At 37.8% G+C, this 144,179-nt stretch overlaps 4 protein-coding genes across 6 annotated transcripts; 3 read left to right on the top strand and 1 right to left on the bottom strand.

Annotated features, from left to right (window-relative positions):
• Positions 1 to 29,302: 29,302 nt before the first annotated feature.
• LOC121967249 (arginine/serine-rich coiled-coil protein 2-like) lies at positions 29,303 to 38,967 on the top strand. 2 transcript variants are annotated; one of them, XM_042517353.1, is made up of 7 exons: positions 29,303 to 29,456; positions 34,418 to 34,567; positions 36,801 to 37,508; positions 37,616 to 37,735; positions 38,277 to 38,374; positions 38,459 to 38,527; positions 38,692 to 38,967. In XM_042517353.1, exons 2-7 carry the CDS (start codon positions 34,429 to 34,431, stop codon positions 38,842 to 38,844), a joined length of 1,287 nt encoding a protein of 428 aa, XP_042373287.1. In that variant the 5' UTR covers positions 29,303 to 29,456; positions 34,418 to 34,428; the 3' UTR covers positions 38,845 to 38,967. The 2 variants fall into 2 exon arrangements, with proteins under 2 accessions (XP_042373287.1, XP_042373285.1); XM_042517351.1 differs by having other exon boundaries at positions 38,655 to 38,967.
• Positions 38,968 to 40,190: 1,223 nt separating this feature from the next.
• On the top strand, positions 40,191 to 82,273 carry LOC121967248 (cullin-4-like). 2 transcript variants are annotated; one of them, XM_042517349.1, is made up of 17 exons: positions 40,191 to 40,733; positions 46,668 to 46,783; positions 46,877 to 47,223; positions 54,024 to 54,204; positions 54,297 to 54,419; positions 54,503 to 54,790; positions 57,675 to 57,800; positions 57,905 to 58,006; positions 58,099 to 58,152; positions 63,655 to 63,761; positions 63,865 to 63,925; positions 64,000 to 64,131; positions 64,217 to 64,354; positions 64,420 to 64,500; positions 64,571 to 64,651; positions 81,323 to 81,403; positions 82,022 to 82,273. In XM_042517349.1, the coding sequence occupies exons 1-17, from the start codon at positions 40,340 to 40,342 to the stop codon at positions 82,133 to 82,135; spliced, it is 2,526 nt and encodes an 841-aa protein (XP_042373283.1). In that variant the 5' UTR covers positions 40,191 to 40,339; the 3' UTR covers positions 82,136 to 82,273. The 2 variants fall into 2 exon arrangements, with proteins under 2 accessions (XP_042373283.1, XP_042373284.1); XM_042517350.1 differs by lacking the exon at positions 40,191 to 40,733 and adding an exon at positions 41,097 to 41,118.
• Positions 82,274 to 82,883: 610 nt separating this feature from the next.
• LOC121967245 lies at positions 82,884 to 87,101 on the bottom strand. Its single transcript, XM_042517347.1, has 5 exons — positions 86,649 to 87,101; positions 86,484 to 86,545; positions 86,221 to 86,399; positions 83,400 to 83,508; positions 82,884 to 83,327 (listed from the first exon to the last, which is right to left on the bottom strand). The coding sequence occupies exons 1-5, from the start codon at positions 86,929 to 86,931 to the stop codon at positions 83,022 to 83,024; spliced, it is 939 nt and encodes a 312-aa protein (XP_042373281.1). The 5' UTR covers positions 86,932 to 87,101; the 3' UTR covers positions 82,884 to 83,021.
• Positions 87,102 to 87,220: 119 nt separating this feature from the next.
• Positions 87,221 to 89,559, top strand: LOC121967246 (60S ribosomal protein L15-2-like). The gene is made up of 4 exons (XM_042517348.1): positions 87,221 to 87,371; positions 87,502 to 87,668; positions 88,872 to 89,069; positions 89,168 to 89,559. The coding sequence occupies exons 1-4, from the start codon at positions 87,368 to 87,370 to the stop codon at positions 89,411 to 89,413; spliced, it is 615 nt and encodes a 204-aa protein (XP_042373282.1). The 5' UTR covers positions 87,221 to 87,367; the 3' UTR covers positions 89,414 to 89,559.
• The last annotated feature ends 54,620 nt before the right edge of the window (positions 89,560 to 144,179 follow it).

Below are 144,179 nucleotides of genomic sequence, written 5' to 3'. Positions count from 1 at the left end.
ACTTGGTCCCGGGCCATTAATGCAAGTAGACTCGTTTGTTCGAGCTCGTCGTCGTCGTCCTCCGATGAAGATTCGTCCCATGTTGCCTTGAGGACCTTTTTCTTTCTTTGCTTTTTGATCTCCTTCATGTTAGGGCAGTTGGTTTTGATGTGCCCTTTTTGGTTACACCCGTAGCATGTAACTTCAAACTTCATCTTTGTATTTTGTGGGTCTTCCTTTGATTTTACTGCCTTCTTCAGATCTCTTTTGTCGAATCCTTTCGTCTTGTAGAGCTTCTTCACGAGGTTCACCAGCTCAGTTGTAATGTCACCTTCTTCATCGTCAGAGTCTGGTTCAGCTTCCGACGTGGTCTTGGTTCCCGGGTTCGGCTTGTACCTGCAACCAACGCAATACCTTTCTCGGTAGGCTGTGCATTAGTCTGCTCATGAAGTTCAAATTCACTAAAAAGTTCATCTAGTTTTAAAGAGGATAAATCCTTGGAAACTTTGTAGGCATCTACCATTGATGCCCACAATGTATTCCTTGGAAACGAGTTTAAGGCATACCTTATTACGTCCCGATTTTCTATTTTCTGGCCAATTTCGTGAAGAGAGTTAAGGATGTCTTGTATTCTCGCGTGAAGAGAACTCGTCGTTTCGCCTTCCTGCATTTTTAGATTATATAATTTATTAAGTAAAAGATCTCTTTTACTTACCTTGGTGTCGTCAGTGCCTTCATGGAGTTCGATTAGCTTTTCCCAGAGCTCCTTTGCAGAGGAGAACGGACCAACTCTGTTGAGTTCTTCCTTGGTAAGACCACACTGGAGGGTGCAGGTAGCTTTGGCGTCGGCTTCAACCTTTTTTATTAAAGAGGCGTCCCACTTCTCGCAGGGTGTAGTTTTGCCGTCGTCATCGATTGGCAGTTTTAGTCCCGTCTTTATGATCATCCATGTTTTGAATTGTATCTTTAGATACGTTTCCATTCTTCCCTTCCAGTAGCCAAAGTCCTCTCCGGAAAATAGCGGGGGACGTACAGTGCTGAAACCCTCTTGTTGGGCCATTTATAATATGTAACAAAAGAAAACAACAAAATATGTTCCAAGACTAAGTCTTGGATTAGTAGTGCTGGAATAAAGAATAATAAAGATGAACTCGAGTGGTGTTGCACCTACTTCGAGCAAAAGTCGATTCGAGGGAAACAAAAAATTAGAATATAGCTATACGGCTAAATTCTAATTCGACTCCGAAAACAAAAAAAACTGCGAAAAATTTGTTTTGAAAGGTGGTTGCACCAATTCAAAACGACCCCGCTCTGATACCAATTGTTGGATCGAGACGCGCTAGAGGGGTGGTGAATAGCGCTCGCGGCTATTTTGTTCGACTATCGGAATCGTAAAACGTTCGTAGAGTAATTAAAGCAGCGGAATAAAGGAAACAAACACAAGAACACAGTCGTTTACTTCGTTCGGAGCCTAGGTCGACTCCTACTCGAAGGCCCGCGATCCTTGATCGCTTTCCGTGGGCAACAACTATAATTTCGTATGAATATTACAGATTAATTACAAAATGTAACTGCAATTAAAATTATACCGACAACAGTAGTAGAAAAGAAAGTTCGGAGCTCCGGGTCGTCGGTGTCTCGTAGCAGCACTTCGGAATCGTCTCGTGAGCAGCTTGTAGCAGAAAGATTGCTTGTAAAATCTTGTTCAGAGCTGCTGGTCGAGACCCCTTATAAAGAGGGTTCAAGGCGCCTTACACTGTTCATCAAGGCGCCTTGAACGAGCCGAGTCACCCGCGTGGATCAGCACTGACCTGGTCGAACTCTATCTGGTTCAAGGCGCCTTCAGCCTATCCAAGGCGCCTCCAACCTCCGGTCCAAGGCGCCTTGAACTCCATTCAAGGCGCCTCCAGTCTGCTGCGCTGGTGCCCGAGGCGCCCCCAAGCTCCATGGAGGCGCCTCGGACATCGCTCATCCAAGTTGTAACTTGCTCCTTTGTTCTGCAAAATGTGTTAGTCCCAAAACACATACCGCAAAACAAAGTTAGCACAAGACAATAATATGTATAGAATATCCTGACAGTCTGACTTCGGGTTTCCAACCGAAACCCTAGGTCGACCGACGCCTATCGTTCCTCTACGGGAACGCGTCCTCACCTACTCCACTCGGAGATTTACTGTTGCCGACGATCCTCCGGATCGATGGACTTTGCTCAAGACTCGATGCTTCCGACTTTGAACATCCGCCACCGGCCGGACTTTCACCTGGTTCGCGACACCAGGACTTTCCACCTAGGGTTACCACCCCCTAGGACTTTTGCCTGAAGCCATCGACCTGCCAAGACTTTCCGCATAGGGTTACCACCCCCTATGACCTAGGGTTACCACCCCCTAGGGTTTTACCTTGCCTAACAACAGTTAGGACTTTCCTGAAACACTCAACAAAAGCTGTCAGATAACAAAGCACCTTAACTTTGAATCCTTTGCCACAATCAAAACTTAGGTTCGATCGTCGGATGCTTCCCGCACCAACAAGGCAGTTGTACCCATAGAAGTTAGAGTGTCATCCGTCAAAAAGTTGTTGTATGACGAGGAGAATGGCGAGCGATGACTTTCAAAATTGGATTTTATCAGTGAAACTCGAGAGTGAGCGGTTACCCGGTTAACTGACTATAGGCAGCGGATGCGTCAAAAATATGATAGGAGGGTGATTTCGCGGTTCTTCGGAGAAGGAGACTTAGTGTGGAAAAGGACAAAGCCTATTGGAGAGGTAACCAAGTTAGCACCTCAGTGGGGCGGACCCTATAAAGTTGTTAAAAGATTAGCGTCAGGCGCCTACTACCTACAAGACACTCAGGGTAGGAGGCTGGACCGTCCTTGGAGTGCTAACTGTTGGAGTGTATACTTAAAAGTTTAGCTTTTGTACAAATTTATTTTGAAATAAAGAATCACATTGGTCAAATGTTTACATTTATTTGTTAAATGTAATTGTTCAATTAATTTATATAGTAGATAACATGGAGTGTGGAGTCACACTTAGAAGATCATATTGTCGGTTCTCTATAAATTATAAACAGTTGCACACGACTAAGATGGAAAGGAACAAACCATCAGAATAGACGTAGTGTAATTAAGTATTAGTTTATCTTGACTAATAAATTACACTGATACACTTTAAGTGTATTGAGTAGGATCATTTAGGTAAGTTCTTTTTGTACTAACTTAGTAAAAGAACTAGACCTTAGTTATTATGGAAGTGTGTGCTCTTAATCCTTATATAATAACAAGCATGTATATTTAATATTTATTTCTTTGACTTATCAAAGGATGAGGTTTAGCTCGATAAATCAATATGCCCGATAAGTTAGGAAATGATATTACTTATAGTATGTGTTGTTGATTATAGAAGGAATCTGTGTCCTAGTTATCTAGGTTGAGAATGTCCCCAAGAGGAGCTCATAAGGATTGCCATGTTAAACCCTGCAGGTGGACCTAGTCCAACATGACAATAAAGTTGGGTGGTACTACTCTTGGAGCTAGATATTAATTATTGAGCTGATATTAATTAAGTGAATTGTCAGTAACTTACTTAATCAGTGGAGACTAACACACTCATGATAAGAAGGAGCCCATAATGTAATTTGGGATTGGTGCGATAGTGCGGTAATAACTCTCTAGTGGTATGAGTTATTATCGATGAACTTGAGTTGTGTGTTCGGGGCGAGCACGGGATACTCAAGCTCATCGGAAGGCCAAAACCAATTTCTCCTCTAGGTCCCTGTTGTAGCCTCAATAAAGCCTCAAGTCCATCCAAAGAAAAGTCTATCTTGGTGTCCAAGAAGGGGCCGGTTCATTGCTTGGTGACCAAGCAATGGCCAACCACATATTCTCTAGAAGTGGCCGACCCTTGCCTTGGGCAAGGGGGTCGGCCGCAAAAATTAGGAAGGTTATTTTTGAATTTTTAAATTTCCTCAGATATTTACAATTTGTAAAAAGAGAGATTTTAAAAATTTATAAAATTTTTCTAATATAAATTAGGCCACAAGGTTTTAAAAGAGAGTTGTAAAATTTATAAAACTTTCTTTTAAAAAGAAATATTATTAGAGATGTTTTAAATTTTAAAACTTGGTTTTAAATTTTAAAACTTTCCTTTTAATATCCACATTAGAAAAAAAAAGAGTTTGTAAAATTTTATTAGAAGTTTTCTTCTTTTAAAATTTTATAAAATTTTTTTCTTTCTTTCCCTTTTAATAAGTGGCCGGCCACCTTGCTTGGTGCCCAAGCAAGGGGTCGGCCAAATAATTAAACATTAACAAATAGTTGTTTAATTAATAAATCAATCTAGGATTGATTAATTAAAAGGAAAGAAAAAGAAAAAAAAATTAAAAGGAAATAGGAATGAGTCTAATTTTTTATAAAACTCTTTCCATAATTTTCCGTTGGGAAACTAATATAAAAAGGGGGGAAGGGGAGGCGTTGAAAAATATAACAATTGATATTGCGTTGTTGGAGATCATCAAGTGGTCGGCCCCTCTCCCTCTCTTCCCTTTGCTCTCTTTTGCTCCTTTGTGGTGGTGGTGGCCGAATTCTAGAGAAGGAGGAGAAGCTCTCCGGGTGGTGTTCGTCTTGGAGGATCGTCACCCACACGACGTCCAAGAGGAGGCGAGGGATACGACAGAAGATCTCGAGGTTTTTAACATACAAGGAAGAGGTATAACTAGTATTTAATTTTCGCATCATACTAGTTAATTTTTCTTTATATAAATACCAAATACAAGAGGCATTCGATTCTTGTTTTTCGAATTTAATTTTGATGTTGTGTTCTTTTTCTTTTTTCCTTGTGATTTGATTGTTCCTTTTGGTTAACCTAGAGTTATATAAGGAAATTAAATATTAACTTTCCTTAAAAGGCTTTGTCTAGTCGGTGGTGGTTGCTCCTATATCGAAGAAGGCTAAGTGCCTCACCATGCAGCACTGGAAGCCAATTTTGGAAACTAATATTTAATTGAATTTATAACTTAGGTGATTTGGATCAAATGTGTTAAGTTCCGCAGGAGATCCAAATCTAAACCTAAAAGAACATATAAGTTAAACTTGGAATCAAACGTGTTAAGTTCCGCAGGAGATACAAGTTTAACTTAAAAGAACACATGATAGCTAGGAAAGGTTCAGATCACGTACAAAATTTTTGTACAGTGGAGTCATTGGATTTTCCGAGTAGCAACCAATAATTGGTATCAGAGCTAGGGTTTTACCTCTGTGTATTTAGTATTAGTTTAATTATGCACATGTCATACATAATTTAGGCAGGTTAATAGTAGGATGTGCTAACTTTGTAGATGCAGGATCCAACTATTATGGATTATAGTTATTATGTGTGTGATTGGACCCTTGGACATGTCAAGGGCATTTATTATGTGTGCATAATTGTATTATAAAATACAGCAGGAGCTGTATTTAGTTTTATTAGGATTTTATTTTTTGATCTAGATACATGTACATTCCTTTTATGGAATATATGATCGATGGATGTAAATTTTATTTTATGTTCGATCTAGTTTACATGTACATTCCTTCGAGGAATATAGGATCGAAAAATGTAAAATTCTATTTATGTCGCGGATCGAATCTTGCAAGGCGTGGAACCTTTTGAGGATCAGATTGGCGCAGCGGAACAATGAGCAAGATGGATGCGACAACTAGACCCGGTGGCGGTGGCCAAAGATGGCAGCAGCTAGGGATGACGACACACGGAGGACAATAATAGATAAAAGCCATAATGGTTGAAAATTAGTTTTTCTATTTATTGCTTTTGTATTGTGCTGTATGTGAATGTTAGTGTACATGTTTAGTAGGCTAGCATCATCAAAATTCCTCACTTTAAATAACTAAGTGGGAGAGGAATTTATTTTAGTGAATTCCACGGTCTCCATTACTGGTTTGTAAGTGATGCAAACAAACTTGCGCGTTGGCTCTGAGTGTCTTCCTCCATATCGGATGAGTTTGTTTGCAGATCACTAGATCAAACTTCCATTTCGGATGACTATAGGAAATTAATTAAGAGCGTGTGATCTTCCCCATCGGAAGGGGCACAATCTTATTAATGGACTTAGTGTCAAGTAATGGTATACACTTAGGCACGTCTAATAGTATCCTCCCCATCGGAGTCACTGCTATTATTTGTGTGACCGAAGGAAACCAACTATTAATTTTATTTGTCAAAAAGTTAGGTTGACAAGATAATAAAATTAATGGGATATACCCTCCTTTTACAAATGTTGAATTTATATACGTCCACACTATCGTGACATACAAAATTCACGGTGTTTTAAGGTATTGGTTAATTTAAAATAGTATTGTTTGAGAAATCAATATTATTCTAAATTTAGAGTTCTGACCAAAATTTATTTTGTGATTCTTAGGATGACTTTCAACCCATTGGCCATTATTCTAAAAGAAAAAAAACTTACTGGTCCCAACTATATAGATTGGAAAAGAAACCTAGACATTGTTTTAACTGCTGAGGGCTATAAGTTTGTACTGTCAGAGGAATGCCCAGAAACACCTAGCAATGATTCTACCCCAAAGGAGATTAAGCATCATAGTAAATGGGTAAAAGCTGATGAGATGGCGCGGTGTTACATCTTGGTTTCGATGTCAAATGTATTGCAACATCAGCATCAGGACTTACCAACAGCCTATGATATAATGAACAATCTCAAGGAACTCTTCGGACATCAGAATCGGGCTGCTAGGCAAGAGACAATGAGAAAACTGATGACAGCCACCATGACTGAGGGGACTCCCATGAGGATCATATTCTCAAGATGATGGCTTACTTAAACGAAATACAAGTTCTTGGAGGGAAATTGATGGGGAAATCAGTCGATATCATCCTTCAAACGCTGCCCGAAGTTTGCATTTTGCCTGAACTATAATATGAATAAAAGGATGTATTCATTGGCGGAACTTCTGACAGAACTTCAGGCAGCTGAAGGGTTGTTTCGTCAACATTCTCAAATTCACTATGCTGAAAATGGTTCTACTTCTAAGCCGAAAGGCAAGAAGAAGAAGAAGAAGAAACAAAATGGCTCAGCAAAGAAGGTGAATAAACCTCAAGGTGCAGGACAAAAAGCTGGAATAAAGAAGCCGAAGTGCAAGTGCTTTATTTGCAAGCAGACTAGACATTGGAAGGCGGACTGTCCTCGTAGGAAACATAACAATAAAGGTATATCTCATACTCTAGTAGTTGAAACATATTTAGCGGTGTTATCTACCAGCACCTGGTGTGTAGATACGGGAGTCACTGATCATGTCTTTAATTCTTTGCAGGGGTTCCAGGAAACCCGACGACTATTTGATAGAGAGATAACTGTCTACATGGGCAATGCTACTAAGGTGGCGGCTGTTGCACTGGGAGACGTCTACTTATCATTTGATAGGAATAGGAAATTGGTTTTAAGGAATTGTCTTTATGTACCCAGTTTTAGAAAGAATTTAATTTCAGTTTCTAAACTGTATTTGGATGGATATTCAGTTTCCTTTAGTAACAATGTGGTTATAAAGAGAAATAAAGTGATTATCTGTTCTGGTACATTGGTTGGAAATTTATATACTTTAAATCTAATTTCTCCCACAAAGCAAAATATGAAAATTAATAGCACATCTTCTAACTCTAATAAGAGAAAAGAACCTTCGGAAATGAACCAAACACATCTTTAGCATCTAAGGCTTAGTCATATTAACTTAAGTAGGATTCAAAGGCTTGTAGCCGATGGACTCTTGGGTCCATTAGAGTTGGAAAACTTTTCAACGTGTGAATCCTGCTTGGAAGGTAAGATGACCAAGAGACCTTTTAAGGCGAAGGGGTATAGAGCCAAAGAAGCGTTAGAATTGGTTCATTCTGATTTGTGTGGTCCTATGTCTATCCAGGCAAGAGATGATTTCGAATATTTTGTCTCTTTCATAGACGATTATTCGAGATATGGGTACATTTACTTGATGCACCGTAAGTCTGAATGCTTTGATAAGTTCAAAGAGTATAACGTCATGGTAAAAGTATCAAGACACTACGGTCTAATCGTGGTGGCGAATACCTCTTTGGAGAGTTTAGGAATTACTTATCAGAGGTCGAGATTCAATCCCAATTGTCTGCACCTGGTACACCCCAACAGAATGGTGTGGCAGAAAGAAGGAATGAACTCTTATGGAAATGGTTAGATCGATGATGAGTTATTCAGAATTATCAAATTCGTTTTGGGGATATGCTTTGGAAATAGCAGTGTACATTCTGAATATGGTACCTTCTAAATCAATACCCTCTACTCCCATGGAATTGTGGAATGAGCGTAAGCCTAGTCTGAGACATATTCGGATTTGGGGTAGTCCAGCACATGTGCTGAAACAAGATGCTGATAAGTTAGAATCTCGTACAGAAGTTCGTATGTTTGTGGGGTATCCCAGAGGAACGAAAGGCGGTTTATTTTATAGTCCTAAAGACCAGAAGGTCATTGTTAGCACCAATGCCCAGTTTTTAGAAGAAGACTATATAATGGATCACAAGCCCAGTAGTAAAATTGTTCTAGAAGAACTTAGAGAGGACACGTCTACTTCAGTACCAACAGTACAAGATGAAGTACCACAAGAGACTGCAACACGTGTCACACATGATACACAACCACAGACGGTGCCTCGTCGTAGTGGGAGGGTTGTAAGGCAGCTCGAGAGATTCATGTTTTTGGGTGAGTCTTCGGACTTGATCCCAGGCAAACATGAACCAAATCCCCGGACATATGATGAAGCACTCCAAGATATAGATGCAGTATCTTGGCAAAAGGCAATGAATTCCGAAATAGAATCTATGTATTCTAATAAGGTCTGGGAGCTTGTAGAACCACCTGATGGTGTAAAAGCCATTGAATGCAAGTGGATCTATAAAAGGAAAAGAGGGACAGATGGGAAGGTAGAAACCTTCAAAGCAAGGCTTGATTCAGAAAGAGAGAATCGATTATGAGGAGACCTTTTCATCGGTAGCTATGCTTAAGTCTATCCGGATACTCTTATCCATTGCCTCTCATATGGATTATGAGATTTGGCAAATGGATGTCAAGACAGCTTTCCTTAATGGAAGTCTTGAAGAAAACATCCATATGAAGCAACCAAAAGGGTTCATTGAAAAGGGCAAAGAGCATCTAGTGTGCAAGCTTAATCGGTCCATTTATGGACTGAAGCAAGCTTCAAGATTTTGGAACATCCAGTTTAATGAAGTAATCCAGTCATATGGATTTATTCAGTGTCCGGATGAGTCTTGTGTATACAAGAAGTGTAACGGAAATATGGTGGTATTTCTTATACTATACGTAGATGATATTTTGTTAATTGACAACAATGTCAAGGTATTATCAGACGTAAGGGTATGGTTGTCCAAACAATTTGACATGAAGGACTTAGGAGAATGTGCACACATCCTTGGGATCAAAGTTATAAGGGATCGCAAGAAAAGAATGTTGTGCCTATCCCAAGCTTTATATATAGATACAATCTTTGCTCGTTTTAGCATACAAAACTCCAAGAAAGGTTTCTTACCTTTTAGGCATGGAGTAGCCTTATCTAAAGAGATGTCTCCAAAAACATCAAAGGAGATTGAGGACATGAAGGCAGTTCCTTATGCTTCGGCTGTAGGAAGTCTTATGTATGCAATGTTGTGCACGAGACCTGATATCTGTTTTGCCGTGGGCATGGTTAGCAGATATCAAAGTAACCCTGGACAAGGACATTGGACTGCAGTAAAGCATATATTAAAGTACCTGAGAAGCACTAGAGATTATATGCTAGTTTACCAAGCAGATGATTTACTCCCTGTGGGTTACACGGATTCGGACTTCCAATCAGATAGGGACAACAGTAAGTCTACATCAGGCTATGTGTTTACTTTAGGAGGTGGAGCCATTGCATGGAGGAGTGTTAAGCAGAAATGCGTCTCAGACTCAACCATGGAAGCTGAGTATGTGGCAGCCTCTGAGGCAGCCAAAGAAGCTGTATGGCTCAGGAACTTTCTAATGGACTTAGATGTGATTCCTGGTTTGCCCAAGATCGTCACAATTTATTGTAATAATAGTGGAGCAGTTGCAAACTCGAAGGAACCACGAGCCCATAAGGCAAGTAAACATATAGAGTGCAAGTACCACCTGATACGAGACATCGTCAAGCGAGGAGAAGTTGTCGTCGCTAAGATAGCATCAGCAGATAACCTGGCAGATCCTTTCACTAAGGCCCTTCCGGAGAAAGCTTTTGATCAGCATATGGAGGGGATGGGAATCAGATGTATGGCAACAGATATGGCAGCTTAGACTTTTAGTATAAGTGGGAGATTGTTGGAGTGTATACTTAAAAGTTTAACTTTTGTACACATTTATTTGAAATAAAGAATCACATTGGTCAAATGTTTACATTTATTTGTTAAATGTAATTGTTCAATTAATTTATATAGTAGATAACATGAAGTGTGGAGTCACACTTAGAAGATCATGTTGTCGGTTCTCTATAAATTATAAACAGTTGCTCATGACTAAGATGGAAAGGAACAAACCATCAGAATAGACGTAGTGTAATTAAGTATTAGTTTATCTTGACTAATAAATTACACTAATACACTTTAAGTGTATTGAGTAGGATCATTTAGGTAAGTTCTTTTTGTACTGACTTAGTAAAAGAACTAGACCTTAGTTATTATGGAAGTGTGTGCTCTTAATCCTAATATAATAACAAGCATGTATATTTAATATTTATTTCTTTGACTTATCAAAGGGTGATGTTTAGCTCGATAAATCAATATGCCCGATAAGTTAGGAAATGATATTACTTATAGTATGTGTTGTTGATTATAGAAGGAATCTGTGTCCTAGTTATCTAGGTTGAGAATGTCCCCAAGAGGAGCTCATAAGGATTGCCATGTTAAACCCTGCAGGTGGACCTAGTCCAACATGGCAATAAAGTTGGGTGGTACTACTCTTGGAGCTAGATATTAATTAAATGAGTTGTCAGTAACTCACTTAATTAGTGGACATTCGTAATCTTAAACACAGGGAGACTAACACACTCATGATAAGAAGGAGCCCATAATGTAATTTGGGATTGGTGCGGTAGTGCGGTAATAACTCTCTAGTGGAATGAGTTATTATCGATGAACTTGAGTTGTGTGTTCGGGGCGAGCACGGGATACTCAAGCTCATCGGAAGGCCAAAACCAATTTCTCCTCTAGGTCCCTGTTGTAGCCTCAATAAAGCCTCAAGTCCATCCAAAGAAAAGTCAATCTTAGTGTCCAAGAAGGGGCCGGTTCATTGCTTGGTGACCAAGCAATGGCCGGCCACATATTCTCTAGAAGTGGCCGGCCCTTGCCTTGGGCAAGGGGGTCGGCTGCAATATTTAAATTAGGAAGGTTATTTTTGAATTTTTAAATTTCCTCAGATATTTACAATTTGTAAAAAGAGAGATTTTAAAAATTTATAAAATTTTCCTAATTTAAATTAGGTCACAAGGTTTTAAAAGAGAGTTGTAAAATTTATAAAACTTTCTTTTAAAAAGAAATATTATTAGAGATGTTTTAAATTTTAAAACTTGGTTTTAAAATTTAAAACTTTCCTTTTAATATCCACATTAGAAAAAAAAAAAAAGAGAGTTTGTAAAATTTTATTAGAAGTTTTCTTCTTTTAAAATTTTATAAATTTTTTTTCTTTCTTTCCCTTTTAATAAGTGGCCGGCCACCTTGCTTGGTGCCCAAGCAAGGGGTCGGTCAAATAATTAAATATCAACAAATAGTTGTTTAATTAATAAATCAATCTAAGATTGATTAATTAAAAGGAAAGAAAAAGAAAAAAAATTAAAAGGAAATAGGAATGAGTCTAATTTTTTATAAAACTCTTTCCATAATTTTCCGTTGGGAAACTAATATAAAAAGGGGGGAAGGGGAGGCCTTGAAAAATATAACAATTGATATTGTGTTGTTGGAGATCATCAAGTGGCCAGCCCCTCTCCCTCTCTTCCCTTTGCTCTCTTTTGCTCCTTTGTGGTGGTGGTGGCGGTGGCCGAATAATAGAGAAGGAGGAGAAGCTCTCCGGGTGGTGTTCGTCTTGGAGGATCGTTGCCCACACGACGTCCAAGAGGAGGTGAGGGATACGGCAGAAGATCTCAAGGTTTTTAGCATACAAGGAAGAGGTATAACTAGTATTTAATTTCCGCATCATACTAGTTAATTTTTCTTTGTATAAATACCAAATACAAGAGACATTCAATTCTTGTTTTTCGAATTTAATTTCGATGTTGTGTTCTTTTTCTTTTTTCCTTGTGATTTGATTATTCCTTTTGGTTAACCTAGAGTTATATAAGGAAATTAAATATTAACTTTCCTTAAAAGGCTTTGTCTAGTCGGTGGTGGTTGCTCCTATATCCAAGAAGGGTAAGTGCCTCGCCATGCAGCACTGGAAGCCAATTTTGGAAACTAATATTTAATTGAATTTATAACCTAGGTGATTTGGATCAAACATGTTAAGTTACGCAGGAGATCCAAATCTAAACCTAAAAGAACATATAAGTTAAACTTGGAAGCAAACGTGTTAAGTTCCGCAGGAGATACAAGTTTAACTTAAAAGAACACATGGTAGCTAGGAAAGGTTCAGATCACGTACAAAATTTTTGTACAGTGGAGCCATTGGATTTTCCGAGTAGCAACCAACAACTTCCTCCAACCCTATCGTACTTAAATGAAACACTCCTTTGTAAGACTGCGGATCGGGACAACATGACCGGTCAGGCATGAAATGTCTGGTCAGGATAACTTGGTCTAGAACACTCACAAAACTTCTTTAAGAGTCGCTCCAGCCTCGTGCTAGGGCTAACAGCTTGAGCTCCACTGAGTAAGGACTAAGGAAAATGCATAAAATCTAAAAAAAAGTAGCAGCAAGGATAGTGAAAATTTACATAGTACAATGGGCAGATGTGCATGTATAATAAGAAGAGTTATTTGAATTCTGAGAATACATCATCAGACATCTCTCTTAGGATCTGACGATGATCTAGGAAGTCCTCAGGAGGATCGGGGGACAAATACCCTCCCTCCTTAAGTTATTGAAGTGCCCCTACCGCACCATAAGCCACAGATCTAACGAAGCGATCCCCCACCTGCGAGCCAAACTCTGAAGAGCATAAATATTCTTCCCGGCTCGCTTATAGACGGTCACTCTCCTGGCCTTATAGGTCTCTAAGGCAACAACGAAACTTGATAAGGCAGACTTGGCTTGAGATAGTTCTGCCTGTAAGGAGCCCAGCTCTGTTAATTGAGACTCTAGATCCTGTCTCTGGTCCATAAGAAGCATGCCCTTTGATTGCAGCTCTTGAGTCAAGCGATCCATCTCTTGCTTATGCATAAGCTTGAAGTCCTCCAGAGTTGTAGTTTGTTGAGTCAGCTCTGATTGTATCTTCTCCTTGAGGGATAGCGCCTCTCGATGTTTAGCCTCAGCCGACTGGTGCAGAGCCTCTAGTCTCTTTTTATCAACCTACAGCCAGTTAGCCTCCATTAAGGTTTCACCAAGGAGTTGTTCCTTGGATGTGTTTGCTTTTCTTAAAGTTTCTACCTCTGTTTTTAGCTGGAGGACAATCGAAGAAGGGTCAGACAATTGGGACTCCAGGTCGGCCATGCTATCCTTTAAAATTTTATTCTGCTGATATAGGAAGGAGAACGCCTGACTCAATACTAGGGTCTCAACAAAAACCTATGTAGGTAAGCAAGTAGTTAGAATAAAGAAAAAGAGGAGCAATAAGGGGGAGTGAGGGCCTACCGCAGCAGCTCCTACGGAGAATCGATCCAGTTGAGCTGGCGGGGGGAGAGTATGCATTTGCTACAGACTCTCTTCCCAATGAGTCGCTAGTTCTCCCCTCAATGTGAGACGGCTAGTCTTGGCGTTTGATTGATGGCGCAAGCCCCATTCTGAGGGTTTACTGGCTCGGTAACGGTGATAGTTAGAGGGATGCACTTGTGATGGCCTAGTAGCGGTCTCGCTGGATTAGGATGCGTATTGGCAGATGGTCGGGAGGAGGAAGGTCCAGCCTGGGTAGTTGGGGTAGCTTGAGACGCTGGCACATGAGGCCTCTCTGTGGAGGAAGAAGGTCGGGGCAGGGTATTCGGTGTAGCTTGGGACGTTAGCGCAGAGGGCAGCTCTGTAGCAATTTCTTCTTTAACGACCAGTGTCTTCCCTTGAGGGTCCCTGGGTTGGCCTTCTGAAGGAGTGGTGGAGCTGACAGGGATTCGGGGGGGCCGAAGCGGAAGACGGAGTCGACCTAGGCGCCTTAGTCGAACTAGGTGTTGGTGCGGGAAACATCCGACGATCGAACTCGTGTTTTGATAATGGAAAAAGATTCAAAGTTAAGGTGTGTTATGATTTAACAAGTCTGCTTGAGTATTTCAGGAAAGTCTTAGCTGCAGCTAGGCAAAGGGAAAACCCTAAGGGGTGGTAACCCTAGGTCATAGGGGGTGGTAACCCTATGCGGAAAGTCTTGGTAGGTCGATGACTTCAGGCAAAAGTCCTAGGGGGTGGTAACCCTAGGTGGAAAGTCCTGGTGTCGCGAACCAGGTGAAAGACTGGACTAGCCGGGAAGCGGATGTCCAGCAGAAAGTCCGGAAGCGTCAAGTGCTGAGCAAAAGTCCAGTCGATCTGGAGGATCGCACTGGCAACAGGTAAATCTCCTGAGTGGAGTAGGTGAGGACGCGTTCCCCGTAGAGGGAACAGTAGGCGTCGGGTCAACCTAGGGTTTCCGGTTTGAAATCCAAAGTCAGACCCGGACAGTCCGGAGACTGTCATAATATTCTTTATCGGATTCATACTATTGTTTTATGCTAACTTTGTGCTGCAGGATGTTTTTGTGATTAACATATCTTGCAGGGACCAAAGTACATAATTACCCTCGGATGAACAGTGTCCGAGGTGCCTCCATGGAGCTTGGAGGCGCCTCGGGTGCAAAACCTAAGCTGGCTGCGAAACCAGCTTGGAGGCGCCTTGGAGGAAGCCAAGGCGCCTCTAAGAGCCTAAGAGCAAAACCATAAGGGCTCAGGCCCAAAGTGGATAATATCATGTCATTGTGGAGATATCTAAATTCCTTTCGATCCAACAATTGGTATCAGAGCGGGGTCGCATTGATTTGGTGCAACCACCAATCGCGTATTTTTTCGTGGTTATTTTCTATTTTTCGGAGTCAATTAGAATTAGCTAATTAGCTACATTCTAATTATTTTACGAATCGGTTTTTACTCGAAGCTGGTGCAACACCACTCGAGTTAGTTTTTTTTTTCCTTTACTCCCGCACTACTAATCCAAGACATAGTCTTGGGACATTTTTTTCCATCTTGTATACTCTCTCAATGGCCCATCAAGAGGGTTTCAGCACTGTCCGCCCCCCGCTCTTCTCTGGAGAAGATTTCGGGTACTGGAAGGGACGGATGGAGACTTTTCTAAAAATCCAGTTCGAAATGTGGATGATCATCCGAACTGGATTTCAACTACCGACTGGCGCTGATGGTAAACCGACTCCCTGCGAAGACTGGGAACCCTCCTTCATCAAGAAAGTGGAAGCCAATGTCAGAGCTACCTGCACCCTCCAGTGTGGACTGACCAAAGAGGAGCTCAACAGAGTCGGTCCATTCTCATCAGCAAAGGAGCTTTGGGAAAAGCTGATCGAACTCCACGAGGGCACCTTGGAAACCAAGGTAAGTAAGCGTGACTTATTATTTAATAAACTGTATAATCTAAAAATGCAGGAAGGAGAGACGGCGAGTTCGCTCCACGCACGGATTTAAGACATCCTCAACTCTCTTCATGCGATCGGGCAGAAAGTCGAGAATCGGGACGTCATAAGGTACGCTCTAAACTCATTTCCAAGGAGTACATTGTGGGCATCAATGATAGATGCCTATAAAGTCTCCAAGGACTTGTCGTGTTTAAAATTAGATGAGTTATTTTCTGAGTTTGAACTTCACGAGTAGACTAATGCACAGCCAACCGAGAAGGGGTTGCTTTGATTGTAGGTACCAGTCGAACACGGGAACCGAGATTATGGCGAAAAACTGAATCGGAATCAGAAGATGAACCCGACTCAGAAGATGATGAAGACGAACTGACCAGCGAACTCGTGAACCTCGTGAAGAAGCTCTACAAGAAGAAGAAGGGCTTCAACAAGAAAGACCTGAAGAAGGCGGTACAATCCAAGGAGGCCTAACTGAGCTCTAAGGTAAAATTCGAGGTTACTTGCTACGGGTGCAACAAAAAAGGGCACATCAAGGCCAACTGCCCTAACCAAAAGGAAGCAAAAAAGCAAAGAAGGAAGAAGGCCCTGAAGGCGACGTGGGATGAATCTTCTTCAGAGGATGACGACGATGAACTCGATCAGACGAGTTTACTCGCGTTGATGGCCCGAGACCAGATCGACGAATCCGAGAGCGAGAGCGAGTCAGAAGCTGAGTCCGAGCGAAGCCACGGATCCACATCCGTTTCCGAAGGGCCAAACTCCGCTGTAAGCATTCCTAGACTTAATAATTTAGTCAATTATTTATTATGCAAGTTAGCTAAGTCAAACCTTAAGATTAAGTCACTTCTAAAGGAAGTAGTTGTCCTTAAAGAAGTGACTAACTCTAAATCCTTACCTGATCAAGTTCAGACCGAAAATTCAACTCAAGTGCAAAAACTTGAGGAAGAAAATTTGAGTTTGAAAAATTTGGTCAAGGATTTAACAAATACCTTAGAACGGTTTTCTTTAGGCTCCAGGAATCTTGACCTAATTCTTGGGACACAAAGAATCGTTTACAATAGAACTGGGCTAGGAAATAAAACTAAAAAGAGATATAAATCTTATTTATCCTTAATAAACAAACCAAATAGAAAGGTAATCCAAGCATGTGTCCCCAAGTCCAAATTGATCAATCAAGTTGGACTTGATCAATACTGGGTCTCGAAGGATCAAATACACTAACTCGATAGGCCATATCGAGGCTATGATCCAAGGGGAGTTAACAGAAAAACCATTAAAATTAAATGTAATTAAATTCAAATTTCAAAATTAAACAAAATTAAAATTCAAAATAAAAAAAACAAAATTAAAATTCAAAATTAAATTAAAAAAATTCGAAATTAAATTAAAAAAATTCAAAATTAAATTAAAAATTCAAAATTAAATCAAAATCAAAATTCAAAAGTAAAATTCGAAATTCGAAATTAAATTAATTAAAATTCAAAATTCAAAATTCAATCAAATAAAAATTTAGAAGGAGGATCCAGAATAGCTGGCACCCTTAACTAATCTACCTGAAATGGGTAAACAATAGTAGATTACCCGGCAGGGTAATTAAGGTTAGAAAAAAAAATATGCTAGGTTTAACTTGACTCACGGTACTGGTGAAGTTTTTGGATGATAGTACGTTAGGGAAGCTTGGACATCGCATGTCTAGGAAGATATGACTTCGACCTGGTGCATTTGGTCAAGTGGAACTGACCGAAGCTACCCTTAAATGGATCCTAACCAGTTAGACCAAGGTTTAGTATTAAGTTCAATGGGTAGGACTATTTGGAAAACCTCGAAGGCATGGTTACTTTAATGAGTTCCTTGTGACTCACCATAACCCAGAAGTTTATCCAAAGAATGCTTACTTGTTGAACCCAAAACTAAACCTAAATCTAACACAAAGTTAAACCAGACCCTAAAATTCAACCATAAGTCATCTCACAACAATTATAGGGTTCCCTGATTGAAAATTTAGATCGGGTGAGATGACTAAGAAATTAAAACTAAAATTTACTTAAACTTAAATCGAGTTAATTCAACTAAATTAAACTAATTGAAATTAATTAAACAAACTTAATCAACTAAATTAATTTAACTTAATTTTTTTTTAAAATTAATTTAACTTAAAATTCTTTTTTAAAATTATTTTAACTTAAAATTCTTTTTTAAAAATTATCTTAACTTAAAATTATTTTCAAAATTAATTAACTTTAAAATCATTTTCAAAATTAATTAAGTTAAAATTATTTTTCAAAATTAATTAACTTTAAAATTATTTTTCAAAATTAACTTTAAAATTATTTTTCAAAATTAACTTTAAATTTTTTTTCAAAATTAATAAAACTTTAAAATTATTTTCAAAATTAATTAACTTTAAAATCATTTTCAAAATTAATTAACTTAAAATCATTTTCAAAATTAATTAACTTTTAAATTATTTTTAAATTTAATTAACTTTAAAATTATTTTCAAAATTAATTAACTTTAAAATTATTTTTCAAAATTATCTTTAAAATTATTTTCAAATTTAATTAACTTAAAATTATTTTCAAAATTAACTTGAAAATATTTTCAAAATTAATTAATCTTAAAATTATTTTCAAATTTAATTAACTTAAAATTATTTTCAAAATTAATTATTTTTAAAATTATTTTCAAATTTAATTAACTTTAAAATTATTTTCAAATTTAATTAACTTTAAAATCATTTTCAAAATTAATTAACTTTAAAATCATTTTCAAAATTAATTAACTTAAAATTATTTTCAAAATTAATTAACTTAAAATTATTTTCATTTAATTAACTTAAAATCATTTTATCTTCTAAATTAATTAATTCTCAAAATTAATTAACTTCAAGATTTTTTTTTGTTATAAATTAAAACCTTCAAAATTTAATAAAACTTAATTATTTAATAAATAATAAAAAAAATGGACACATGGCACCTCATGGAGGCGCCTCCCACACGGGAAAGCGCCCCCAAGCGCGGCGGGAAAATTCCTGCCGCATCATCTTAAGGCGCCTCGGATCGATCCGAGGCGCCTCCAAATACTTACTTAAGACGCCTTAATTTACTTAAGGCACCTTCAATCCTTGACTTCAGAAAACGGACAGAATCCATTCTGTTCACTTTCTGCCACCTTCAATCCCCGACTTCCGCGTGCGATCTCTAGCAACCAAGGCGCCTTCAACCCGTTGATCTTCCCTCAACACCTAGCAATGCCTCCTAGGTATAATCTCAACTCTTCCCGATCAAGTTTTACATAAAATTCATGCTTATTTTTGCCAATTTTGGTAAAATCGTTGAAAATAGGAAGCGCCGTCACGTTAATCCTACTCCAGCTAGACTTCCATCAGCAGATATCAGATTCCCTATTGTACATCTTAGGGATACCTTTGCTAATTACACCTTTGAACCTATCAAACCTAGATATGTAAATAGGACCTTTTTTACCCAGTTTTGTCTGCCATCTGTCCAGATGATAGAGCACTATCAGCTGGACCAACTGGTTTACTGTACTAATACAGTAAATCAGGAATTATGTGCACAATTCTATCACAACCTTGAGAGGGTTGATGATAGTAGGTACTCCACCAGAGTTGCTGGCGTTGACATTGAGCTTACTCCCACTTTGTTACGCACCACCCTAGGACTTAGGGCCTCAGAGTCTACTTTCCTATGCTACCCCAGTAGGGACCTGCCATTTGGCGATCCCTACTCCCATATTACGTTAGATACTATCTATACGTATTTCTTCGGGGAAGAGAGACCTCTTGGCCTGACTGAGTTCAGGTCAGTCTCTCTTCGGGTTCAGGACTATGTGATGTATAGGGTCCTGACAGCATGTATTTTGCCGATCTCATCTCGGGATGTCCCGAAGATGAGGTCTTCCCACTCATTTTTCTTGTACGCCTTGTGTCATCGATTAGATATCGATATAGCCTTGCATATGTTCTAGAACATCATTTGTGCATCTGGGACAGTCACCTCCAGGATAGTACACATGCCCTATTGCCATATTTTGACACGCTTCTTTTCGACCATAGAGGGCATAGATGTGACCAGAGGGACAGTCATCCCTCTTACCATATATGACGAGCTAGGATCCCGCAGCTGTAGACTAGCCAGTGCTGATATCACCGTTGATGGAGTTCTAGCCTGGACAGGACGACCACAGCCAGTCGCTGCCCCTATCGCTCCAGAGGCCGAGGATATACCTGGCGAGGGAGAGGAGTGGGCCGACTTCTTAGCTGAGGATCTTTTCGCGGTTCCTTCCCCGTCTGCCGGGCCATCCACCTCAGTTGTACCTTCGACCTCTGCACCACTCTCCGTCGAGGACAGACTTGCTTGACTCGAGGTCGAGTCCATCCAGACACGACGGATAGTTCTCTCCATTCGATCTGAGATGGCTACCGGATTTACCTCCCTCCGTGATGAGATACGACGTCTAGGTCAGCCAGCTCCCGAGCAGCCCCATGCACCACCTCCCGCTGATGACCCGCCAGTTGATGCTCCTCGAGTAGATGATCCTACTCTTTGATATGACCCTTTTATGCATTGTACTATGGACTGTTGACTATGGACACTTACACTTCACTATCTATTTGTTTAGACTTTCTTGAAGTGATATCTACTTATTTGCATGCTTGTTAGTCAACAACTTCCTTAGTTTCAAATAATTTGGGTTTACTTATCATTTTAAAAGCTCTAGGAAAAATAGTTTACAAAATTCCAATTTCTTAGAATTTTCAAAATTCTGACTTAGCCTAAGTTTTCCCCTAGAAATCATGTTCCCCTTAGATTTAAGCTAGAGCATCTCACAAAAACCTAGGTCTACCTTGTTTATGCTTAAAAAAATATAGAATAGCGTGAGATGCATAGGATACAGCCTGGACTCAAGAATGCTTATATCTGTGCATCAATATGAGTCTGGACGTTAAACACATAATATACATCAATCAAGTCAAGTTTTCCAGCTCTAGTCAAATCTATCTGGACCAAATTGACTTAACTTGACTAACCAAGTGAAAGTTGTTGCCCTCTAAGCAATCAGCAAGTAGCTAAAGGTTAGACAGTTGGTAAAGGATACTCAGTTTTCTGGTTAAGCATGTTTGATCTTTAGGGCTCTGATACCTCTTAAAGTAAAACTAGATAATTTGAAATCTATTGAACTTGACTCATGCTTGGACTTAAGGACCAACTGACTTTGAATAAATAACCTAAACCAAATTTTTAGCTACTCCACTCCCTCCTTGTCCTAAAATTTAATAAGTATTGTTTAAAATGAAGCTAAGTTTTTTTAACTTAAGCTATAGTTTTCAAAATCCATCACTTACAAAGAGCTTAGCTAAGTTCCAACTTTTATCTACTTAGCTATTTTCAAAATTTTAAAACTTAGCCCACTCTGAAATCTAACTTTGTAAATTCTTGTTTTCCTAAGTAAAGCATGGTTTTGCAAAATTTAACTCATTGCTTTCAAAATCAAAATTTGAATGACTATTTTGATTATTTTTTATATATGGCAAAGGAAGAGAGTAGCAAATTGCAAATTCAAATACTTAAATCATTAGCAATTGCAAATTCAAATACTCAAATAATTAGCAAATTCAAAATAAAAAATGAGAGTAGCAAATTCAAATTTAAAATAATAAAGGGGAGTAACAGTTAAGGGGAGCCTAAACTTGATATTATAATTTAAATTCATGGAGTTTACTTTAGCAAAATGTTCATTGATGTTATGCTTTAAATGTTTTTATTTGCATCTATTCTTTATTTGATACCTGTTTACTTAACTTTGAATTTAAGTTTCCATAATCAAAAAGGGGGAGATTGTTGGTGCGGGAAGCATCCGACGATCGAACTCGTGTTTTGATAATGACAAAGGATTCAAAGTTAAGGTGTGTTGTGATTTAACAAGTCTGCTTGAGTATTTCAGGAAAGTCCTAGCTGCGGCTAGGAAAAGGGAAAACCCTAGGGGGTGGTAACCCTATGTCATAGGGGATGGTAACCCTATGCGGAAAGTCTTGGCAGGTCGATGACTTCAGGCAAAAGTCCTAGGGGGTGGTAACCCTAGGTGGAAAGTCCTGGTGTCGCGAACCAGGTGAAAGACTGGACTAGCCGGGAAGCGGATGTCCAGAAGAAAATCCAGAAACTGTTGGTGCAGCGGAGACCGGCAAGAGAGGGTGAATTGCTGAAAACAAAAATGAAACTACCCTCCTCGGATTTCAACTCAGAATAAATGTAGTAGTAAAATAATAAAGACAGAAACTAAAAGCAGAAACAGAAGTTTAACCTGGTTACAACCAAGAGGGTTGTTAATCCAGGGCAGTGAAAAGCGCACTAAGAAAATTCTCCTTCTCTGAAGGCGGAGAAGCCTTTTACACTCTAATTGCTCAGAACTACTGCTAGGAATTGATTATGGATTGATTGCTTGAGTTGTTGTTTAATTCCTAGCTCCAAGGGCCTTTATATAGCTCCTGGAAAGTCTATCCCGAGGGTCCAAGGCGCCTCCAACAAGGTTCAAGGCGCCTCCAGCTCGGTCAGCAGATAAAACTTTATCCGCAGCATAAACGGTCAAATTTGACCTGTTGAAGGCGAATTCAACAGGGTTGAAGGCGCCTTCATGATGGAGGCGCCTCCAAGCCTGCTGGAGGCGCCTCCAAGCTGGCAGCACAGTTTCCAGCTTGGTTTTTCCAGCTTCCGATGCTCCGTTCTTTTAGGTGATTGTGGCCAACCGGAATAGGTCTCACCCGAACCCAATTCCTGACCTTCTCCTCAAGCAGCCTTCCATCCTAGCTTAACGTCCCTCGAACCCCACGCATGCTCTTCACGCCCACCGGAGTACTCTTCCGTAGTTCTCTCATCCTTCGGACGCACCGAGCTCGTCGGCTCCCTTCCTGTGCCGTCCTTCTCGCTAGCTGCGTCTTCCGCTCGACTTCCTATGTTCCTAAGCTCCTGCACACTCAGACACAGAGATCAAACACAACAGGACCTAACCAACTTGGTTGATCACATCAAAACTACCACGGGGTCCAACAGAAGCGTCGAGTGCTAAGCAAAAGTCCAGTCGATCTGGAGGATCGCATTGGCAACAGGTAAATCTCTTGAGTGGAATAGGTGAGGGCGCGTTCCCCGTAGAGGGAACAGTAGGCGTCGGGTCGACCTAGGGTTTTCGGTTGGAAATCCGAAGTCAGACCCAGACAGTCCGGAGACTGTCATAATATTCTTTATCGAATTCATACTATTGTTTTATGCTAACTTTGTGCTGCAGGGTGTTTTTGTGATTAACATATCTTGTAGGGACTAAAGTGCACAATTACCCTCGGATGAACAGTGTCCGAGGCGCCTCCATGGAGATTGGAGGCGCCTCGGGTGCAAAACCTGAGCTGGCTGTGAAACTAGCTTGGAGGCGCCTTGGACAGAAGCCTGAAGGTGCCTTGGACAGAAGCCTGAAGGCGCCTTGAAGGGCGTTGAAGGCGCCTTTAGGTCGCAACAGTCAAAGGTTTATCACAGCGAACTAATCGGGATAGAATTCAACTTGAAGGCGCCTTGGAGCTTGTTTAAGGCGCCTTGAACACTGTATAAAAGCAGGGGTCGAGGCAGCAGCTGGATCAACATTCTTTGAAGCAAACTTCTGTTAAGTGCTGCGAACCCAACCATCTCCAAGTGCTGCAAGAACACCCCGACGACCCGGAGCTCAGACTTTTCAATTCTGCATTGTCGTTGGTATATTTTTAGTGATTGTTATACTTGCAAATTGTAACTAGTTTTAAACGTGCTTATAGTTGTTGCCCACAGAAAGCGATCAAGGATCGCGGGCCTTCGACTAGGAGTCGCCTTAGGCTCCGAACGAAGTAAATCCTTCGTGTCTGTGTTTTCTTTATTTCATTTTCACTGCTTTAATTACTCGACGAATGTTTTACGATTCCAATAATCGAACGAAATAGCCGCGAGCGCTATTCACCCCCCTCTAGCGCTTCTCGATCCAACAATTGGTATCAGAGCTCGAACTGCCAAAAGGTTTAGCCGCCGACTGTGGACAAGAGCTATGGTCTGATTGAGCCATGTGAGTATAATATTGACCTCGAACAAAGAAAGTGGGGGCTCCTATGTTTGGATCAAGAGGACCAGACACGAGGCAGGAAGTCCTAGTAGGTCGGGTGGACCGAGGGGCAGGAAGACCTGGTGGGTCGAGGATCGAACGTGGGAAACCTATGATCCTTTGTTTGAGGGGGGGATTGTTGGGGTTGCAAGGTTGCAAACATAGTCTCATATTGAAAACACATGGGAAAGATCATGGGTTTATAATATGGGACTATGTTTGCAACCTTGCAACCCCAACCCTAGGGCCCGCAACTACCAAGCGCGACTCTACAGGTTTACATCTAGGTCGTCGCGAAAGCGGCTGCTCATCCAAGTCTAACTCCTCTGATGGAGTTAGAGGCCGATGAGCAAGAGGAACTGGAGGAGTGTGCCTCACGGGCTCAATAACAGAGCGGGCATGCGAGGCTGCCCGAGCGATAGGACAAGCAACAGTTAGGGTTGCTGCCCCGATAGCAGGTGGAGCAATATGTGAAAGACCTCGCCTATCCAAAATTATGAGACCTCGGCGGTTTATTTCCATATCACTTATGGAAAGAGGCCTGGTCAGGGATGCTCAAGTCAGAGTATTTTCTGTAAGAAGAGCACCAGAATCAAAGTAGGATAACAAAGACAAGTTAGGGTAGGATAAGCCTTACCTAAAGAGTGTGGTAGCTCTGAAGGGATGCGGCTCAACCTGAACAGAAACAACACGTCCTATATCAGTTAGCATGAGCAAGTTTAGGCGCCAACCTATCAGTTGCGCGGAGGCCTCCATAAAGTTAGGGTCTGTCTGAAAATCCCTTAGATATAGCGCCGAAGGAAGAGATGATCATCGTTGGGTAGGCCACTCCACGGCAAGGGGGAAACGCAGGAAAAAATATTTCTCCTTCCATTCTGAGTCTAAAGAGGGGAGGGGAGCAAAGAAGGTAGTTCAAGTGCGGACCTAGAGACAGAAAAGACCCTCACTATGACGACGAGGGGTAAAGAAATAGTGGAATAGGCGGAGAGTTCAGGGTACGTCACACACTTCATAGAGTAGGACGAATCCACACAAGATCCTCATGGAATTGGGAGTGAGTTGACAAAGAGACATTCGGAAGTAACGACTCACTTCAGAGAAGAAAGGGTGGATGGGAAGACGGAGGTCGGCGACAAACTACTCTTTGAAAAAAGTCACATATCCCATCGGAGAGGAAGAGACCCTATGAACCTCAGAGGGCATGATGATATGTGTGCCCATGGGGATTTCATATGTGAAGTGGAGATCATCTAGATCCACGCCGATGAAGGTCAAAACTCCGGCAACGTATACAGGCACAAGGGAATCCATGAGAGGTTGCGAGTGCAAAACAAAGGAGGCAAAGTGTGGAAGGCAGCAGAAACAAGAGGAAGGTTGACGCTGGAGGCACTAGAGGCAAGAGGTTCAGGGGAAAGGTAGAAGGAGGATATTTATAGCTGTTAAGGGGAACACGGAGGGCCTCGACATTAGTGTCGATCCTAGACTTGTGAATTGGGAAGCTAACGTTAATCGTGCGCATAGGAATAAGGTGGGCCATCCAATTGCCCTCATAAATCGTGCAAGAAAAGTCTTGTCAGAAAAGGTCACAGCAAAAGACACATGGAAAAACTAGAGTGGGCGCCTTTATGATCTCATAAATGGACTAGGCTCTTATAGTTCCAATGTAGGTAGATAAAAAGACCCAGCAATCATTACTTGTCGCGATGATTCGGGACCAATCAAGTAGCTCTATTAGTTAACCTGGTCAGGCTAACTTGGTCGGAGAGATAGAGTGGGAAAGGGGAAGCAGTGCCCGATCGGGGCAATGACCCTGGATAATGCTTGCTCGGGTAATAAGCTATCTAGTCTTTTTACGCAAGTTGTCAGCACTCAACCAATTTACAGAGCCAGAGAAGGGGCCCAAGGGGCTTAATTGGACTTTGTAGTTAGTTGATTACCACACCACACACGGACAACAAGTTCATTTACACAAAACTTCACAATGTATCGTACTCACAATTACCAAGAAGTTTAGAGTCTTATGTTGCAAAAAAGGTAATTACAAGTGGACCTGGGTTAGTCAAACGAGGGAAAAGCTTCATTCGGAAGCTCTCGGAGAAGGTGAGTTTGGTCCAAGAAGTCATCAGGAGGGGCTGACTGAAGAAAAGCTTTCTTGTAAAGCTGCAGCAGGGCCCCCACACCGTCATAGCAAACCATCTAGTCAATGAGACTGCCTATCTTAGCTCCAAATTCTTTGGAAGCAATGAAGGCATCCTTGTAAGCTTCTAGACGAGCAGCCTCACCGGCTTAATAGTCTTTCAGCTCGCCCTTGGCCTTGTCTGCATCAACTCGAACCATAGCTAGCTCTTAATGTGTCGTGGTGGCCTCATCCCGGGCCTTAAAGAGGTCCGCCTGAAAAAACTTGAGGGTAGCCTTGGCTACCTCCCACTGCTTCTGAAGAGTTATAAGTGAGCATGCTCTCACGTCCAACGACCTTTCGGTCGGGATTCTAGACTCTCGCCCCAACGCGAGTTATAAGTGAGCCTGCTCTTACGCCCAATGATCTCTTGGTCGAGATTCCAGACTCTCAATCCAACGCGAGTTATAAGTGAACCTACTCTCACGTCCAACGACCTCTTGGTCAGGATTCCAGACTCTAGCCCCAACGCGAGTTATAAGTGAGTCTGCTCTCATATCCAATGACCTTTCGGTCGGGATTCCAGATCCTAGCCCCAACACGAGTTATAAGTGACCATGCTTTCACGCATCCAGACTCTCACCCCAGCGCGAGTTATAAGTGAGCATTCTCTCATGTCCAACGACCTCTCGGTCGGGATTCCATACTCTCTCCCCAGCACGAGTTATAAGTGAGTACATTCTCACGGCCAACGACCTCTTGGTCGGGATTCTAGAGTCTCGCCCCAGCGCAAATTATAAGTGAGCATACTCTCACGCCCATCGATCTCTCGATCAAAATTACAGACTCTCACCCCAGCGCGAGTTATAAGCAAGCATACTCTCATACTTAATAGCTAATGGGTCAACTTTTTACACTCTCGCTCTCGAGCGAGTTATCAACAAGTAGAACCTTCCTTAACCACCCCTCGAGATCGGCATAAAGAAGGAGAGCGCCAAGAAGGAAAGGAGCAACATGTGTAGTTGTTGTGGTGAAGTAAATGAAGCTAGGGACTGGGTCTAGTCAGTTGGACCTGAGCCTCCTCCGACTATACTTGGGGGGAGGCTTGTGATACGATGCATAATGGTAGGGCCCAGTCATTGGGAGTCAAGGAGACGTGATAGTCAGAAGTCAAGGGGATGTGACCGTCAATAGTTAAGGAGACATGACAGTCAGAAGTCAAGGGGATGTGACAATCAACAGTCAAGAGGACGTGGCAGTCAACAGTCAGGAGGACGTGGCAATCAACAATCAAGAGGTCGTGGCAGTCAGCAGCTAGGGAATGAAGAGGTAGGACCGCCTAGTGTCGCCAGACGCAGGATGCCCGATCAGGTCTTACAAATCAGGATCCCAGATCTGAATCAGAATGTGTAATCGGGGTGATGTCTGACCCACTCCGACTGGTCGGGTTTTTATAGCTCGGCCATACCTAGACCTGGTTCTCTGAGTAGGCCAACTCCCGGTCAGCTCTTAAGCGATCTCATCATAGCTCTCCCTGCCCCTTAAGACTTAGGTCAGGTGTTATACTTGACAGATCATCCCGAGCTGCCCCTAGTCATGCCCGGGCAGGACAGAAGGCGCTACACAACAACAAGGTTAGGGAATCGTAACTGTCTGTCAGGGAAGAACTATTGTATGTTAGGGAATATTCTAATGGTCTGTAGTCATCTATGAATGGAACCTTCTTCCAGTCCACAAGAGGGTGCCACACGTCCTCCATCATCAGACAGGTCCTAACACCCGACATTCCCTGACATCAGTCAGGCTCCAAAGGTATGCACTGTCATATTAAAAGGGAGGTCCTCTCCCATATGCAGGTACGCTCTCTCGCACATTTGCATTTGTCTTCTACTTTTCTTTCTCCTTCGGACACTGTTCTTCTAGTGAAAAAGTATCTGATTTGATCGTCGGAGGGCCTATTTCGGGAACTTTTTTTCCTAATTTCTGGCCTCTAACGTTCCGTGTGCTTGGCTGAGTGTGCGCAGAGCTCAAATACTGTCAGCTTAGTCATCGTTGTCCATCAGCGCCACATGGGGGGCTGTTCTTGTAGGCGCATACGAGAAGGGTGTCCTAGTTGCCTCTTTGACAACACCAACGACAACTCATCCGACCTTTGTCTGACTCAGATTCCGGGTAAGATCAATATTGTTTGGGTATAAATTCATTGTCTAAACTATATTATATATATACACGATAAATTTGTTTAAAAGGGGATTAAAATGATACCAAATTAAATAGCTATTTTTTTAGGTGATCATATGAGGATTACCTTAATCGGTAGCATTTGTTGGGTACAAGTTACACTCACACATGAATATAATCATCTAGTTTTAATACAAATTAGGTCTTGGATTTCCACTCTTGATATATGTAATTTATCTTAGAGTAAATGGTCTCCAGTAATATTCGTAACGAAAAATGGTGAAAAAAAAATCAATCAAAATGGCGGGATTCCTAATTATGAAATTTTTTCATATAGACAAATGTATAGAACCTTTTGATGAGATTATGCTCTTTTCACTCTCTCAAAATATATATATTATAAGTTTTTACTTGGATAGTGGAAATATTTAAATTTCATCATCTTGTTAGAGATGTTTTTATTAGAATCATTGTCAATACTATGTATAATAAGTAGTGAAACAAATTTATATCTTTTTGGAAGGTACTATGCATGTATTAGAATCACGATCAATTTCTCAAAAAATTCTTCCACGAGGAATTATGAAAAATAGTTCTCTTAAGATGAAATGATGGTTAAGATATAAGATATTATTATATGAGATATTAAAATCAAAATTCGATACGTTTGAATATATCTTCCTTTTGCCTTAGTCATCTGTACTAATGACTAATAGTTACATGTGATTTACTCATCCGTGTTGGCCTAGAAATGAATTAGTAGGGATATTAAGGGTGAACAAATTACCTTTTATAACATATAACTTTGAAAAGTAAGATTTGACCGTACTCGTGTCATTTTGATAGTGTGATTTAATATAAGTTAATCCACTTGCCTTAATTTTTTCCAAAGTAGAAGTATCCACATTTTCATTGAAGTTATTTTTTATATATCTTAATTCACATTTTGAACACTTTTTCACCAATTTAAAATATCAACATATATATTATTTAACTCTTTTCCACCCTAAGCCAAATGAAAAGTTCTCCCCTTGATAATCTAAATCAATCCCAAGTTTCTTGTGGCTAGCTGAAATTTAGTGGGCCGCGGGCCGTCAGTATATTGAAAATTATCCGGTTCACGAGCCGAGTTCATTGTTTCCCGACAGAGCCGGTTCATTTACATTGTTTCCTCTTCCAATTTCGCCACGAGCCCTGAGGGATTCAACCCTAGAGAGTCAAGGACGCAAAATAGTCTCTTTGATTTCCGCTTCGATAAGGTAACAATTGTTAGTCGGTACATATCTTAATCGATTCGTCATGTTTATTGTCGTGCTCGTGCTCCTGATTTGATGGTGTTGTCGATCAGGGGATGAATTTCGTTATCGCATATCTTTATCTTTTTTCTGCTAGATCAGTTATGCTTTCGGGCTCTTGAGTCTTGATAAAATTACGGTTCTTGAAATACACGATTGCCCTCTTCCTTGACAAGAATACTGCATCTGCGTCTGGGAAAAGGTATTTTTAATATAAAAGTCACTGGTTTTGTTTCGCTTCTGAATTCTTCGAGACTAACAGTAGGAGGATTCTCATTTACTTCCTTTTTTTCCAGTTTAGCTTTGGTTCTTATGAGTAACTATTGGCCTTGTGTGATTTTGACTTTGCACTTAGACAAGCTGCTCGCCTGTTACATGTATATTTTTAGGCATGCCCATGTTTACTCTTTCTATCTGCTAACCAGCCTTACCAACATTGTAAAGGACTAATGGGATCAAACGCTGGTAGATTAGATATTTTTACTTTATGTTAGTGATTATATGTTCTTTTTGACTGTCAACTTCTTGGCTTTCAAGATCTGATTGAAGTTTTTAGCTAGTATAAACCTGATGCATCTATGCTAGAAAAACTTGGACTCATAATTGTTCGATAAAATATAACTGAAGTTGTCATTATATGATCTTTTTGGCTCTTTAGGTCGTGGTATACACTAACCCGTAGAAGAATTGTTAAAAATTGGTCACAAACTTCCATATGCATATAATCATACCTATTTATATTGCTTTAATCTTTTATTGATTCATCCTACTAAATTTATTTTTAATTTGCTTCTATTTCTAAAAGAACTAGATTGGAAATTTTAGGCACAATAATAATAAGATGTTGAAAGTAGAAATTGGATTTACAGAAAGTTGGTGGAGGTGCGAGGTACGAGGTACGAAAGACTATTAGTTTAAGAATTCATTAGTTAAATGTTGCAAACATTGTAGAAAGAAAATAATCTAATGTAGCTAAAACTATGGCAAAAAGTTGTAAACATAACAAAGTTTTAAACCTTAAAGTAGGTTCTATGATAATCTAAGAACTAAGAATAGGGGAAGATATTTATCAAACTGTAAAATCTAGAGAATAAAATTTGAGAGAGTTAGGTATGTAAATGCCTAAAATATTAAAATCTAAAAGCTTTTGTCATATCGCAATTCAATAAAGATGAAGAAATTATTTATTCTAAACTATTTAATGAAAATTCTACATATAATTTGATTTTACTGACTGAAGTTGTTTTGCAAATTTAGGAATTATGTATTTGATTTTAATATCAGTTAAAGTGAGGTTAACAATTCTTTAAAGAAAATAAAGTTAGGTTACAGTGTAGGTTTGAGTGCCAATTCTGTTGAAGTTTGGAAGAGATTAGGAGAACAATGTGTAATTTGATTGACTAAGTTATTCAATACAACTTTGATAATTAATAAGGTGCATAAAGAATGGAGGAATTTTTTTTATTACCTTTTTATAAAATAAATATGATGTATATTGTTGTTCAAATTTTAGAGATATCAAGAATTAATCAAACCTTGAAACTTCAGTAAAGTGTTGTTAAGTGGAGAAGACGATAAGGTAATCATTTCTGAAAATTAATTTGGTTCATGTTTTAAGATTAACTATCAATTTTATTTATTTAATAAGGTGACTAAAGGAAAAAAATTGAGAAAAAGGAGGTTTTACATATGATATTTTAGTGATTTGGAAAGTTTATGGTGGAGTCCCAAGATAACAATTGTGATGGGTTTTAGAAAACAAAGAATATCTACTAATCATATTAACTTGACTAAGGATATGGATGATAATGTTGTTACTAATGCTAGAGCCACTAGGAGTGACAAATGATCTTGTATGGTTGTAAGTATTGTTTATTGTATAGGTTATTTGCACATGATGTGTGTTAATTGATGAGATTGTAGTTAGATTAAATTCAAAAATTAAATTGTGGAAAACATTTAGAAATTTGACACTTTTTTAGATAAGTGGAACCGATTCTATATATATTCCAATAATATGAAAAGAATGAGTGGTAAAATTATAATGGACGAAATATTGATGATGATTTCATTATTCATATAAAAGTAGGTGGTTGAAATGAAGAGGAGTCTTTGAAGTGTCGTGCGATCATCATGTCCTCATTAGTTTAAAGGAAATTTAATAAGATTGTGATACAGTGTGTCATAATTTATGTACAAAAAGTTAATGGACAGAGACAAAAGGTTAAAATGGATGTGAGGAGTTATTAGGAAAAATAAAATAAAGATACTAATGTTTGAGAACAATTAATTGCTCCTCCAATACTTGATACAACAACAACAACAACAACAACAACCAAGCATTTTCCCACTATTGGGGTCGGTTGTATGAATCCTTTTACGCCATTGAGCTCCATCTCCTATTATATCATCATCTATATTTAAATAAATTTTATCTTGTTTTATTGTTGCTAACCAAGCCTTTTTTGGTCTTCCTCTTCCTCTTTAATATGCATGTTTATCATAATTTCACACCGCCTAACTGGAGCATTTATTGGTCGTCTAAATACATGTCCATACTATCTTAAACGTGTCTCTCGGAATTTTTCCTCAATAGATGCAACTCCGACTTTCTCTCTAGTGCTCTTATTTCTTATTTTGTCCATATTCGTATGTCCACACATCCACCTTAACATCCTCATCTCTGCAACTCTCATCTTTTGCTCATGTGCTCGAGTTAGCCCAACATTCAGCTCTATATAGCATAGCAGGTCTAACTGCGATTTTATAGAACTTACCTTAAGTTTAAAAGGTACTTTACGGTCACATAAAACACTCGACGCTCCCCTCCATTTCACTCATTCTGCTTGTATTTTATGTAAGACATCTCTCTCAATCTCTCTATTGTTTTGCAAAAATGATCCTAAATATTTAAATCTCTCGGTTCCGGGCAACTCGTCCTCTCTTATCTTAACAATTGTTTCATTACTTCTAATATTGCTAAACTTAAATTCCATATATTCTGTCTTTAATCTACTAAGCTTAAAACCTTTCCCTTCTAGTGTTTCCCTCCAAGATTCTAGTTTAGCATTTACTCCTTCACGTGTTTCATCTACCAAAATAATATCATCTTCAAACAACATGTACCACGATACTGTGTCTTGAATGTGCGCAGTGAGTTCGTCCATAATTAGTGTAAAAAGATAGGGACTTAGAGCTGATCCTTGATATAACCCTATCTTTATTTGAAATGTTTCAGTTACTCCGTCTGAAGTCTTTACTCTGATCGTTACATCCTCATACATATCCTTAATTAGTTCAATATATGTTACGCTAACACCTCTACAACAACAACAACAACAACCAAGCCTTTTCCCACTAGGTGGGGTCGGGCTAACACCTCTCTTTTCTAAAATTCTCTATATAATTTCTCTTGGGACTTTATCATAAGCTTTTTCTAAGTCAATGAATACCATGTGTAGATCTTGTTTTTGCTCCCGATATTTTTCAATTAATTGTCTAAGAAGATGTATAGCTTCTATTGTCGACCTTCCAGGCATGAACCCAAATTGATTTTCTGTCACTGTGGTCTTCTTAATCTTTTTTCTATTACTTTTTCCCAAAGTTTCATAGTATGATTCATTAGTTTAATACCCCTATAGTTTGCAGAATTTTGTACGTCTCTCTTGTTCTTATATAAGGGAACTAGAGTACTTATCCTCCATTGATCAGACATTTTTTTTGTTTTCAATATCATGTTAAATAATTTTGTAAGTCATTTAATACCTTGTTTCCCTAAGCACTTCCATACCTCTATCAGAATATCATCTGGTCCAACGGCTTTTCCATTGTGCATCTCATTTAAAGTTTATTTTACTTCTGAAGTTTGAATTTTACGATAAAAATTAAAATTTCTATGCTCATTTGACCTACTTAAATTACCTAAGTTAAGTTGGTCACCTAAACCTTCATTAAAAAGTTGATGAAAATACCTCTTTCACCGCTCTTTTATTTCTCCATTGTTTACTAATACCCTATTACATTCATCTTTAATACATTTTATTTAGCTAAGATCTCTTGTTTTCCTTTCTCTCACTTTAGCTATTCTATAAATGTCTCTTTCCCCTTCTTTTGTATCCAATTTTTGATATAATCGTTCAAAAGTTTCATTTTTTTCTTCACTCACTACTTTCTTAGCTTCTTTTTTGGCGATTGTATATTTTTTTAAGTTTTCCTTGTTCTTATAAATATATAATTCCTTATAAGTTTTTCGTTTTTCCTTCACTTTCTCTTGTACTTTCTCATTCTATCACCAAGATTCTTTACTTAGCGGTGCATATCTCTTTGACTCACCAAGTACACTCTTAGTTACTTTTTTCAACTTTGATACCATCTTATCCCATGTTCCTCCAATACTTGATAAAATAAGAGAAAAATGTTAAGAAGGTACAAACATGTTCAAAGACAGATTTTATAGTTAGTCAATGTAATAAAAAAATCAATACAGTTAAATATTACTAGTTGGCAATGATCTCATAGTCAACCCCAAGTAGTTAGCATGAACACAGCTAGATGATGATGAAGATTTGTACTTCTTCGCTAATCGTTATGTGGTATAAACTATTATTTTATATTCTGTTCAGTTGGATCAATTTCATGATAATTATTTGAATTATTCTTTTGTGTTCAAATTAATGTTAAATAATCTCTTATGTATGGCTATATATGCGGCATTGTGTCCTGCAAGCATACATTTTATAAACCTTGACTGAAATAATTAATGCCCTCAAATGTCTAGTATTGTATGTGATCGAAATAATTGTCCTCAAAATATGTTGTATTGTATGTGCTTTTCTTTGGTGTCTGTGGTTCCTTTTTCCTGGGTTTTAAATCATTGCTTCTTCAACTTGAGTTCAGATGACTATAAAAAGCTATAAATTGTCTAGGTACTGGTTTAATGGAGGATCCCTCACCCAAATCGTTATCTGAAAACTTAGATGTGAAGCCATCTTTTAGAAAGCTCACAAGTGATGCTGCTGGTAGGAAGTATCGCCGCCATTCACCTCTTGGTAGATCAGATTCATCTTCATCTGGTGGTTAGTAATCCAACTTCAGCTACTTCAAAAAATTGAATTGCAAAATGTTGTCAAGAGAATTGTTGAGTTTGTTTCATTAATGTTTTTGACAGTTTTTTTATTTTTGCAGAAGATGCTAGAATGTAAAATACATCTTATTGATTGTTTAAAATTGATATCTACAGTCTGCACTGTTTAAGAAGATTTAGGACAATGTTCGAAGTGGTTGCTGGAGATTATGAATAGCTTTAGTTGTCTTCTGGTAGTAACTTATTGTGATTCCTCCACCTGTAAAAATTTCCTTGGTTGAAGAAATTCTTAGGAGTTATTATATATTTTGTTTAGTCAAATTAAGCAGCTTTTACCATTGAAGAGTATTAAGAAATGGAGGTAAGTGTGTAGCGAGCATAATTGGATAATAGATAATCATTTAGAAGAATACTTCTGAAACATTGATGCAAAAATGTGATAATGCTCAGACCAAGCACCCCTCATTGTCGGTCCCATGGTAAGATGAAGGGAGGTAGTAAATTATTGAACGACCTGCTAATCCTCTGTTTGGGAGGAGGTGAGGGGAGGTGAGGGAAGAGGAGGGAAGGGGAGGAAAAGGGGAAGGAGAACTTTTAACCTCGTGTCGGAAGGAGTGAGTTAATGAGATAAAGGGGAAGGAAGGGTAAGCCTTAACCTTGCGAAGGGGAAAAGAGACTGAATTTCTTGCACTCCAAATCAGAGTATAAGGAAGGGGAAAGGGAGCACAGATAAAATTTCTTCCAATATTATCCTATACCAGAGCTTGAGGAGGAGGAGATGATCGAGGCTCTCTTGACGGGCAGCAATAGCGGAGGTGATGCGTGATGGCGAGAGCGTGCTCGAGGAGGCGGGGCCTCCGACCCCTTGATGGAGAAGAGGGGGCAGCAACAATGGAGTAGATGTGTGGCGGCGCGAGCGTGCTCGAGGAGGCGGTGTCGGTGGTGAGGAGACACCGGCGGCGGCTGTTCTCTGCTCGATGGGGAAGGGGGGGTGGCAGGTGGCGAGTGGGTCACGCGGAAGAGAGGAGTGCGCCGTGCAGGCAAGAGGAGAGGAGAGGAGAGCAAGGCAGAGTTAGGTTTTTAATTAAATTTTTAATTAATTATTTCAATTAATTTCTAATTTAAATGAGATATCTAAAATTATTTTAAAATTATAAAAAAAATTATTTATTATATATATATTTTCTAACTTATTAATATTATTATTAATTGGATTAAATTTATTCTAAAATAAATTTATGATGATTTATTTGTGAGCATAATTTTGTAATTTTATATGTTTAACCTTCATTTCCTTTTCTTTTCTCCCAAACAAGGTAACACATGTTGTGTTAATTAACCTTCCATTCCTCCCAAACAAGGGGAAACTAAATACTTCCTTTCCATTCCCCTTCCGTTAATGAACCTTCCCTCACCCCATCCAAACATAATGTAAGTGGGAGGGTTATTTTGCCGCAGCCACGACTCGATCCCTTGCCCATTGATACAAGTCTACCAACTCAGCTATGCCCATTTTGCTGCAAATACTTATGAAACATACTTTTACAGAAGGTGGAGACACAATAAAGGTACTAGCTACCAGAAGCTTGAACAGTACATGTAAATTCTTCATAGATCCTTGTATTTCCTGAAGTTGTGCCAAGCGCCTAAGGGTTAGTAGGTTTGGTGTTTCATTTAGCCCCACATTGGTAATCATTCACTGCTTTTTCCATTGAAGACATTCTACTCATTGAAAATTGAAACTTGAGTTAGCAATTCTTGAAACCTTGGTGGATGAATGGCTCTTGAATTTTGATCTTCTTAAGAGAGTAGACTAGGTTTTCCTAAACTGTGTGATACTCATGATACAAATCCACAAGACAGCTATCTTCATAAAAAAGTCGAGGATAACTAATTAGTTCAACTTGCCTGCTCAACTGAAGAATGACTAGAACAATGTTCTGGACTGAATTTTAACTAACCTTGTCTCTCTCTCTCTCCCTCTCGCTGATACCCAAATCCTCAACTTTCACTAAGTATTGTCTTTTATTTGACTCTTCGAACTTGCATGGCATTTTATTAATTAACCCCCGCATGGCATTTTATTAATTAGCCCCCTAAAACAAGTCTTAGATGTTGCTTCATTTCTGCATCTACTGATTTGTTGTCTAAGGCTAGAATGCTATGAATGTCTATGTTTTACATATGTGAGTATGATCCCATTTTTGTGTTATAATAACTGATAGGAAGTCCAAGATATGAGCGCAGTCGCAGTCCACTACCTCCCAAGGATAATCTTACACGGATGTCTTCGGATCAGCGGAGGAATGATGCTGGAAGAGAGTCAGAAAGGGATTCCCATTCTACTCGAAACAGGCCTAGTAGAGGTCATGAGTCCCAAAAGCACAATGAGAAATATTCATATTCCAATTCCCATGAATACAAAAGGCGTGATGCTTACAGCAAGCATGACAGACAAATTGATGAGAATGATAAGAATTACCAACGGCCATCCAGGTATGCAAGGAATGACAGGGATTCTGACTATACAAGAGTTGAGAGACTATCTGGCAGATACACCAAGATTGCAGAGGATAGGAAAAAGGATAAGGAAAGAGAGTATGATAAAGGTTTTGAAAAAATTGATGCCCGAAGAAAGTTAAATCAACATTATGATTCAGAGCAGGACCGTTATAGGAAGAGAGAATCACACGACTACAGAAGTACCTATCGCAGGAGCCCCCCAGTTTGTAAAAATGATACTGCAAATAGCAAGGAGCACCATGCAAAGGAGGACCATAAGAGGAAATATCATGAAAGGGAAGATGAAAAACGTGAGAGAAGAACTTTGTTTAGTCAACAAGAAAAAAATGTAGATGAAGCCTCTAAACATGCAGACAAGAAAAGTCAAAATTCTCCATCAAGAGAAGTCAAAGGTGGTCCAGCAACACATGGTTCGTGCTTCACAGAATCTATATATTCACTTCCTATGTTTCTGCATGCATTGCCCGCGTAATCTGCCAGACTGTTGACAAATAATCTAAATTTGACTACTTCGTAGATGAAGTGCCATTATCTAGTTCTGAACCTGTTGGTGAGACCAATTCTACAAACACGAATGCTGGAGCTGCTAACACTGTTGGTTCAGCAAAATTTGCTGCCATGAAAGCTGCTGAACTAGGTAAGTATCCTAGTTTTATAATAACTACTTGGAATATTTTCACAACAATAATCTGCTTGGTCATTTTAATATCCTCAAATTTTGTAACTGCATCCAATGTATGACAATGAGGCTGCACATTCCCCCTTTGCATTTTTAATTTGTATTTGATTATTTATGATGGATGTTTGTTTCTCATTATGTGGTAGTCTGGCTCTTTTTTGCTCAAGATTCTGTATATAATTCTTCAAGCATGTTGGATGTGATTTATGGCACTAAATATATCACTGAACAGAGATCTTGAGCTTATCTTAGCCCAAAAACTTAAGTCCATTTGATTGGTTATCAAAAGCTTTTATTCAAGTGGTGGGGTCACATTGTACATAGACATAATGGTGTATTGAACTCAACTTCAAGGCGTTTGGAGATTTATTAAAATTAGTATACGGCTTTTAGAATGCAGCTTTTTCTTGGACCATGCTTATTAGATTTCATGACTAGTTGCAAAATTTCAATTATTTGAATCTCCTTGCCATGCTTACTTATCTTCATACTTTTGCAGTGAATAAGAACCTTGTAGGTTTTGGAGGAGTTGGATGCTTGTCCACTGACCAAAAGAAAAAGCTACTTTGGGGTAACAAAAAGGACTCTTCTCAAGAGGTATTTCATGTTTTGATTTCATTGACAAATTGTTGATTTAGGTTGTTATCCTGATGCATCTCGTTTTACTTGCAAATGCTTCAGTCCTCCAGTAGCTGGGACCTTCATCTGTTTTCGGACCAGGATCGACAGGAAAAGTTCAACAGACTCATGGTAATCTCTAACGTTCTCTTTTTGCAAGTAGTCGTCAGAACCTCGATTTATCTTATGTTACAAGAGTGTCTTCAATCTGTAAAACGATTTAACAGAGAATCTCAATCCCGTACTAACACATTTTTAGAGTCTGAGGTTGCCTTTTTGGCTATGGCCAATTGTAGGGTGTGAAGGGCAATGTGGCTCCAGACGTCAAAGTGGAAAAGGATGGAAGCCTCCAAGCAAAAAAACGCGAGGAGCTCGACACCGACTTGGAGAAGCAATATACGGCAGGCCTTCGTCGAAGAGATGGTCGAACCGTTGGTCTTGGATTGTAATGAAATTACCGTACCCTCTTTTAGAATGGACAGAAACATGTGTGTTGAAGATCTTGACAGGCTTGCTTGTTTGTGAAAGTACACTTCCATGTTTCCAAAATAGAAACTATACATTTTGACCTTTGTCTGTGCTTTTATGGGGAGCATGCCACCAGTATTTTTCATCAAGGTTGCCATTTTGCTGTGCAAATTTGAAACAGATTCTTGCCCTCATATTCGTTTCTGTTATATATATATATATGGTGGGTGGACAACTCATGGGTGATGTCCGGATCACTGCCGTGTGCTCCGAGTGGATTTTAGCGACTCGGGGCATTTGGGAGGGTTCGAGCGTTCGGATTTACAGAGAATCATCCATGATCGTCTACTGATCAGGTGTACAAGATACATATATATGTGAAAAAAAGTAAATAGAAATATTTATGTTATTTATTCTTGTAAGTAGTTTGCACCATCTTATGAAATATTTGGTTAGGGGTAATATAATTAAGCTTATAATCTTATATTGAGTTTAGTTAGCGGTAATGTAATTAAATTTATAATATAATAAAATTTGTAATATAATTAATATTACATTTCGTGACAGAGTTATATACTATGCATGTAATCTTTGATTACAAGGATAATTATATTCTTAGGGGCTGCTTGTTTGGAGGGTTTGGAATGAGAATGGAATGAAACTTGGTGCTTGATTTGGGGAAATGATAGTGGGCCCCACGGATTCATTCCTTAAAATATGGGAATGAGCCATTAATGAATAATATGGGGAGTATGAGAATCATTCCCATTTCATTATTATATACAATCATTCTTATTACCTATCCCATTCCTTTATCCGAAACAAGCAGCCCCTTAGTGTATTATTTTTTATAAAGAATATAATTTATATTATTATAAAATGATAAAATATGCTATGATCTCTATTGACGGTGGCGGCAGTAGGTCAACAGCGATGTCAATGATGACCGATGTCGATGACTGATTGGTATAGGTAATAGATTAGAAATATATTTGATATTTAAATTTTAGTTAAACATTGAACTTAAAATTATACAGTGTTCATCGTAATCTAGATTATAAAGTTTATTATTTTTTATTTGGTACTAATATAATCTGAGTAAAAAATAATAAACTTTTTGTAATCTAGATTATAAAATTAATAGCATGTAATGTACATTACAAGGACTAATAGCAGGATGACATTTCAATTCAAATTTAATACGTTAAATATACTCATAGCCTATTTTATATGTACCAACCGAGTTGTTCGAGCCAGGCCGGACCTAAATGGCTCGACCTCTTTCCAAACCAAATCCCAATATCCCATTCAATAAAAGGGGATCGAATAAAACGCTCGCTGCCCCTTTCTCTCGCTTCTACTACGCCTTCGCCTTCACTTCCTCCTCGCGCAGGCCCTCGCTTCTCTTCTCCTCCGTCTCGATCTCCCCCAATTGCTCTAGCGTCCGACATGCTCTTAACTGCATGAGATCAATTGATGACTCAACACAAGAGGCCTTTTTCTGGCAGCAGAAGCAGCGGCGGCGGCGGCGGCGGAACCACCACGAACAGCAACCACAGTATCGGAGCAACCTGCAGCACCACCCCGGTTTCTCCCGACTGCTCTAACCCCATGAAGAAGGCTAAATCCCAACAGGTCGCAGCCTGCTCCTTGGACCAGGAGAAGAACGGCCTCCAACGCCACTTTGACACCGACGTGCCTCCACGACCTGCGGAGGAGGAAGACTCAATTCTCGTAGACCAGGAGGAGCTCAAAACGGGGACTTCATCCCCTGTTTCTATCATAGGGGTCGCTTCCAATCTATCTAGGAAGAAGGCTACACCTCCCCAGCCGCCGACTACCAAGAAGCTCGTCATTAAGTCATTCAAAAGTATGCGCCTTTCGTATATATATAGTTTGACAGCACTTTGGATAGTCTTTGGTTGGTTTCTGGGACTTGAATTTTAGCCTACAACCAACTATCCATTTATCGGCAAAAAACTGATTCATCATCTATTTTTTTTTTGAAATTCTCGTTGTTATCACTGATTCCCTCTCAAAGTAGGAGGATATTGGAGCCGTGAATCATGATTGATTCACTATGCAAATGCCAACCCTAACTGATCTTCAATCGACCTTTCTAGGTGCTGATCTACCAGGCTTATCCAACCAGACCCGGTGCTCTTCCAAAACTAGCTACTAGGTATCCTACTAACAAGACCTGGTGTTCCTAATCTGATGCTCCAGAAGCCGCAAAACAATCTTATATATGATATGTGAGACTTTGATCTGATAAATATGTGTATTTGTTAAAATTCTAGACTATTTGGTTCATAAAAGAAAGGGTAGAACCGTTTCATGTAGTACTTCTTTGTAGCGGAATGCAATGTATTAGACCAAAGTCTTGATATTTGGTTTTGATGAAAATTAAAATAAACTAATAATTCATACTTGAGGTGTATTTGTTGGAGACTTGGAGAATATCTAAAGATTGTAAAATATTACACCAACCAATTCAAAAAGACACCATGGTTTTGACGATGTAATATTATTTATATTTTAATGTAAGTTAAGTGCTTTTGTGACTCAAATTCCTATCTGAACCATTACCAAATTGGGAACACTTTTAATCTTTGGAAGCTTAGTACAAACCTTAGAACACGTACAAGAATTTATGGAAGCAAAATTCTAAAATTGAAACTCATTGTTTGAGTTTTTGGCTTTTTGCCATTTGGTCGCTCACTGACGTCACTCATTTGTCAATCAATCAGGCAGTCAATCAACAAATTTACCTTTTAAAAGTTTAAAAATGCACATATATTATTCAATTAAGTTTACATCAGCCCTTTAAATCATTGCTATCGTTCTTTATTAATCATTTTGCGTTTTTGGGCTATTCTATTTAAATTTTCATAATTCTTGAGAGATTAAGGGATTAAAACCTAATTGACTCATTTAACTCTAATAAGTCTTCTTTGGTCTGTAAGCTTTCAAGACCATTGTCAAGTGATCAAGTCACCCTAGGAGAATAGTATTTTTTTTATTCACTAAAATTTTAAGATTCATCCTTTTTTATCCTTTTTTTTTATTACTATCATTAAACTAAAGTCTCTTGTATTTGATTTTGTTGAATCTATGTGGACATGAACATGGGGAAGCTCATTGGACTACATTAAAGTCAATCTTTTGCTAAATCCTTTTTTAGCCCCCGGGCTTGGCACAGATGATAAGCGAATGATATTCTGTCCAGACTGGGCAGGGGTCGAATTCCAAGGATTTCATCACCCATAGACACCCTGCCATGCACTTACCACCTATGCTACTGTTGAACCTCCCTCCATATGACGTGGGGTCGTTGTAGTGTTAATATGGCGGTTCCACGTTTTTTTTTGGCTCAATCATTTTTCCTGCATTCTGTTTGTGCCTTGCTCTTTTCTTGTTCTTTGTTTCTCACTTCCATTTCATGTAATTGGTGATTGTGTATCTAACAACCGATGGCATTGAACTATCACATTCATGTTGCACAATGATCCTAAAACTAGTATTAGAGCATTACTAAGGAAGAGTAGGAGCAACATAGAAGAAGAAAGAAGTTAAGGATCAACAAATTTGACCATAACTTTGGTTTCTCAAATTTGCAAAGTGATGATTATCTGTTAGAAAAGAAATTAGACTCGTTTCTATTAAGCAAAAGACAATTTGATGATGGAGGAAATTGAGACCCTTAGATAGACAAACACTTGGAGTTGTTGAACTGTTGCTCCCCTGCAATATTTCCTTCAACAAGGAGAATACTATACTGAGTCTGATGAACCCCCTGTTAGAGTATATATGAGAACTCATTCCCTTTGGATAAGGTATATTTGGCATGTCACGCATTTGTTCTAAAGATGGTTTAAGGTGTGTTTCTTGCAGATCTCATCTGTGATTCAACCCACTCACAAAATAGTTGAGACCAATTGAGATTAGGTTCTATGTTGTGATGCCAAATATTGATATTGTTATTGTCCTTGTGGGACAGTTAGGGCTCTACCATGACCATCAAGTAATTACTTTGTAGCTGGCAAACTAAGGTAATCCTTATCTTGTTCTTAGAGAAGACATACAAATAAGAGAGTTAGGGATGGCATCTGGTTCACCGTTGAATATACATGAAAAAAGAAAGTTGATAAATTGAGAGCAAGATTAGGGAAGATCTCAGTCAAGGAAAGGAGATGTGAATCTAAGGGTCAAGGAGAAAATCTGAATTGACTAGAGGCAGAAGAAACCATAAAAACTAGAAATCAAAATCCGATATAAGATTTTTTGTGAATTTTTAACATGAGGCTCAAGATACTTTAATTCTTGGTATCAATAGTTCTCTGGAGATGTGGATTGCCCATTTTGGTGCATTTTCCCACCTAATCTCATGCAAATGAGCTATGATGAACCATGGATATGGTAGTTTTGAGCTATCTGATAGATGTCGAACTTAGTCAATAGTGGGTATAAGCATGTTCAATTTAAGTCTCTGATAGGTCGTTTATTATTTTGACAAGTTCCACTTTAGGTCTCATAATGTAATAGGAATTACTATCTCCATGATCTGTAATTTATAAATTATAATTAGTTAAGTAGTTTTATGTCATTAGGCTTACCTAATGATGTTAAAAATTATGATTTTATGCTACAATTTAATGTGCTATTAGCCCATGTTTACTTTATGTCATCGTCCAACTAGTGAGTAGCATGGAATGGGGAGAATGCAAGAAATTTTACTTTGTTTGCTCGTCAACTATATACATCATATCTTACTCAGACTTAGGTATGAACATTTGATAAGGGTATGAATCCAAGCGGACATGACTATTTTGAAAATGATTACATATAACCCACAATGCATCAAGTGCCCACTTGACACAAGTATAGGGGGTAGATGAAGAGTTCGAACATCAGAACATATGAATCTTATCTCTACATTTAACTCTATGCTATACCTTAGCAATATTAAAATTTCCCAAATCATTTTTAACTACTTAAGTAGGGTTGCTCTATCCCTCACATTTTGTTTAATTTATCTAACTATAGTTATATCAACTTTATTACCTTAATTTTATACCACAATTCCATTCTATAGGAATGATTTAATTTAAGACTAGGCCATTTAAACAACCAAGTGATTTTTTTTTTTCAAATATGTTGTACAGACACTCACTTTGGATACATATGTTGAAGCATGATGGAATAAATTTTAAATGAATGGTACTCCTTTGTTCTCATTCCACTTAACTCTTTTACTTATAAAGCAGGAATGCAACAATCAGATAGTGGATCGAAGTTAAAATTTTATCGTACTATGTCATATCAACACTCTGATGTGGTTTGGCAGATTGTGGTATGCCATGAATTCAGATAAATTCTACTCCTTACACTTGTTTATATATAGAAGTAAGACTATAGTGATTAAATAGTCAATTTAATTAATTAGATACTCAATTAAATTAAAATTTTAGAGGAAAAAGCTACAAATATATAATAAACATTTCGACAAACAAACATTAGTAAACATCTTATCATTAGTGGAATTCATCTTGACATGCTTCGACATGTGCCTAATTGTGTCAAGTGTTAGGGTGATACTATAAATCAATAATCCTTGTTAGAGGCAACATATACGTCATTGTAGAGACTAGTCATACCATTCAATATTGGTTTTCATTAAGTTAGCAAAACAATCAGTTTCTGTTAAAGGTGGCAACCCATAATTTTACACAATGATTTGGTCTGTATTAAGTTACTCCTATCTTTCCTTATAAGCCTGCAACTCCATCTTTAGCATTCTCACCTGTCATACTAAATTCTTGTACACTTATTTTCTAATTCACAAACAACTGTAATTATAAAGTATGGTTGGCTATACAATTGATTTAATTCTTATTCCATATCAAGTGGTATGAGAATGTCACATAGTATGTTAAGATTTATATAAGGGTATCATAGGTGATACCGTGATACTTGACATTTTGCTTGTATAGCCTCTTGGAAGTTTGTAACTTCAATATTCGGAAAATTCTTACATTTGTTCTATCATTAATCTACAAAGAAAAAATAACTAAACTATTATCAACAGTTACAAATTTAACTAAGTTCATTCAATTATAACCTGCATGCAACTTCAACTAAATCAAATTTCAAATATTTGAGGTGTGAGACTTCTTATGGAAAGTGTGACCAGGTCACCGAATATCCATTCTTGCTAGAAGAAGGCAACAATTTAGTAGAATAAATAATATAAAGGGGCACGGAACTTTCGCCAATGCAGGATTCGGGGAAGGATCGAACCACATTGGGTATATTATACGCAACCTTACCTTGCATTGCGAGAGACTGTTTCCGCGACTCAAACCCATGATCACAAGGTCACACAATAGTAACTTTACTGTTACACCAAAGCTCCCCTTCTAATGAAATAAATAATATAAAACAATCAAATTCACTGCTATAACATCATAATCAAATTATAGAGGATAATATTTTTGAGTGAATCTAGAGTGGATTAACTAAAAAGTCAAGAGATTATATCAATAGCAATGCAAAAGTTGTGAATTCATATAGAAATGTCATGTGATACCAAGGTTTAAAATTTCGACCAGTGCCGAGGTTTCAGTCCTGGACGGAACGATATAGTTTCGGTACCATATCGTGTTGTGCCGATATAGTTTCGGTATTTTTTAAATATAAAATATATTAATTAAAAAATAGAATATTTAACATAAATATTTAAAAAATAAACAAAATAAATAATATAAAAAATAATTTTTTAAAAAAGAAAAAGATATGAAAATAGATAATAAATAAATAAAAATTTTATGAGGGTTTAATAAAGCCTATTTAGATTATCTCCATCATAATTCGGAGTTGATTAAAATAATTAACCTAAGTTTAATTAAAAAAAATCCGAAATTCAATGCCACTCGCGAGCTCACGCTACTTCGGCTGTGCCGCGGGATTGCGCAACCCCTCAGCCATGGCCGCGGGGATCGTGTGACTCCTCCAGCATGACCACGGTGGTTGTGCGATCCCTTTGTAGCGGCCGCAGGGTTGCACAACACCTCTGTGGCGGCAGCGAAAGGGTTATGCGACCCTCTTGTTGTTGTTGCGGGGTCGAGCGACCCCTCCGCTGCGGCTGTCACGCAACACGTCGCAGCTGTCGTGGGTTTGGTGTCGGGTTGTGCCGGTGTCTGTCGTCGAGCGGAACGAGATGTTTCGCCCGTTTCGACCGTCTCAGCACGACACTTTAAACCATGTGTGATACCATATCTAAATTGGAAAGTTGAAAAGAAGAAAGCAATCACAAAAGTTTCACATTATAATATGGTTTTTTCTCCCTCTCAATTTGAGAACTTTTCTCAATAGTGTCTCATACCTTTGACATTCTCGGATCAAAGCATCTGAAGATACCTAGGTACTGAATGTATGTTTTCTCTTTTGCGGAAGACATTGTCTCTCTTAAAAAAAATATTAACACAATCATTTGGCTATGCAATTGGTTTGTAAGTAACATGAATATGAGAAATATATGACATTTATCAGGCATCAACTTTTTCTGGAGGCTAGTAAATTTTATAAGAAATTGCCTTTTGTTTGAATAATAGCCAAAAATTCTTTGCTGTGAAGTGTCAGCCTGGTTAATGTAGTTAACAGTTGAAGATGCTTTTGTCAATTTTAATTATTTATACTGATTTTAATTATTTATATTGATTTAGAATGTTTTCTATAAAATCTCTTAGAAGTTTTTGTTCTCAGAACAGCACTTTGTTATTGCTTGCATTTTCATGATTTTTAGTTAAACCTTCACTTCCCACAAATTTTGAGGAGGACACATGGGCAACATTAAAGTCTGCTATTACTTCTATATTTTTGAAGAAACCAGATCCATGCGACCGTGAAAAACTCTATCAGGTGGTTTTCTTGATTATTTTTTTGTCTTTCGGGATACAGTTTAGTTTCCTTTCCTCTAAGAATGGCTTGTGATTTATTTCTGGCACTCTGTAGGCTGTCAGCAATCTTTGCTTGCATAAGATGGAATGGAGCCTTTACCAACGAATAAAGGAGGAATGTGAAATGCACATTTCTATGGCATTGTCATCATTGGTCGGTCAAAGTCCGGACTTAGTGGTTTTTTTGTCATTGGCAGAGAAATGTTGGCAGGACTTCTGTGATCAGATGTTGACTATACGTGGCATTGCTTTAGTACTTGATAGAACATATGTTATGCAAAATCCAAATGTCTGCTCATTGTGGGACATGGGTTTGCAGCTGTTCAGGAAGCATCTCACTTCATCTCAGGAAATAGAGCACAAAGTTGTCACAGGACTTCTGAGGTTGATTGAAAAGGAAAGGTATGTTAAGAAAAACAACTTCTTCCTTTTAGGTTTTCCAAAAAACCTAATTCAGATAATATGACTTGATTTTGTCAACATTTTTGTTTCTGGTTTCTTGATATTGGACTTCTGAGTTTGCTTGTAATTGCCAAGTGGAATATCCATCTTTCTTTCTTTGTGAAAGCCTATTAGTATTCATCAGCTTATTACTGAATGCTATCATCATAATGTTCACTTGAATGTAGAAATGGAATGCAGGCCATATTAAGGAAAATTGTGGCGTCTTTTGACTTTTTGTTGGACTTGCTGATGTAGAATCAAATTTGCTCAACATGTTAATTATCCCATGGAAAATTTTAAATCAATTGATTATCTAATATCTAGTTACATTCTTAAAAGCTTACAAGGTAAATTGGAAGAAGATTAAAGGTGTAAACACTTCTGAATTCATCCAGACATACATTGAAGTAAAAATAGGTAAAATTCATTTTTGATTCAACTATCTAATTAATCTACTTTTATAGTTAGAAGTAAAAAAATTAAGTGGGAGGGGATTAAATGAGTAAATTCTCATTTGAATTTATTTCAGGATTCTTTGACATTTGATGAGCCATGTCAAGCAACACAAGCGACAAAATTTTAATTCAATTATTTAATCGCTGTAGTTTTTTTTAAAGTAGATAAAGTAATTGGAAGAAAATGAAAGGAGAAAAACTAATCTGAAATTATCTTGGCAGGCTTAGATGCATGTTGAGCGGCTACGGTGTAATACCTAAACTATATCATTCTGGGACCTCTAGCATACACTGATATTTTAAATCTTTGCCCAAACCTACCTACCTTTTTTTGTAACACAATTAACCTAACTAAGAGATGATTCTCAAGGAAAAAATTTGATCAGACTTGACTTGAAAAGTTGTAGAATCTGCCTTTGGTCTAGTTTCTTCTCAAATTCAGGTTGAGTCTCATGTCTCAATTATTACACACTTTACAAGATGACTAATATTGCAACAAATAGTATCTTTAAAATATATTCATGCAGTCAAACCAAACTAAAATTTTACAGAAGTTTTGGAATTTGAAATGCCATTGCTTCAAAATCTCTTATCTTAAAATCCACTATAGTTTGAATCCATTTCCAAATGCAGGTTTGTTTCTACTCTATTTTCTTAATCTTGGTTCTTTTCAAGTTATTACTGGTATATCTTACTGTTATATTTCAAAAGAAAAACATTACGAAGTGATTAACTCTTGTTTGTAATCGAGCTGGACTCAAATTCAAATTAAATTAGATAAGTTGGAGTTGAACCAAATTAATTGATTTGGGCTGGTTTGGATAAGTTAGGGTTGAACCAAATTTGATAATTTGGGTTTGGTTCAATTATATTTTTTGTTTATATGGTTTAGGATTTCTAAAGCCCAATTAAAAGATATTGGTTTGGTTCAAGTATACTTTTGGTTCATATGGTTGAGGGATTCCAATGCTAAATTAGATAATTTGGGTTTGGTTCAATTATATTCTTGGTTCATATGGTTTAGGGTTTTCAAATATAAATAAGGAGTTTTGGATTGGAGTTTATTCTAAGATGTTTTCTTTATGTCCGCTCCCCTCACTCTCTTTCTAACAATTTCACCTAGTAGCTACCGCTACTCTATTTTTAGTGGAAGCAATTGCTTCCCTTCTTGGAAGCCATCGCCATCCCGGTGGAAAAAGCACTTTGTTTCCATCTATCTTAAATTGATCCTTTCACTACTAGGGGATAATATGGTATGTGAATTTTAAGAATCGGGAAGATTATTTAATTTACCTTCTCTAGATGCGCGGTTATAAGGTAAGCCCGCTTTATCATAGCCCTTGCCTCTTTTTTTTTTTTTTTTTTGACATTGTAGAGTTAAATCCATACTTATATTAATTTATAAGGATTTAGTTATTGAGAAAACATGAAGATGCTTTGGGGTGATTGTTGAGGATGTAGATTTCTTCAATTGAGGTATGTTTTTTCCTGCTTAATTCTATTTGATATTTTCCTTGTGCATGATTAAAATTGACAAATCATAATTATGAGACTAATCAAATATATTATTTTAATAGAGAAAATTTTAAAAGAAAATATTGCATAATAAAATTGGGGTTAATGCTAAATTTCCTGGGTGATTTAATTTATTTTTAAAAACCTCTCTATACTCTTGCCTTTGTTACCTATCTTTTGAATTGTTTGCCCTTTTATGATCTTCTTCACTTCTTGCTTCTTTACACTTGTGTACCACTGTTACAAAAAAAAAATGCTAGGTTTGATAGAAAATGGAAATCTTAGGAAAGTGCTTTAAAGGAATATGAATCACTTTATAAATACTGAAAAATTTAGATATAAACAAATTAAAATTTAATAAGATTGAATGACTACTTATAAGATAGAACTTCGGGTCCACCCTCTAAAAGAGCTACGCAACTATGTGCATTGTCGAGATTTAGCTTTGCATTCTAAAGGAGTTGTGTGATAGATTATATTGAATTAACAAAATAAAATTTATTGACTCCACGCTTAAAAATGACCCTTGAGTCTTTTGTGCATGTGTGGGCTTCAACTATTATATATGAAATAGTTTTCTCACTGGGTGGATTAGGGCAAGGTTTAAAATTTCGACCCGTGCCGAGGTTTCGGTCTTAGACCGGAACAATACAATTTCGGTACCGTATCGTGCCATGTCGATATAGTTTCGATATTTTTTAAATATAAAATATATTAATTAAAAAATAAAATATTTAACATAAATATTTAAAAAATAAACAATATAAAAAATAATCTTTAAAAAAAGAAATGAAAATAGATAAATAAATAAATAAAAATTTTATTATAATTTTTAAATTAAAATAAATGAAATATAAAATGAATTAGATAATTTTATTAGGGTTTAATAAAGCCTCTTTAAATTATTTCCATCATAGTTAGGAGTTGATTAAAATAATTAATCTAAGTTTAATTTTTAAAAAATCTGACACCACTCGCGAGCTCGCGCTACTTCTGCACTGCAGCGGGGTTGCGCGACCCCTCAGCCATGGTTGCGGGGATCGCGTGACTCCTTCGGCGCGATCGCGGTGGTCGTGCGACTCCTTTGTAGCGGTCGCAGGGTGGTGCAATGCCACCGCGGCGACAGCGGAAGGGTTGTGCAACCCCTCCGCTGCTGTTGTGGGGTCGAGCAACCCCTCCGCCACGGGGTTGCTCAACAAACATGTCGCAGTTGTTGTGGGTCTGGTGTCGGGGTCGTGCCGATCGCCGAGCGGAACGAGATGTTTTGCACGTTTTGACAGTCTCGGTACGATACTTTAAACCATGGATTAGGGGTCGTTCATCCTATTCTATGTGGGATGCATTCGGTAGATTATGAGTCATTCATCCTATATATGTATGTATATATCCATACATATGATGTATTTTGTATTGGGTGGATTATAGATCGTTCACCCCATATATATGATACATCTTTACTCGATGGATTGCAAGTCGTTTACCTTTATATATATTTAAGATGTATTTCGTATTGGGTGGATGGGTCTTTCACCCTATGTATATACGATACATCTTTGGTGGGTGGATTGCGTGTCATTCACCCAATATATTCATATATGATTATGATGCTTTTTTGGATGGATTGTAGGTCGTTCGTCTGCGGCATCGTCCGAGACTCAGTACAGGTCAGGGCACTCGGATCATTTCCGAGAGCCCTGCACACTCAGTCGCGGACGTTGTCATGGACAGAGGGGGCGCACAAGATAAAAAATCCCATATATATGTATAATGTATCCTTTGATAGCAAAAAGATGAAATTGTCAGTTCGGCGACCACTCTAGGGTGACCCTCTAATATGGGGAAGGGAGGTAAATCATGGGGATTTTGCCTAGCAACAACAACGGATGCAAAGAGGGGGTTGAGGCAACCAGTTGGGCATTCCACGTCCGTTGGGCATCGACCCCAAGCCTATTGACAGCAACACCCTTTCATGAACCAACTCTGCTAACCTGTGAGGGCAATATATATAATGCATCCTTCATTAAATAGATGGTGGATCATTTGTCGTATATATCATATATGTATATATGTTTGATTTCTTGAAAAATTAAAAAGGAAATAGTTGTAAATTTAAAAGAGGAAAATGAAAAATGATTAAGCCGTTGAAGATAATAAAAAATAAAAATTATGGGAAGAGATTAATGAGATTAAATTGGTGGAACAAGATAATATTGGTTTATTGTTATTCGTTGGATTCCGTTATGAGATATTTTACATCATGCACTTCTTTCTTGCACCCACTTTGCATTTTTATGCTCACTTCTGAAGTTTTTGATCTCCACGTTATCAGTTGAGTTTTATGTATAATATTGATGAATTTTAATAAGAGGTATGCATTTAGTTAGTTTAGTTAGGTATGTATATATATTACTTTGAAATTATTGTAGTTCACGCGCAGCGAATGAAGTTTGCTTCACAACAAGCCTAGCTCGTGCGGGGTGTGACAATATGATATCAGAGCTTAAGGTTTAGGGGTGTTTTAGAGCATGTAGAGTTAGAAACATTTTATACGTATGCATATTTAGTGAAAATTTTAACTTGACCTTGAGTATTTCCTAGTAGTACTCTTGAGTTGATTAACTTGGTGTTCTCATAATAATCGAGAATATAGAGAGGTTTCAATTTATAACGATTTTAAGCGCCTAGTAATTTTGTTTTACTTCAAACCTCTATGTCAGAAGGGGAGGCTTGGCGCAATGGTAAATTGCTATCGTGCGGCCTCGTGGTTATGGGTTCGAGTCGCATAACCAGTCTCTTGCAATGGAAGGTAAGACTGCATATAATAAACCTAATGTGGTTTGACCCTTCCCTAAGACCCCGTATTGCCATGAGCTTCGTGCACCGGGCTCATAGTTATTAAAGGTGTTCATTGGCTGTGCCGGGATAGACCCAAGTGCACTACTTGAAAGAAGCGTGCTTAATTGTGCGCCTTGTGAGAGGCGACAGGCGTGCTTGAGGCGTGGTTTTTCTCGCCTCATTGAAGTGAGACGTACAAATGCAAATTAGGCCCAATTTCTTTTTTAAGCTTAGCCCATACCTCTGATTATCCTTTTAATTAATTACATAGCATGCATGCGACACTTATTTCTTAGCGTGACTTTTCCTCTCCCCTAACAAATCAACATCAACCTCCCTTGCAGACTTATTTCTCTGCGTGACTCTTTCTCTTTCTTAAAAAATCAACATCAACCTCCCTTCTCAAAAATGAACTCTTCTCTCGCCTACAACATCAACAACGATCTTCTGGATTTGGCTACACTTTCTTGCTTCAAATTTGGTAGTTTTCTCCTTTGTTTTTTTCCTCATTGATTTAAATTATAAATTAGTTCAAATTTTTTATTATCGATTTTTTTTCGGTCACGAAATTGTAAATTTGTTCAGAATTTTCTTCTAATGGTTCTGTTTTATTTTCCATCACAAATTCAAATTGCATGATTAAGGAAGATGATGAAGATTTTGATGATTTAGATATTTGGAGTTTTTTTTCTTTAATTTGAATTGTGCGTATAGTGTATTTATTTGCTAGTGAATTTTATATTTATATTATTGTTTAATATTTTATGGACTATAATTTTATTAGTGAAATATTTTGGTAGAAATTCCCTATATATGTTTAAATTGTAAAAATTTATACTCCCACCTTACTTCGGTAAGACGTGCACCTCACTTTGCATTGTGTGCCTAAGGCCCCACAACACCTATGAGCTTTTGGGCATCTTGTGCCTTAAATAACTATGACTATGCTGCCTTTTTTTTTTTTAAACCTGTATGTCTAATACCCTGTCCATCTTCTCTGTTGATTCTTTTTTAACTTCTCCAAGGCATTCTCTAAGCATTATGAGGTACTAGCATATGAGAAGATTCTTTTTTAACTTCTCCAAGGCATTCTGTAAGCATTATGAGGTACTAGCATATGTGAAGTACATGGTACTGAATTGTTTTGTTAACTAACAAGTTATGAACATACACGGAATAAAAAATGTGGATGATTTGAAAGTGATATGGTATGTGTTATGCTATAACTCTCTATCTTAGGTACTTCCAATATTTTCTCATTTTCTTTACCATTGTTTTGAGTAATTGCATGAGTTAGACCAATGCGCCATATCAATTTCTTGATTGTTTTCTTTACTATATTCAACTTGGTAAGTAAGCAAATATAAAAATTGTTCATGGTAGTGAATGCCTGTTACATTACTTCATGTTTGAGACATAGTATTACAGATTTCTTTTTTCAAATACATTAGAAAAGTTTTTTTTTTTAAACTTTGATAAGCATTGTTTAGCAACAACTTTGACGCAGGGATAAGTAGTTAGTCAATCCAACTTAACATAGTATTAGAGCATCAGGAGGTCCTATGTTTGAGGTTCTACTTGCCTCACCAATAATCCTCTAGTTAAATTGAGTTAGGTCTTCATATCGAGTTAAGCTTCTACTCGCCTACTAAGTTAACGATATAAAATGTATGGATTGGTCATTTACTTACCTGTTCAAGGTTTTGGTATAATTTATCAACTAACCAGCATAGTTAACAGTATACTTACATGGTGTTTTTTTAGCTTATATGAACTTGCCTGGGTTAATTGTCTAAGAATGGACTAAATTGAACAAAATTACTGTGTTTGGGCAGCACAACTGATATCAAACAAAGCTCTTTTCTAATGTTCATAGAATACTTTTTAAGTTTAACTAAGTGGATGTTTCTTCTGTGTTGTTATTTTCATTTGAAATTATTTGTTCCTTGTCAGGCAAGGTGAAGCTATTGATAGGACTATCCTAAGTCATCTTTTAAAGATGTTTACTGCTTTAGGAATTTACATGGACAGCTTTGAGAAACCATTTCTTCAAGGCACTTCTGAATTTTATGCCTCTGAAGGTGTGAAATATATGCAACTGTCAGATGTTCCAGATTATTTGAAACACGTTGATGTAAGATCCTTCCTGCCATTGGTTTGCCTGCAATATATCTATGCTAGTTTTCATGTTTGACTTTGTTCTGAATCTCCTTTACAAAATTTCAGTTGAGGTTACATGAGGAGCATGAAAGATGTGTGTTATACTTGGATGCAAGTACGAGGAAGCCCCTTGTGGCAACTGCAGAAAAGCAACTTCTTGAACACCATACTTCTGCAATTCTTGACAAGGTGACTTGGTTATGCCTTTTGATGTATTGAACATCACAAAATTGCGTTTGCCTATCTCATTTTGATGGGATCTCATTATTTAGGGATTCACGTTGCTTATGGAAGCAAATCGTATTGATGATCTTCAGAGGATGTATACACTATTTCAGAGGGTTAATGCACTCGAGTTAATAAAGCAATCTCTTAGTTCATATATTCGTGGTACTGGGCAAGCTATTATCGTGGATGAAGAGAAAGATAAAGATCTGGTTTCCTACCTCTTAGAGTTTAAAGCATCTCTAGACAAGATATTGGAAGAAAGCTTTTTCAAAAATGAAGCTTTCTCTAATACCATAAAGGATTCATTTGAACATCTGATTAATCTACGTCAGGTATATACTACATAATATCCTGATTGCAATATGTGAATGTTTTATCTTGCTAAGATTATGTCCTAAATCCTAAAGATTGCTAGGAATATTCTTGAATGCCTAAAAGTTGATGATATTTGCAATTTTGTGTCCTCTATAATCTCCTAATCCCTAGAGTTCGTTCTATGTTGGTTGACATGGGTGAAACTTAATGTTCTGTCTGCCAACCAGCACAGTGAACATCCTTGATGTTGTGGCACAGCTATTGCAACAGGCAAAGTTTGCAAGGATTTGTGTCTGGGTTCTGTGAGGTAGTTAAGTGTTTAGCCAGGTCACTGAGAGTTCTGAACTTCCTCCTGTTTTCACAAAGAAATGAACATGGGTCACTGGCACAGCGTGTTGGTACGCCCTCCTTCACACCCTAAAGTTCTCTTTGTATCGCAAAGGAAGTCTTGTGTTCATCTTGTCACAGAAGAAAGCTTCGTGTTCTACCTATTGCAGAAGCCTTGTGGAAACATCATATGTTGGTGTGTAGAAGTAAGGCTCAGGTTTTCTAAATACGAAGCTTCTCATTCCCAATTCTTTGCTTCATTGGTGCAATTGGCATGGTATGCCTATATGTCCGACACGACACTAGCACCTTCTTGTTCCATTCAGGAACCAAAATCCCAATTGGAAATAAGATTTGAAACCTTGGCTTGGAGTCAACATTGAAGACCCAAAAATGGGTGCAGATGTGAAATATATTGAGTTGCTTTATTTCTTCAGCTGATTTGCTTACCTCATTGTTCGTCAGTTTTCTTAGTAGTATTACAATATTAAGTATAAGGTGCTGCATGATAGTTTCAAATTGGATCATATGGCAATCCTTTTTTCTTATTCAACATGTATTCATGGTTTTCTGAAGTAATTATTCTCTAGAATTCAGACATCCTTCATAGTTAACAGGTTTAGGCAACTCTTTTGTAGCTTATACAATCTATTTGATGTAACAAGAGGAAAGAAAATAGCCCTGCTATACAACTTTAACCATTCTTTTTTGCAGCGTGGCACATATATTGATGCCAGTTTCTTATATTCATATTTATGAGATATTCAGTGATTACTATCAACTTATGGCAAATTTGAGCAACTATGTAGGAGGATTGCTTTGTATTCTAGGTATAAAGAATGACCATATTAGAGTAATATGGAGGTCCTCTAGTATCATAAAGAATGTGTGTCATTTCTAGGACCAAGATGAGAAAAACTATGATCCAAGTGTATCCATACATCTTCATACAATTTGATTTGTTTTATATTACGAAGATAATTTAGTCGACCAGAATCTATCTAATGCTTTATCTGCTTCCCCTGGTGAACTTTTGCCCTACAGAAAATCCCTAAAAGCAATATCTTCTTTTATGCTTTTAAAGTATTTTGATGTCATCAAATTTGAGTGTGGGGTACATACTGTTGTACAGTGGACTACTATTTTTTATATATTTTATTGCCGAATGAGAGTCTGGTTGGGGTAATGACAGTGTGTTTTACTTCTGCCTTTCCCTTTTTGCCCCTCTACTAAATATTCCTATATATAACTGTGTCAATATTGCCTTAGCAACTGCTGTGAGCTTTGTTAAAGATGCTTATGTGAACTTTTACAGGAGAAATCTCTTAGTACAACCAGATTTTGTAAAAGTGTGAGAATAAAGGGGAGTAGTATAATACAGGGAAAAAATGATCAATTCAAGGATATACTGTTTTTTTACATAGATCTCTTCTTTTCCATTTGCATCCAAATTCAGAATGAAGCAGCTTATCTAGAAGCATCTTTATTATTGCTGCTTAAATAATTTTTTAAAATAACTTCAACTTTTTCATAAACTAAAGTCTCAAGCTGATGATGGATAAAATAGTTCTGAAATAATCCATTTTCTATCATGGAATTCAGAAGCCCTAACACATTTGTTAAAAATCAATTTACTGTGTTCTAAATCCTCTTACAAGTTTATCAGAACCTAGAGCATAGCTAATAAATCTTTCAAAGGGTAATCCCAAGTCAGACAAACCATATTAAGAACCAATGTAGTTTAATTTAGTCTGGTGTGAATTGGAAAAGCTCCATTCTTTCCGGCATTTTTTCATAACAACCATTTGTTTCTATTGAACATTGTCTTGTTTGGTGTCTTCATTGCTGTGGTTTAATTCAAAAAAAGTTGTTAGTATGTCCGTGTAGGTGACAATGATAGTGCATTATATGTGGGCAATATATGGTATAGGCAGTCAATATTGCCTATGAAGGCTATTTTGCAGACTGAATTTATAGTTGAGTTAATAGATGAAATCAATTTTGATTTATTGAAGGAATAAAAAGTGCTGTTTGCAGTTGATTTGATAGATGACAACAATTTTGATTTATTAAAGTCAACCATAACAAATAAAAATGTGCTTCACTTAAATTAGGGTTCATACAATATAATATTAAAATAATGAGAACAATGTGGGGTGTGATGGTGGTGAATCTTTCTGATGGGTATAATGATATGCTTACAAAAATTCTCCTAAGGATCATTACTTTGGGAGGTTTTCATATAAATAATCTATGGAAGGGTATCTATTTGTTTACTTTTCCATTTTTATCTTTTTATATTAGATCTATTGAATTCAAATATTTATGTGATGGTTGTAAATTTTTTTATATTAGTAACTTATGGTAATAATTTTGAAATATTATATAGTAGATGTGAACTTAAATATTTTGTTAAGCATGTTGCTGTGTGTTTTAAATTTTTTATTATGAGCCATATTTTTGTTATTATTCATTAGTGAATTGATCATATACTTTTTGCATGTGTGCCAGAATCTTCACCGTTTGTTGAGATTGTTGATTTGTGCTATATTTATTTGCCCTTTTCATAAACAGAATAGACCGGCTGAATTGATTGCCAAGTTTGTGGATGAGAAGCTTCGTGCTGGCAACAAGGGTACATCTGAAGAAGAGTTAGAGAGTATACTTGACAAAGTTTTGGTGCTGTTTAGATTTATACAAGTAAACTTTGCATATTTGGTTCATGTTATTATGTTAGTGATATGTTTTATTAGCAAATATTAAATTACTTTAGGATGGATTCTTCTTTTCATGTGCTGGTTCAGGGAAAAGATGTATTTGAGGCATTTTACAAGAAAGACCTTGCAAAAAGATTATTGTTGGGAAAGAGTGCATCAATTGATGCTGAGAAGTCAATGATCACAAAAGTAATCAGAATTATTCGTAAAAATGGTTGCAAGAATTTATCCAAAGACTTTTATATGTGCAATTTCTCTAACACAGTGTCTTGTTTTTTCAGCTTAAAACTGAGTGTGGCAGTCAATTTACAAATAAATTGGAGGGAATGTTTAAGGTACCATAATTGTTTAATGAATTTACTAGTTTGAAATTTGATTCTGAATGCCAGAACATTCTATGCAAGTATGTGTTTGATAGTTAGAGCATCCACAACCCACTCTCATTATAACACCCACCACCTCGTAAAAAGCATGGAGTACACTGTCACATGCTCATTGTAACAATACATCTCTTTCACCCACATTCCTTTTAACATTAACACTCATTATTTATGGGTGCCAACAGTCCACTCAATCATCTTAAAATTATATCATATTAAATAAATACATTTTAAATATGTTTTAAAATATTAAAATTATTATTATTATTTTTAATAATAATCTTACTTTTAAAAAATAATTTTACTATTTTTAAAAAATAATATTATTATTTTTATATTTATTAAATAAAATAGATGTTTGTGAGAAATACCACAACAAAAGAAGTATTTAAACAGAGCATGGGCACGCCTTGTTTAAATACTTTTTTTCATTGATTTTTTTAAATTTAATTCGAATTAAATAAAAAATAAATTGTAAGTAAATAAAATAATTCAAAATACAAGCCCAACCCGTTGGAAAAAAGCATGTACAAAAATCAGATTATTACCGTTTAAAAAAATATATTATTATTAAAAAATACGCTCATGTTTTATTGTTTACCTATTTTATTCAATTTTTAATTTTAAAATTTATAAATTTTCTTGAATAATTAAAATAAAAAAAAAACAATACACTCATTGGGTGGGCCAAGGTAGCCCACCCCACGCCATCTTGAACATATTCAAGTGAACGCTTTAACACCCCTTCACAATGGTTTTAACACCAAGGGGGTGTTATTAACACCCCATTAATGGGAGCAATGTGCATGCCCTTATAACAAAAAAAAAAAAAATCGAGGTTTTAGAAATCCAATGCAATTAATATAAGTCGATGCACTTCATAATGCATGCTATATCTTGGCCAAATGCTGATGCATATTCTGATTGAATTAAAAAAGAAAGACTAATATTTATTTATATTGATTAGAATAGATATCACATGTCTACCAAAGTGCACTAATCAAACTATGTAATCCTTAAGTCCACAAAAGTAAAAAGGTAGGTATATCAACCTATGCAAAATCCATATCAGTCAACCTACACATCTCATGCATTTTCAGAATAATGCAAACTTGCTAACATTAATGGGTGTATACCATTTAGGCAGCTTGAAGTGGAGCCTTGGCGCAACGGTAAAGTTGTTGTCATGTGACCAAAAGGTCACGGATTCGAATCTTGGAAACAGCCCCTTGCAAAAAACAAGGCAAGGCTGCGTACAATAGATCCTTCCCCGGACCCCGCACGACGGGAGCTTCGTGCATCGTGCTGCCCTTTTTATACCATTTAGGCAGCTTCACAATAGGCCCCTTAAGAAAGTAGTCACCTAACTGTTTTTTTCCCTCAAACTAACAAAAATAGAATGAGATGGCAGTTGATGATTACTGTTGTATTGAAATTGTAAATCCTCTTTCTCAGTTATTGATTAGAAAATCCTTGTATTTATTTTATTGAAGATCCTCTTTGTCAGTTGAAGATCCTTAAAATTCTTTTCCTCTTTTATACAAGAACTGAGTGTCTTTATGGATAGTTGATGACTATCAGCATATGCCTTAGTTGATAAGTCCTCTTCCCTATTACAACCATGGGCCATCAATTTTGTTACTTTTATCAATATGTATCAAGTAGGAGAGACAATTTGATTTGACAAACAAAAAGAAATTGTATAAATTTGATCTTTATTTTGTTAACCTTGAATAAAACTGGTTCTTAGGCCTAGGCATGGTCCAATCAGCTGTAAAAATATGATGGTCAAGTTCACACCATAGGAGCATATTCACTTTGATATCATTTACATGCTCTGACTTCGTACTGTACCTTTTCATCTATTTGATAGTTTACTGGATGTTGTCTTATGCCCTAAATCATGAGCAAATCATATATCATGATTTTTCTTAATCCTTATGATATTTGTCTTGGTAATCTAAGTGTGGATTTAGTTCTTACTTTATAATATAGTACTAGCCCGGGCATGTTCAATGTGGCTCAAATATTGATAGTTGTGATCACTAATGACTATCTTGATTTATTATACGATTGTGATTTTAGGTTACCAGCTAGAGGAATTTTATTCTTATTATGTGCTCATTTTTGGTACTATTGAAATTGGGGGAACTATTCTATAACCCTTGGTGGCTCCTGGTTTTCTTATATATTTATGACTATGAAATATTACAACTGGCTCCTTACTATTTACATATTTACACATAGGTTCTTTTCCCATAATACTCTCCCTCAAGCGGGTTCAGATATATTGTAGAACCAATTTATTATAAATATATTCAACTTTAGTCCCCTCTTAATGTTTTGGTCAACAAATCATTGGAACTATCAAAAGAGATAATAATCTCATCATATCAAACTTTTTCTCTGGTGAAGTGACAATTAATTAAAAAAATCATATGCTTTGTCCTCTCATGATTCAAGGCTATATATATATATATAACAATTTGATTATTATAGCAAAACTTCATTCACTTTGTAGAGTCATATTCTATCTTGGTTATTAGATGCTTGAGCCAAATGGGCTTGCATGTTGCTAAGGTCATGACTTTATATTTTGTCTTTGCACGCAACTTGGATCCCAAACATCTAAAGAACTAAAGCAATGCGTATAGAAGCACATGGCAAATCCAAAAGAGCCCAAGACAAGGGAGTCACATCCATTTGGAGCAATCTACAATACTCATTCTCTATGCCAATTAGTGCCTATTCTCAAATCTTAAATATAATAGTAGCATCAAAAGTGCTACAATCTAGTAAGTTTATTGATAGACAATAAATTAAATGGAAACTGAAGATAGGTGTAACGTGTCAAAAGAGAATTTCTTCGGTGACTTTAATTGATGAGTCTCTGGTGGCTTCAATTGATGAGTAAAACCCACTGATTATCATGACATAGGCAGAGTGTGTAGGTGGTGCAAGTAGAGAAAGATGATATGCTATCAAAGATTTTGTTAGAGGCTTTTGAGTTTAGGATCCAAGGAGAGAACCTGAGGAATGGGATAAACAGGCAGTATGGCTGAGCTGGCGATGAAGTATCTAAAATTGATGACTAGAAGTGGCCTTGGTATGCCAAATAGTCCACCCCTACTCTTTCTCATCTTTTGTCTCTGTGCTTGTTCACGACACTGGGTCGAGCCAAATATTTAGACTGAATCATTGTGAAGCAGGTAATGGGCTTGCGCTAAGTTCAACCCATGCTGGAAAAGAAAACTTACTATAAATGTGGGCTGGGTTGGCTATCAAACTAGTGAATTGGCGGGGTCAAAATTTACAGGTCTTGAAGAACATGATTGGGACAGAATTTGAACTCTGGTGGCAGTGACAGCTGCAGAGACCAATTCTCAACCAAAGGGAGCTCATGGAGGCAAGCATCTAACATCAAGGAAAGAGAAGTTGTTGCTCGCACTAGACTTACTGTTGGACTTGCAAGGCCTGAGTGGCTTTGGAAGTGGTGGGCTTCTGTGAAGCTGTGTGATGCGCTGAACAAAGGGTTTCGCCCTTGCAACTCATCAGTCTATGTTTATAATAGCCTTGTACTAGGATGAGAGAGAGGGGCAAAAGGGAACTGGACTTCTGCTATGATCAGGATGCAATGCCAAATTGAGAAGAGCACTGGTTTTGACTCTCCAGTGACACTGTGGGATGTGCAGAATGATGCACGCAAGAAATTTTTTGTGGTTGCCTCTTGTGCTCACAGATGAAGAAAGTGGTGACATAGAAAGTTCCAAAGTATGTTTAGGCTCGAGTACACACATCAAGCAACGTGAGACAAACATAGAACGAGACAACCGTCGTGCTCATCATACACCAAGACCGATGAGCGGATGGGCAGTGAGCTTAAGGCAACATGACTAAGATGGACGGCAACAGGAATGGAAACTAACTGGGTCAGCACAGCTCTAATACCATGTTGTTATTAGGGGGCAATTATTCCATAAGGAACCCTAGGTTGTCACCCCTCTATCTTATATATGTATTATAACGAATATAGAATATTACCCATCACTCCTTTACTCCCTATATATTTACACATAGGTCCTTTTGCCCTTAACAACATAGTTGTCTTTTTTATATATTGTGCTACCTTGTTACTAGTTTTGGGTAAGTGGATTTATTATCTTATATTTTTCCTTGTCTAATAAATGGAAATTTTGTTATTCTGGGATGTCACTTTTTTATTTTAAATTGGTTTGAAAGTACCCCTTGATTTTAGCTCGCTGTGAACCTTGAATGACATTTTAGATGCAGTAATTGGAGTAAAAGGTTTTGATACTTCAAGCTGAACATTAAACCAACCTTATTTTGTCAAAAGATGACCCAACCTACCTAGTGTGTTCAGGTTGGTTTATAGGTTGACATCAATGTCTATAGAATTCTTAATTAGCTGTATTGCAGTTCTGGATGAATATTTAATTTGATCCAAAATTTATTTAATATCTATATAATGTGGTTAGTCATGAAAAATATAAATTTAATCAGAAAGCATCAGGTTTGTAATAAAAATCATTTTGTCAAGGCAGGTTGTGTTACCCTAGTTTGTCTATGTGGAGAACTGTAGATTGAAAAAAAAGGTATATAGATTTAGATGAGTGAACTACTAGTGATTCTATTTAGACACAATAACAGAAACACCCAAGGTATGCTGGGTCAGACTTCTGTGTTATGTTTTTTTCTGAAGGCCACTAGAAAGTGCATATGATGGAACAAAAATATGCACACATGTTACTTTGTGGTCAACCATTTTGCTGGAAAGGACATATAAAGGCCCAAGATCTATTGAAAGTCAAGGTGCTTGTATATAGCAAAGTTTGTAATGGCGATAATTGCCACTCAGACTATAAGATCCACCATCGATTGATAAGGGCAATACTGGTGCTATTTTTGATGACTGATTGAATGATTTCTGCAGTTTTAGTAACTCTAATTCTGTGGTCATGCTGACTCTAGTTATCTACCTCAGCCATAGGAATAAAATGCACTAGTATGATAGAATACTCATGTCGTAAATGTCCATTCAGATTTATCATATCAGAATTCTACAATAACCAATTGGTATCATATGTAATTGTGGCCCTTTGTTAATCTATTTCTACAATTTATATTCAAAGTTTTAGTAAATAGTAACATTGTTTCTTTTTAGTTTGTATAGCAATTCCTGTAAAGGCCACTCATCTTAGACTTATTTCTGCCCAACCAAGTAATATTTATGACTTTTATGAAAAATATATAAATTGGGTAAACGTATTTTTCATATGATCATGGTTATTGCAGTTCCAAGTTGACTTGCCAGACAAGTGAAAGGTTATCACTTATCAAGAAAGTTTCTAATAGAGTTCTCATCAGTTTTATTATGGCAGTTTCTATTAGTTGGTTTTTGGCTAAGCAAGTAATTGTTTCGCACTGATAATTACACAGGATATTGAGTTATCTAAAGAAATAAATGACTCCTTTAAACAGTCATCCCAAGCTAGGACAAAGCTTCCAACTGGTATTGAAATGAGTGTTCATGTCCTGACAACCGGGTGTGTGTTGCCTGTTTAATTGTCTGTCAAAATTTTTAAATTTACATGCTGTGAGCTGGCTGTTGCTCTGTTTAACACCGACTTCTCCTTCTGGTTCTTCCAGGTATTGGCCCACATATCCACCCATGGATATTCGGCTTCCTCATGAGCTAAATGTCTATCAGGTATGCTGTGACAACAGATTTTGTTTAACTGAGTCCTATTATATGAAACATTTTAATTTCTATGTACATCGTAGGACATATTCAAAGAGTTCTATTTGAGTAAGTACCATGGTAGGCGTTTAATGTGGCAGAATTCCTTAGGCCACTGTGTTCTGAAAGCAGAATTTCCAAAAGGGAAAAAAGAATTGTCAGTTTCATTGTTCCAGGTAAGTCTGCATATTTACTATTAAAACTGATGTAACACATGTAGTATTATTATTCTTTATTCTTTTTGAATTCCTGTGTTTTCAGACAGTTGTTCTCATGCTTTTCAATGACACTCAAAAGCTGAATTTTCAAGACATTAAAGATTCTACAGGCATTGATGATAAAGAGTTGAGGAGGACATTACAATCATTAGCATGTGGCAAAGTTCGGGTGCTACAGAAGGTAATCTATCCTCATGTTGTTGTTGAATGTTCATCTATTTATTCAAAAACTCTTATGTTCTGCAGATCCCAAAAGGAAGAGAGATCGAAGATGAGGATTCTTTTGTGTTCAATGAAGAATTTAATGCTCCATTATATCGCATAAAGGTAAAAAATTTCTAGGTAATTAAACAAATTTTTTAATTCAAGTGGTTGAGCTAAGACATTTTCTTTCCAGGTAAATGCAATCCAAATGAAGGAGACAGTGGAGGAGAACACGAGCACCACCGAAAGAGTATTCCAAGACCGTCAGTATCAGGTATGTTTTTTTTTTTACAAATCAACTATCCATTTAACTTTGACTAAGCAACTTGTATCTCTGAAGTTTGTCTGTGAAATAAAAGGAAGTAATTAGATAGTAAGTCGTATTTATGTAATTGTAGTATCAATTCATATAGACTGACAGGAAAAATGGGTATGTTTGATAAAAAAAAAATTGCTTACCAATTGAAGTGAAAGAAAACTACAGTATACTGATCCACTTGGTGACTCACATTTTTGCTGCTTTTTAGAGTGGTTTCAATGAGTTTGAATGTGTAACATCAAGTTGGGGGAGACAGATAGAAGGCTAAAATACCATTTGTTTGTGGATCATCAATTTTTAAGTATGATCATATCTTGCCCATTTGTTGTGACTCGTTGACCATTTACTGAACATAATTTAAATATTTTTCTTCTTTGTAAAAGAAGCTGTTGTCCCAGCACCCTTGGAGTGCATTTGGGAAGACTTTAGTCTTGGTTATGTGACTTGTGGGTCATTCGGGTCAACGATCAATGGGAAAAACCTTCTATCAAAGTCGAAAAGCTATCACGGATAGCACCAAAATCGGGTAACGCATGGATGCGAGGCCTTGATGTAGGAGCAGGGGTTATTGATGCAGATTATTGTGGTGAAATCAAGGTACTTTTATTTAATCATTCTGACCACCAGGCGCATATTCAACAAGGAGAACGCATTGCTCAATTAATAACTGAGCTAATACTGATGCCCGACGTCCATGAAGAAATTGAACTCTCCCAAACAATAAGAGGTAGTTGAGCTTTTGGCTCTACTGACGAGACAACATTCTACTTTACAGAAGTAGAAGAAGAGGAGTCAAGTTCTTATTTCAGTCGACTTCAACCAACCCTTCAAAGCAGCGGAGATCTTGTCTACCCATCCCCAAAAAACCCAATAGTATGGGATAATTGTCCTGAGGTAGATGAAGAAGAATTTTCAAACCCTTTTTCTTTGAGGAAGGTACAATTTCTCTTCCAACTTTTAATGTCATAGCCACAGGATATGAAGCAGAACAAGAATCTGGAAATGAATTAGACTATCCGGCGGTACAAAGACTCTCAGAAAAGCTTTATTCCAGCGCCATCACTACGACAACATCACCATATAGACTCCCTATAGATACGACAATGGGGCCTCCAAGCTACCACCAACAGTTAATATTAGCACCTCAACATCCAGGCAACCTGCATTCGAAAGAGCTGAAAGAGCCAAATTTAAAGGAGGATACAACAATGAAATGTGGGCACTTCCTTCAGCTCAACAGGCGGAATAGCCGGGAGGAGCCATGTTTGTAATCTTTGATCAACTGGGACTATTTGATGATGCCTTCGCACGATGGCAGTCAATCACAAGGAACCATGTCTCAAGCTAAGGCTTTACAGATGTTTGCGACAAGATCGAATACATGGAAAATCTCCTAGGAGAAGTTGAAAAGCTTATATGGATCCAATGGCGAATGCAGTACAGTACAGAATACCAAGCCTTGATTACATCAGGAGACGGGAGGGAAGGAACCCAGAACATCTTGTCTCAAATGAGGAGGGTATTCACCCTAGAAGACCTAGTGCAAGGATCCAAAGTAATTCAAGATGCTGCCTATAGAGATCTCGAAAGACTATCGTGTGACAATGTCAAGAACATCATCCATACATGAATGAGTATATGCGACTTGCAGCAAAAACTGGAAGGCTCTACATCAACAGCGAGCTATTTGAAAAATTCGGGCTAAAAATGTCGGGAGACCTTGGAAGAAGAATCAAAGAAGCCTTTGAGCAAAAGTATCCTGGAGTAGTTATAGGCGTAATGCCTAGAATTTTATTTGCTTACAGGTTCCTAGAAGACGAATGCAAAGATGCAACTTTCAAGAGAGCCTTGAAGAACCTGTCCTTTTGCAGTAAGATACCAATACCAGGATACTACAAACAGGAGAAGAAGTATGGAATAAGAAGATCAAAGACGTACAAAGATAAACCTCATGATACCCATGTACAAATAGAAAAGAGAAAACACTTAGTACGCAACCAACGTTGCAAGTGCTACTTGTGTGGCAAGAGGGGCATTTTGCCAAGGAATGTCCCAACGACAAAAGGAACGTAAAAAGAGTAGTCATCTTTGAGCAATTAGAAGTCCCAGAAGATTATGACATTATTTCAGTCCAGGAAGGAGAAGAACAAAGCGATGCAATCTTCAGTATCTTAGAAGGAGAAAATTGTGAAGACATGGGAAGGCCCTTGCAAACTCCATTACAGGAGGAGTTTATATTTATGCTTGGAGAAATAGACGGAGGCTACCAACCACAGGTAAAACTACCTGATCACCAGATGAATTGCTTACATACATGGTAGCATAACCTTTTTGTGCAACAACAATATGAAAACTGTCTGCTGCAAGAGGAATTCCATGAAGAGGGCAAGAATCCATTGCCCAGAATGTATGGTCACAGCCATACTATTTCAAGCAAGAGGTACCTGTAGCCCCAGCATTACCAGTACCATTTTTTCCTCGGAAGTTAATCCAGGAGCAACAATATTACATCTGATGGTGTGAAGGAGAAATGGAAAGATTGAAAAAGGAAGTAGCCTATTACAAGAAGCAAGTAGAGGAACTCAAAATGGAAAAGGAACTAGCAAAGGAATTTGCCAGCCCAAGCAAAAAATTAGGCGAGGAGGAGCCTCAAATGATGGAAGATAATGAGGAAGAAGAAATCATCGGTACCCTTTATTAGGAAAGTATACTGAAGGCAGCCACTGAAGAAGCAAATAGACCACAACCAAAGTTAGTCAAAAATATGCTATACAATATGCAGATTGAATTTGAAATCCCACATATCCCAAGATTAAAGGTGCGAGCAATCTTGGATATAGGAGCAACAACATGCTGCATAGATGAAAATTCAGTACTAAAGGAAGCACGGGAGAAAAACAACTTCGAGGTGCACTTTAGTGGTATCAATTCTAAACAGACTGCTGATAAAAGGCTAAAAGGGGGGAGAATGTACATCAGCAATAATACCTTCAGGATCCCCTACACATACAACTTTAAAATGGAGCTAGGAGACGGAATTCAAATGATAGTCAGATGCAATTTCATAAAATCTATGCAAGGAGGTGTCCGGATAGAAGGTAATATTGTTACTTTCTACAAAAATCTAACAACAATTAGTACCACCCTATGGCTTCAGTGTCAGCAACAATTGAAGAAATGGACCTTGAGGAGGATGAATATATTGACATACAGGAAGCAGTATATTACAGCACAGGAAAAAGCAATGAGTTCTTTCTGACAAGGTTCAAACCATTACTCAATAAATTGAAGGAAGCAAGGATCATAGGTGAAGATCCTCTTAAGCATTAGTCCAGGAACAAGGTTCTGTGTCAACTGGATATTAAAAATCCAGACTTTATTATAGAAGATCGACCTCTAAAGCATGTGATACCACAACTGCAGGACACATTCAAAAAGCATTATTAGATCTTGGTGCAATCAGACCCAACAAAAGCAGGCAAAGAACAACAGCCATGATTGTTAACTCTGGGACAAGCATTGATTCAGAAATAGGCAAAGAGACGAAGGGAAAGGAGCTCACGGTGTTCAACTATAAAAGGCTGAATGATATAACTAATAATGATCAATACAACCTTCCAGGCATTACGATAATCCTAAAACGGGTAAGTCACAGTAAGATTTATTCGAAATTTGATCTTAAAAGTGGTTTCCACCAGGTGACAATGCATCCGGACTTCATTGAGTGGACAACATTCTGGTCGAGATGGACTATATGAATGGTTGGTGATGTCATTCGACCTTAAAAATGTCCCTGCTATATTCCAAAGAAAAATGGATATCTGCTTCAAAGGTACGACTTCATTGCTGTTTATATTGATGATATACTAGTTTTCTTCCCAACGGAAGAAGAGCACGCAAAGCATCTAAAGATTATGCTACAAATTTGTGAGGAAAATGGGCTTGTCCTCAGTCCATCAAAAATGAAGATCGCGGTAACAGAAATAGAATTTCTTGGCATAGTTCTTGGAAACCGCAAGATTAAGTTGCAACCATATATAATCAAAAGGATTGCAGAATTCAAAAACCACGTCTGATGGAAAAAAGGGCCTTCGTTCTTGGCTTGGTATTCTTAATTATGCTAGAGCCTATATCCCGAACCTGGGAAAGCTGCTTAGCCCTTTATATGCAAAGACTAGCCCAACTGGAGACAAAAGAATGAACCAACAAGACTGGGCATTAGTGCAACAGATCAAACAGTTAGTCCAAACATTGCCAGCATTAGAAGTTCCGCCCGAACAATGTTTCATCATCCTGGAAACAGATGGTTGTATGGAGAGATGGGGAGGAATTTGTAAATGGAAAATACAAAGATACAACCCAAAAACGACATAAAAGATCTATGTCTATGCAAGTGGAAAATTCAACACTCCAAAATCCACGATAGACGCAGAATTACAGGGGGTCATGAATACCATGGAAGCATTCAAAAATCTATTTTCTGGATAAAAAGGATCTAATCATCCGAACCGACTGCCAAGTTATTATTAGCTTCTTCAACAAGACAGCTAATAATAAACCATCAAGAGTCCGATGGATGACATTCACCGATTATATTACCGGTGTCGACATCAATGTGCACTTCGAGCACATAGAAGGTAAAGATAACCTCTTAGCAGACTCCTTATCATGACTAATCACTTGTCTTATGGCTACATGATGGCCAAAAGAGGAGAATCTCACAAACTTGGAGCTAGCGGTAGTGACCCTAACGGAAGTCAAAAACAAACCCGATGGCGGGATCCAGGACCAATTAGCCCAAATGATCCTCACACTACAGCAACAACTGAACACTACCAACAATTACTACAACAATCAAGGGAGTTGCCCAAATCTCTTGATGAATTCAATGCCCTCAGGGCCCAACTCTACCAAACCCAACAGATGGCGGCAAAAGAAGCATTACGAGCCCTGCAACAATTCAGGGCCCTCCATTCCTTAAAGCTGAAAGAATGCCGAAGGCTTAGCACATCCAACAACTTTTGGAAAGACTGGTACCCAGCAATACAGCAAATCGACGACCAGCTGGAAACAGCTATACACCTCTTAATGATGCAACTACACGTTATTTTATTAACGTAGTAGCAGTGTTTTAAATCGCGTTAGCGTTGGTTTAAAAAAAAACAAAATATACTTATATAAGTAAAATTAAAAAAACATAACAAAAAATTAATCATAATAATTCATTACATGTCAAAATATCCCATAATAATAATTTTAAAAGTCTTATAATTAAAATAACATAACCTAAAAATAATCAGTATCATCTATATCACTATGATCATCAATAGAGTCTATTGTTGGAAATTTCCACTATCAAAAGTAGTTGGAATTACTCCACCAAAATTAAACATCAAGATGATTATCTTCCGCCTCAACAAGACTCAACTTCGCTTGTTTGTCTTTGCTTTCTCTTATATAAAGACTCAAGCTTGCTTGTTTGTCTTTGCTTCCACCTATTATATAAGAGATATGACATTTAAAAATCAATTATAGGTAAAGTAGATATAAGTAAATAGTTTGCATATGCTTAGTGCTTATTTGAATTTTCAACAACTCTTTTTTTTTGAATTCGTAGGAGGAACTTCAACTATATCCTCAACATCTTCTTATTTGAGTTGTTCTTATTCCACTGTGCTTTAAAGGCTCAAATAAGAAGATAAGGAGAGATATGGAAAACTCACAGATTTCTTATTAGAACTGCAGAGATTACAAGCTTCTCAAAGTAAGGCTCAAGGGGTCGCTTGATGCCTTGCGATGAGTTATAAGGCTCCTTTATATAGGAGCGAGAGCCCAGAGAGAATAGGATGCTCTCTGTGGCTTGCTGGCTAAGGGATAGGATTCCCATCATACTTTACATAAAGCTGGATAAGGGATAAGATTCTTTGCCACGATAATCTACTTTACATAAAGCTGCTTTACATAAGGGATAAGATCCACCACGCTCCGTTGTACTCTAGAGAGGGAAGGCGGCCAACCGTGTAGTTGCATCATTAAAGAGGTGTATAGCTATTTCCAACTGGTCGTCGATTTGCTGTATTGTTGGGTACCAATCTTTCCAAAAAGTTGTCGGATGTGCTCAGCCTTTGGCATTCTTTCAGCTTTAAGGAATGGAGGGCCCTGAATTGTTGCAAGGCTCGTAATGCTTCTTTTGTCACCATCTGTTGGGTTTGGTAGAGTTGGGCCCTGAGGACATTGAATTCATCAAGAGATTTTGGCAACTCCCTTGATTATTGTAGTAATTGTTGGTAGTGTTCAGTTGTTGCTGTAGTGTGAGGATCATTTGTGCTAACTAGTCCTGGATCCCGCCATCGGGTTTGTTTTTGACTTCCGTCAGGGTCACTGCCGCTAGCTCCAAGTTTGTGAGATTCTCCTCTTTTGGCCATCCTGTAGCTATAAGACAAGTGATTAGTCTTGATATGGAGTATGCTAAGAGGTTATCTTTGCCTTCTATGTGCTCGAAGTTCACATTGATGCCGACACCGGTAATATAATCGGTGAATGCTATCCATCGGACTCTTGATAGTTTATTATTAGCTGTCTTGTTGAAGAAACTAATAATAGCCTGACAATCGGTTCGGATGATTAGGTCCTTTTTATCCAGAAAATAAATTTTTAATTCTTCCATGGTATTCATGACCGCGTGTAATTCTGCGTCTATCGTGGATTTTGCAGGGTTGAATTTTCCACTTGCATAGGCACAGATCTTTTCTGTCGTTTTTGAGTCGTATCTTTGTATTTTCCATTTGCAAATTCCTCCCCATCCCTCCATACAGCCATCTGTTTCCAAGATGATGAAACATTGTTTGGGCGGAACTTCTAATGCTGGCAATGTTTGGACTAATTGTTTGATCTGTTGCACTAATGCCCAGTCTCGTTGATTCATTATTTTGTCTCCAGTTGGGCTAGTCTTCGCATATAAAGGGCTAAGCAACTTTCCCAAGTTCGGGATATAGGCTCTGGCATAATTAAGAATACAAAGCCAAGAACAAGGCCCTTTTTCCATCAGATTGTGGTTTCTGAATTTTGCGATCCTTTTGATTATATGTGGCTGCAACTTAATCTTGCGGTTTCCAAGAACTACGCCAAGAAATTCTATTTCTGTTACTGCGATCTTCATTTTTGATAGACTGAGGATAAAGCACATTTTCCTCACAAATTTGTAGCATAATCTTTAGATGCTTTGCGTGCTCTTCTTTTGTTGGGAAGAAAACTAGTATATCATCAATATAAACGACAATAAAGTCCTCTGTACCTTTAAAGCAGATATCCATTTTTCTTTGGAATATCGCAAGGGCATTTTTAAAGCCGAATGACATCACCAACCATTCATATAGTCCATTTGGGACCAGAATGTTGTTCACTCAATGGAGTCCGGGTGCATTGCCACCTGGTGGAAACCACTTTTAAGATCAAATTTCGAATAAATGTTACTGTGGCTTACCCGTTTTAGGATTATCGTAATGCCTGACAGGTTGTATTGATCTTTATTAGTTATATCATATGCTCCTTTATAGTTGAACATATGCTCCTTTCCCTTCGTCTCTTTGCCTATTTCTGGATCAATGCTTGTCCCAGAGTTAACAATCATGGCTATTGTTCTGTGCCTGCTTTTGCTGTGTCTGCTTACACCAAGATCTAATAATGCTTTCTGAACGTGTCCTGTAGTTGTGGTGTCACATGCTTCAAAGGTCGATCTTCTATGATAAAGCCTGGATTTTTAATATCCAATTGACACAGAACCTTGTTCCTGGACTAATGCTTAAGAGGATCTTCACCTATGATCCTTGCTTCCTTCAATTTATTGAGTAATGGTTTGAACCTTGTCAGAAAGAACTCATTGCTTTTTCCTGTGCTGTAATATACTGCTTCCTGTATGTCAATATATTCATCCTCTTCAAGGTCCATTTCTTCAATTGCTGCTGACACTGAAGCCATAGGGTGGTACTAATTGTTGTTAGATTTTTGTAGAAAGTAACTATTACCTTCTATCCGGATACCTCCTTGCATAGATTTTATGAAATTGCATCCGACTATCATTTAAATTCCGTCTCCTAGCTCCATTTTAAAGCTATATGTGTAGGGGATCCTGAAAGCATTATTGCTGATGTACATTCTCCCCCCTTTTAGCTTCTATCCGGACACCTCCTTGCATAAATTTTATGAAATTGCATCTGACTATCATTTAAATTCCGTCTCCTAGCTCCATTTTAAAGGTATATGTGTAGGGGATCCTGAATGCATTATTGCTGATGTACATTCTCCTCCCTTTTAGTCTTTTATTAGCAGTCTGTTTAGAATTGATACCACTAAAGTATACCTCGAAGTTGTTTTTCTCCCGTGCTTCCTTTGGTATTGAATTTTCATCTATGCAACATGTTGTTGCTCTCGTATCCAAGATTGCTCGCACCTTGAATCTTGGGATATGTGGGATTTCAAATTCAATCTGCATATTATATAGCATATTTTTTACTAACCTTGGTTGTGGTCTATTTGCTTCTTCAGTGGCTTCCTTCATTATACTTTCCTGATAAAGGATACTGATGATTTCTTCCATCATTTGAGGCTCCTCCTCGCCTAATCTTTTGCTTGGGCTAGCAAATTCCTCTGTTAGTTCCTTTTCCATTGTGAGTTCCTCTATTTGCTGCTTGTAATAGGCTACTTCTTTTTTCAATCTTTTCATTTCTTCTTCACACCATGAGATGTAATATAGCTGCTCTTGGATTAACTTCCGAGGAAAAAATGGTATTGGTGATGCTGGGGCTACTGGTACCTCTTGCTTGAAATAGTATGATCCGCAGAGGTTGCAGGTTGTGACCATACATTCTGGGCAATGGATTCTTGCCCTCTTCATGGATTTCCTCTTGCACCAGACAGTTTTCATATTGTTGCTGCACAAAAAGGTTATGCTGTCATTTATGTAAGCAGCTCATTTGGTGATCAGGCAGTTTTACTTGTGGTCGGTAACCTCCGTCTATTTCTCCAAGCATAAATATAAACTCCTGTAATGGAATTTGCAGAGGCCTTCCCATGTCTTCACAATCTTCTCCGTCTGAGATATTGAAGGTTGCATCGCTTTGTTCTTCCCCTTCTTGGACTGAAATAATGTCATAATCTTTTGGGACTTCTAATTGCTCGAAGATGGCTACTCTTTTTACGTTCCTTTTGTCGTTGGGACATTCTTTGGCAAAATGCTCCTCTTGTCCACACAAGTAGCACTTGCAACGTTGGTTGCGTACTAAGTGCTTTCTCTTTTCTATTCGTACATGGGTATCATGCAGTTTACCTTTGTACGTCTTTGATCTTCTTATTCCATACTTCTTCTCTTTGTAGTATCTTGGTATTGGTATCTTACTGCAAAAGGATAGGTTTTTCAAGGCCCTTTTGAAAGTTGCATCTTTGTATTCGTCTTCTAGAACCTGTAAGCAAATAAAATTCTAGGCATTACGCCTATAACTACTCCAGGATACTTTTGCTCAAAGGCTTCTTTGATTCTTCTTCCAAGGTCTCCCGGCATTTTTAGCTAGAATTTTTCAAATAGTTCACTGTTGATGTAGAGCCTTCTAGTTTTTGCTGCAAGTCGCATATACTCATTCATGTACTGGATGATGTTCTTGACATTGTCACATGATAGTATTTTAAGATCTCTATAGGCAGCATCTTGAATTACTTTGGATACTTGCGCTAGGTCTTCTAGGGTGAATACCCTCCTCATTTGAGACAAGATGTTCTGGGTTCCTTCCCTCCCGTCTCCTGATGTAATTAGGGCTTGGTATTTTGTACTGTACTGCATTCGCCATTGGATCCATATAAGCTTTTCAACTTCTGCTAGGAGATTTTCCATGTATTCGATCTTGTCATGGACATCTGTAAAGCCTTGGCTTGAGACATGGTTCCTTGTGATTGACTCCCATCGTGCGAAGGCGTCATCAAATAGTCCCAGTTGGTCTAGGATTACAAACATGGCTCCCCCCGCCTGTTGAGCTGAAGGGAGTGTCCACATTTCATTATTGTATCCTCCTTTAAATTTGACTCTTTTAGCACTTTCGAATGCAGGTTGCTTGAATGTTGAGGTGTCAATATTAACTGCTGGTGGATAGCTTGGAGGCCCCATTGTCGTATCTACAGGGGGTCTATATGGTGATGTTGTCGTAGTGATGGCGTTGGAATAAAGCTTTTCTGAGTCTTCGTACCGCCGGATAGTCTAACTCCTTTTCAGATTCTTGTTCTATTTCATATCCTGTGGCTATGACATTAAAAGTTGGAAGAGAAATTGTACCTTCCTCAAAGAAAAAAGGGGCTTGAAAATTCTTCTTTGTCTGCCTCAGGACAGTTATCGCATACTATTGGGTTTTGTTGGGATGGGTAGGCGAGATCTCCGCTACTTTGAAGGGTTGGTTGAAGTCGACTGAAATAAGAACTTGACTCCTCTTCTTTTACTTCTGTAAAGTAGTGTTGTCTCATCAGTAGAGCCAAAAGCTCCACTACCTCTTGTTGTCTGGTACAGTTCAATTTCTTCATGGACGTCGGACATCAATATTTGCTCAGTAATTAATTGAGCAATGCGTTATCCTTGTTGAATATGTGTCTGGTGGTCAGAATGATTAAATAAAAGTACCTTGATTTCACCACGATAATCTGCATCAATAACCCCTGCTCCTACAGCAAGGCCTCACATCCATGCGTTACCCGATCTTGGTGTTATTCGTCCATAAGTTCCCTAAGGGAGTTCTATGCTAAGGCCTGTGGATATTAGGCCTCGTCCTCTGGCGTCTATAATGCGTTCTTCATCTGCGACTAAGTCAACTCTTGTAGCTTTAGGAGTCTTTCTTTGTGGTAAGGTAGCAGTTGGGGATAACTTCTTGACTTTGATAGAAGGTTTTTCCCATTGATCGTCGTATGGGCATAATTGACGTAGTAGTAGTGTTTTAAATCGCGTTAGCGTTGGTTCATAGCGTTTTTGTCTTGTCATCGCGTAGCGTAAATAGCGAAGCGCAAACTTTTTGTGCACGTCAATGTTTAAATATAAAAAAACAAAATATACTTATATAAGTAAAATAAAAATAACATAACCTAAAATTAATCATAATAATTCATTACATGTCAAAATATCCCATAACAACAATTTAAAAAGTCCTATAATTAAAACAACATAACCTAAAAATAATCTATATCATCCAACTCTATATCACTATCATCATCAATAGTGTCTATTGTTGGAAAATTTCCACTATAAAAAGTTGTTGGAATTACTCCACCATAATTTTCAGTATCAAGATGATTATTTTCCAATCAACAAGACTCAACTTCGCTTGTTTGTCTTTGCTTTCTCTTATATAAAGACTCAAGCTTGCTTGTTTGTCTTTGCTTCCACCTATTATATAAGAGATATGACATTTAAAAATCAATTATAGGTAAAGTAGATATAAGTAAATAGTTTGCATATGCTTAGTGCTTATTTGAATTTTCAACAACTCTTTTTTTTTGAATTCGTAGGAGGAACTTCAACTATATCCTCAACATCTTCGACTTGTTTATCTAAGTCATAAAGACTTTCAAAGGTAGCTGACGGCACACTCACAATAGGATCACTTTCAAATAATTCATCATCTTCAAGCCATTTAATAGTTATGGGGAAGACTGGACCTTCATTCTCAGTTATCCATTCATCATCCGAATTAATTTTATCAACTACAATGGGATCAATCTTGTCTCTCCTAATGTTTCTCCCCCTAAGCTTGAAGTTATATTTCACAAACACCAACGCATTCAACTTTGCATGTTCAAGCCTATTTCTCTTTTTTGTATGAATCTAATATTGCAAAGAAGAAAACATATATAAAAAATTAAACAATGATATGAAAATTATAAAACAATTAAAATTCAAGTAGAGTTAGAAACTTAGAATACTCACCGATTCAATAGTGCTCCAATTTTTTTCACATCCTGAAGCACTACAAGTGAAACCAAGCACTCGAATTACAAATGTAGAAAGCTCGGGTGTCCTACTTCCAAAGCGTTCCCACCACGAGACAAGGTAATAACATAAAAAAAATTACAAGAATGTATATAATTTTAAAATACGAATGCTAGTATAATTTTACAAGAACGGTTACAAGAAGAAAATTTTACGAGTTCGCAACATTGTTGTTCGTTTTGCTATTGGAGTTCCAAATTCTCCTTCAGCTTTGTTAAACAAGTCCAATTGGATGTCCGCTTTAAGACGATCATCAGAAGACAACATTATCCATGCAAGTATACAATCCATCTCTAACTTCATCACAATCAGAAAATCTTTCTTCATAACGCAATTGCAGGTTCAAATAGTACCCAGCCACGTGTAGAGGATGATGAAGTTGTGGAGTCTATCGTGAATTAATTTTTTTCTAAATGGGCTTGTATTTTCTGTCAACTTCCCCACAATTAAATTTTATTATTTCTTTTGCCTTATCCATAAGTTCATAAATATATTCCATAGCCGATCTCTCCTTCGAATCAACTCCCCTTAACACACTTACAAGAGGAACAACACTCTTAACACAAAATGCAACATGTGGCCAAAAGTTGGGATCAATCACAATAATTCTCTTCACGACCTTCACCTGAGTTGTTTGAAATAGTGGTGAACTAACCCAATCTTCGGAAACAAACATTTGTTCAAGTGGTCTTTTAACCTTATACATACTCTGAAGAGTGAGAAATGAAGTAGCAAAGCGAGTAACGAGACGGAGAATTTCGTTACCGTTTGTATACTTTCTCATCAAAGAAAGTATAGTCCCATGACCATAAAGGAACTTCACAACCATCTTAGCATGCTCAATTATATAAAAAAAAATCTTCAACTTTGCAATATCTTCCAACATTAGATCAATGCAATACGCCGCATAAGGTGTCCACCAAATTCTGTCTAGTCTCTATAATTTTTTCCCCGCCTTAATGCAATTCAAAGCATTATCCGTGACAATTTGAATCACGTTTTCCTCTCCCACCTCATCAACATCATTAAGATATTTAAAGATCAATTCCCCATTTTTAATAGAAGTTGATGCATTAAAAGAAAGTATCCGTCCAACCATCGGACATAATAGTGCATCCATATTTTTTCCATGCCTTTTTATGCTCCTCATATATTAGGTTGATGCCATCAACCTCACCTTTAAGTATCCAAGTTCTTAACTCATGCATTGAAGGAGGCTTGAACCCTCTTCCATATTCCGCAGTACCCTCAACCAAAGACAACCAATAAGGATCATTCACGACATTAAACGGAAATGCGGCAGAGTAAATAAAACGACCAACTCTACGCTTCACATCAACCAGCAAATCTTTTTTGTATGCCGAATTTAGAGTTGTTTGTCTAGGTTCGGAACTAACAAACCGAGTACCTTTACCTTTTGATTCATCACTACCAGAACATCCAATTGAATTTCCCCCTACACTTCCAACTTTTGATGATTGCGTACTCATACTTTGGGAACCCTCACCAATCTCTCGTAACAATTCGGTTTGTTTGCTTTTAGATGCTCTAATTTTGTCAAGTGATTGTCTAATTTCTTTTTTAATATCATCTGGAACACTAACACAAGGTGCAACCCCTTTATGAGTTTGAGCTAAATGTTCTTTCAAGCGAGTAATCCCTCTATTCGATATATGATGACAAAATTTACATCGAACAGATTTTTTTCCCCTCATTTTGATAATAATACTTCCAACCAATATCTTTTTTATCTTTTTTTGACAAATTCGTAGACATTGCAAATTCTAACTAGACGATCAAAATCCTAGAAAAACAAAAGAAAAAATAATTAATTAATTAGAAACAAATCAGCAAAAAAATGGGAATCAATTCAGGGTATCTGGATCAATCATTGGATCGATCCAAGGAATCTGGATTGATCCTGTGATCGATCCAAGGAATCTGGATCGATCCAGATCCTTTCTGTTTGAACAGAAAGGATCTCAATCGATCACTCGATCGATCCAGATGCCTGACTTCTGCAAATCGCGAAATCGCTTTTGCTCCTTCGAGAAACAAAAAACGAAAAGGAAAAACTAAACGAAGAAAATGAAAGGAAGGAGAAAAGTTGACCTCCAATCGCTGCCCCTCGCTGCCGCTCACAGGTCACGGCTCGCCGCTCACAAGTTGTCGCTAGTTGCCTGTCGCCTGTCGCCTGTCGCCTGTCGCCTGTCGCCTGTCGCCTGTCGCCTGTCGCCTGTCGCCTGTCGCCTCTGCCCTACCTTCACGATTCCACTCGCCTTTGCCTCCTCGCCTTTGCCTTAGCTATTTTGTAAGCAATTTGCAATTATAACGCCCGCTATGGGTCGCTAGGTCACGATAGCGCACGTTATGTGCTCTATCGATGCTTTTGTCCCGAATAGCATGGGCTATTCAGGACAATCGCTAATTAGCGAACGCTCTGCAGCGTTCGCTGATAGTAGCGCGCTATTCGTCGCTATTGAAAACCTTGCGTAGTAGTCAAATTTGCCGCTTGGCTCTCCTAGGGTATCCTAGATTGCTTCGCCTTTAGTGAGGACCGTTGCAATTTGTGGGGCTTGAGATCCATCTTCATCACTCTGAACTTCTTCATCTTGGTTATTATAGTAAGGTAGCTTGGCTGCTAGTGCTGCCCTGTAATTACTAAAACTCAGGGAAATTCTTCCGTCAATAAGGTTGTTGCTGTTTACCTCCGAGGGTTGCATAGGAATAGCTAATTGGGTTGGCTGGATTACCCAATTAAGACCTTGGAGTGTTGAAGTTGAGTAACGTCTTCCAGGTAATGCTCTAACTCCATGGCTTGTTAGGTAGTCTACTACACCTTGAATAGTATAAGCGAATCCAACGTTGGGAGTATTTGATAACCTTCCGACAAGGCCCCTTGTTATCAATAGGTTGGCTTCGCTATTTCGCCACTGCTCATAACCTCTGGTGAGGATGGAGAGTTGAATATTTCTATAAAAATCTCCAACAAATCTCCAACAGTTAGCATGGTGTTGGGGATGATATAAACCAGCTGGCTTCCTCTGATTAAGTCAACTTCCATAGTTGCTAGGATTGACTGGTCACCAAGCCATTGATTGTCCCTGAAAATTATTAAAGTCATTGTACCTTCCTCCTGTCGGTGCAGGATTTGTATTCGTACTTGCAAGATACCTAGATGGATGTATTGCCTGCCACTCCTTTGTAGTTGATTGTGGCTTTCATCTTTAATAAATGGTCTGTCCACTTGATTATTGTCTGTTATGGTATGGCCTCCTTCGATCAGTGTACATAGACTCGATGATGAACATCATCTCGTCTTGAGTGGTACAGAACTTCAGCTGGAACTATGGAGGCACGTTCTTGCATGGATAACCTTAGCTGCTCCTAAGGATCTATTTGCTGTTCCAGGGTGTATTGTGGGGTGACTCCTCCAGTTAGGATCCTGCTTAGTGTTCGTGTTGCTTGCCGGGCATTATGTAGGCCTCTATGATTTCTTCGATACTCTCTTATTTGATCGTCAAATATTGGAGTAGGGAGTTGCTCCTGAACTGTCTGGGTGAAGTTTTGAGACGCCATCAGTTTTTCAGCTTTTCTTTTTCTTCTTGAAGGATCTTGAAGGGGTCCTTAAAGACTCGTAGCTTTCCTTTGCCTTCTCTTTGTTTTTCTTGAGCTCCAAGGGTGAGCTTTTGTAGTTTTTCAACTAAGGAGTCCGGGATTGCCGCTGTGCTGCTCCTGCTCCCCCTAGTTTGCTCTACAATTGTTTTTAGATCAGCCTGGATGTTCTTCAGGGTTTCTGCAACCTGTATTAACAGCTGTAACTGCATATTCTTTTGCTTAATAACCACAGTATTTCCAGGAAGTGTTCCCTGGTGGTCACTTGGTTCGGCAAAACCGATAGCCGGAGGTTCAATTGAATATGTGGCTTGAACAGCTTCAATATTAGAGCATTCAAAAATGAAACGGTCCAATAATCTGATTTGTAGTATATAGCCTCAATATTTTATTTCAGTTGGTTTAGAGTTCGAAATATAATTATTATTTTTTAACTAATATTAGCAACTTTAATCGACTTCGTCAGAGTTTTATGAAACCACGTTAACCACACCCATGGTTGGCGCCTTCAGAAGAACTACTTGAAAATTCATTTTATCATAAATTGCAGAAAATATACATCAAGGCTTAGTCTATTGAGTCAGCTTTCCTCTATGGATTTCTACTGGTTAGAGGCACCCAGCCCAATACTGGAAATCACCCAGAAAATAGGTGAAAAACATAATGTTTAAAAATATGGTAAGTGATAAACCTCCTCAGGAGTAGCTTGGACTTAAGATGTAGCTTTACTGATGCAAAAGGTATCAGTAGTTTTGGTGGAGCTTTCTGCAAAAGTTTCTAGTTTCCAAGAATTCGTTAGTGTGAAAGGTCGTTTAACATGGCATATCAAACCTGGGTGCCATCTCGCCTTGGTGAACCTTTCATTTTGTGATTAACTTGGACACGATATAACTCTCTTTTTATTTACTTGTTAGAAAGTAGGAGATATCTGAAGCTAGATCTACATGTCCTTTCGACCTGCTCTTTATATTATTCGCTCCTGTTTTCATTTGCAGGTTGATGCAGCTATTGTTCGCATTATGAAGACAAGGAAAATACTTAGTCACACATTGCTAATTACTGAACTCTTTCAGCAGGTAACTGGCAGTCGTTCTTTTTTGGCCAAAAATGAACAGGGTGCCCTTTAGTTTCATTATTGTCAAAAGGACACTCTTTGTTGGAAAAAAATATCGAAAAGGGCACTCCATCCTACTTTTCATTCCAAAAATACCCTTATATTCCAGACTGTTGTGGTGGTTTTGATTAAAATTGTTATAACCTGGAGCAATTTTGGTCAAAAGTTATTCAACGTGGAGCAGCTTAACCAAAACTTCCTGTAGCAATTTTGACTAAAACTGATTCATGTTATTACACTTTTAATCAAAATTGCTATAACAAGTTGGGATAATTTTATCCAGTTGTAGCATTTTTGATAAATTGGAGCGTTTTATTTTATCAAGTTGAAGTAATTTTGAACAAAGTTAGAACAATTTTGTCCAAGTTGGAATAGTTTTAATCAATATTGGAGTAGTTTTAACTAGTGTCAGAACAATTTTTATCAAAATTGTTTAGAGCAGTTGTGATTTCTTTATTGATATTTTTTCAACATGGGACACTCTTTTGATGTTAATGAAAATAAGATGCGCCCTTTTTTATTTTTACCCTTCTTTTTTTCCATCTATTACTCTGATCACTGTGTTGTGTCATTCTTATAGCTTAAGTTTCCGATAAAGCCTGCGGATTTGAAGAAGAGAATAGAAAGCCTTATCGACCGGGAATACTTGGAGAGGGACAAGAACAATTCCCAGATTTACAACTACCTGGCGTGAACAAATCTTTTAAGCATATTGTAATCTGGTCTATCTACAGTACTACCCTCGGTGAAGTCCCATCCTATACGGACCTTGTACAGGGAACTGTAATCTTTTATTTTCTATTTAACTGAAAAAATCTCCCTTTCCCACAAATATCACACCTCTCTTTGAGCAGAATTCTTGTGAACTACTACAAGATCCATTTGCGGTTTCAGATCCTCAAATCATATAGCTGTATGTCTCTAGCCGCTATGAAGTTTAGCGTGTATTATGACTAGATAATTCGACAGATGATGCTTGCACTAATCTTGGCCTCATCCTTCATTACTCAGCTTCAGCGAGAATGGAGAATTGAATGCAGTGGCCTGCACTGGTGAGGAAATCTGGATCTAAAGTATTCTAACACCTCAAACAACATTGATGTGCCGGGTCGAATCGATGACCTACCAAAAGGAAAATCTTGGTTTAGAGGCTTTCTAATGTATTACAATGTATTTTAAGGGCTCATAAAATGGAAAGAATGGCGATTCCAGTTTTCTCACTAATTGAGCATCTGAAAACCTAGGAGACGTCTTGGTGATGCATGTGAAAGTTGTAAGATTCATGCTGCTTTTATAGAGAGAAATATCTTCTTCTAAGACGTTTGAAACCCTATAGATTCATACTGCTTGTGGAGGTTGTGAGATCACCCTCTAAAACCTAAGACTAGCTATTCTTTCAAACAAACAAAAAGCGTTGGCCATGTGTTCGCAACCAAAGAGTCTGACGGAAGCAAATCTTTGATGGAAAGAAAATCCCTAAACAGATTTTTTATGTTCATATGCCGGGATGGTCATCTATCTCAAGATTAAGAATGACTTCCAAGCCGAATTAATTGCTATGAAGACATAGTCAAGTGTTTTTAACTCAAGTACAATGTGAGCATCTTTATTGCTCCAAATGGTAGTTCTAGTCTCCAGTCTTTCTGCCTTCTACTTAGCCCTCTTCCTTTACCCGCTTCACCTCTGTTTTCCCTTACATCCGCCAACTTCCACACGCACGATCCAGATTCGATGTCAAATGAGTCTATCAAGAACACTCCATCTTTTTCTTGGTGTCGCTTTGGCTCTATAGCTTGTTCAAGGTATTTCGCTCTCAGTGGCATGTCTCTAAAACGATCCAAATCCTCAGGAACCTTCAATAACCGTTCAGCTCCCGGCGACGATACCTGCAACAAATGAACTAGTAAGTTTCTGCATGCATGTTCTACCCATAGGTAAGAGACAGTTTAGCTTCTCACCTCTATGGCTAAATCTAGAGGAATTTCTCCTGACTCTATAATCTCGTCCAATCGTGTCTTATAAAGACTGTTGAACTTCTTAATTTCCTCTATGTTAGGGCACCCGTATCTGAAATGGAAAACTCATTAGCTGGTAGGACAAATTCTGACTGCTTTACATATTAACACATTGACACCAAGCGTGAGGGAATGAAGTCTGGTAATTTCTACCTCAACCAGGATGCAAAATGTCATCGGCTATTCCCGTGTATTTTGTATGCATGTTACGCATCACAAATTACATAGTATCAAATATAGCTATTCTTGATATTACTCTTCCATATGAAAGAGTTAATAAGCAAATAAAGATCCCTAGTCTGATCTTCTATACTGAAATATACTAAGGGGCCAACAATAGTACTCGAGATCTCTTCCTTTATCTCTTGTCCAAAAAATAAAATAATATATCCCAACAAAGTCAGTTGATTAGGAAAAAAAATCACATCCCTTAGTCTTTGGATGCAAATGGCCAAAAAAACAGAGAAAAAAGAATCAATGTGTCAATTCCATTCTATTTCCATTTGAGTGGGTTAGTATAGACAGATGTGTCAATCGGTTGAACCTAGTGTTTAATTTAGCAATCTAAAATATATTTAGATGAAAATACTAATAGCTACCAAAATAGTGGGGCACACACTACTTGATGATGAAAATCATGGCTTAACGATTTGTTTTAAATGCAATTCTCATGTTCTATTTCTTCATATTCATAGCTTCAAATCATGTTTAGAATTCTCCAGCGAAACCAGATGGCATCTATAAATGGTTATTCAAAATTCATGTTTAATTCAAACTCCAAGGAGAAATGCTTTGAATCCTAGAAAGAAGTGTAATTAAAACTATCTACAACAATACTAGAAGTGCCATCAAATTTATCCTTCCTCACCAAACACTTCTACAACTTGTTTCATGATCATGAAAGCATGACAAGTAGAGAGATGGAAAAAATTTTGTCCAACATCAAGTGTGCACTCATTTCTTGTGCCAAAAATAAAGTGTGCACTCATTGACGCAGGTATGATAACTAGCTTTGCCACCTACTGAAGGGTGTTTGACTTAGGGCATCAACATCTCTAATGAGTTTGAATTTAAGGTGACAAACATAACAAGAGTCAATCGGCACATGCATATTGTCAATAAATACCCCTACACTATAAATGGTTATTAACGTGATAAATATCAAGAGCAACATTTCTTTCGGGAGAGACTATGGTGTGGTGTGACATCATCATTATTTTAGATTTTGTTTGTTTCACCTGATGCTAGCAAGACAATCCTTCCATGGATATACTGAATCAAAACCAATCAAAAACTCAACACAACAACTCATGGGAAAGAAATTTGATATAGGGTATCAGAGGGGGTAAGAGAGACTTTAGCAGATGATGACAAATTTGAGGAATCCTTAACCACGACAAGCAAGCATGTGTTGCAGTAGAAGGTGAAAAAAAAAAGTGATTCCAGTTGTCAAGAAACTCTTCTTCTTTCTCTTCTTCTTCTTCTTCTTATTTTCCTTCTTATGATATCTGGTACCCATGCATTAGGTCAACCAACACCAGAACTTTACTGTTCCACCAAATTAGTTTCACTAGTTCCAACCATGGATATTTAAACCCTGGTCATCATTATAGAAGGACTCACCACCATCTAAAAATTTGATCGTCATACCCTCTTTGTAGCTCCTGTCATTAATGTGATTCACTCCTTTCCTTGCCTATGATTTTCTCCCCTTCTAAAAATTTCCACAAAATCTAGTAGTGTGTTTCAACTACGTTTAATTGGTTCTCTGTGTCAATGATCTATCATACTTTGTAACAAACTGATATCAGAGTTATACCAAATCCTAACATATTGGTATCAGAGTTACACCATGCTCTAATAAATTGGCATTAGAATTATGGTCTTGTTGAAGTATCAGATATGAAAGTGAAGATGCAAGTTCTAAAGAGGTTGGAGAAGATATAAGCTTTTTTTAACATAAGATAGAAGTAGAGAGGAAGGGAAATCTAATTGCACCTTTGAAAATGATGTGTTCAGGGATTTGACAATCACAGATTGAAGCTGAAATGGAAGTCCTTATGCACAGCAAAAAGTTGCACAAACATACTTATATTCCCACCAGTTATTCCTAGGTACAAGCATTAGGTCTCGTGATAATTTGACACCATTATGTTCCCACTTTTTACAAATTTTATATACACATGCTATACGGCTACAAGACTATATTGCTTGAGCATGTATGAGTGTCTAAAGAGAGCATAAACAACTAAAGTTGCCTCTAAATCCTTATGCCAAAGCAGTTTCTTCGAACGACTCATAAAATTGGCTAATTGTTGCAGAGGAGTGGCAGTTATTGCAGAAAATGGAACTAGGAATTTGGTGAATTTCCAAGAAACAAGAAAGTTGGTCAGTGAAAATGGGCCTTCAAGAATCTTGAAGGTACATTAGGAGTAAAAGAAGCTTTGTTAATTAAAATCAAGTACAGACAGCTTCCTAAGTGCCTTTTGTTTCCACATTACAAATTAAGGCATGCTAACATTCTCATTCCTTGTGTGTTTGCTCACTCATACTTGGTAACGAAATAGTAGAGCTATGCTAGGTCATCAAATTAGATGCTCATTACTAGACATGACTCAACAAAAAGCTCTCTTGTAATTAGCATAGTTGATTGATCAACTAGCTGGAAGTATTGAAATAACAATAACCATCTACTATAACTACATTCTAAGACAGCAATCTGGTAAGAGAAACTCAGTCAACAGTAAAGCAGGAATGATTTTACTTGTTGGTAAGCTTATCAAGCCGCACGTAAACATATCCTCTTGGAGACACCTTGAAAGCGAACAGCACCAAGTCCTCGCTGAAGTGGAGATTGAGCACCTCACGAGCTACGGAGAGAGCTCGTTCACCCCACTTGGCATCTCCCAACACAATTCCACCACCATCCCCTCCATCACCAATCTGTCAGAGACCAACAAAAGGCATCTCCCAATCACGAAAGTCGAATGAAAATGCTATCTTTTCTTTTCATAAATAGACACGTACCTGAGGGTCTGCGCTGTCCTCTTCTTCCCACTCAATCACCCATTCTTCATCCTCAGATTCATCTGCAAACGACAAAATTATGGTAGTCGAATGAACACATTTAGGTCGCACGAACAAGAAATGAAGATATGGGACCAAGGAAAAAAAAATGGAAACTTTAGTTACCTGGTCGCTCTACATCTTGTTCACGAGGAGTTTGAGGAGTAGAGGAGAAGAGAACGGAGTGCAGAGGAAAGGGAAGACCATACGGAGGGAGGGGAACGCGCTCCTTCGCAGTGAATGACGAGAAGCTTCTGACGAGGTAAATAGAGTGGGGAAAAGGCGAGGTGGGAGTCTCACATGGAGACGGACAACGAGAGGGGTAGAGGAAGATGAGAGGATTTGGGAAGAGCTTCCGCTCCGCCGCCCGTAGCAAAGACAACGGCCGTAGTAAAGGCGCCTTATACATGAGCCTTGTGTGGAGCAAAAAGACACAAGAGGTCTTGAGGTTTATCTTGTTGTTAAGATGGAAGATGAATAAAATGAAGTTTTGGGCTGTCGTCTTCCATGTGCAGTGGCGGCGGCGGCGGCGGCGGCGGAAGCTCTCGTTGCACCCATTGATCACCGGAGAGGGGACACACTAATAAGCGCTAAGTGGACCGCCAACTCCATTCATGGCCCCAAAGACTCCGGGCCTGGGCCTTTACGGCCCAGATTAATAGAAACGATTGCTGCCGTCCATCGTACTTCGAGCACGAGATGTAAAGCTCCTTAGCGGCAAAGGGGAAAATGAACGCCCGTGATTCGGCTCACTGAATCCAACGGGTAAAAGTAGTCGTCATTCGCTTTTAGAGCGCTCGCTCTCATCCTCGCCGCGCTCCCACTGCAAAACCCTAGCCGAAGCCATGGGTGAGTTGCTTCTCCGGGTCGTTCCTGCTTCTCTGTTTGATGCACAGATCCATCTATTTTCAGTGCCTTTCCATCGTTTTGGAGCCTGTCATTTGAGTTTTGTGGCTTCTATCTTGGATCTCTGTTTCAGGGGCGTACAAGTACGTGTCAGAGCTATGGAGGAAGAAGCAGTCCGATGTGATGCGGTTCCTGCAGAGGGTGCGGTGCTGGGAGTATCGTCAGCTTCCGTCCATCGTGCGCGTCACCAGGCCCACGCGCCCTGATAAGGCTCGACGTCTCGGTTACAAGGCAAAGCAGGTATGGTCAATGTCCAAAATTCCTATTTTTTTGGTTTCCTTAACTACGACTTAATCCTTTTGTTCTTCTTTCCGATTTTCCTGTGCTAGAACTTTGATTGTTGGATGTATTCTATTCTAGTTTGTCAGTGGAGTTTATTGCTATGTACTTTGTTTCAAAAGTCTTCCTTCAGATTGTTATATTTATTGTGGCGGTTGATGGTTTAAAGGTTCTAATTTTAAGAAACGCTTTAGTTGGATCGTACTCATTGCTACAATTATTAAAGCTGTACGTATAAACAAATATACGCAAGCCAATTGTTGTAGAGGAACAAGTGAAGAAACTAGAGCAGTAATTTAATTAATTGGTTCCTTAAACTATGTCAATCATGTTCGTTTAGATTTATATACATGAAGGTCTTCAATGAACACCCCCGCCCCTAAATTAGCTAGAAGTTTGATCTGCTTGAAGTGGAGTATTGAGCATTAGTTGAAGAAATCTCATGAGCAAATGGAAGCAGATCATGATCAATTTCAAATTGTTTGACACTGAATTTTACTGTATCTACATTATCCGTTTGATAAAATGGAATTTTTTTAATATGATTTTGTGATCAAAGGAGAGAGATATGAACTGTTTTTAGTTTGGAAGTGCTAAAAAATTTGATAGGAGCTCAAGATGATTTTATACAGAGATTAAGCATTAATGGGATTTTACAAGACTAACCGTATGCCACAAGTTAATAGAAATTTAACTAATGTTTTTTAAAAATGTTTTATAGAAGTTCCAGCACTCAAATTATAATTAGCAATAGAATAAGTGGTGAAACATTCATGCAATTGGCAGAATAGACAATTTTTAAATGACAATTGTTGCATAATTGAGTTTATTTTTTAGATTAAATTGATTGGGATAAATCCAGTTGGGTCAATTGTCCCTACTGAATAGAAAATCAGCCATAATCATGCACAGCATTAACAAATAAAGGTGCTATTTTAGCTTAGCATTTGCAATTTCATGTACATACTGGCCAGGTGTTTTCAGTTATCCCATATTACCTTGTTTTATATCATCATTTAGTATCATCATCATAAGCCTTGTTTGTGCTAACTATTAGTAGGGTCAATTGACTGCATGATATCTCTTTATTAAGCTCTATGCTAAGCACATCATGTTTCATTTTTGTCTTTTTGTTCCGTTATAATATTTATTTTCTGCCCCCAGGGTTATGTCATTTATCGGGTTCGTGTTAGACGGGGTGGGAGGAAGAGGCCTGTTCCAAAGGGTATTGTGTATGGAAAACCCAAGAATCAGGGTATCACTCAGCTTAAGTTCCAACGAAACAAGCGGTCAGTCGCAGAGGAGAGAGCTGGCCGAAAGTTGGGAGGCCTCAGGGTACTGAACTCTTACTGGGTGAACGAGGTGAGATTAATTACCCTGTCTACTGAACTTTACACATCAAAGTTTTCCTGGTATTCACAATTTGGCAATGAACTAATTTCTGTTCTTATGTTACACAGGATTCAACCTACAAATATTTTGAGGTTGTACTTGTTGATGCTGCCCACACTGTAATCCGCAATGACCCAAGGATCAACTGGATCTGCAAGGGTGTTCACAAGCACCGTGAGCTTCGTGGTCTCACTTCAGCTGGTAAGAAGTACCGTGGTCTCCGTGGCAAAGGTCATCGTCATCACAAGGCCAGGCCATCACGCAGGGCAACCTGGAAGAGGAACCAAACTTTGTCTCTTCGTCGTTACCGCTAAGCTTGCTTTCATGGTTAATTTTGTCAGGAATTTGATGTGTTTTTCAACTCTACAATCTTATTCGATGTGTTTGTCTCTGACTCCAAGGATTATGTGATTGTAGTAACTTTGCTCCTATTTGTCTCATGGTAGTTTGCATTCCAATACATACAGGGGTGAATATTTTCAAATAATCATGATCATTCAATTTGGCTAGTTGAATAGCTAGGCTCCTTTGGGATGGAGAATTTTTATCTACATAAAGAAACTCAGATTTCGTGGGTGCTATTCACAGATTGCATCAGATTATAGGGGAATTCACAAGCAACAGCTGTTTGAAATCACTGGAGTGCTGCTTTTCAAGTCCGTATGGTTGCATTAATGGAGCTGGATCATATTTAGTACCTTGAATAGTTGAGAGAATGCATAGATGGTTGAAATTCCAAGTGGTGTGAGTTAGCTTTTGATGGGTTGTTAAATGAGTTTAAGTTGATCTTGTTATATTTTGATGTGAAGGACAGTATGGGACATCCTCAGGTCGAACAGGACCAAGAGTATTATAGACAACCAGACTTGAGTAGCAGAAGCAAGCAGGCGAGAAGGATAATATGGAAAGGGAGTATGTGTGTTCAGGATGAGGCGATTGGAACTAAGTCGGAGTTCCAGGCGATTGGAACTTGGGACAATCGGTGTAGATCCGAGCAACACGTACATTATACTTTATATCTGTGAACAGATTTGAGATGTGAACGATTTGGGTAATCCAAGCAATTGGAAAGACACCATGGTGATTGAAAGCACACATGGAGTACAGATCCGAATTAGTAATTAACGAGAAAGATAGACAATTTTAAATACGTTATTCATTTCTACTCTCCTCTAGCAATCTATTACATCCGCTGCGTACATAGTTCCTAGGCCTTTGTTACATCAGATTCAGTGTTATCGTGAGTTGTTAATAGATCTTTGACACATCAGATTTATTGCTTGTTGTGATTAAGGCTTTCACTTGTGGCAAAAGATGATGGGCTCATCCTAAGCATCCTGCCACGTCCGTCCTATGTTATTTGGAAGGAAGGTAAATCAAGCGATGTCTCTTTAGGTGGAATGAATTTTATTCCACAAGATATTATTCCTTGAGGATTCGATTTCCACTTCACCAACTTAGTTATTCTCGTGGGATTGATTAAGGTTTCCACGAATGTATGAGTTGGGCATATTAAGACCATCTACATCAACTTCTATAAACACATAATTTACTTTAAATTTTATATTTTATAAAAAAAAAAATCTTATATCAGCTATCTTATCCATTTCTTAAATTTATATTTACTTATTTAAATTTAGGGAATAAAATCTATTCCCTAAACATTAAAATACCATTTAATTTGGGAGAGAAAAAAATAAAGAGAATAAATTAGGTAATGAAAAGTAGATATTACATAGGGAAAAAGAAAAAAATAATTAAAAAAGTAAAAGAGAGAAGAAAATAATAAAAATAATAAAAATTTTAGAATAGCTGATGTACTGTGTAGTAAAAAATAATTATCTAAATTTAATAAAATAGATAATTTACCCTAAACTTCATATATTATAGATAAATTGATGTAGATGTTTTAAATTTAATAAAATGGGTGGATAATTTATCTCAAATTTTAAAAATTTTATAGAGAAATTGATAAAAATGTTCTAATAGAGCATAAAGTATCATATACTTTTTGTATGAAACACTGGAGTTGTCGGTCAATTAATCGGCAATTATATTCTGGAGTTTGAGCTGACACATTGTTTGAGCTAATATCATTTCTTGTGTTGGTCCTTTGTTCGCCTCTAGATTGTAAGTATAGACAACTTGCTATAACTTCTCTCATCTCATATATTTGACTCTCATTTTCTTGCGATCATCCTTTGTTATATCATATCCAGCTTGATAGGTGATCTTAGAGAGTCATAAATGAAAATAATGTCCTATTTTTTTAATTTTATTTTTATGTATTGATGTTGTCTTACTATTAATAGTCTAGGGTTTTCATATCAGTAGATGTTATAAATTCTTTTCCAACCATTCTGATTTCATGGATATCGATGTGCCTTGCAGCGCACACCCTCGCAGTCCCTGCAAACCTGCCAGTGCGAGTCCATGCCAGACCACAACTAGTAGACCTGAAGATGCAATATCGTCTTGGTTACAAACTAAGTCCTCGTAGACTCTGAAAGATGAAAATTGGGAATCCTGTTGGATACATCCCCGGAAAAATTTCATGGACTCAAAAGTACACAGACTCAAAAGTACACGAACTCATAAATGCAGGGACTTGAATAAGGTTTGGGAACATCCCTGAAGCAATATAGCGGTCAGGGTTCCTTCTCGAGTAAAACTCTTTGGGTGCATTTGGTTTAGGGTTATTCTTGATAACCTTAGTTATCCATCTAAGATTATCAACAAAAACCTTGTTTGGTTTAGGTATTCGATGATTCCCAAGTAATATTTCATTCCCGACACGTCAGCAAAAGGGTCATGCAGTCCGGAATCGGAAAACCTCAGAAAACTAAGGTTTTTCTTGATTCCGGGGTTAACGAATTTTTTTTACCAAAAATATCCTCCGATAAGAAAAAACATGAAAAAAAGAGAAAAAATTGTAAAAAAATATTAAAAAATGTAAAAAAAATTAAAAAAATGTTTTAAAAAATTTAAAATTTTAAAATTTATTTTTTAAAAAAAATAAATAATTTTAAAAAATAAATAAAAAATAAAAAAATAAAAATTTTAAAAATGTTAAAAAATTTATAAAAATTTTAAAATTTTAAAAATAATAAAAATAAAAATAAAATAAATTAAATTAAATTAAAATTTAAAAAATGTAAAAAAATATAAATATAAATAATATAAAAATATAAAAATATTAAAAAAATAAAAAAACACATAAAAAGTAAAAAAATATACATGAAAAAGAAAAGTAAAAAACATTAAAAATAAATAAATAAATAATAATAATAATAATATTATGTATAGTTGGTTTTGTAAGTGAGGGTAATACGGTAAAATATTAAAGTAGAGTATTCATTAAAACCTTCAAACAAACAAGTTTTTATTGTATTACCTAGGTTGAACCAAACAATATTTGGTTATGTTGTATTCCCCATAACCTTGGTTATGTGATTATCTGGTAATCACATAACCAAGGTTATACATGATGACTTGAACCAAACACACCCTTTTAATTTTTACTTTCCATAACTAACTGATGGCATAGGAGCAGAATGCTCACCAACCCGTCACCTAGGCTAGCGAGAACATCTCCCATGGGAATATCTCCCTTTGGTTTCGCCTACCCCAACTACCTTATTCTACTTTTTATTAACACCTCTTTGATTAACAGTCCACCAAGAGACACCATTAGTCAAGCTGCAAGAGCAGTCCTCCATATACTCTCTCCCTTGCACTTTGATCCCTCTAGCCCCTCTGTGGATTCATCTTCATCAGTTGTCCTGGAGGCGGAAGTGCAGTCCACAAAGGGACATTAAAATTCAGACCACAAGCCTCCCCTAGAGACATCTCTCCTGCACTCCATTCCCTCTCGCCATTGGTTGGGTCTCTCTCCCCAACTCTCCTTGAGTTTAAAGTCTATCCCACCGTGGGATGTTCAGGTTGCGAGAGCAATTCTTGGAGGAGATATCTCCCTTACTGTCCAACTTCTTCGGTTGCTTTACCCTCTCATCCCGATTAGCTCTCTTCGAAGTAACATCTTCATAGCCAACCATGTAGTAGATCGCTGAGCAGTGGATTAGCCATGAAGGCTATGGTTGTCAGCTAAATCAGAGGTCAACAGCAAAAGAAAGACCCATCAAATCATGAGGTACCACATATCTGAAGTGACAATTGTCACTCCATACCAATGGGTTGAGTCATGTTTGTCCACGACATGATAAAAATAAAAAATGTCAGAACACGCCTCTATATGAAGGTACAATCGCCCTATGGGGGAAATGGTCTCTTCTTTGTATAGCAGAAAGGTGGATTGACATGGGTGGATGGGCACACAAAATCAAACTTCATTTCTAATAAACAGTAGAAGTTCAGTGCAAGCACTCCTATTTTCTTCCCCCCAAAAATCACTCATAGGAGAACAAGAAGGTGCTATGAGTGAAGAAGCAAAGACGATGGGTTGACCTGTCAACCACTGCTCTCTTCCACTTCTTCCTCCCTTTCCTCTACTACTATATCAATTGAAGCCCTTCTTAGCGGTAAGCAATCTACTTCGTAGCCTACCAAAGTCATTCCTATTGGAGTAATTAAGTGTCATAGGTTTTGATGTTTGGTCAAAGATTTAAGTTAAGTTTATTGTCATATTTGATATGTATTATGAGTGTGCAGGATACAGGAACAATAAGGAGAATTCAAGTGTGATCTTGACAAAGGAGGAAAGTCCAAGAGTGAGTCTTAGTGGTGTAAGTCCAAACATGTAATCTTGGCAACATAAGTCCAAGTGTGACTTGGAAATGGATGAAGTTCTGGAGGCGCGACCTCTTGTCAAAGGAAGACCCGACTACTATGACAAGATCGATGGAAACTCTAGAAGACAAAGCGTGAAGGATAGGGAGACATCCGAGGGATGCGAGGCTGATGGAGGAGGCTAGAAGGCTAGATCTAGATTGTCCGGGCAAGGACGAGTGCATGAGAAATTATACTCAAGGTAAAATTTCAGTGTTACTATAGCAGTCGACTGGTAGCCGACCGTTGGCTTGTAACGACAAATTTCACTTAGGACCAGTTGACTGGTGGTTGTACCAGTCGACTAGTGGTGGAAAACACAACTTGTGTTTTCTCCCAAGCTCTATTTAAGAGAGCTCGGGGTGCTTCACTATGGTTGACAAAATAGACTTGGTTAAAGTCTATTAGAAGTCTCCTAAGTGCTCCAAGCTTCTCTTGTGATCTAAGGGTATTTGGATCAAGGTTGTGGTGAGTTTTTCTGGGAGTTATCCACCTACGGATCAGTATTGTCCACCTTACAGGACGACAAGTAGATCCAGAGCGTCTCACCAATGCTCGGCTTGGCCAATACAGGCAAGGAGTTAAGGTACTCCTTGTGCTCCTCCAGCTCCTTATCATACTTTGCGTCCCAATGAAATTTTGTTGCTCGGCGCAGCACCTTGAAGAACGGATGACTCTCGTCGGATGATTTGGAGATGAACCTTAACAGCGTAGTGATCCGCCTGGTCAGCCATTGGGCCTCCTTCAAGTTATGGGGCAGGGGCATGTCCTGTAGCGCCTTCACTTTGCTTGGATTCATCTCGATGCCCCGTTCGGTGATGATGTAACCAACGAAGCGGCCACTCTTTGCGCCTAATAGGCACTTGTTTGGGTTCAACTTTATTCTATAGGCCCTCAAGGTTCAGTAAGTTTCCTCGACGTTTACACAAAGGTCAATAGCTCGGAGAGATTTTATTAATATGCCATCGACATATATCTCCATGTTGCAGTCGATCTGCCGTTGAAATACCGTGTTCATTAGCCTTTGGTAGGTGATACCAATGTTATTCAATCCGAACGACATGCCATTATAGTAATACATTCCGTCGACCGTTATGAAGCTGGCCTTCTCTTGATCCTCTCGGGCGAGCAACACTTGGTGGTATCCTTGGTACGCGTCGAACATGCATATCATCTCGCAACTCGCCTTAGAATCCACCATATGATCTATCCTGGACAGCGGATGGAAATTCTTCGGGCACGCCTTATTCAGATAGAGAAAGTTAATGCAGACTAGTCATTTATTGTCCCGCTTAGACACCAGCATGACATTGACTAGCCAGCTCGGGAATTGGACTTCACGAATGTGGCCAGGCTCCAGTAATTTTTCTATCTCCGACTGGATGATCTGGTTTTGCTCCGCGCTGAAGTTCCTCTTCTTTTGATCACAGGCCAAGCGTTTGGTTGGACATGGAGCTCGTTTTGAGCCATGCTCGGCGAGATACTCGGGAGCTCGTGCGTCGACTAGGCGAACACATCATGGTTTTGCCTAAGGCAGGCGACCAACTATGCCTTCTTCTCGCTTTCCAGGTTGACAGAGATAAAAGTAGTTGCCTCTAACCAACTGGGGTGGACCTGGACCTCCTCCTTTTCTTCATAGACCAGCGAAGGAGGTTCCTCCCTGATAGCATTCACCTCCAAGTGTGGGTTCTTTCGAGCAACCCTTGCTTGAGACTTGACCATCTCGATGTAGCATCGTCGAGTGACCAACTGGTCGCCTTTGACTTTGCCCATCTCATTGTCCACCGGAAACTTAATCTTCTGGCAGAAGGTGGACACCACTGCTCGGAACTCGTTGAGGGTTGGTCAGCCTAATATGACATTGTAAGCGGATAGCGCATCACCATAATGAAATTTGTGGTCCTTGTTCTCTTTAGCGGGTCCTCTCCGAGCGAAATGGCTATTCGTGCCTGGCCGATCGGCAACACTTCATTACATGTGAATCCATAGAGCGGGGTCATCATTGGCTGCAACTTGTTCCGGTCGATTTGCAACTGGTCAAACGCCTTCTTGAATATAATATTCACCGAGCTTCCTGTATCAGCAAAGGTTCAATGAATTATATAATTAGCAATTACCGCTTGGATGATCAGGGCGTCGTTGTGAGGGATCTCCACTTCCTCTAAATCTCAGGGGACGAAACTTATTTCAGGCCCTTCGGCCTTCTCCTTGCTGCACCCCATAGCGTGGATTTCCAGTCACCGAGCGTGTGATTTCCTTGCTCGGTTGGAATAACCACCAGTCAGTCCACCCGCGATCATTCTAATTTCTCCCCGAGCAACGTTACTCCTATTTTCTTCCTCCCGAGCTGAGTGTCTATTCCGCTCAGCAAAAGCTCATGTGGGACTCATGTTGGTCCTTCGTCGGGGTTAATGATGGCACCGCTCGGACGCATGATAACCATGATTTTACTATATTATTTTGATTCATACATGAATGGTTTGATGTTATGTTCATAGATAAAACATATATTTGCATCACATTTCATGCATTGTCTTTATTCTTGGACTTAATTGTAAATTATCTTATTTCTTGTGTTATTTAATGCTAATATTTGATTCTTATTTTGTAAGCATCAAAGAATCTTGGATGTGGATTTATTCGAGCCGAATTTGTGCTCGAATTGGAATTTAAACGAGAAGATCAAGCTGTGGAGCATTATGGACCGTTCATCAAAGATTGGACATATCTGAACCATCCATTGAAGATCTGGTCCATCCAACCTAAGGGAGAGTAGATCTAGACCCTTGATCAAGATCAATACATTCGGATCAGATTTTAGGCGATTTTTTTACCGTTGATTGAGCTCCAAAGCATCACAGCCGTCTGTTCAAATCTGAGATCTGATTTAAAATGAGAAGCTACAGTGCTTCGTGTTTGTCGATATCCTCCGCACTGAACTTCGCGTCGCGCGAGTTTCTCCAAAGATTCCGACCCCGTTTTCCTTCTTCGATCAACTCTTCAAGCGACGACCTCAGTGGAGAGCTTCAAGGCAGCTGGATTCCGATCATCTGGAGCCATCGGCGAGGGTTCCCTCCGACGAAATTTTGCTTTCGGCGATACTCTGTTTCCGGATTTATTGGGTGTTCCCTCAGATCTATGCTTCTCCTTCCATCAGCAACACTTGGCGGCGTTCCTCCGGTGTTCCTGAGCTTCATTCGACGACAATCCAGTATCCGCAACCACATTCCAGATTCAGAGATTCATGTTTGCAGATTTTCAGATTTCCGGCAGGTTATAGGTTTTGGGTTGTTTCCAGCTTACCGGAGGCGTTCCGTCGATATTGTTGAGCAATCCTGGAACTGAGACATAGCTGAGATTCTTCATTGATGACTGGAGTTGGGCGTTCTCGTCTCCGACTTCTTGCGTGATGGCAAGAAGTGTTGTTTGGGTTAGATTGATTGTGAGATTGGAACGGTTATCATTTTATTTCATTTTATTACTGTTTTATAAGTTAGAACATATTTCTTTTGATGTTTGTTATGTTTTAGCAAGTAATCTAGCATTTCATTTCCTTGTTGAAGTTTAATTTGTGTTTAATTTGTGCTTGGTTAATTGTTAGGTTGTTGAGTTTAAGTTAGGGTTTAAATTGAAGCTTTAGATTAGATTTATCCTATGTCTTATTATTTTGTTCTATGCTTGAGATTAGATTTAATTGTGTCTTGTTATTTCATTCTTTATTATAGTTGTGTTGATGATGAAACTCATGGTGTAGTGTGACAATGCGTTGTGGATTAATCGTTGGCATTTAGTTAGGTTTCATTTATGCATTAGATTAACTTCTTAATTGTTGTGCTTTTCATGTGTTAGATTTAGATTCAAAGCTTAAACCCCCATTTATATATTAAAACCCCAAAAATAGGAATAACATACAATTCTAGATTATCTTCCTACTGTTGGTTCCTCGAGAGATTCGATCCTGGACTCGTTATTACAGCATCATTGTGTAGTTAAGGGGTTCAGTGGATATAAATTGTTAATTTGATAAGCCTATTCGTGACACTTAATTTGCGCTTATCAAATTTTGGCACCGTTGCCGGGGATCATCATAGCGGTGTTTGATAATCTTAGGATTGTTCATTATTTTGTAAAACTTGAAAATTTTTGTTGTTTCAATTGCTTTCATGTTCATATATCCATGTGTTTGATTTTATTTGTTCCCAAGTCTTCTGATTTTATTTGCTAATTGTCAGTGTAAGAACAGGAAATTCCTTTTATCATGAATCCATATTATCAGTATTTTGGAGCGGGGAGGGAGAGTCATTACTATCAGCCTCAGACTCAGTTTTATCAGCCTGAATATCAGTATGAGGATGTACAAGTACAATTTGCAGAGTCAACATGGAAATTTAATAAGGTTATGCATCAAATGAGAGAGCATCAAGAGCAACAATTTGCAAGGATACAGAATATACAGATTCAGTTAGATGAAATTGCATCATCCATCAACCAGTTACAAGCACAAAACTACAGTGGAGAGATGGATAGTAGAGATTTTGTCAGGCCTGACCCTACTTCTATTTCTTCAGAAAATTTCTCTAGTTTAATTTTTGATGATAATGTAGTTGTTCAAATTTCTGATTCTACTAATTTTGTTGCTTTAGATGTTGGAAATGATGCAGGTATTGACGTTGAAGATAATTTAAGCGTAGGGGAATGCTTATTGGAAGCATTACCTCAAGAATCACCTAGATTCGATAATGATGATGAAGAGAGTGTAGGGACTTGTGCTATGGAGCCAAGTATCCAAGAATCACTACCTTTGGTTGTACATTCTCCTGAACCAGAACCTGAGTCATTACTTGATGAGAAAGAGGTAACAAACACCATTCTAGGTACCTTTCAACATGATAAGGTTAGTATTTCTTGTGATTTTCTAGGAAACTTCTTTAAGGTACCTATTTTTGACTTTATAGCATGTGATACTCATTTTTATCCATTTGGTTTAGACACTAATTGCATTTCATTTTCTCTTAATCATGTGAGTGCACGGGAGGTGTTTTTCTTTGATCTTGCAGGTAGCCATAGGATTTTGAAATGGCTACTTGATCTGAACCGCCTCCGTTCTCCAGAAAGAATTTTGAAAAGAAAAATGATGAATAAGAAGAATTTGATTGGGACCACAATTACACCACTACCGGCGTGGATTCTTTTACTAAATCTTCTTCAACCACCGGGAATTAAAGGAGAGTTGGTTCTAATTTCGTTTTCTTTTGCAGTTTAATTCATGCTTTGTTAATAAATTCTTTTTGTGCGACTTTCGTTAGTTTCATTTCTTACATTTGCATTTTATTTCCATACTTTGCATTTTGTTTGGTATATAGCATATCATTTCGAATAAATGTCTCCATGGAATTGTTCTAGTAATATTTTTAAGATGGTAAAAGTTTTCTTAAATTTGACCATCAATTTTAGGTCATTTGACATGATTGGATGCTCTACTTGCATGATATTGGTTAGTGTGGTGGTGGATTCCATTTTGATCAATTAAGCATGATTGCATGAATATTACATAGTGAGGACCACTTTAAGCCTATACTCTATTATTTTCTTTGTGTGGCGTGCATTTACAACAATTGAAACTCTAGAACTTGTTTTGTTTCTTTTCAAAGTCACAATAGCATATGTATGCATGGAAATGAAGGATATTTGTCATTCTTGTTCCATCATAATTTCTAATTTCTTTACCCACAATTTCTTAAAATATTTTCATCAATCATTCTAATTCATGATCACTTTGCTTTGCCTTCATTTCATTGGGAGTTTTGGTTGAATTCTTGATGAGTTGAATTTGACTAGATGGACAAAGGATTAAGTGTGGGGGAAGTGTATAGTGTTTTTGAATTTTTGGATTCATTTGTTAATGGTAGGGATTCAAATTTAAGCAAATGAAGGAGTTTTGGAAGAATGCTGTTGTGAATGGAGTATTTTTAAGATTGTATGTTAAATGTATCTATATTTTGAGTTTTATCATGTCAGGAGTAAGTTCAAAGTACTTTGGATTTTGAGACTTGGTACTATGTTGAAACATTCAAAACTCTAGGAGACATATGTGGGAAGAAGATGTGGATGTGCTAATTCTACAGAAAGATGAGAAATGAAGCTGAAATCTGCATGTGCTGCAATTAAATGCTAATGAAGAACTGAATTTATGCAATTGATTGAATCTGAAACATTGTTTTTAGCAGAAATTTTAGGAGCAACATGTGGAAGCATAATGCTGAAAAATCTATTGTGAATTTCAGAAATTTGGTTTGCTAAACATTGCTTGTTCTGGACAGCTTCAAGGTTCTGAAATCTGAAGTAGAAGAGGTTGTTTGAGAAGGGCAGGAATTTGCAGATGAAGAACATGAATCTGCAGAAAATTGAAGATTGCAATAACATGGAAATGAAGAGTTTAGTATCAATTTTGTGCTGGAAATTGAGCAGTGAAAGAATTACAGAAACTGAGACTGAATAGTACTATTGGAGCTGAAATTTTTTATGCAATTTGATTATCCTTGCTCTTGTTGAAGTAAAGAAATGATTAGAAATACTTTTTGATGAATGGACAGTAGAGGAAATTAAGAAAATGGAATGAAGAAACATTGATAGTTGAGTGTGCCATTTTGGAAATTGTTTGTGCCAAAATACTATTCAAGCTTATCAGTGCTTAATGAGAGTATCAGCTAGTTGAGTTTTTCATTACACAAGCTTATTTCACAAGCTAGTTGAATTACCTCAACTCTTAATTTCTGGGATTTAATCCAAAGAGTTATAATTGGTTTGCTTAAAGGAGTAAACTATGACAATGAGTTATGTTGTTTTGTACCAAGCTTGTAAACTAAATTTCTGGAAGCATTTCTGCTGAATCTGAATTCTGGAATTAAAATGCAGCAATTTTTGTTAGAATTTCAGTAATTTCTGGAATGTATTCAGTCCTGTTTAAATATAACCTTGTGTCAAACGTTCAAATTAATTCTGGCAGAAGATCAATTTTGAAAATGCTGTGTTGGCTGATGCTTGCATTCCCTAATGTCTGAATCTGTTGGAATGACATATTTTATATCTGAAATGTTGTTGTTGATGCACAAGTGGAGAATCAAATTGTAGATTTTTTTTCCAAGTATTGAAACTGGCAGTGAGGAGCCTATTACAGTCCTATACTCTTGTGACAAATGCAACTTCCTTTCAAGTTGAGTCCTGATTAATCAAAAGCTGCAAGTTCATTGAATTTGATTTCTGAAACTGCAATTACATTTCTGAAATCAAGAGTTAAAACAGCAGCAACTTACATTTGAAATCAGAAATTTCTTAAATTTTTCAAGAAGGAAGTAAAGCAAGGTGGAATCTGATTATTGCAGGAATTTAGAGGTGGAGATTTTATATTGGTGGAGCTCTATTAGCATTTGGAAGTTGAGAATCCAAACTCAAAATTTCTATAGCATCTGCAGAAATGAAACCAATGAATCAACAAGTACATGTTTAGTGTCAAACCTCTATAATGTTTTTGATTGGAAGTAGCATCATGAACTCATTCTCATTCATTCCAGTATCAATTGATACCCTTAGCCAGATGAATTCTATATGGGTTGAACTTAAGCTACCTTAGGTTTCAAATTCTGAAACTTAAAGTTTCAATTCTGGAAATTTTGATTTATGGTTTTATAAGCTGAAATTCTGCAATGTCATATTATGGAGGCAAGGAAGACATATGAAATACAAATAGTAAACAGAAACTGGCAGGAATTCTGAATAACTTCATGTTATTTCTGATCATTTGCTGAAATTGGAATTTGAATCAGAAATTCTGAAATTTAGAGTGTTAATGGCATATCTAACACCTTGTCTTTGAATTTTTAATGTTGAAATGGACCATTTGCTGTTTATGGACAACAAGTAAGATCACTAGCATATGCCCCAAAGGAAACAGAATTAAAAATCAACATTAGTTCTGTTTTTAGTTATGATTTTTGAGCTGTTGGAATAGGAGGAAGAGGAAAAAAAATTGACACAAGAGTTACTGATTGGGTGCAATTGTGAAAATCTGCAATTTCTTTAAATCTGATACTTGAATCAAATTCTTGAGCTTGCTGGAACTGCAAAATGCAAAAGATGCTGATTTATGGAATTAGGCAGCTGCATTTCAGAGCTGAAATCAGTAAGTTTGAATGCTTAGGGATTCTTTGGAAATAAAAATTCTGATGGATGAAGTTTGGTATTTCAAGTTCTCAATTTGAATCTCACGGAACTTGGAATTAGCTACCAAGATGCATATCCTAAAGCTAAATCTGATTTGTTAATTTGAAACTGCTGGAAACTGCTCAACTTAAGTTGCATTTACTGGATTAAGAATTTAAGTCAAATATTGGAATCAACTTCAAGAAGAAGTCTAACGATAAACAGAATTGAGGGCTTTGAATTGGGAGTTTTCTTTGGCTCTGAATTAGTGGTTAAAATTGAGTGTTAGCTGTAGAAAAAAAAAAATCAAATTCTTTGAATCTGACATCTGAATCAGATACCTTGCATAAAGACAGTAATCATTACTTGAAACTGCTGTAGGGTGGAAATTGAAAGGGTGTTACAGCTTCTCCAAAATCCTTCATAATGTCTGAGATTTTAAGGTGCATTAAGATCCTATTAGCACTATTTTCTGAAGTTTATGAATGCTGAAATGTAGGATAATTCTGTTATCAAGGATTTAATTTGATTGTTGAAATTTCATTGAATCTAAATTCATTGAAACTTTTGGAAGTATGAAACCTATGTGCTAAGTTCTTATTTGCAGTTTCTAAGCAATAAGAAGTCCAAGTGAAGCTTTTGATCTATGATAGCAATAAGAATATGCACTGCCAGATGATTCACTCTTCCAAGCTTCTGAACATATAACCTTCCCTGCAACAAATAGCTTGAAGAAAATTCTGTTATGCAATTCACAGTTTCAGATCCAGAAATTACATCTCAGAGAACTTCAACATAAAGCTTGCACGGTTTAGTTAATAAGATTTTAGAAGAGCAAAATATGTGTTTGAAACCTGAGAAATAGATTCAAACTAATCTGCAAAATCAAAAATCTGGAACTAAGAATCTGAATTCTGAAAGCAAAATTCATTTTGCTGCTGAGTAGTATTATGCAAGAAAAGAACCAGTAAATGATGAGTTCAAAGGAAGGAGTTGCTGAAGATTAACAAATGTTGAATTGCTGGAATTTTGTGCAAGATGCAGGATTAAAATCTGGAACAATGACATGCTTGATACAAAAAAAAAAATAGAAAGAGTCTGCAGAATGAAGTGTTGAAAGAAACATAATTTAGAACCAGTGTATGAGTTAACTTGTTATGTACCAAGAAGCCTTTTGTTCTGTGATGATCAGTAAGATTCCAAGAAACAAAACTCACTGATACTTACTAATACTTACTTTTGATGTTCCAATCCTTATATGTTCCGAAACCTGTTGAACTCAGAGAATCGATACTTACTGCTTCTACACTAGCCAAGCTGCAATTACCTTGCTGATAAGTTTCAGAGGGTTGCTGAAAACAAGAAATAATACTCTGCAAATAGATTTTGTTCTGATTCTTTTGATAAGGAAGACAATGGAATCATTTCTGTAACGAAAGTGCTAGAAATCAAAAGTTGCTAAGTTGAGTCCTTGGTGGTTAAAAGTTGAAATTGCTGAATTGATGTTAATGTTTTCTATTGCTGTTAAGGTGATCTGAGCTGTGAGTTAGCTGAAATTTGACTCTCCATTCTTATGTAAGGTCATGGAAGTTTAGTTAACATCAGTGAGCTATTTTAGATCACACAGAAGCAGAAATGGATAGGAATGAGCAGAGTGCAGAAATTCAGGAAATGCATAATTCTGCAGATGAATGTATCATTTCTGTGAACTGCTGAAACTTGGAAAGCTTTCGAGTATGAATTGATAAAGATCTTAAGAAGCTAGATGAAAAGGAATTGAAATTCTTAGTGGCTAAACGATTACAAGTTGATACAAAGTCGAGAAATTATGTAGAAATACTGAATTATGCACCTTGCTACATGAAATAGAGTTTAAAACCATTCATTCATGGAAAAATTGAAATTCGGCTGTTGTTTCAGAGTTGATAGATGCTGATTTGGCTTCGCCTGAGTTACCTGAATTTTAGGCTGAAAGTTGAATACAAATCAGAAACACAAGATGGAACTGAAACTTATCAATTGATTCTGCATTCTAGGGTTATGTTACTGAAATTATATATATGGGAAGTTTAAATTCAAGATGAATTCTTGTGTTATTGCAAGGAAAGCGGTTAAATCTTGCTGCAAGTCAAGTGTAGGAGGATATAAAAATTTAAAAAGGTAAGTGTGCAGCTGCAAGTGGAGTTTGTATTCTAATTTTGAAGAAATACAGTACAGTGCAAAAGAAATCTGCACGTTTTGTGAAGAAATGTAGAACTCGAGTGGCACACAAATCATCTCCACAAATACTTGAATTCAATTTGGCTTTGTTAAGAGGTTTGGAACTTAATTAAGTTTGGTATATGTTAGAGGATGATGAGATGTAAACTTAGAGAGTTTGATAGGATATCACAGCTACTAAAATTTTAGTGAAACATTTAGTAAGGATTGTTGAGAGCAAGATGTTGCTGAACTTGAATCTTTATAAATATTGTGATTTCTGCACAATTTGGACATGCAAAATGCTGATATTTTTATTTTTTTTGAGAGCTGTAATGATCTGAGCTCCTGTTGGAATTGAGGTTTTGAATCTGATTTTCTAGTCCAAATTTCTGAAACTCTGGACTTTGTGGTCGAATTATTTTGCAAGCATTTGGCCTGTATAACTGAAGTGAAGTATTTGGTCTTCTATTTTAATTTTCTTAAATCTGTTATGAGTTAAAGCATGCATGAATATTGGAAGAGTAGCATTTCATTCTTCTCAAGTTTCTTGTGATATAAAAAATCTGGAATTTCTAAGAATCAATTCTTGAAACTGATCTTGGATAGCAGTGATTACCATTTGTAGAAGAAGTTTAAGTGAAGCTTTTGTTCTCTTATTATCATTTGGTGTCGCTTTCTCTACATTCCATTTGCTTTCAAGGAGAAATGCAAGCTGCAGAATGTTGTTGAACTTTATTCTACTTCTGGATTGTTGCAAACAAGTGAGTGCTGTATAAAATGCAAGGAATCAGTAAAAGAGAGTTGGTCTTATAATTCTGTAAATAAATTCTGCTGGGATTTGTTAGTTGAATCTCTGACAATGGTAATGGGATCACTGATCAGATCAAAAAGGTTGAGGGACCAAGTGCTAGCACAAGAACATGTAACTTTAATGAATTCCTGGACAGTGATTAATCCTATTTTCAGAATTTGATCAGAAGCTTGGAAGAATGCAGTTGTTGGCTTTTGCTCGGAATTTGAAAATTGCAGCAAGTGTTTTGTGGGATATTAGATAAGGAAGAAGGGAGTTTATAAAAAAAAATATCTGCAGAAAGGAAAATAGTGGCTAGAAGTGTATCAAGTAAGTGGATGACATGTTGTGTTTTATTACCCGAGACGACCAATGTTTTAAGTGTGGGGGAGGGAATTCTTCTTCACAATTTGAGATTATTTTAGCTTCCAAGTGATGGAATTAAAGTGGCAAAATAGTGAAAAGAAAAAAAAAGAAAACAGTGGCAAGACTAAGTGTATCAAGTGGGAGACAATGTATCAAGAATGGTGGTTTGCCATCAAATTGAATGAGAGGTTAGCTTGATCTTTTGAATTGGTAACGACAAATGGTATTCATCTCTTTATACATCAAAATGGTCAAGTCATCAAGTATATTCTTCCAATACTCTTATCTTCACACTTTCTTTATTGAATTCTTTTCTTTTGCCTATTTCATCCACTTTAATTGTTCTTTTTAATTCCATTTCAATTCTTGATGATAAAATCCTTTTGATTCATGTATGCTATGTTTTATAGTGGTGGAGAATTAGAAAATAAGTAAGCTTATGGTAGTGAAATGTTGTGAGTTGCATTGAGTGAGCTCCACTTATACATGTTTGAGTGTGAGAGATAGAATAGGTGAATACCTTATGAGATTGCAACTTGCTTAATTTATTAATTGGATTAAAACTATCATATCTACTGATTATTGTTTGGATTATATTCATGATTGTTTGTAATCTTTAGATGGTCTTAGTTAAATTCTTTTTACTATCTTCTAGGTATTGCTAGGGAATTATTATGGAGATGATTTTTAGGTTTTCTTTACTTTCACGGGATGTTCAAGACTAAATGTGGGGGATTTGATCACCATGATTTTACTGTATTATTTTGATTTATACATGCATGATTTGATGTTATGTTCATAGATAAAACCTATATTTGCATCACATTTCATGCATTGTCTTTATTCTTGGACTTAATTACAAATTATCTTATTTCTTGTGTTATTTAATGCTAATATTTGATTCTTATTTTGTAGGCATCAAAGAATCTTGGATGTGGATTTATTCGAACCGAATTTGTGCTCAAATCAGAGTTTAAACGAGAAGATCAAGCTGCGGAGCATTATGGACCGTTCATCAAAGATTGGATAGATCTGAACCATCCATTGAAGATCTGGTTCATCCGACCTAAGGGAGAGTAGATCCAAACCCTTGATCAAGATCAATACATTCAGATCAGATTTTAGGCAATTTTTTTATCGTTGATTGAGCTCCAAAGCATCACAGCCGTCCGTTCAGATCTGAGATCTGATTTAAAACGAGAAGCTATAGTGCTTTGTGTTTGTCGATCTCCTCCGCACTGAGCTTCACGTCGCGCAAGTTTCTCCCGAGATACCGACCCCGTTTTCCTTTTTCGATCAACTCTTCAAGCGACGACCTCGGTGAAGAGCTTCAAGGCAGCTGGATTCCGATCATCTGGAGCCATCGGCAGGCGTTCTGTCCGGCGAAATTCTGCTTTCGGCGATACTCTGTTTCCACAGATTTATTGGGCATTCCCTCAGATTTGTGCTTCTCCTTCCATCAGCAACACTTGGTGGCGTTCCTCCGGTGTTCCTAAGCTTCATTCGACGACAATCCAATATCCGCAACCACATTCCAGATTCAGAGATTCATGTTTGCAGATTTCCAGATTTTGGGCCGGTTATAGGTTTTGGGTTGTTTCCAGCTTACCGGAGGCGTTCCGCCGGTATTGTTGAGCAATCCTGGAACTGAGACGCAGCTGAGATTCTTCACTGATGACTGGAGTTGGGCGTTCTCGTCTCCGGCTTCTTGCGTGACGGCAAGAAGTGTTGTTTGGGTTAGATTGATTGTGAGATTGGAACGGTTATCATTTTATTTCATTTTATTATTGTTTTAGAAGTTAGGACATATTTCTTTTGATGTTTGTTATGTTTTAGCAAGTAATCTAGCATTTCATTTCCTTGTTGAAGTTTAATTTGTGTTTAATTTGTGCTTGATTAATTGTTAGGTTGTTACGTTTAAGTTAGGGTTTAAATTGAAGTTTTAGATCAGATTTATCCTATGTCTTGTTATTTTGTTCTATGCTTAAGATTAGATTTAATTGTGTCTTGTTATTTCATTCTTTATTATAGTTGTGTTGATGATGAAACTCATGGCGTAGTGTGACAATGCGTTGTGGATTAATCATTGGCATTTAGTTAGGTTTCATTTATGCATTATATTAGCTTCTTAATTGTCGTGCTTTTCATTTATTAGATTTAGATTCAAAACTTAAACCCCCATTTATATATTAAAACCCCAAAAATAGGAATACCATACAATCCTAGATTACCTTCTTACTGTTGATTCCTCGAGAGGTTCAATCTTGGACTCGTTATTACAACATCATTGTTTAGTTAAGGGGTTCAGTGGATATAAATTGTTATTTGATAAGCCTATTCGTGACACTTAATTTGCTCTAATCAACGCACCTCTCTCTTCCTCCTTCTGGTCAGCCAATCAACATTTGTGATGCCAATTAGACGATGGTGACCGACGATGATATCCTTGTGGAGTCGGTCATCTTGCAATTGGAGTCAGATCATAGCAATCACACGTATTGTACATCGCCGACTAGTGGAAGGAATGGAATAGTGGCATCCATAACTTGCCCTTCCTAGCCTTCAGGCGACCGGCTGTCACATGTTGTATGGCATGCGCTCTGGGCTCTTGGTGTTGCTGCACTCCTTCCGCTCGGGGTCCCTTGGGTGGTTGATAACTGTTGTGCGGTCGCCGCTCGGGAGCCAGCATAGGATCGACACTCGTCTCCTTCCTTCTCGTCGCTTAGGCCTCCTTCATGTTTATGTACTCCATGACCCTCTTCAGCAGGTGGTTGAAGTCCTTTGGCGGCTTCCGAATGAGTGAACGGAAGAACTTGCCTTCGGTGAGCCCCTGGGCGAATGTGTTCATCAATACCTCTGGGGAGACTGATGGAATATCCATGGCCACCTGATTAAAGCGCTATATGTAGGCCCTCAATGCTTCCCTGGGCCCTTGCTTCAATGAGAATAGATTGACGCTTGACTTTTGGTGGCGGCGACTACTAGCGAAGTGGTGTAAAAACGCCGCTCGGAAGTCCTTGAAACTGTGAATTGACCCGTTCGGCAATTGCTTGAACCATCGTTGCACGGATCCAGAGAGGGTGGTGAAAAAGACTCAACACTTCACCCCGTCGGTATACTGATGAAGTGTGGCCGCATTGTCAACTTTGGCCAAGTGGTCATCCGGGTCGATAGTGTTGGATCATGGTGTTTCGATGGAGGGGGGGTGAATATCGTGGTTTTGAAAAACACTTCTTTTCGATTTTTAAAACACGAGTGTACGCAGCGAAAAGTAAATACGAAAAGCAACACCAAAAATAACACAGGCGGTTTTTACTTGGTTCGGAGCCTGTGACGACTCCTACTCCAAGGCCCGCACTCGTTGAGTGCTTTCGGTGGGCAATCACTAGCAATTCAAAATTTATTACAAACTAAGTACAGAAATTGCTAATGAAAAAATAAAAGCGATACCGACAAAGGAATAACTTGAAAAGAAAACGTGCGTTGTCGGAGCTTCGTTATCGTCGCAGGAGCGCAGAGCAGCAGAGCAAGCAGTAGATGATCTTCTTGTCAGTTGTTGTATTGAGCTCCACCCCTGACCCTCCTTTTATATGAGGCTCGGGGCGCCCCGGATCCCTTCCGGGCGCCCTGGTGAGACGTGGCAGGTCTAACCAGCGAGCTCCACGTGGCGACGACGCGATAGGATAAAAATTGCCTCCCAGGCGCCTGGATCCCCTCCAGGCGCCCTGACCACCTTTCTCCAGGGAACATCTTTCCTACAAAACAAGGTTAGTCCGAGGCAAATAGATAATGTATATCCTGCAAAACAAAGTATTAGCACAGTTTATAAGTTCAATGTGAAAAGTATGACTTAGATTCCGTCTTTCCGAGACCGGAATCTAGTCACGATCTCGACTTAGATATCCGAAATGGATCTAAGCCGGATCGACGCTTAATGTTCCCTTCCCAGGAACGCGTCCTCACAGTCACTCCCTTCTAGTGACTTACCTTTCCTCACCTGCCAGACGTTCAGTCAGCCCTTTGACCCGTCTGGACTTCTCACCAAGCGTTCGGTCAGCCCGTCGACCCGCTTGGACATCTCGCCAGCTATCCGGTCAGCCCATCGACTTAGCTGGACTTCTCTCCAAGCGTCCGGTCAGTCCGTCGACCCGCTTGGACTTCGTGCCAGACATCCGATCAGCCCGTCGACTTGTCTGGACTTCACCTGCACACTCGGTCAGAGTGTTAGATCACGACAAACCTAACTTAACCTGATTTGTCATTCATCAAAACCTGAGTTAGACCGTTAGTGCTAACCGCACCAACAATCTCCCCCTTTTTGATGAAATGATAACCTCGTTAAGTTAGTGAAAAATATGCGAGTAAAAACCAGCATGATTTTTATTTTAAGGTTTAAGTTAGTTTTTAACTTTAACATTTTGTTTCTCTAACTTAACCACCTATCCCTCCCCCTTTGGCATTCATCAAACAAGGACATAAGTTAGACACTCAAAAATACAGAATACAGACAAAGTTAAAATGTAAGGAATGATGTCAAGTTAACTTGGGGGAATGATGTAAGCATTAGCTTTAGCTTTTAGAAAATAGCTAAGTTTTGAAAAAGTTGTTGGACCCCGTGGTAGTTTTGATGTGATCAACCAAGTTGGTTAGGTCCTGCTGTGTTTGATCCCTGTGTCTGAGTGTGCGGGAGCTTAGGAGCACAGGAAGTCAAGCGGAAGACGCAGCTAGCGAGAAGGACGGCACGGGAAGGGAGCCGACGGGCTCGGTGCATCCGAAGGACGAGAGAGCTGCGGAAGAGTACTCCGGTGGGCGTGAAGAGCGTGCGCGGCGTTCGAGGGACGTTAAGCCGGGACGGAAGGCTGCTCGAGGAGAAGGCCGGGAATTGGGTTCGGGTGAGCCCTATTCCGGTTGGCCGCAATCACCCAAAAGAACGGAGCATCGGAAGCTGAAGAAACCAAGCTGGAAAAATGGAGCTGCCAGCTTGGAGGTGCCTCCAGCAGGCTTGGAGGCGCCTCCATCATGAAGGCGCTTTCAACCCTGTTGAAGGCACCTTCAACAGGTCAGATTTGACCCTTTGCGTTGCGGATAAAGTTTTATCCGCTGACCGAGCTGGAGGCGCCTTGAACCTTGTTGGAGGCGCCTTGGACCCTCGGGATAGACTTTCCAGGAGCTATATAAAGGCCCCTGGAGCTAGGAATGAGATATCAACTTTGACAATCAACTCTGTACTTAATTCCAAGCAATAGTTCTGAGTCGTTAGTGTGTAAAAGGCTTCTCCGCCTTCAGCAAAGGAGATTCTTCTAGTGCGCTTTTTCATCGCCCTGGATTAACAACCTCCTTGGTTGTAACCAGGTTAATTGCTGAGTTTCTTTTTACTTCTGTTAATTTAATTGTTATTCTTTTACTATTGCTTTTCTGAGTTGAAATCCGAGGAGGGTATAGTTTGTTTTTATTTTCAGCAATTCACCCCCCTCTTGTCGGCCTCCGCTGCACCAACAAAAGTAGCTAATTATAGCAAGATAATTTTTGCAAAATTTAATTTTCAAAAATGATTTTGCAAACTCAAAGAGAATTTTCTAATTAGAAATTTGAAAAACTAATTTTCCAGTATAAGTGTATAAGTTTAAAATTTTAGGATCAAGTTTTAAATTTTCAAAATACGTTTCAATTTTGAAGTATTTTTCAAACATAAGTTTTCAAAATCAAAAATTTTAAGGCTAAGTTTTCAAAACTAGATTTATCAATAAAATTTCCAAACATAAGTTTTAATTTTGAAAAACTTTTCAAATCTGAAAAATCAAGGATTTCAAAGCTGAGTTTTAAAAGATATTTACTTTTCAAAACTGATTAAGACTAAGTTTGCAATAGATTCAAAATCTTAGTTTATAAAATATAATTGAAGAGTTTAGTTTTATAGCAACTAGTTTTCAAAAATAGGTTTAGAAAAAAATTGAAACATAAGTTTTCAAAATTAAGGATTTCAAAACTAAGTTTGAAAAATCTATTTTTCAAGGATGACTAAGTTTGTAAAAACTTTAGATTTGAAAATCGAAATTTAATCTCAAAACTGAAAAAAAAAATTAGAAAAGATATTATGTTTAAGGTGGAGAAAATAGTTTTGGTGTTAAGTGTTGATTTGATCCTCCCCTAAACCTGACATCTAAAATAGTTGTCTAACCAATTAGGTACTTACTGACTATCAGAAGATAGCAACTTTCACTTGGTTAGTCAAGTTAAGTTCATTGTAATCAGTTAGCGGTTGACTAAACTGAATAACTTAACTTGATTAATATATGTTTGGTATTTAACGCCCAGACTTATATTGATGCACTGACATAAACATCTTAAGTCCAGGCAATTGGCCTATCATCTCACCCCTTTCTATGTATGTCAATCATAAGCAAGGTAAACCTAGGGTGTTGGTGAGATGCTCAAATACTAGTCCTAGGGGAACATGATTTCTAAGGGGATTTTTCTAGTCTAAGGCTAAAATTGTTTTGAAATTCTAAAAGTAGGAAGGTTTTGAAAACATAAAACAATTTTAACCTAGAATTTAAAATAATTGTTTTTGAAAATAGTTTTTAAATTTTGAAAAATCCTAGTCTATTAAATTAGAGTATAACCAATCAGATTTGAAATGAAAATCAATAGAACAATATGTACTACAAAAGCTGTAATAGTGTCATAACAGTGCTATGTAGCAATCACGACTACTGAGATGATGAAGGAGGTGGTCCGGAACCCAACGACCGAAGCAGTGCCAATAGCTCAGTGTGATGAGTCCAGTCGTCCTCTCGTAGGTCTCATCGCAGGTCGGAGATCTCCTGTCGCACATCTCGTCGCAAATCGGAGACCTCCTGTCGCACCTCTCATCGGAGATCGGAGACCTCTCGCCGTATGTCTCGGTGAAACTCGGAGGACTCCTGATGGAGGCTCGACATAGCTCTCTCTAGTCTGGATACTCGATAGCTAGAGTGCGAGGAGCGGGACGTGGGGCTCGAGCTGGTGTTGGGGCAGGAGCGGCCTCGTCAGGAAACAGTGTGAGAAAGAACTCATCCTGCTCTGCCTCCTCCTGCTAGACATCTGGGTCAGGCTGGTGCTGTGCCCCCCTCTGCCAAGTCATGATACCCTCACCATCTATATGAATACTAGCTAGGGAGAAGTTCCCAGCTCCTATAACGTCAAATTCGGTCATATAGCAGATGTCACCTCTGGTGACATCAATGCCCAAAGAGGACATATATGCTGTCAGAATGTGACAGTAGGACATATGAACTCGCCCACTAGTCATGTATCCGGCCGAGTAGATGATGGTGGAAAAGATATGTAGGCTAATGTCAATATCTAACCTATGACACAGGGCATAGAGGAGAAAGGAGTGGAATGAGCACATCATTGCGATGTCGCGAGTGCTCAGTGGTAGAATGCAAAAGACTAAGACCCTATAGAAGGCGTAGTCCTGGACTCGAAGGGTAACTGACCTAAACTGGGTCATAGTGGGTACTCGCTCGCCCCCAGAAAAATACGAATAAATCGTATCAAGAGTAATATGCGAGTAGGGATCTCCAAATGGTAGCTCCCTGGGAGGATAGCACTGAAAGGGACAGGTAGACTCCCGTAACTCCAAAAAGTCACGGATGGTAGTAGGGGACAGCGTGATATCAGTGCCAGCTGCCCTAGTAGTATAGGTAAGTCGTCTACTTTCACTAGGTTGTTATAAAATTCTGCACACAAACTTATGTTTACTGGGCTAGTACATTCAACAAGGTTTCGTAAGTTATAGTGGGTTATAGCCTCTATAACTGGAACGCAAGAGGTTAAAAAGAATGCTCTATCTATACATTTAGTCCTAATGTCCATGTAGATGGTTGACTCAAACTTAATCCTAAGCTCATCAGTGGGAAACCTAGGGTCAACACTAGGAGTAGAGGGCCCAGCACAAGATTTAGAACGTTTCCTAAATTATAAAACAAAATTATACTAATTAAATAAAACAAACATGCAACAAAATTCTAAAACTTTAAACAGAAGACAAGAATTTTACCGAGGAGTCATTGCTGAAATATTTTTAGAACTGACGACCTCGGTTGATTCGCGACCGCGTATTAACCGTAGAACGAGGAAAAATTTAATTTTGAATGCTTTCGTAGTAAACCTTGGAAGAAGCCTGAACGAAAACGAATAGAGGAGGTGCAAGAGTAGGGGGCGCCCCTGCCCCCCTATATATAGGGGACTCCGGGCGCCCGGACCTATTCCGGGCGCCCGGGGTCAACTAGAGCGGGGCACCCGGAACCCCTCCGGGCGCCCCGGGTCCGTATACCAGGGGCGCCCGCCCCTGGTTTTTGACTCCTGTTTTGATTTTTTTTTTTAGTTTAAATTAAAAAAAATTTAAGTTTTAAAAAAAAAATTAAGTTAAAAATCATTTTTAAGTTAAAAGATTTAAGATTAATTTTTAAGTAGAAAAATAAGTTTAAGTTTTAAAATAATTTTTAAGTTAAAAGAATTTAAGTTTAGTTTTTAAAATAATTTTTAAGTTAAAAAAAAATTAAGTTTTAAAATAAATTTTTAAGTTTAAACAAATTTAAGTTTTAAAATAAATTTTTAAGTTAAAAGAAATTAAGTTTTAATTTTTAAAATAAATTTTTAAGTTAAAAAAAAATTAAGTTTTAATTTTTAAAATGAATTTTTAAGTTAAAAAAATTTAAGTTTTAATTTTTAAAATAAAATTTTAAGTTAAAAAAATTTAAGTTTTAATTTTTAAGTTAAAAAAAATTAGGTTTTAATTTTTAAAATAAATTTTTAAGTTAAAAAAAATTTAAGTTTTAATTTTTAAAATAAATTTTTAAGTTAAAAAAATGTAAGTTTTAATTTTTAAAATAAATTTTTAAGTTAAAAAAATGTAAGTTTTAATTTTTAAAATAAATTTTTAAGTTAAAAAAAATTAAGTTTTAATTTTTAAAATAAATTTTTTAAAAAAATTAAGTTTTAATTTTTAAAATAAATTTTTAAGTTAAAAAAAATTAAGTTTTAATTTTTAAAATAAATTTTTAAGTTAAAAAAAAAATTAAGTTTTAATAATTTTTTTTTAAAAAAATTACGATTAATTTTAATTTTAATTTAATTTTAATTTAATTTAATTTTAATTTAAGTTTAATTTTACTTTAATTTTAATTTAATTTAATTCAATTTTAATTTAAGTTTAATTTTACTTTAATTTTAATTTTAATTTTAGTTTAATTTTAATTTAATTTAATTTAATTTTAATTCAAGTTTAATTTTACTTTAATTTAATTTTAATTTTAGTTTAATTTAATTTAATTTTAATTTTAGTTTAATTTTACTTTGTAACGACCCGACCCTTTGGCCTCTTGGGCGGCCCTTGTGGCGGCCCAACTGGCGGTCCTTTTGTCGTCGGTCCATTTGGCGACCTCTCATGTCGTCGACCGACGACCTTTGGCCGTGTCGTTACTCACTAAGACTTTCCACCCCTGCCATTACTCACTAGACCTCCATGCTTAAGTACTAGAGTTTATGAATCTTGGTAGCCAAGTGAGCGCCAATTGTAATAACCCAAATTTCCTCATTACGAGTCCTAATAATACTTATAAATATTTAGAAATGCTTTAGAAATATTCTAGAAATTTTTAGAGTATTTTTATGCAATTTTCAGAGTTCGTTTGGTATTTTTACTAAAAGAAACAAAGTGAGGCAAAAAAAAAAAAGAGGTCGGACCGAGGTTTGAACCGGAGACCTCTAGTTAAGCAAAGCCTTGAGTAGTTTCGGATGACCAAGAACCCAGCAGGGCCATGCTGATCAAAGGAAGGGCGGAAGTAATTTAAGCAGTAATAGATAACAGAATATCTTAGTTATAAAGGGAGATAAGTTAAGAGAGAACTTAGGTTTTATTTTCCCGTGACCTAAACCCTTCCTCTCTTCTCTCTCACGTGCGACGGCGCTGATTGGGCGAAAATGAAGCCGAAGCTAGGGCTTCGTCTCCGGCAGTCGGCCAAGTGCTAATTCCGTGAGTTCTTCACAGACTAGAGACTCTCTCGTCGAGGAGAGCCCGTAGGCACGAAGAAGAGGCTGAAATTTCGAGTTCTCCGAAACCCTAGAAGCCGATCTCGGCTGTGAATCAAGGAAATCAGTAAGTGCTTCTCACCTGCAGTAGGAGTAGCTCTCGAATTCTTATTTCATTCTTTATTTTCGAAACATGCTGTAAAGTGTGTTGTTTTTCTTTGAAGTTTGTTGCCGTGAATCTCAAAAAGGAAAGATAAAGGAAAAGGAAAGCTATAGTGAAGAAAGGCGACAGGGAGGTGCGGGATGGATGTGTGATGTCTGGACTATGGAAGCCTTGGGACCTTATTAAAGAATTTATTAAGATTTTGTATCTAGACTGTTAGTGAAATTTAGGTGGATTAAGTCCTTCATGCATTGTTGGAATTATTCTTTCGTGTTGCTGGTTGGTTCATAGAATGTTTTTATGTTTTTAGAATTCTTTCACTTAAATTGCTATGCACATTAGTCTCACTATTTGAGTTGTATCACCGTTGCATGCATATGCAGATTGATATATTTTAGTTATGAACAAATGCTTGAGTGGAATGTTGAGATGAGTCATTTATGTTTTCAGCTGCTACTTAAATACATGTTTCGAGTTTCTGAGAGGTTTAAGTATTACTATAACATGTGAGCAACACTAGTTAAGTAGAGTTTATAGTTAAGTAACGACAACACCTTCACAGACTAGTAAAAGAAGGGTGGGGTCGTCACAGGTTGGTATCAGAGCAGTCCACATTCTCCAGCATCACACACACATCAGCATCAGCCTTGTCGTCTTCAAGTAAGAAAGTACTTAAATTCTTTTTATGTATTATGGCTTTCCTTATTATTTGTAGTATAGAGAAATCCTTAGAAGTATGTGCTTATATGTGCTTAAGTAAGATAAAAAGTTCTTGTTTCATTTTCCTATGTTTATATATATATGTCTAGAGAGTATAGGGACGATTTCAAGTTTTCTCTCTCTCTGCATGACTAGATGGCAAGAAGAGGGTGTCCCCGTACCGCTCGTATTGAGGACCGAGCTCAGGAGAATGAAGAGCCCAGGACAACTGAGCCTAATCTCTCTGAAGTTGTTGCTCAACTCCAGAAACAAGTAGCAGAGCAGCAGTAAGTAATCGCCAATCTGATGGCAAATCAACAGCCAGTTCCTCCCCCTCCCCCAACTATCAACGTGGAGAACCCAGTGGTGGCTGAGGTTCCACCAGCTGTCATGGAAGGCGCCACAACACCTAAACGACAAGAAGCATACCTGATACAATGGCTGAAGTTGAAGCCAGAAAGCTTCTCAGGTACGACTGAACCCTGGGATGCCCAGGCTTGGTTCAAGACACTGGAGAGCACAATGGAGCTTCTTGACTGGCCAGAAGCCGAGAATGTCAAGTGTGCCTCCTTCTGCCTATCTGGAGATGCTCGTATGTGGTGGGAGAGAGTTAAGAGCAAGAGGGCAGCCAACCAGATGAGCTGGGCTGACTTCGAGACAGAGTTTTATGAAGAATTCTTCCGCCAACGGATCACCAATAAACATTATGAGGAGTTTATAGAATTCAGACAAGGTGACCTGCCAGTAGAAGAAGCAGTCAAAAGATTCAACAGGCTAGCTCGTCTCTGCCCAGAGTTAGTGAGTACAGAGAAGGAACGAGTCAGACTGATGCTCCGAATGCTGAGACCAAAAATAGCACTCAATGTGAGTAGTGGAACTCACCGGCCACAGACTGGGGAAGAGCTGGTCAGCAGGGCATTAGTCGCTGAGCACTATCTGAACAGCATCAAGGCACAACAAATACAACTCAAGCCAGTTAAGATAGAGGACAAGACAATAGGGAATCAGAAACCCCAGGCAAGTAAGCAGAACTGGAAGGGAAAGGATAACAAAAGGAAACGATGGAATACAGGAGGTAGCTAGAAGGGAGGTCCAACAAACAAGCAGGTCAAGTTCCCTCCCTGTCCCAAATGTGGGAGACTGCATCCAGGAGCCTGTCTTTTGGGGAAGACCGGGTGTTATTCGTGTGGTCAAGAAGGACATCTGGCGAAAGCGTGCCCTAACAAGTTTAAGGCACCTCAGCAACAGGCAGAGCCATACGGGAGCAAGCCTCAGTTACACTACATGCCTGCAACTCTGGACGGACCTCGGCTCAGTCAAGGAAGGTTGGAAGCCCCACCAGTTCCAACCAGTGCCAGAGTATTCTCCCTCACTAAAGAGGAAGCTGCTAGTGCCTCCACGGTCATAACAGGTCAAGTAGTTATTTTTCAGCATTTAGCTACTGTACTATTTGATACTAGGGCGACCCATTCTTTTATATCAGTGCCCTTTGCCAAGGAATTTCAGGTGCCTACAGAGAGCATGAACTCCAAGTTCTTGACAACCCTACCTTCTGGGGAAGTCATGGAGTCCAACCAGTGGCTTCGGGTTGTACCAGTCAAAATTTCAGACGGAGAGCTATATGTTAATTTAGTAGTCCTTGCGATGCAGGATTTTGATGTTATTCTGGGTATGGATTTCCTCAGCAAGTATAGTGCTTCGGTGGACTACCGCAGAAGGAAAATAATTTTCAGCCCAGAAGGTGAACCATCCTTTGAGTTCACGGGAGTCCCAAAGAGAAAGACCCAGAAATTCCTCTCTTCTCTAACAGCTCACCAGATGTTAGCTAAAGGGTGTGCTGGTTTTCTTGCGTACATTGTGAATACAGAAGAACAAAAAGGACCCAAGCAGGAGGATGTTTGGGTAGTTTGTGAGTATCCAGAGGTATTTCCAAAAGAGCTACCTAGACTACCTCATAACAGAGAAGTGGAGTTCGAAATTGAGTTGGTTCCTGGTACTGGTCCAATTTCAAAAGCTCTGTACCGGATGTCTCCAGTAGAGCTGAAAGAGCTACAAGAACAACTCCAGGAGCTGCTTGACAAAGGTTTCATCCGTCCCAGTCATTCACCATGGGGAGCTCCAGTGTTGTTTGTTAAGAAGAAAGATGGATCTATGCGGACGTGCATAGATTATAGAGCGCTAAATAAAGTAACAGTTAAGAACAAGTACCCTCTTCCCAGAATAGATGATCTCTTTGATCAACTAAGAGGGGCCACAGTTTTCTCGAAGATAGATTTACGCTCGGGATATCACCAACTGAAAGTGAAAGAAAGTGATATACCCAGAACAACTTTCAGGACCAGATATGGACACTACGAGTTTGTGGTCATGCCGTTTGGTGTGACTAATGCACCTGCGGTCTTCATGGACTTAATGAACAGAGTGTTCAGAGAATACCTCGACAAATTTGTCATCGTGTTCATCGACGACATTCTGATTTATTCAAGAACCCAAGAGGAGCATGACACGCACTTGAGAATCGTACTGCAGACCCTTCAGCAAAAACAACTTTATGCCAAATTCTCAAAGTGCGAGTTCTGGTTAGAGCAGGTGGAGTTTCTAGGTCACATCATTTCTAAAGAAGGTATCCAGGTGGATCCTGCCAAAATAGAGGCGGTCAACCACTGGTGTAGACCCAAGAATGCCAGGGAGATCAGAAGCTTCCTTGGTTTAGCTGGGTATTACAGGAAATTCGTGGAGGACTTTTCTAAGATAGCCTCTCCACTAACAGCCCTAACTAGGAAGAATAAGAAGTTTGAATGGTCAGCCAAATGTGAGCAAAGTTTCCAAGCATTGAAGAAAAGACTGATCATTGCTCCCATTCTGACTGTTCCAGAGAGTGACAAGAGTTTTGACATATACAGTGATGCTTCCAAGATGGGCCTTGGAGTTGTTCTAATGCAAGAGGGGAAGGATATAGCTTATGCTTCCAGACAACTCAAAGACTATGAGAAGAACTACCTCACTCATGATCTGGAACTGACAGCTGTGGTCTTTGCACTAAAACTCTGGCGACATTATTTGTATGGAGTTCAGTGCAGAATCTTCACCGACCATCAGAGCTTGAAGTATTTCTTTACCCATAAAGACTTAAACATGAGACAGCGTAGGTGGCTAGAGTTGGTTAAAGATTATGACTGTGAAATCCTCTACCACCCAGGTAAAGCTAACAAAGTGGCGGATGCACTAAGCCGAAAATCCAGTACAACCCTGATGCCCTTGTCATCATTAGCACTACCACTGCAGAAGGAATTGTCAGACTTTGGAGTTGAAATTATTTATGGGCAACTCTCTACATTGACCTTAGAGTCAACCCTGCTTGAGGATATACAGAGAAAGCAAAGTGAAGATCCAGATATCCAGAAGATCAAGCAAGGGATACAAAAAGAAGAAAATTCAGAGTTTCGGGTATCAGACAGTGGAATCCTCTATCAGGGGAGCCGCCTTTGTGTCTCCAATGATGAGGAATTGAGAAGGAAGATTCTAGAAGAAGCTCATAGTACATCGTACTCCATGCACCCTGGTTCCACCAAGATGTATCAGGATTTGAAGCAGAGATTCTGGTGGTCTGGACTCAAGAGAGATGTTGCAAAATATGTCAGTACCTGCCTGACATGCCAGAGAGTCAAAGCAGAGCACCAGAGACCAGGAGGAGTCCTACAACCCCTCCCAATACCAGAGTGGAAGTGGGAAGAAATATCCATGGACTTTATAACAGGTCTTCCAAGGACCACTAATGGGTAAGATGCGATATGGGTGATAGTGGACAGGTTGACAAAGTCTGCCCATTTTCTAGCCATCAAGGTGTCCCACTCTATAGAGCAGTTGGCACAGCTATATGTTAAGGAAGTGATCAAACTTCATGGAGTCCCGAAGTCGATTGTTTCTGATAGGGATGGGCGCTTCACCTCTCATTTTTGGGAGTGTGCCCTGAATGCATTAGGCACCAAACTCAAGTTCAGCACAATCTTCCATCCCCAGACTGATGGACAAACAAAACGAGTAAATCAGATTTTAGAAGACATGCTCAGGGCTTGTGCATTAGATTTTAAGGGCAGTTGGTGCAAGTATCTGTATTTAGCTGAATTCGCTTACAACAATAGCTACCAAGCCACTATCAAGATGGCACCTTATGAGGCACTGTATGGCCGAAAGTGCATATCACCCATATGCTGGCTAGAGGCTGGAGAAAGAAAAGAAATGGAATCAGAACAAGGCAGGCAGACTGAGATGATAGATGAAACCACTCAGGTTATCCAGAGGATCAGACAGAGAATTGAGACTGCCCAGAGTAGGTAGAAAAGTTATGCTGACGCACGCCGTAGGCCACTTGAATTCCAAGTAGGGGATTCAGTCTTCCTCAAAGTTGCTCCGATGAAGGGAGTGATGAGATTTGGCAAAAAGGGCAAGTTAAGTCCCTGCTACATAGGACCCTACCTGATCACAGAGAGGATTGGAAAGGTAGCTTACAAGCTGGACTTACCACAAGACATGTTAGCGATACACAATGTATTTCACGTCTCCATGCTAAAGAAGTGCCTCCACTACCCTAGTCAAGTGATTCAGCCTCAGTCAGTGCAGATCCAGGAGGATCTTAGCTATGAGAGCAGACCTACACAGATGATAGTGGACAGAGAAGTTAAGAGACTAAGGAACAAAGAAGTACCACTAGTGAAGGTCATTTGGTGAAATCAGAAGCGCGAGGAAACTACTTGGGAGCATGAGGACAGTATGAGACAGAGATATCCAGAATTATTCTAAGTTCGAGGACGAACTTTTTATAAGGTATGGGGAATTGTAACACCCCAAATTTCCTCATTATGAGTCCTAATAATACTTATAAATATTTAGAAATACTTTAGAAATATTCTAGAGATTTTTAGGAATTTTTAGAGTATTTTTATGTAATTTTCGGAGTTCATTTGGTATTTTTACTAAAAGAAACAGAGTGAGGCAAAAAAAAAAAAAAAAAAGAGGTCGGACCGAGGTTCAAACCGGAGACCTCTAGTTAAGCAAAGCCTTGAGTAGTTTCGGATGACCAAGAACCCAGCAGGGCTGTGCTGATCAAAGAAAGGGTGGAAGTAATTTAAGCAGTAATAGATAACAGAATATCCTAGTTATAAAGGGAGATAAGTTAAGAGAGAACTTAGGTTTTATTTTCCCGTGACCTAAACCCTTCCTCTCTTCTCTCTCGCGTGCGTCGGCGCTGCTCGGGTGAAAACAAAGCTGAAGCTAGGGCTTCGTCTCCGGCGGCCGGCTAAGGGCTAATTCCGTGAGTTCTTCACAGACTAGAGACTCTCTCGTCGAGGAGAACCCGTAGGCACGAAGAAGAGGCTGAAATTTCGAGTTCTCCGAAACCCTAGAAGTCGATCTCGGCTGTGAGTCAAGGAAATCAGTAAGTGCTTCTCACCTGCAGTAGGAGTAGCTCTCGAATTCTTGTTTCATTCTTTATTTTCGAAACATGCTGTAAAGTGTGTTGTTTTTCTTTGAAGTTTGCTACTGTGAATCTCAAAAAGGAAAGATAAAGGAAAAGGAAAGCTATAGAGAAGGAAGGCGCACTACAAGAAAAATGGGATTCTACAACACTTAAACGACAATGCTTTTTATAAAAAACGTTGTCTTTTTTTTTTTAACAACGCTTTTAGTGAAAAGCCTTGTCTATTTCATTATTTTCTTATTAATAGACAACGCTTTTCTAAAAACCGTTGTTTATTAGTGATTTTTACGGGTAAAAGACAACGCTTTGTAAAAAGCATTGTCTATTAGTCTTTTTTTTAGTGTTTACGACAACGATATTTAAAAAGCGTTGTCTATTGTTATGTTATCATTTAAATCTGAGATGTTATGAACCGTTAGATCAAATAAGGAGTAGTAAAACCCTAAGTTTTACTCGGCTCCCACTATCTCCAGAATACCTCCCAAAGCTCTCACCTCACACGTCTTCAATCTCCTCCCGAACCCCTCATCGCATGGCCTCTCTGTCCAACTCCTCATCTCACGCTCTCTCTGTCCAACTCCTCTCCGGTGAACCCCTCTCCGTGAACCTCTCGTCGGCGGTGAACCCCTCTTCGCCAAACGATACTCTACCAAAGCCGTGTGACATTTTCTTTCCCTTTTTCTGTGACATTCAACATCCTCAGGTTTGTACAAATCCTTTTCCAAGGTGACATTCATCTTCCTCAGGTATGTGACATGCATCTTCCTCAGGGTTGGAGGGTAAGCGCTTCTCGAAGCACTGAGACTCATCACTTGATTTCACTGCATCAAGGAATCCCTCTTTCGATCGTACTTTTTGTTTTCTCTGATGTTTGTTTGTTTTCTGAAACCCTCTTCTTTTTGTTTGTTTTCTCTGATGTTTTGCTTTAAGAAGGTTTATTCCCTGGCGATTTCTTTCTTTGAACTTTTCCTCTTGATTTTTAGCTGAAAATTTTCAATTTTGGAGGTGTTATTGTTGACGTGCTGAGAATACTTATGAGTTTCAGGATGGTAGCTAGGAATAATCTGGTTATGCTGGAATTGATGGCACAAGGAAAGTTAGGAACCTCTTTGGATGACCTGATCGTTCTAGTGTCTTTAGGAGCACGCGACTAGTTATGTACAAAAGCTATTGTTTGATCCTGCCAAAAGATAACATGCTAGCTATATGTTAACAACGTATTTGATCTCCTGGTCGGACTTGTACTAGGCTTAGGATGTTTCTTTCAGAGCAGCTATATGTTGCTCTGAATACAAAATAGTTAAGAGTGGAATTCCAATTTCAGAGCAGCTATATGTTGAGTAGTATCTTTCTATATAGTCTTTCACTTATCTAGAAGCTATATGTTAAACATGATGTTCTAGAATATTGCATGAGAAGTTCACAAAGTCAAAGATATGATTTTATTCCTTGAACGTTGTCACATGACCAGACTAACTAATTAGGATAATGCTACTTGGTGGCTTCTTCTGCCTGCTTCGTGCCAATGATGACAATCCAAGTTGTAGCAGAGCGCATGCAGAAAATCGAATCTAAGGTCAAGGAAATAAAAAAGGTCTTTTTTTACAATCTCTGCAACAAACAGTACAAATTGGCAATAGAATTTGAAAGTCATCTAAGCTCTTATGACCACAATTATGGAAAGGTAACTTGTGTTATTCAATATTAGCTTTTTTTCCCTTTAAGATGGTTTCAATTTTTTGCAAGATACTATCTGGATTTTGCATGGATGGACTAATTGGTTTATATAAGTTCTGCGAGAGATTTTTTAACAACCATGTTCTTTAATATTTTTTCCTAATGGAGATTAAGTGTCTGCTAGCTCCCAATTCCAATAGTTGGTTAAAGATAGATGATGAAAGCGATTAATGTTTTTGGTTTTTGAAATGAAGTCAATTTTATTAGTAAAATTATCTATGATAGTTCACATCAATGTTCACTAAGTTTTTTTATTGCGCCAAACTCCAAGAAACAAGTACATTTTTTTGGTATTCCTTTCCATTGTCATTAAAAAAGTTTCTTAAATGGATCTCAGTTTCATGATTGTAACTAAATTGATAGCCTCATCTGTAACCTTATTAGAATAATGATAGTCCCTACAACATGTCAATGTGGCTCTTATTCTTTCTAAAATCTATAGAGATTTAAAGAAATGAGAGAAATGCATGGAAGCAGCCGTGATGATAGGAAGAAAAGAGAACAATTACGCCAAGAGAAGGAAATGACTAAGTTTGCACAAATGTATCCTATATACTTTTGCTTTCTTACACCTCCCTGCACTTTTATTTAATTTTTTTTCCTGTGTATATATGTGTGTGAACCATAGAACGTCATATCTTGTCTACATGTTTATTTACAATTTTACAGGGCAGATGAACATAAACAACGCCAACAATAGCAACAACAACAACAACAACAATATGAAGGTTTTGGGACCTCCTGCGATGTTAATGCACCAAAGGTTTCTTCAACAGTAGTACAACAGGATCAATGACAGGATATGAAATTTGGCTTTTCTAAACAAGGCAATGCCAAGGTTGGTTATTTTGGATCCCATCTTGTTAATTGAGGTTTTGTTTTTGTTATTGTTAAGTTTAGGAAACTGTATAATGTAAGCTGTGTTGTTACAACATAGCTTGACGATCAATATCAGATACAACAATGCTTGATAATAACCCTTATTATCAAATGATTGAGTTGTCCAAATGTATTTTGCTTGTCATTAGTAGATCATTACACTTTTTATAAGTCGATATAGAACTTCAATCTTGTTATTTTTCACCTATATTTTAGTATGTTATTTTTGGTGTACATGACAGTTTGTGGGTGCACTTTTGTGCTTGTGCTTTGCATACTGTTTATGAGGAATTGGCTTGTGAACTACAACAAATTTCTTACTAATTGTTGTCACCATAGGTCCACTAATGACCCTTGTAAAGTTTTGATTTATCTCATCTGTACCTCAATCCAGATTTTCTAATTGTTGTATGATGTGAACTGTGACCTTTGTTTTTAGTTTTTCTTTTGCATAATACTGATGATATTATTTTCTGTGGCAGATACACAGTGGTAGGTGTTTTGTCCCAGTCTCAAGCCAACAATCCTTTTTGAGTGTATCTTGTAGAAGTAAACATGCAGATTGTTCCCTTCGAGGCCAGCTAGCTATTTTGTGCTTTTTTGTTTTAAATTTGAATGTCACTCTACTTTTAAATAGAATTATTTAGTCTTTGAAACCATTAACTGAATTCTACTTTGTAGCTGAATTCTCCTGTAATTATTAATATCTACTTTGTAGTTGAATTCTATTGTTTTGGTATGAGTTTGAAATCATTAGCCAAGTTGATTAACTGCTATTATATGTCAAATTCGAATCTGGATATGGTAAAATAAAAATAATAGTTTTGTAAATATAAAAACAATGATTTTGGAAATAGACTTTTTTTATTTTTTTATTTTAAAAAGACAACGCTTTTAAAACGTTGCAAAAGTGTTGTCTTTGTCAAAAACAACAACGTTTTTAAAGCGTTGCAAAAATGTTGTCTTTGAAAAAAAATAACAACGTTTTTAAAGCGTTGCAAAAGTGTTGTCTTTGCTACAAAAGACAACGTTTTTAAAGCGTTGTCGTAGAGCGGACTTTTAACAACAGTGCTTTTAACAACGTTTTTTCACCATCAAAGACAACGCTTTTAAAGCGTTGTCTATTAGCTTTTTTCTTGTAGTGGCGACAAGGAGGTGCGGGATGGATGTGTGATGTCTAGACTATGGAAGCCTTGGGACCTTATTAAAGAATTTATTAAGATTTTGTATCTAGACTGTTAGTGAAATTTAGGTGGATTAAGTCCTTCATGCATTGTTGGAATTATTCTTTCGTGTTGCTGGTTGGTTCATAGAATGTTTTTATGTTTTTAGAATTCTTTCACTTAAATTGCTATGCACATTAGTCCCACTATTTGAGTTGTATCACCGTTGCATGCATATGCAGATTGATATATTTTAGTTATGAACAAATGCTTGAGTGGAATGTTGAGATGAGTCATTTATGTTTTCAGCTGCTACTTAAATACATGTTTCGAGTTTCTGAGAGATTAAGTATTACTATCAACATGTGAGCAACACTAGTTAAGTAGAGTTTATAGTTAAGTAACGACAACATCCTCACAAACTAGTAAGAGGAGGGTGGGGTCGTCACATACTTTAATTTTAATTTTAATTTTAGTTTAATTTTAATTTAATTTAATTTTAATCTAAGTTTAATTTTACCTTAATTTTAATTTATTTTTAATTTTAATTTAATTTTAATTTTAATTTATTTTTAATTTAATTTTAATTTTAATTTTAGTTTAATTTAATTTAATTTTAATTTAGTTTAATTTAATTTAATTTTAAAGGTTAAAGGCCTTAGTCATCTCACCCGATCTATGTTTTCAATCAGGGAATCCTATAATTTTGTGAGATGAATTAGGTTCAATTTTAGGGTTTGTTTTTAACTTGTGTTAGATTCTGGTTTAGCTTTGGGTTCAACAAATAGGCATTCCCTAGATAAACTTCTGGGCTATGGTGAGCCACTTGGACATCATTAAAGTAACTATGCCTTCGAGGTTTTCCAAATAGTCCTATCCACTGGACTTAGTACAAAACCTTGGTCTAACTGGTTAGGATCCATAAAGGGTAGCTTCGGTCAGTTCCACTTAGCCAAATGCATCAGGTCGAAGCCATATCTTCCTAGACATGCATAGACTAAGCTTCCCTAATGTACTATCATCCAAAATTTCACCAGTACCATTTTTCAAGTTAAACTTGAACCCTTTTTAACTAATCCTAATTACCCTGTCAGGTAGGTTGGTTAAGGTTACCCTGTCGGGTAGGTTAGTTTTGGAGGTGCTAGCTATTCTGGAGCCTCCCCCTGAATTAATGACCATTAATTTAATTTTTAGTTTTCGGTTTATGTCTATTTCTTTTATAATTATATTTTACTTGGTGATAGTTTAAATTTTGTTGAGTTCTAATATGTTTAGATTTTAAATTTTTTTGTTTAGGTTTGTGTTCTGGTTTTTGATTTGGTTTATTTGACTTTACGTAATATATTTTATCTTTAGGAATATAATATTGGTTAGGTCCTATTTGCGTGGTTAAACACGCTTTCGGAACCCAGGCTTTATTTGTTGGTTTGTATTGGGTTATTAATGATTTAATGGTTTTATTTGAGTTCGACTTATATCCGAGTCCGATTTTATTATAACATGCTTTTTGATTATTTAGAATTAAGTCTAAATTTTTTGATCTGGTAGTAAATTTTTCTAACATATTTTTTAAATTATTAATTTCTAATTTTAATGATGAATTCTCCTCCTCAAGTGTTAGATCTTGAGTTGATTTATTATTTACAACTTGTTCCTTGAGGATTTGATTTTCCTCGAGGAGAAATTTGTTTTCATTTTCTAATTTAACTAATTTATTATTTAAGCACGAAATAATTTTAAAAAAATTTCGATTTAAGGTTAGGAATACCTCTTCGGAACCTTCGGAAACGAGTACGGACTCGTGGCTCGATTCGGGTTCGAACTCGTCTTCCGATTCGTCTTCCGACTCTGCTTCGAGGGCCATCAGCGCAAGGTGGCTCTGGTGCTTCTGATCTTCTACTTCCGATTCTTTCGAGGAGGAGTCGTCCCACGTCGCTTTGAGGGCCTTCATTTTGGTCGGCTTCGGTTTGTCGATCTTCAATCTCGGGCACTCGTTCTTGTAGTGGCCCTTCTTGTTGCATCCGAAGCACGTCACACTCCTCGATTCAGTTGGAGAATTTATCTTTTGAAGGTCCTTCTTGCTGAAGCTTCTTTTCCTCCTGGTGAACATCTTCCTTACCAGGTTCACCAGGTGTTCTTCATCTTCAGAGTTCTGGTCAGAATCTTCTTCCGGTTCAGACTTGTTCTTCTTTTCTTTTGAGGAACCTACAAATAAGGCTACACCTTTCTCGACCCCGGCGTTAGTTTGCTCATGCAGTTCTAATTCACAAAAAAGCTCATCTAGTTTTAATTTTGATAAATTTTTAGAGATCTTGTAGGCATCTACGATAGATGCCCACAAGCTGTTGCGTGAAAAAGCGTTTAAGGCATACCTTATTAAGTTTCGGTTCTCCATTTGGTGTCTATTGCGTCGAGTCCGTTGAGAATATCTTTGATTCTTGCGTGGAGTTGGCTGGCCGTTTCTCCTTCCTGCATTTTTATGTTAAATATTCTATTTAAAAGCAAGTCTCGTTTTGTTACCTTAGCGTCGCTCGTTCCTTCGTGCAACTCGATCAGTTTGTCCCACAGCTCTTTAGCGTTTTTATGTGGTCCGACCCGGTTCAGTTCTTCTCTTGTTAATCCGCACTGTAATATGTTGATTGCTTTGTTTTCTGTTGATGCCTTCTTCTTTAAGTCCGTTGTCCATTCTTTAGGATCCAGTAGATTCCCGGAACTGTCTACTGGTATTTTGTAAGCTCTTGTGACACTCAGCCACTGGTCGAAATCCGTCTTGAGATATACTTCCATTCGCTTCTTCCAGTACAGGAAATCATCCCCGTTAAAAAGGGGAGGTCGCACTGTGCTGAATCCCTCGATCTGTGACATTTTTAATCTGCACACAAAAAGAACAAATAGAGAGGTTCCAAGACTTGGTCTTGGATTAGTAGTGTGGGAAGAATTAAATAAAAATAACTAAATTTGTGTTGCACCAATTTAGATGTAATTATGACGGAAGGAGATTTCCAAAAAGGTAATTATACCAGTTTGGAATTTTACGAAAAACTGAAATCCGAAAATAGAAAAAAATTTAAAATAAATCACCCCCTTGCCTGATTGGTGGTTGCACCAAATCAGAGCGGTACCTGCTCTGATACCACTTGTTGGATCGTGGTGTTTCGATAGAGGGAGGGTGAATATCGTGGTTTTGAAAGACACTTCTTTTCGATTTTTAAAACACGAGTGTACGCAGCGGAAAGTAAATACGAAAAGCAACACCAAAAATAACACAGGCGGTTTTTACTTGGTTCGGAGCCTGTGTCGACTCCTACTCCAAGGCCCGCACTCGTTGAGTGCTTTCGGTGGGCAATCACTAGCAATTCGAAATTTATTACAAACTAAGTACAAAAATTGCTAATGAAAAAATAAAAGTGATACCGACAAAGGAATAACTTGAAAAGAAGACGTGCGTTGTCGGAGCTTCGTTAGCGTCGCAGGAGCGCAGAGCAGCAGAACAAGCAGTAGACGATTTTCTTGTCAGTTGTTGTATTGAGCTCCACCCCTGACCCTCCTTTTATATGAGGCTCGGGGCGCCTCGGATCCCTTCCGGGCACCCTGGTGAGACGTGGCAGGTCCAACCAGCGAGCTCCACGTGGCGACGACGCGATAGGTTAAAAATTACCTCCCGAGCGCCCGGATCCCTTCCGGGCGTCCGGACCTCCGGGCGCCCGGACTACCTTTCTCCAGGGAACACCTTTCCTACAAAACAAGGTTACTCCGAGGCAAATAGATAATGTATATCCTACAAAACAAAGTGTTAGCACAGTTAATAAGTTCAATGTGAAAAGTATGACTTAGATTCCGTCTTTCCGAGACCGGAATCTAGTCACGATCTCGACTTAGATATCCGAAATGGATCTAAGCCGGATCGACGCCTAATGTTCCCTTCCCGGGAACGCGTCCTCACAGTCACTCCCTTCTAGTGACTTACCTTTACTCACCTGCCAGACATCCGATCAGCCCTTCGACCCATCTGGACTTCTCACCAAGCGTTCGGTCAGCCCGTCGACCAGCTTGGACTTCTCGCCAGCTATCTGGTCAGCCTGTCGACCTAGCTAGACTTCTCGCCAAGCGTCCGGTCAGTCCGTCAACCCGCTTGGACTTCGTGCCAAACATCCGGTCAGCCCGTCGACCTGTCTGGACTTCGCCTGCACACTCGGTCAGAGTGTTAGATCACGACAAACCTAACTTAACCTGATTTGTCATTCATCAAAACCTGAGTTAGATCGTTAGTGCTAACCGCACCAAAAGATAGTTCCGTTGTATTCTTCGATCGCCAGCGGGGTGTAGTGCTTGGGTAGAGGGTCATCCAGAATCCCCTGCGAGAATTGTTGATTGATCCACTCGAGTGAATCATCTTCCCTCGGTGCCTTTCCTTTTCGCGTGTCCCGAATGGGTGCGTCATCCGAGGAAGACCCCCGGTCCTTGTCCGCTCGGCCCCATTCCTCTGATGGAGTTCGAAACAGCGCTTGATGAAAGGGGATCAGTGTATTGGGTGCCTCCCCATATATGCCGGTTGACCACTTGTTCTGTCCCCGAGCGGATCCGCTCGGTCTCAATATACTACTTGATGCCCTGCCGTTGATGTCACGGGCTCATGCACCTAGCTCTCGGTTAGCACTTGTTGTTGTTGTTGCTCCACTATCCTTGTCGCTCGGGCTTGTATAAGCATATCGAGCTCGTCCTTTGTCAATGTCACCATGGTGAGCCGTCCAGCGTCCTCCATCTTCTCATTTCGAATACAGGCTATGTTCTCACAGACGGCGCCAAAATGATCCTGTCTAAAAATCATGAAGATGGAAAGCTAGCTAGGGGTGTGGCTTTTGGGTTGACCGCGAGTAGACGTCGCTCCGCTCTGCAACACAAAATCGTTAGTGCCGGACAGGGGAAGGGGCCCTCGATGTTGACCCTTCGACGCTCAAGTCAGACACCGAAGGAAGAAAATTTGTGGAGCAATAGTAGAAACAAGTAACGCGCGCGTATGTAAAGCGTACCTCCACCGGTGCTTGAACCTCCCTTTATATAGAGCTCCTGTAGCTCGTGTGCACGCTTTCCTAGGCGGGCATGCTTCCCCAGTTTCCCATGAAAGGACCTATCAGGAAAGTGCTTCTAACATCATACCTTAACAGGGCGAGCATATCTCTGATGTGATAGTAGAAGCTTCCGCCATACGATATGCTTGTGGACCATACTCGGTGTCAGCGACACTATCTTCTAAAAGGATACTGAGAGATACGCTCGCTACTTCTCCGGTTGGCCGAGCGAGATGGTCACTCAGCTGGGTACCTCTCGCTCAACTGTGTACCTCCCGCTCGGATAAATACCTCCTGCTCGACCGACTATCTCTCGCTTGGCTGAGTATCTCCCCGTTCAGCTTGAGTTGGCCACTTCCCAATGAGAGCATGCAACCCCCCAGTTTGTGCTCGCCGACTGGAGGCTAAATTATCGCTGCTCGGAGACTGCTCTCCCGATCGGAAGCTATACTTCCGCTCGGCCTCCTCTGATATTGATCTCCTTGACTTTAACCTCTACGTTGATTACCATCTTTCTTTTTCTTTTGATTTGTGCTCAATGGGCTCTTCTTTATCGTCGCATCACTATGAATATTTCTTAAAACAAATTTAAAAAAGTGTAAATTAATGTTATTTTGCTAAAGGTATTTTGTCGTCTTTTGGACAAAAGTGGGTCATGATAATATTTTTCTAAAAAAAGTCATTACCGACCTTAAGAAATTTAAATTTATTTCTACTTTACAATGTTGTACGTTCACCTTATCACTTTTTTTTATTACAGCTCTTTAGAATTATCAATATTTGTTTACTAAAATTGCTTAATAGAGTTTTGCTAAAAGTATTTGGTGACTTTAAAAGTATTTAGTTACACTCCTAATGACCATACAAATTTATCTCTATTTTTTAAAAAAAAGAAAAAAGAAATTTAGAGCCAATTAAGATATTTAATACTTTTGATAAAAAGTAATTAATGATTCTAAAGGCTTCAAATATGGAAAAAGAAACATAGATGAATTCGAAAGATCATCAAAAGTGCAACGGTGCATATTTTAAATAAATTTAGGTTCTTTAAAACTATTAATACTATTTTTAATAAAAAGATATTAATAATTCGAAAAGGCTCAGAGAGCCAACTGACAACTGTATTTATTTAATACAACTCCAAGACTTTTAAAGCTGTCATTCAAGAAAAATGATATGCGTTCGAGAAAAAAGAATTCAAGAATAAATTTAAGGATAGACATATAAAATTATGGGGTCCATAAAAAATGAAATAGTGGATCATGATTTTATATGTCTATCCTTAAATTTTTTTTCTTTAAGTATATCATTGCTCGTCAATCAAAAACTTATAGAAATAAATTATTGATGATGATAAAAAGTTCTCAATTTAAAAGAAACAAAAATAAATTCATAAGGGTAACTCTATTCATTTAATACGAATTCGAGATCTTATATTTTTGAAAAAAAAAATAATAGGTCTAAATGATTTTAAATTTTAAAAAGCAAATAAAAAAGGAATAAATTCAATGATAGAAAAAAGTGATGGTGTTTATATGAGACATTTTTATCGTCCGTCCTGAAATTATGGGGAAAAAAAATCATAGAATTAGCTAAAGTAACTAAAGTGTCGATTTTTTTTAAAAAAAAAACATATATTCATCGAAAATGAATCCCTTACTAATTACAATAAACCTACATGTCACAGACTCACAGCTAATTAATTAGGCATTCAAGTGATCCTAGAATGCATTTTAAATATTTCTTACAACAGTCTAATCTCCTAGAATACATTTTAAATATTTCTTAAAACAGTCCAATCTCCATGACAGATATTATCGTTCACTACCCGTTCGAAGCACCGCCTACGTGGCACCATCTATCCGCCTGAACTCCATGTTAAGGCCATTCGTAGTCGTAGTCGTAGTCGTAGTGGTAAACAGAGGTTCGTGCTTTATCAAATCACTACCATATGATTTATGCTCTATTAAATTATGTCTCCGGGATAATATTAAATTTACTAGTATGGAGGAGTTATTATCATAAGATAAAAATTTAAATTTTGATAAAATTGTCTTCCTCCACGCTGATTAATTATAACTTTTCGATTTACTCCATCGTACGGAATCATTAGGATGATACATTTCACCTTTTGTTATTCTACTCTATCAAATCACTATCATATTAAAAATTAAAAATCTCATTATTTTTTTTTTTATAAAATCTCTCCAATATCATAAATATCTCTAACAATGCTATAATACAACGGCATAGCATCAAGGTTGCCACCCAGACATTCAAGATTCGATCCCAGTTATGATGTATTTATAAAATATTTTTCTTCAAATTAAATCGTTGGATGAGAGTAATTTAAAGGGAGGAGAATATTTTGACATGTGTCTATGAACTAGCTCATGTTTTACTAACCAATCAGATAAATGATCATGTTGCATCTTCTTGATTTCTCCTACATTTGTATTTATTTGTATTGAGTATTTTACAATGAAATTTTTAAAGAGTGACTCTTTTTTTTTTCTTATTCTGCACAAAAGAATCTTACCTTTCCTGATTCATTAATTCGGAGGGAGATATTGAAGAGAGGGCAATTTAAAGGAGAAGATAATTTAAAGGAAAAAGTTCGAGGAGAGTTAATTTAAAAGAAATGTGAGATTTTTACATACGTCAAAAACAAAACTAATGAAAAAGAAATAAAATTAAATAAAATTGAAAAAACAGTACACAAAATAATATATAATTGAAGTGTTGAATTAGAAGCTAATTTAGAGAAAGAGAACGATTTTAAAAATTATATAAAATAAAAAAAAAATAAAAAAAATATGAAAAAAATAATAAATTAAATTGATTAAACAAATAAAATTAAATAAATTTTAAATAAATACAAGGAAATAACTTGTTATTTTAAAAGGAAAGGGAGCTATAAAAGTCATTTAAAAGGGAAGCAAAATATGTAAAGGGGTGTTGTTAGAGAGGGGAGAAGCAATTCGTATTAAAAAGCACATATGAAAGTCCATCCAAATGATTAATGTTCCTAAAATTATTATCTTATTAGAGAGTAATCTTTGTAGTATATCATAGATAAGATTCGATCCTTAGATGTCTGATTAACCGTTTGAAAAATCTAATCATTACACCGAGGTGTCTTCTTCATACATTTGACCAATACAATTGTTGGGAGATTGTTGGTGCAATATTCCCCAGGTCAAGGTTGACCTAGTTTGACTGAGCTTGAATTGGGTCAAGCTCGAGTCTTAGTGTTTATGTTTTGATGGTTTGACAATACATGTTGACGATACATGTAGACAACACATGGAGATTGCAGGTGCAATTGTTCATGTGTGGAGATTGTGATGGAGAGTCAAGTAGGTCAAGGTTGACCGGATACTTGACTGGGAAATCCTAGTGAGTGAAACCAGATGAAAGTCCTAACTTGGAGGTTAGGCAGACTGGAAAGTCCTGGTGACTGAAGCCAGGTGAAAGTCCTAACTTGGAGGTTAGACAGACTGGAAAGTCCTGGTGAGTGAAGCCAGTCAGATTGAAAGACCTAGTGAGTGAAGCAAGGCAGAAGGAAGTCTTGGTGAGTGAAGCCAGGTGAAATCTTAGTGAGTGAAGCTAGGTGAAAGACCTGGTGAGTGAAGTCAGGCAGAAGAGAAGTCCTAGTGAGTGAAGTTAGGCAGAAGGGAAGTCCTGGTGAGTGAAGTCAGGCACGGAGAAATCCAGATGGGTCAAGGTTGACCAGACATCTGGTGAAAGTCCAAGTAGGTCAAAGGGATTGACCGGATACTTGGCACTAGGAGGAAAGTCCAAGTGGGTCAAAGGGATTGACCAGACACTTGGTGAGAGAGTCCTAACTGGTCAAGGGTGACCGGATGCTAGGTTTTATGTACCAACAAGTCATGGTTGACTGGATGTTGGTTTAGGGGGCTTTGGACTTGCTTTTGATCAAAAACCAAGATCTAGATTGATCAGCTGATTGATCCAGCAGATCTGGATCGATTAGTCGATCGATTGGATCATGCCCAATCGATCAGCTGATCGATCGGGTGAGTCCCCACGAACAGAACCCCTTTGGATCGATCCGTGGATCGATCCAGAGGTCCCAATCGATCAGTGGATCGATTGAGAGCTGCTGTTTGTGTGAGATAAGCCCTGGATCGATCAGCCGATCGATCTAGGCTATTCCAGAGAGAACAGAGGCACTCTGGATCGATCCAAAGCCTCCCCGATCGATTGGGAGCAATCCAATCGATCGGGATCCGACCGTTGACGTCGTATTTAGCTGCAGGCGAGCATTTCCTTCAGCACAACTTCAACGATTCACTTCCGATCTTCACCAGCATCTCCACAGCAACTCTTGAGGTTCAGATCGCCAGTTCTTGAAGGATCTTGGAGAGACATCCAAGTCAAGAGGCGAGAACACAACAAGAAGAAAAGCTAGGGTTAGGGTTTTCACTGCATATCTTGTAAGATTCATTTGTATTTGTCTTCCCTTGCTTTCTTGGTGTATTGAGAGTTTGTAAAGGCTTCTCCGCCTTTGGTAGTTACCATTAAGGAGTGTTTTATTAGTGGAGGGTGCGTGCGTGTGTGGATCCTTGAACTAGTCACATCTTGTGAGGTGGATACCAAGTAAAATCCAGTTGTTAGCGTTGTATGCTTTGTTTCTTGTAATTCCGCTGCACATCTCTGAAGAAACAAGCAACGCCAACCACGAAGCACGCGACGAGCTATTCCCCCCCCCCCCCCCCTCTAGCTACTTTTCGATCCCAACAAGTGGTATCAGAGCAAGGTTGCTCTTCACCGGAATCATCGTCAGAAGGGGCAAACAAAACAAGCAAAGCTAGAGGGTGAGGAAGTTGGAGCAAATTCATCAAAGTCAAAGAATTCAAGAAGCTCAACTTCAAGATGCAATTCCAAGATGGACTTGGATTTGACACAAGGGTGCCTCCACCATTTACTTCAACAAGCTTCGATTCTTGGAAATCAAGAATCGAAAATTTTCTTATGATGGAGATAGAGCAATGGTTTGCTCTCGTGGAAGGATTTGAAGCTCCAACCAACTCCAAGGGCAAGTCTATCAAGAAAAGCAAATGGATTCAAGAGCAACTACAAAGGAGCAAGGCAAATGACAAAGTGACCAAGCTCTTGGTCAACTTATTGCCGAGCAACATTTTGGCTCAAATTGAAGAATTCAAGGATGCCAAGGAGCTATGGAGCAAATTGGTCAAGATTCATGATATCCCCTCCACTGTACCAATTCAAGGAGAATCCAAAGAGTGTGACTCATTGGATCAAGACCAAGAGGAAGAGGACTCCGAGGTTGAAAGATGCTCAATTTCTGAAGAAGAAGTCCAAGAAGCTTCATCTTCAAAGGAATGCAATGAAGAGGGCAAGGAGAGGGCATACTGTTAGAGTGTATACTAAAAGCCTAGCTTTTGGTATAAACATTTATCTAGAAATAAGAATCACATTGGTCAAATGTCTACATTTATGATAAATGTAGTTGTTCAATTAATTTATATTGTAGATAACATGGTGTGTGGTGTCACACACAGAGGATCATGTTATCAGTACCTTATAAATTATAAACAGTAACTCACGACCATAATGGAAAGGAACAAACCATTGGAAGGTAGTAGTGTAATTAGGTATTAGTTTATCTTAACTATATAATTACACTAGTACACTTAGAGTGTATTAAGTAGGACCATTAGAGGTCGTTTCTTTTATACTGACTTTATAAAGAAACAAAGACCTCAGTTATTATGGAAGTGTGTGCTTTTAATCCTAATATAATAACAAGCACATATATTTGATATTTATTTCTTTAATTTATCAATGGGTGAGATTTAGTTCGATGAATCAATAAGCCCGATAAGTTGGGAAATGATATCACATATAGTGTATATTGTTGATTATAGAAGGAAACTGTGTCCTAGTGATCTAGGTTGAGAATGTCCTCAAGAGGAGCTCATAAGGATTGTCATGTTAAACCCTGCAGGTGGACTTAGTCCGACATGACGATAAGGTTGAGTGGTACTACTCTTGGACTAAGATATTAATTAAATGAGTTGTCAATAACTCGCTTAATTAGTGGACATTTGACATCTTAAACACAGGGAGACTAACACACTCATAATAAGAAGGAGCCCAAAATATAATTTGGGATTGGTGTAGTTCAATAATAGTTCTTTAGTGGAATGAATTATTATTGATGAAATTAAGTTGTGTGTTCGGGGCGAACACGGGAAGCTTAATTTCATCGGGAGACCAAAACCAATTCCTCCTCTTGGTCCCTATCGTAACCTCTTGTATATAGAGATTTATACCCACCACATACCCACCTTTTTACACAACCAATAGGGGCCGGCCAAGCTAAGCTTGAAGCTCAAGCTTAGGGCCGGCCAAGCCTAAAGGTTGGCCTTAAGGTGGCCGGCCAATAGCTTGGAGCCCAAGTTTAGGTGGCCGGCCACATCATATTAAAAAGGATTTTTTATTAAAATTATTTCTTATGTGGATATCATAGTTTTAAAAGAGAGTTTAAAAATTAAATCTTTCCTTTTAAAGCTTTCTACAAAAGATTAAGAAAAGATTTGAAATCTTTCCTTATTTGTAGATTGAAAGGAGATTTTATTTTTAAGAAAAACTTTCCTTTTTGACCATGATAATAATTTAAAAGAGAAGTTTAAAAATTAAATATTCTCTTTTATTAGTTTCTACAAAAGATTAAGAAAAGATTTGATATCTTTCCTTATTTGTAGATTGAAAAGAGATTTTAATTTTTAGAGATAACTTTCCTTTTGGAAATTATCCACATGTTTAGAAGAAGAATTTTAATTTATAAAATTTCCTTTTTATTAACCAATCATGAAGGGATAAAAATTATTGGAGAAATTTTTATAAATTTCTAGAAACAAATTAGGAAGTTTTAATTCTTGTGTGAATTAAATTTTCCTTGTTTTGGGGAATTAGAAGTGGCCGGCCATTATTATTAAAAGAAGAAAATTGTTTTTAATTAAAATAATTTTTATTTTTTACGACAAAAGAATTAAGGAATTTTTTATTAAAATTTCCTTATTTGTCAAGACCAAGGATTATAAAAGAGGGGGTAGAGGTGTCTTCACGGGTGATCAACTCTATTATTCTTCTCCTCTCTTTTCCTCCTTGGTGGCCGGCCCTAGCTTCTTCCTCTTCTCTTCTTCTTATGGCCGGCGGCAACCTCTCTTGAAGCTCTTGATGGTGGCCGATTCTAGCTAGGAGAAGAAGGAGAGAAAGGTGGTTTTGTTTCTTGCATCCCTTGGAGCTTGGTGGTGGTGGCCGGACCTCTACTTCTCTTGGAGAATTGTGGTGGCCGAAACTTGCAAGGAAGAAGAATGTGCTTGGTGGTTCTCATCTCGGAAGATCGTTGCCCACACAACGTCCGAGGTTAGAAGAGGAATACGGTAGAAGATCAAGAGGTCTTTTTAGAAGGTATAACTAGTAATTTTTCCTTTCCGCATCATGCTAGTTATTTATGGAAATAATACCAAATACAAGAGGCTTACGATTCTAGTATTTCGAATATGTTTTTCGAAGTTGTGTTCTTTTATTTTTCTTTTCCTTGTGATTTGATTGTTCTTTTTGGTTGACCTAAAGTTATTTTAGGAAATTAAATATTAGCTTTCCATAAAAGGTTTTGTCTAGTCGGTGGTGGTTGTTCCCATATCCAAGAAGGTCATGTGCCTCGCCACGTCAGTACTGGGAACCAATTATGGAAATTAATATTTAATGAAATTAATAACTTAGGTGATTTGGATCAAACGTGTTAAGTTTCGCAGGAGATCCAAGTCTAAACCTTAAAGAACAAATAGATTAAGTTTAGGATCAAACGTGTTAAGTTCCGCAGGCGATCCAAAATTTAATTTAAAAGAACACATGGTAGCTAGGAAAAGGTTCAGACCTTTGTACAAAATTTTTGTACAGTAGAACCTCTAGGTTTTCCGAGTAGCAACCGACAATTGGTATCAGAGCTAGGGTATTGCCTCTGTGTATTTGGTATTAGTTTAATTATGCACATGTCATATATAATTTAGGCAGATTAATAGTAGGATGTGCTAACTTTGTGGATGCAGGATCCAACTATTATGGCTTATAGTTATTATGTGTGTGATTGGACCCTTGGACATGTCAAGGGCATTTTATTGTGTGTGCATGATTGTATTATGAAATACAGCAGGAGCTGTATTTAGTTTTATTAGGATTTTATTTTTTGATCTAGATACATGTACATTCCTTCGAGGAATATAGGATCGAAAAATGTAAAATTCTATTTATGTCGCGGATCGAGTCTTGCAAGGCGTGGAACCTTTTAAGGACCAGAGGCGCAGTGGAACAAGGAGCAAGATGGATGCGACAACTAGACCCGGTGGCAGTGGCCAAAGATGGCAGCAGCTAGGGTTGGTGACACACGGAGGACAGCAATAGATAAAAGCCATAATAGTTGAAAATTAGTTTTTCTATTTATTGCTTTTTATGCTGTGTTGTGTGTGCTTGTTAGTATGCATATTTAGTAGGCTAGCATAGTTAAAATTCCTCATTTATAAATAACTAAGTGGGAGAGGGATTTTTAAGTAAATCCCATGGTCTCCATTACTGGTTTGTAAGTGATGTAAACAAGCTTGCGCGTTGGCTCTGAGTGCCTTCCTCCATAATGGATGAGCTTGTTTGTGGATCACTAGAACAGACTTCCATTTTTGGATGACTATAGGAAGTTAATTAAGAGCGTGTGATCTTCCCCAACGGAAGAGGCATAATCTTATTAATGGACTTAGTGTCAAGTAATGGTATACACTTAGACACATTTAATAGTATCCTCCCCAACGGAGTCACTACTATCACTTGTGTGACCAAAAGGAAATCAACTATTGATTTGTCATAAAACTAGATTGGCAATATAATAAAATTAATAAACCCCTCTTACAAATGTTTGAATTTGTATACGTCCACACTAACGTGGCATACAAGATTCATGGTGTTTGAGGTAATTTTATTTGTCAAAAAGTTATATTGACAAGATAGTCAATGGGTAAAACCCTCCTCTTACAAATGATGAATTTGTATACGTCCACACTAACGTGGCATGCAAAATTCACGGTGTTTGAGGTGTTGGTAAATTTAAATAATATTGTTTGAGGAATCAATGTTATTTTAAATTCAAAGAGTTTTAACCAAATATTTGATCAAAGACAGATCAACTATTAATTTTATTCGTTATAAAGTAAAGTTGACGAGATAATAAAATTAATGAATAAAATCTCCTCTTCGATTTTGTATACACAAAATTCATGGAGATTTTAAGGAGTTGATTTTGACCAAATATTTTTGAGATTCTTAGGATGTTTGTCAATCCCTAGTAGTCATACTATAGAAAAGACTTAGTAGTCCCAATTGTAATGATTGGAAATAGGACTTGGACATTAAGGTAGACTGTCTTCTTAGAACTAAGAACAATTTAGGTGTATTTAATTCATTAGTTGAAACATTCCTAGTGGTGTTATCTACCAGCTGAACCTGGAGTGTAGATACAAGATGCCATTAATCATGTCTGCAATTCATTGCAGGGTTCCAGGAAACCCGACAACTAAATGAAAGGTAAATCACCGTCCACATGGGCACTACTGTAAAAGTGGTAGCTGTTGCAGTGGGAGATGTTTATCTTTTGATAAGAATAAAATATGGATTTTAAGTAATTGTCTTTACGTACCAAGTTTAGAAAGAACCTGATTTCAGTTTCTAAACTATTATAGATATTGTGTCTATTTTGATAACAAAGTTGTTATCAAGAAAAATAGGGAAGTTATCTATTCTGGTATGATGGTTGACAATTTATAATCCAATAACTCTCATGATGCAACAAATGGAAATTAGTAACACATCTTCTAATTTTAAGAGAAAGCAACCTTCGGAAATGAACCAATTATATCTTTGGCACCTAAAGCTAGGTTATACTTAAGTAGGATTCATTGGTAGTGATGAACTTTTTTCATGGTGGAAATCTTCCAACCTGCGAGTCTTACTTGGAAGGAAAATAACCAAGAAGCTTTTAAGTCCAAAGGGTATGGAGTCAAAGATATGTTGAAATCGGTTCATTCTGATTTGTGTGATCCTATGACTATCCAAACAAGAGGTAGTATTGAATATTTCGTCTATTTTATAGACAACTATTCAAGATACAAATAAATTTACTTAATGTACCGCAAGACTAAGTACTTTGATTAGTTCAAAGAGTACAAGGCTGATGCGGAGAAATGTTAAAGTAAATGTCACTATGGTAAGATCGTAGTGGCAAGTACCTCTTGGGAAAATTTAGGAGTCACTTATCAAAAGTAGGGATTCAATCCCAACTAACTGCACCTGGTACACCCCAACAGAATGGTGTAGTAGAAAGAAGGTAAAGGACTCTTATGAAATAATTAGATAGATGATGAGTTATTCAGAAAATTACCAAATTTGTTTTAAGGATAAACTCTGAAAACGAAAGTGAACATAGTACCTTCCAAGTTAGAACTCTCTACTCATATAGAATTGCTGAATAGGTGAAAACCTATTTTGAAGCATATTCGGATTCGGGTAATCCAGCACATATGTTAAAGAGAGACAATGATAAGTTGGATAGGAGTTCACTTGTTTGTAAGTTATCCTAGATAAACAAAAGTAGGTTTATAGTCTTAAAAATCAGAAGGTCATTGTTAGCATCAATGACTGATTTTTTAGAAAAGGACTATATAATGAACCACGTGCTCATAACTAAATTTGTTCTTAAGGAAATAATAAAGGACATGTCTAACCTAGTACCAACTGTACAAGATGAGATACCACAAGAAAACTGCAACACGTATCACAAATGATACACAATTACTGAAAGTGTCTTGTTGTAGTGGGAGGGTTGTTATGCAACCTAAATAGGTTCATGTTTTGGGAGAGTTTTTGGACTCGATTCCTGGAGGACATGAACCTGATCTCCGGTCATATGATGAAGCACTCCAAGATAAAGATGCAGCATCTTGGCAAAGAGTAATGAATAAAAGAATTAGAATATATGTATTCTAATAAAATCTGGAAGCTTGTAGAATCACCAAATGGTGTAAAAGCCGTTGGGTGTAAAAAGTTCTATAATAGGAAAAGAGGGATAGACAGGAAGGTAGTAACTTTCAAAGCAAGGCTTAATGAAAAAGGAAACTTTTTCACTGGTAGTCATGCTTAAGTCTATCCGGATTCTTTTATTTATTTGGCAAGAGGATGTCAAGACAACATTCCTTAATGGAAGTCTTGAAGAAAGCATCCATATAAAGTAGCCAGAAGGGTTCATTGCAAAGGGCTAAGAGCATCTTGTGTGCAAGCTCAATCAGTCTATGGACTGAGGCAAAGCTTCAAGGTCTTGGAACATCCGGTTTATCAAAGTAATCCAGATCTATGGATTTAGTAACCGGATAAGTCTTGTGTATACAAAAGGTGTGATGGAAGCGTGGTGGTATTTCTTGTACTATACGTAGATAACATTTTTGGTAGTTGGAAACAATATCAAAATGTTGTCAGAAGTAAGGGTATGGTTGTCCAAACAATTCGATATAAAGGACTTGGGAGAATGTATATATTCTTGAGATCAAAGTAATAAGGGATCGCAAGAAAAAATATATTTATCCCAAGCTTGATACATCGGAAAAATCCTTGCTCATTTTAAGCATGCAAAACTCCTAGAAAGGTTTCTTACCTTTTAAGCATGGAGTGTCTTTATTTAAAGAGATGTCTCCGATGACATCAAAGGAGATTGAGGACATGTAGGCAGTTCTTTATGCTTCGGCAGTTAGACAACCTAATGTATGCTATGCACGAGATCAGAAATCTGTTTTGTCAAGGGCATAGTTAGCAGATATCAAAGTAACCCTAGACAAGGACATTGGACTGCAGTAAAGCATATATTAAAGTACCTTAGAGGAACTAGAGATTATATGCTAGCTTACAAGGCAGTTAATTTGGTCCCTGTGGGTTGCATGGATTTTGACTTCCAATCGGATAGGGACAATAATAAGTCAACCTCGGGGTTTTGTGTTTACTTTAGGAGGTAAAGTCATAACTATGGAAGAGTGATAAGCATAGGTGTTTTTCTGGACTTCACCATAGAAGCTTAGTATATGGCAAGCCTCTGAGAAAAGCATAAAAGCTGAATGACTTAATTACCTCAAGATAGACTTAGATATGATTTCTAGTTTGTCCAAAGATTATTACAATTTATTGTAATAATAATGGTGCAGTAACAAACTCGAAGAAACCATGAGTCTATAAGGCAAGTAAACACAATAGAGCGCAAGTACTACCCAATACGAGAAATCGTATAAACGAGGAGAAGTTGTTGCCGCCTAGAATGCATCAGATGATGAACTATAGATCTTTTCACTAAGGTCCTTAAGGCGAGAGCTTTTGATGGACATGTTGAAGGGTTGGGAATCAGATGTATGGCAGCAGATATGACAGCTTAGTCTTTTAGTATAAGTGGGAGATTGTTAGAGTGTATACTAAAAGTCTAGCTTTTGGTATAAACATTTATCTAGAAATAAGAATCACATTGGTCAAATGTCTACATTTATGATAAATGTAGTTGTTCAATTAATTTATATTGTAGATAACATGGTGTGTGGTGTCACACACAGAGGATCATGTTATCAGTACCTTATAAATTATAAACAGTAACTCACGACCATAATGGAAAGGAACAAACTATTGGAAGGTCGTAGTGTAATTAGGTATTAGTTTATCTTAACTATATAATTACACTAGTACACTTAGAGTGTATTGAGTAGGATCATTAGAGGTCGTTTCTTTTATACTGACTTTATAAAGAAACAAAGACCTCAGTTATTATGGAAGTGTGTGCTCTTAATCCTAATATAATAACAAGCACATATATTTGATATTTATTTCTTTAATTTATCAATGGGTGAGATTTAGTTCGATGAATCAATAAGCCCGATAAGTTGGGAAATGATATCACTTATAGTGTGTGTTGTTGATTATAGAAGGAAACTGTGTCCTAGTAATCTAGGTTGAGAATGTCCCCAAGAGGAGCTCATAAGGATTGTCATGTTAAACCCTGCAGGTGGACTTAGTCCGACATGACGATAAGGTTGAGTGGTACTACTCTTGGACTAAGATATTAATTAAATGAGTTGTCAGTAACTCGCTTAATCAGTGGACATTTGACATCTTAAACACAGGGAGACTAACACACTCATAATTAGAAGGAGCCCAAAATGTAATTTGAGATTGGTGCGATAGTTCAATAATAGTTCTTTAGTGGAATGAATTATTATTGATGGAATTAAGTTGTGTGTTCGGGGCGAACATGGGAAGCTTAATTTCATCGGGAGACCAAAACTAATTCCTCCTCTTGGTCCCTATCGTAGCCTCTTGTATATAGAGATTTATACCCACCACATACCCACCTTCTTACCCAACCAATAGGGGTCGGCCAAGCTAAGCTTGAAGCTCAAGCTTAGGGCCGGCCA

This window comes from Zingiber officinale, chromosome 3B, assembly GCF_018446385.1.
Source record: "Zingiber officinale cultivar Zhangliang chromosome 3B, Zo_v1.1, whole genome shotgun sequence".
NCBI lineage: Eukaryota > Viridiplantae > Streptophyta > Magnoliopsida > Zingiberales > Zingiberaceae > Zingiber > Zingiber officinale.
The sequence above is the reverse complement of the archived record's forward strand: the minus strand, read 5'-3'. Positions and strand labels throughout refer to the sequence as shown.

Excerpts from the sequence above, each read along its gene's own strand:
- LOC121967249 (XM_042517351.1), top strand. The coding sequence starts at position 34,429 with ATGGAGGATCCCTCACCCAAATCGTTATCTGAAAACTTAGATGTGAAG. Across the intron at positions 34,568-36,800 it reads AGATTCATCTTCATCTGGTG|GAAGTCCAAGATATGAGCGC; the intron begins GTTAGTAATCCA and ends AATAACTGATAG. Across the intron at positions 37,736-38,276 it reads CATGAAAGCTGCTGAACTAG|TGAATAAGAACCTTGTAGGT; the intron begins GTAAGTATCCTA and ends ATACTTTTGCAG.
- LOC121967248 (XM_042517349.1), top strand. The coding sequence starts at position 40,340 with ATGACTCAACACAAGAGGCCTTTTTCTGGCAGCAGAAGCAGCGGCGGC. Across the intron at positions 58,153-63,654 it reads AATTGGAGGGAATGTTTAAG|GATATTGAGTTATCTAAAGA; the intron begins GTACCATAATTG and ends ATAATTACACAG. Across the intron at positions 81,404-82,021 it reads TTACTGAACTCTTTCAGCAG|CTTAAGTTTCCGATAAAGCC; the intron begins GTAACTGGCAGT and ends TCATTCTTATAG.
- LOC121967245 (XM_042517347.1), bottom strand. The coding sequence starts at position 86,931 with ATGTATAAGGCGCCTTTACTACGGCCGTTGTCTTTGCTACGGGCGGCG. Across the intron at positions 86,400-86,483 it reads AGGACAGCGCAGACCCTCAG|ATTGGTGATGGAGGGGATGG; the intron begins GTACGTGTCTAT and ends GGTCTCTGACAG. Across the intron at positions 83,509-86,220 it reads CTTGATAAGCTTACCAACAA|ATACGGGTGCCCTAACATAG; the intron begins GTAAAATCATTC and ends TTTCCATTTCAG.
- LOC121967246 (XM_042517348.1), top strand. Across the intron at positions 87,669-88,871 it reads TCGGTTACAAGGCAAAGCAG|GGTTATGTCATTTATCGGGT; the intron begins GTATGGTCAATG and ends TTCTGCCCCCAG. Across the intron at positions 89,070-89,167 it reads ACTCTTACTGGGTGAACGAG|GATTCAACCTACAAATATTT; the intron begins GTGAGATTAATT and ends TATGTTACACAG.